At 41.2% G+C, this 111,292-nt stretch overlaps 4 protein-coding genes across 8 annotated transcripts; 2 read left to right on the top strand and 2 right to left on the bottom strand.

Moving 5' to 3' along the window:
- The first annotated feature begins 9,517 nt into the window (after positions 1 to 9,517).
- lsp1a (lymphocyte specific protein 1 a) lies at positions 9,518 to 58,693 on the top strand. 2 transcript variants are annotated; one of them, XM_084936414.1, is made up of 14 exons: positions 9,518 to 9,649; positions 18,508 to 18,612; positions 33,333 to 33,479; positions 39,023 to 39,410; positions 39,690 to 39,829; positions 40,099 to 40,354; positions 40,883 to 41,020; positions 43,754 to 43,797; positions 47,645 to 47,726; positions 49,005 to 49,142; positions 50,382 to 50,477; positions 50,969 to 51,055; positions 51,488 to 51,596; positions 57,831 to 58,693. In XM_084936414.1, exons 2-14 carry the CDS (start codon positions 18,554 to 18,556, stop codon positions 57,851 to 57,853), a joined length of 1,707 nt encoding a protein of 568 aa, XP_084792540.1. In that variant the 5' UTR covers positions 9,518 to 9,649; positions 18,508 to 18,553; the 3' UTR covers positions 57,854 to 58,693. The 2 variants fall into 2 exon arrangements, with proteins under 2 accessions (XP_084792540.1, XP_084792542.1); XM_084936416.1 differs by lacking the exon at positions 9,518 to 9,649 and adding an exon at positions 18,240 to 18,306.
- prr33 (proline rich 33) lies at positions 52,421 to 62,239 on the bottom strand. The gene is made up of 2 exons (XM_084936413.1): positions 62,190 to 62,239; positions 52,421 to 57,487 (listed from the first exon to the last, which is right to left on the bottom strand). Exon 2 carries the CDS (start codon positions 57,470 to 57,472, stop codon positions 54,320 to 54,322), a length of 3,153 nt encoding a protein of 1,050 aa, XP_084792539.1. The 5' UTR covers positions 57,473 to 57,487; positions 62,190 to 62,239; the 3' UTR covers positions 52,421 to 54,319.
- Positions 62,240 to 70,120: 7,881 nt separating this feature from the next.
- LOC146384451 (troponin T, fast skeletal muscle isoforms-like) lies at positions 70,121 to 82,071 on the top strand. 4 transcript variants are annotated; one of them, XM_084936412.1, is made up of 14 exons: positions 70,121 to 70,462; positions 72,232 to 72,272; positions 72,524 to 73,115; positions 73,578 to 73,736; positions 75,557 to 75,574; positions 76,222 to 76,240; positions 76,376 to 76,421; positions 76,513 to 76,629; positions 77,092 to 77,169; positions 77,499 to 77,612; positions 77,686 to 77,798; positions 77,996 to 78,086; positions 79,080 to 79,120; positions 81,927 to 82,071. In XM_084936412.1, exons 3-14 carry the CDS (start codon positions 73,052 to 73,054, stop codon positions 81,958 to 81,960), a joined length of 894 nt encoding a protein of 297 aa, XP_084792538.1. In that variant the 5' UTR covers positions 70,121 to 70,462; positions 72,232 to 72,272; positions 72,524 to 73,051; the 3' UTR covers positions 81,961 to 82,071. The 4 variants fall into 4 exon arrangements, with proteins under 4 accessions (XP_084792538.1, XP_084792537.1, XP_084792536.1 ...); XM_084936411.1 differs by lacking the exons at positions 73,578 to 73,736; positions 75,557 to 75,574; positions 79,080 to 79,120 and adding an exon at positions 80,335 to 80,375 and having other exon boundaries at positions 70,124 to 70,462; XM_084936410.1 differs by lacking the exons at positions 73,578 to 73,736; positions 75,557 to 75,574 and having other exon boundaries at positions 70,131 to 70,396.
- Positions 82,072 to 85,545: 3,474 nt separating this feature from the next.
- On the bottom strand, positions 85,546 to 89,154 carry myod1 (myogenic differentiation 1). Its single transcript, XM_084936408.1, has 3 exons — positions 88,466 to 89,154; positions 87,793 to 87,874; positions 85,546 to 87,096 (listed from the first exon to the last, which is right to left on the bottom strand). Exons 1-3 carry the CDS (start codon positions 89,051 to 89,053, stop codon positions 86,867 to 86,869), a joined length of 900 nt encoding a protein of 299 aa, XP_084792534.1. The 5' UTR covers positions 89,054 to 89,154; the 3' UTR covers positions 85,546 to 86,866.
- Positions 89,155 to 111,292: the final 22,138 nt, after the last annotated feature.

Here is a 111,292-nt window from a genome sequence, read left to right as displayed (position 1 = left end):
GTCTTCCCTCCATCACCGGCCTGCAGGGCTGCGACTGACACCTGCTTTTAAATTTAGTTTGAGTGCTTTCAAGCAGCTGCTTTTCCCGATGACATCTGTCTGCCGTTATGTATCTGTGACTGTTTTAGCATTTTATTGTGGAACGCACATGGATAGGGAATTTAAAAAAAATACATAAACATAAATGCAGCTCCTCATGACACCGTTTGAAGCTGTAAAACAAAGTACAACAGTGCCGCTCGGTGAGGTGTTGCTCCTGCCTCGTCCTGTTTTCACCCACATTTCAGCTTTCCAGCACCCTCGTTTCTCTGAAGCCCTGCAGTTACTTGGATTTACTTCCGTTCTCCATCTGTCCACCAGGTGTCCTCTAACTACACCATCCTGTGTCTTGTGTGCTACAGGGACAGTGAGGCAACATGTTATCTCATGGCTTCAAGATTAGCGACGATGAAAACGGAAGTTTCAGTTCATCTTTTCTTTAACCCTTAGATGCACATGTGGGGTCAAACGACCCCACAGGTTGTTTTTCTTCAACATCTTTAAAATGAAAAGTTGTAATATATTCATATTCCAGGTATTCCTCATAAAATATGTTTGTAACATGAGGCCATTTGCATTTTTATTTATTTTTTCATTAATTAAAAAAATGCAGTTTTTGTATCACTACCCCACTCTTCCACAAGTGGGTCAAAAATGAAGCAGTTCCTATGGGATCTTCTATGAAACTTTCATTCTTAGCAACTCTGACTGACCCACTTACACTTCTGAAGGATCAGGAATTGATTTGTACACAGTAACATATATGATTTATAGTTTTCTGTGCATTTCAAATACTGTCCTTTCTGATGTTTATTTTTAATATCTAAAGTAACATGGCTGCTATGAGGCCAGCTAGGATCCCTGTGGACCTTGCCCTACAAATGATCCAGGACGGATGGGATGAAGAGACCATCGGAGGCATTGACTGACATCTCAGATATAGAGGACCCAGACTTTTGCAATGCAATAAATGGTACACATCCAGAGGATGTCTCTGAGGAGCAGCAAATCCATGATTTTTGTGCTGTTCCTGCCCACAGCTGAAAAAAAGCTCAAATCTCAGGTGCTGCTGTAGATGGAGGTTCGTGGTCAAAAGAGGGCGTGTTTGCACCGCTTTTTGCTTTGAGTGGAAGCTCAACGGTGTGAGGGCTCTGCAGCCGTTTAGATCAGACAGACTTTAAATGTTGACTCAATGCAAACAGCCTGTTTTTCATGTGAGAGAAAAACTGTGCCTGCATTATGTGTGTGTGTCTTTCTTTGTTCTGTTCTACTTTTCTGCTATTTGCTTTTGTTCATGGGTGGAAAATAACTTAGTTGAGTCTTCCCCGTTTGTTTTATTTTTACAGCACTTCAGAAAGAATAGATGTTCATTTAACCCCATTATATTCATCAGATACTTTGTAGTTACTTTACAGACTCAAAGGGACCCAAAGGTTAGAGAAATTAGATTGCTGGTTCATAACTTCCCATAACTGCAGTTTTTCCTAATGTCCACTTGAGGCAGACTCCAAAAGTGAGCCAGTCCACATAAACTCCCAGGTCAAAAAAAAGTATGTGCCATAAAAAATCTGGGTGGGAAATCAGAAAAGTGATGACTGATTGAAAAGGTTAAGAAGATTCAGACTGAGCTGCTCGAAATCACTGTTTCATGAGTGTGTGGATCTATGAAGAGAGCTGAGTAAGGTGCAGCCACCCAGCGTGACCAACCTGCTCCCAGTCTGTCACATCAAATACGGGTGTTTTGTCAGATGCTGTTGATGTCTGAGATATATACAAAGGATGTGCCTCACTGTTGGTGCTGTGACACACTAGGTGTAGAAATACTGAGTGCACAATGAGGCAGCAGATTACAGACCTGTTTTTCAGGAGACTCTGATTTGTCTTTTTTTGTTTTACTTAAGTATGAAGTGATTCAGATAGGTTTCAGAAAAAACTTTGATAAGGTTCATTATCAGTACTTTGTGAATACCAATTTGGAAATGTGGAGGTTCAGAAGGAAAAAGAGGTTCACCACCAGAAAATCCACCGCTTAAAGAAAAGAGGAGGAAAAACTGCACATGCGCTCGCTGCCTGTCCTGTGGCATTACCTGGACAGCATCCATCTGTCATCATCAGCTAATGCCACCAATCTGCAAAGCAAGCTAAAGAGGCACCAAAAATCCCCTCTAAAAACAATTATTTCAAAAAGGGAGACAATTGTCAGCGTACAGTAGTGTTCACAGTGCAGACATCATGCCACAAACTAGCTGTCAGAAGTACAGCCTTCAGACTGAAGCCATGTTAGATAATGTGGTGTCTATTTTAGATGGATATGAATACAAGTGTACTCATATTTTGATATTGATATTTTGTGTCCTTTGGGCCAAAACCTTTGAAAACCGCTGGGTTAAAATATGCAACAGTTAACTTGTATGTTTAAAAATGATGCAGAAGGGTGAACTTAAATGATTTGGGAATGTGATCGATCTCACTGGAAATTGCAACACGCCAATATAAGGTCACCTTGGTGTGTTTTTCTTAAGTCTGCAGAAAGAACATTTTTATTCTTTCAGGCCTGATTTTTTAATCCACAGGGATTCATACTTGTAAAACCTCCCTGTCACATGGAAAAAGGACATTTATTGTCATGAATTTTTATTTAAAAGATGATGGCAGCATGATGAGAGAACGTGGCTAGGAGTGGAAACCTGGTCATGCAGTGTGCTGACATATACAATTTTAATTCAAGTGGGTGTCAGCATTAATCCAGTATCGAGACATAAGGCTGAAATGTTTCTCTTTGTAACCTTCCCACATTATAAAAATCGATTAACATAAATGAGTTTATCATGCTGGGACCCAAACATCCAGGAACACGTGATAAAAACATCATAATAATCGTCTTTCTCTGTAACAGTCTTTCTGTGATCAGTTTAAAGGTTTTTTTTAAATGATTTCTTTGAACATTTTTGAAATGAAACTGCACTTGCATGAAAACACTGCTGAAGGTGTGAGTTCCTGCTTCCTTTCCTGTTGCACCGTGTCTGTTACTGCCACCTTTCTTTTCTTTTCTTTTCTTTTCTTTTTTAAGTAAATTCAGTTCACATTATTTCCTGCAGCCATCACTCACTCTTGCATATTAAAAAAAAAGCTACTGCGGTGATTTTCCATCTCCTCACTCTGCTGAATCAGAAATATCGCTCAGCAGCAGGTCGTCTCGCCACAGGCCTCGTGACTGTAACCCAAGCAGGTCCTAATAACTGACCCAGGCTGTAAAGTCATTTGGGTTTATTATGTCCAGCCTGCCGGAGGTCGTCGTAAAAGTTCAAGGAGCACTGTTACATTTAGTGCCTGCTCAAAACCCCATTAACTTTCTCCCATTTGTCCTGGATCCCATATGGCTTCACTTCAGATGGCGAGCAGCAGTTCTCCTTTTCCTCCCACAGCTGCCCACAGCCTCTCTGCACGCTAGTTGTCATAACTGGATGGAAGGTGATGAATTTCTTTTCTGAACTGAGCAGTTTTGCAGTCCACTCACTTCTACAAGGAGAAGGACGTTTTTGTATTTTTTATATTGTGAATGTGACAGACTGTTGAACTGGTGTAAATCAGTCAGTCAGAGCAGACAGAACAAGGTTTATCTGATTTCAGACTGTACTGCTGCCTTTCAGAGATGCCGGCTGTAGATACTATGGATATTTAAACTGAGGAAATAAAGCTAAATTAGGTTGTAAGGAAGCACGTGGACAAAACTGTAATGCTTGAGCTGATTAATACCCCTCCACACTTGTTCTTATTATTGGTGCTATCTGAGCCCAAAGTTTGCTGGTTGCTGATTTTATTAAACACATCTATTTACCAAGAGCAGTGTGAAGCCTAGCATTCCTTCAACATACATGAAACCAGACTTGGTTCCAGATTAGTCCTCCCAGTTTTATCTATTTGAGTTTTATATGCCTTTGTTAAGCTATTGTCCTTTCAAAAATTCCCAGATGCACATAAACTTTTGGGGTGACTGGGTGCTCTGCAGTCCATCTGAGCCTCCGGTTTGTTTCACTCGTGTGATTTTTGCATGCTGTGCCTGCTCGAGGATAATCAAACAATGCCCGGAACTATTTGAAAAGATGGGCACGGGTGCAGTTCAGCTGGACTCGGCACGGTCCACATGTGTTCCCCAGCACGGATCTACGATGCTTCCTCAATGAGAGCTGCTGCAGTAAAAATTGTTTTGTTCTTGATAAATATGTGAGAGGAGAGTGTGTCACCACTTTCATAGCTAAGCCACGAAATGCATAAAAACTAGATTTTTCTAAATCTAGATGTAGATTTGTTAGAGAATGTGTAAACATGCACTTGGACTTGGATGGTTAAGTGCCGTGTTAGGACAGGCCACCAGCCTGAGAACCTCTGGTAATTTTGTTTGTGCAAATCTGTTCATAACTTTCTGAGTAATCCCACCTGCAACCATGAAAAAAAGAAAAAAGAAAAAATTGGCTTCACAAGTTTGGCTCAAAAGTATATATACAAGCTCAAATATATGCATAGGCTACACATAAATCTTTTAATAAGTGGTGCTGAAAGTTGTAATAAGCTAAAGACTATAAACTTCCTGTTAAGAAACACAGTGAAAAGGTTCAGTTCAGTTACTGAATCACACACATCTGGAGACCTGTTGGCGGCTTCCTGGTATCCACAGGTTGCAAGCCCGCTGCTAGTGGTTGTTGAAGATGATGGCAGTCGCTGTGAAACTCGCCAACTGGTTGGGGAATACGCATTTTCCACGGTGATCAGTGATTCCCAGATGATTGTTGGCTTGTCTCTAGGCACATGTGATGGCGACTAGCTACAGGGACTTTTGCACAAATCTACCTGTCACCTAAACCAGCCACATTCTGCTATCTAGTGATTATTTAATTATGAACGGGGTAGTACAGATTTGGCATCAAAGTAGAACTTTGTTGAGTGATTGTGCTTTTAGCATGGTGAGACATAACATTTAAAGCATCAGCGTAATGACACATCTTGGCATCATCCAAAATCTAAATCAGTCTGTTTGAAAATACTGGATGGATGGACAAGGAGATTTCTAACATTAAACAATCTCTTGACAGTGAGGAGTCCTGGGTGTTGTCAATGGTTTGTGACAACACCCACAGTGTGTGGATCCATACTGAAATATGGATTCTTCCGTTACTAAACTGATTCTCATATTAAAATATCGATATTTAAGTAATTTGGGGTAAATTTGTAGTTTGTCATTAACAGGAACACAGTGGAAAGTAACTTTACTATTGGGATTGTCAGATGATGATCGTAAGCCGAGTCATGTGTGGCCCTACTTTAGCTCCACAAACAGCCAAGATGCAGTTTGTGACACAAACCTTGTCAAACACAAACAAAAGTAAATTATAACACAGATGATGATGATGATGATGATGAGTTCATGATGAGGCGAACTGAAGAGGAGGAGAGCGACAGGTGTTGCAAGGGGGAATCAAACGTTGCTTGTGGAGTCCTTCGGTGCTGCAGGCGGGCACTATCCAGGTACGGAGGGAGAAAATGTGGAGCTGTTGGCGAAGTGTAACACTGCTGAATTTTGGAAAGTGACTTAGTCCAGGCTTAGAGTTTTGTGTCTATGTTTACATGATGGGAATTCACCGCAGCTTTAAAAAATATAGAATTGTATTTGTTTAAATTGTAGAGTATTTTTAATTAAATAGTATCTTTAAAATATACAGCGTACACTCTAAAAATAAAAATACAACTCAAAATATTTAATAAGATGAAATCTAATGTTTTGTATTAATTATAAAGACAGAGTTTGAAATACACTAATTTTAAAAATAGCACATCAAGTTTTTGTACAAAGTATCTGTATCGGATCAGTATCGCTGATACAAGACGGAATTTTACTTGGTATCAGATCAGACAGGAAATCAGTGGCATCGCACGTCACTAGTGACTCCTTTCAGACAAATGTAATTTTCTATGAGAACACAGTCTGACAGTTAATATACAATCTTCTAAATGTATTATAATAACAGATAATGTTCTGCCTCTGGATTTACATCTGGAACAAAATGTGCACCATCAGCAAGTGGTGCTGATGGTGATCATCATCGGCTGAGTGGTGCGACACAAACAACCTGCTGCTTAACACTGAGAAGACCAAGGAGCTCATCGTGGACTACAGGAGGAATGCTGAGCCACATCCACCCATCCACATTAAGGGGACGGCTGTGGAGCGTGTGAGCAGCTTCAAGTTCCTGGGAGTCCACATCTCCGAGGATCTCACCTGGACGACCAACTGCTCCAAGCTGGTCAGGAAGGCTCACCAGCGCCTCTTCTTCTTGAGGACTCTGAGGAAGAACCACCTGTCCTCAGACATCCTGGTGAACTTCTATCGTTGCACCATCGAGAGCATCCTGACCAACTGTATAACAGTCTGGCACGGGAACTGCTCTGCCTCGGACCGGAAGGCGTTGCAGAGGGTCGTGAAAACTGCCCAGCGCATCGCCGGAGCACCACTTCCTGCCATAAAAGACATCTACAGGAAGCGGTGTCTGAAAAGGGCTGGGAAAATCATCAGAGACCCCAGTCACCCATCACATGGACTCTTCACCCTCCTGCCCTCTGGGAGGCGCTACAGGAGCCTCCGGACTAAGACCACCAGGTACCGGAACAGCTTCTTCCCCACAGCTGTCAGACTCCTGAACTCTGCCTCCTGACATCTGACCCACGTTAACACATGGACTGAACATACACACACCCACAATGGACAACTGTACCCTCAAACACACAATAATAACATGGACTGAACCACCACTCACAACCACTAGCACTTTATATAGATACTGTAGAAATTATCCACATATCTAATTTATCTTAACTGCACTACTGTATAGCTCTGTAAATAATCATTCTGTACATACGATAATTTTTTAACCCTACAACTGTTTACAACTTGCATAGTTCCCATTTCTGTATAACTGTATATCTCAGATTTCTGTAAAGTTATTTATTTCATATTCTGTATAGTTTTTCATATTTATATCCTGTTCATAGCCTGTACATAGCTTGTACTCACTACAGCCTGTACATACCTATAGTTATAGAATATTCACAACATACTTCATACCGTGTACATTATAACATACCATAATAGACCCATTTCTGTAATATACTTACATATCTATATTATTGCTAATATATATTGTAATATATCTATATCACTAAAGCACTTCTGGATGGATGCAAACTGCATTTCGTTGCCCTGTACCTGTGCATGTGCAATGACAATAAAGTTGAATTCTATTCTATTCTAAGATGCCACAAATCCTTCGGTTGTTAAAGGCTGATCCAGTTACCTGAAAAATACGTTTGGTCTTCACCACTAATTACACCCCTAATCCAACTAAATACCTGCTGAGAGTCCAGACCACAGCAAGCAGTGTGATATTTGTGGTCTGGCTTATTGAAGCTAATAAAGACGAGTTTAGATGTTCTTTTTTTATAAGGAATTTGTGATGCAGCTGGGTGATGTGCTGCCATGCATGGAACACACAACTGTAAGGAAGCACACTGTAACACCTTGGGTCCGTCATTACATTGATCACATGTGTCTGTGCTGCCACAACTAACAGCTTAAGCAATAAATTAATCTGGAGAACATTTTTTCAGTTTGTTGTGTGCCCATTATTTCAATTAAATTTGACTGAAAATATCTCATAATTTCCCATAATGCACATCTTTTTTGACTAATCACGTTAGTCCATGAGATATCTCTTGAGTATTCATGCTAGTTCTCACTTGCTTCGTATATAGCTAATGCTTGGGCAGCTGCCATGACTTAACTGTGGCCTTTTTACCAAAAAATGCAATATTTAACCAAGTGGTTTTCATTTGTAAACCTAACCAGCGACTAAAAGCAAGTGGGTGGCAAGAAAAATAATATGCAATAAAAAAGCAAAGAATTCTGCAAAACACCTTGGTCCTAACATGCCACAAACAATGGCCTTTTGGGAGGTAAACCAGCAACTTACCATCCTTCTAACCTCCAAACACGGACTTTTTAGATCTCTAAGACAAGACCATATTCTCCAGGGAGCAAATATCACCACAGCTGGTGGTGAATCAAATAACTGACGCAACAAAGCATCATTATTGCACCTGGGGGTAAGAATGGCTTGTATATGCATTCTTAGGATATTTCTAGTCCTCTTTTTGGTTTGGTTCTGTCATAGAAATATGATGAATGTTGTTTTTAGTGGCTGGTGGAGACCAAACCTGAGCTACAAAATGTTCTAGTTTTATGAGATGTTCACTGAACTGATATTTCTGATTTCATATTTTATAGAACTTTTATATATTTTCTCGATTCTTTGAGGGTATTTTAATTTTTTTCTCAAGCTTGATATTACTTGCTTGGTTTATCTTTACCTCACTCTGCAGGAATGCATTGTTTCTACTTACTGCTGCTTTAATGAGGCTGCATTCCTCTACCTGAATGCGCTATCACTACTCTCATACATGTTGTTAAGCTCTCAGTGGGGTCTGAGTGCAGTAAAAGCCATCCTGACTAAAGCCCATAAAGGCCTGGAGCTTGCACAACTGAACAAAAACAGAAAACAATGCAAACGGTTTAAATTTACCACCTCCACATGTCACTGAGTCAGTCCGGTTCTTTAATACAGCAAAGCAGTCAGTTCTTGTGCTGTTTGAAACACAAGAGACAAATAACCCAGGTTAATTTCTCGAAATAAGTTACTTCAGATTTCATTCTTTAAACAGAATAAAAAGTATTATGATGCCATTAGCCTTTTTTTTCCCAGTTGATCAGAGCCTATCTGAGTATTTTGTACACAACTTTACCTCTTCAGACAGAACTGATTTATGAACATAAAAATTAATAAATGAATCTGAGCTGCATGGAAAGCAGTAACATCCCCCCTCTGTTGGACTTACTAATATTTACCAGTAACTATTCCTAAGATGAGGACTATATCCCAACTTGGAAAACCAAGAAAAGAAAAACCCATACAGACACACCCACTGGCTTGTTTTCAGTACTTGTTGTTTGTGATGTTTGTGGTGGAGAATGCTGCCTGGTGTCAGTGAATGCATTGCCACGAACACGCTTTCATGAACGCACCCTGAGTCCTAACTCCTTCCCAAACAAATCTCAAATTAGGGCCTGATGCGAGGCACCTGTGGCTTCTCTCTCTGGTGTTTATGGTATGTAGCTGAAATACATAATTTAACATACCCAAAACAACCTTATACACATTCATGTTTATTTCACTGCCTTTTGTTTTAGCTTTGATCTTTATGTTAGTCAAACAAATTGTACTATATGTAGAATCCCAGAGTGGTTGAGATCTGTGAACCTGTGTGTTGACACCCATTTTTGTTTGTATTGTGCTGGATCCTGGCTAATGCCTTCAAAGATTCACCTGTTTTATATTTATTTTTATTTTATTATAAAACCAACTCTTTGTTTTTGTTTGGATTTAGTTTTATCTCTATCTGTCAGGAAGTTAGCCCTCGTCGCTGAGGCCTCCCACACTTACAGTATGCGGGTAAAGCTACTGGGCCCAGAGTGTAGACTGCACCATCTTGTATAGGAGCTCAGGTGAGTAGTTGGTAGCACTCCTCAGTGCCCTCTGTTTGTTTTAATATATAATTTCTAAGTGTGTGAGTGTGTATCAGTTTGTTGGAAGACATAATTACACACTAAGCAATGTATAGTACAATATTCTTTTTTTCTGCTTAATCTAAAAAAAATAAATACTTACTGTACCTTTACAAAAAAAAAAGTATTGCATTACTTTCTATGAGTAATGACCCGGGCACTGTATATTGGATAAAACGTGGTGATGAGTATAGATGTACCATGCTTGCGTTGACTATTAGAGAGTGATGTTATGTCGCAGTGGTCCTGCGCCACATGCTCCGGCGACATCTCCGAAAAAATATTAAGAAACATTGTTATATTCATTCTCCCAGTCTGCAAAACACAGAGACTGAATAAAATTCCCATCACAATTCCAACAAGGATAAAAAGCTGGTCTGCTTTTTCATGACTACGATGGACTCTGTGTTTTTTAACTGTTTGTTAAACACTCTGTGTTCCTCTCTTTAAAGTTTGGGTTCACTACCCTAATGTTCTAATCTCATGCCAATGTCCCTGACCACCATGCAAAACTGAAAAGGAATGTCAACCAAGGGAACCCCACAGTGTCCGAAGCTGAGAGTTCAGGATCTATCTCTTCTATGCCCCTTGGCGCTTTGCCACCCGGCTGAAAGAAAAACTACAGTCTCTGCAGTTTATCTTGACTAAAAAGGTTTCATTATGAGCTGGGTGTCAGCAGATCTCTGCTGGCATGGAAACTTGTCTTTATTTACCACCACAGGCAGAAAACAAAGTGATCATGTTCTTGAGTAAAAACACCTCAAGGGCTTAAAAATGGGCCTAATATCAAGTTTATGTGTGCTACCTTCACACAAACCCTTCAGAGATCTGAGGCGGTATCATCCAGAAGCAGATGTTCACTCCGTCATCTTCAGCCTTAGATCTTTCTTTTCTTTTTTTCGGATCATCTTTCCCCTTGTCAGTTTGTTTCCACCGTTTAATCATCTGAAGAATCTGAAACCCAATGCCTCCACAGATATTCACAGCTGTACAATGAGTTGCTGTGGCTGTGAGGATTTACAAGTTATTTCTGCAGCTTGTGCAAGGATTCATGTGGGTCAGTGCGATGTAAATTTTGTGCATAGGAAATGTAGCTATTCACGAGAGTCCAGTAGTCTAGTCCAGCGGTCCCCAACCCCCGGGCCTCGGACCGGTACCGGTCCGTGAGTCGTTTGGTACCGGGCCGCGAGAGTTGAGGCTCAGGTGTGAAATGTATGGTTTTCAGGGTTTTTATCGGTTTTCAGTGTTATTTTGTTATCGTTTTTATCGTTAACTCGGTTTTCCTGGGTCTTTTCACGTGTGTTATGAATAAATCTTCTTTTTTTCGGTACCGGTACTAGTTTTATTTTGTTGTATTTATCCGCCACACCTTAAAGGCCGGTCCGTGAAAATATTGTCGGGCATAAACCGGTCCGTGGCGCAAAAAAGGTTGGGGACCGCTGGTCTAGTCACATCAGTAGACTAATTCTGGAACAATCAACTCCGGGTTCTCTCAGGGAACTCATTGCTGCTCCCAGTCCAACAAGACATGCTTGTTAGATTCATCGTTGATCTAAATTTGCTGTAGGTGTGAATGATTCTGTCTCTCTGTTAGTCTTGTGATAGACTGGCGACTTGTCCACGTTTGTGGGTGGATGGCTACAACATCCAGAAATCTATGCACTCAAACCTCCCAGCACATTTTTTTTTAGTGGGTGTTGATTGTTTTGTTTGTAAAATTTTCGACTCCAACTGGAAAATAAAAGAAAAATTGAACCCACTGAAGTTCAAAAGGCCTCACATGTTGAATTTACAACCTGAAAAATATGACATCTCACTTATATGAAATCCAGTGCTTCCCGATTGCTGTTCTCAAATTACTTATGATTGAATTCCCGTGTTAAACTCATCTGTCAAGGAGAGCCTGGGGTTGATAGGTTTTTTTGGTGTCAGGTGAGGAGATCTCAGATTCGCTGCCTAGCCCTGAGTGGGAGGTGATGAGAGCAGCTCTGGCACCGGATAGCAGAGTGGTAGGAACACATTCTGGGTCGCAGGTTAACACTCCCTGATCTGGCACAACCCCTGCAACTATTGGATCAACACATCTCTCCAGTTCTCTCAGAAAGAAGAGAGTTGGCAGATCTGGTTGATCGAGCTGTTCTTTTATTCCGAGGACCTGGAGATTTAATCCTGCTTCTGCGGAAAAAAAGCAGATTTTTTTTTTTTTATCTCACAGCCCAAAAAATCTGCAGGATTTGTAGTACTTTTTGAAAAAATAACTAATTGTTTTGGCAGAGCGAGCTGTATTATATTATTTATGTTAGAAATGACTATTTTGCTCATCTGCTTCTGAAATGTTAAACATTTACCCTGCTTTCAGTCAGTCATGTTCAATTAAGAGAGGTCGATAAGGGTATACAGCTCTGCTTGTATCTTGGTTGCCTGCTGCTAGTTCGCTTTGACAAATATGCTGTCTAGAAAAGCCGAGTAACATTAGACAAACACAAAAACTTACATTTGTTACAATTAAATATTAAGACGTGAGAGGGACACACATTACAGGAGATTTTCAGGAGAAATTGCAGGTTTTATTGTGGAAATTCAGAATGGGTAGACACACTGTTGCCATTAAATGTGGACGTTCAAATGTTCAAACTAGTTCCTTTTGGGAACAACACAACAAAAATTACATCTGTCCTTTTCCCTTAAATATTTCTGTAAAATTACTTTCATAATGAAAATCTTAAAAGAGTAAGCCAACAAGCCATGAGTTTACCTTTGCAAATCCAGCTGTTAGAACTGCTTCTGATACTGAATCCAGGTGTGACATCTGAAAGATATTTTACCTCTAGAGTGTAAATCTAAATGGACCAATGGCAGGTCGTTACCTGGCAGAACCAGATAACCTTCAGAAATACGGAACAGAACAGCACAGCTCAGATTTGTTTGCTTTGAGCTGAAAGTGAACCAACACAGAGAGAGGGCTGTGTCTCTGCTGATGGATGGAAGTGTTTGTTCTCCAGCGAGGAAGGTAGAGGCAATAAAACACAGCTTCCTGTGTCTGTGAGCGGCTTTGTACAATATTATATATAAGATCTTCAGCTGTACACTTTCAGCGTGGTATGCTGATGGTAAATTTTAATTTAATAATGTAAATATCAGTCTGATTTTAAAAAATGCACAAGAAGTAATATCACCAATTTGCATGTGCAATCTAGTCCATATTAATCATAAAATAGATTTAGATTTTTATTGAAATTTATATTTTTGCATGACTTATTGTGTCTGAAAAACAATCAAATAGGAGATATACAGTAGGAATGGACAACCTCTCCTGAGGTGATCCACCTTTAAAAAGCTGCAATACAAGCTTCCAAAATATGTTTAAAAGAAAAAATGTGAGCTGCTTTGCTTCTTTTGTGGTCCCCCTGTGTAGACGACAAAGATGATGATGTTCTCAGACTTGAATTACACTCCATGGCCTGTTCATTAGACACACCTTTTGATAGTACTAGTCCAGAACCCCTTGTTCCTTCAGAACTGCCTTAATTCTTTGTGGCACAGATTCAGCAAGGTGCTGGAAATGTTCCTCAGAGATTTTGGTCTATTTTGATATGATAGCATAGCACTTTGCTGCCGATTTGATGCACATCCATGATGTTAATCTCCCATTCCATCACATACCAAAGGCGCTCTATTAGGTTGAAACCACACCCCCGGTGGTCTGAACTGTTGATACAAGGCAGGGTGCATCCATGCTTTCATGTTGTTTACACCAAATTCTGACTCTACCATCTGAATGTTGCTGCAGAAATCGAAATGTCATCAACCCACTGAGTTTTTCTCCAGTCTTCTATTAGCCAGTTTTGGTGAGCCTCTAACTCTAGCCTTAGATTCCTGTTCTTACCTGACATGTGTGGAACCTTGTCTGGTCTTCTGCTGCTGTAGCCTGGACCTGGTGTGGTTTTCTGCCGCTGTAGCATGCACCTGGTCTGGTGTGGTCTTCTGCTGCTGTAGCATGCACCTGGTCTGGTGTGGTCTTCTGCCGCTGTAGCATGCACCTGGTCTGGTCCGGTCTTCTGCCGCTGTAGCATGCACCTGGTCTGGTCCGGTCTTCTGCCGCTGTAGCATGCACCTGGTCTGGTCCGGTCTTCTGCCGCTGTAGCATGCAACATGTGTGTTCAGAGATGTTCTTCTGCATCTTCTTCATTGTTATGAGTGTTCGCGCTACTGTTCCCTTACTATTGGCTTGACGCAGTCTAGCCATTCTCCTCTGCCATCGAGACCCACCCAGAAGTGGTTGTGTGATCAGATCAGCAGTTTCTTAAATACTCAGACCAGCCTTTCTGGCACCAACAACCATTCCTAAGTCTCTTAAATCATGTTTCAACCACAATTTTTGCTCTGCTTGAACTTCAGTTGTTGATTTTTGTCTGTCCGCTTGTATAAAGCCATTGAGTTGCTGGCATGTGATTAGCAGATTTACATATCTGCATTAACAACAATTTCTACAGTGTTTAACAGTTTCGGCTGGTGATTGTACTTATTACAGCTCAAGCTAAGCTGTTTTCCTAATGCTCCTCCTTCTGATAGTGGAATTTTCACGGCATATCAGTCTTAAAGCACTTCTTAAAATGTTGGATAATTGAAATAGCAAAGAGATGTGATAAATGTGACAATCAACTGTCACATGAATGCTATTCTCATAATGTTTGTTGGAGAAAGTCTATTTTACTGTGGAGAACAAATGTCTGACTCACAGCTGGATGTCCCCACTCATGTAAATCATCCACATGAGCTTCATTTACTTCTACAGAAACCACAAAAGTTCAGCCCTGGCATCCTGCTGTGAAACGAAACACTTCGGGCCTCATGCAAGTTTTTTTTTTTTTTTTCCTCTTTCTCCAGCAATGAAACGGGAAAGATTAGAAATCTACCAACATGCTGCTCCACCGCAGGGAGAATTAATCTACAGCTCTTACCACAGAACATCACTCCAGAGTCCAACACTAACATGCTTGTAGAGAGAACATGAATTCTGACTGAAACTGATGGGGAAATTCACTGCGTCATGTTGAGAAACACTCGAACACTTCACCACAGTTTATTAATGGCTCTACTTCTTCCAGTAAGCTCTTGTGTTGAATCAGTTCCACAGCAACAGTTGGACTAATACATTCTGTGGATGTAAATTATGCGCTCAGAGTTCTAATAAACATAATATATAAAAGATGAAGGTAACCACTCTAATGCCACAGATTGTTTGAAGTCTGTTATGAAGTTTTGAGATTTTACCTTCATCTGTTTAGCGTCTAGAGACTGAATGTAATGAATGAAGCCTGTTTCCCTCCTACAGTAACAACTTTATTGGCTACAATGGACCAATGAGGTTGGTTTCAGTAAACCTTGAAACTACCCAATGAGACCTTAAACTATACTGGATGTAAAAGACGCACCCCACAACTCCCTGTGTTGGCACGAGTGTCGGTTTAAAAAATTGAGTCATCACCTTAACTTGAAGCACAAACAAAATCCAAATAGATGAATCGTTAAAATAAGAAAATAAAAATAAAAAATTGAGATGTAATCTTGCTTTTTTTTTTTCTCATAGCCTAAAAAACCAGGGCTTCCTGTACTGAATTAGACTTTTTGAAAAAAAGAATTAAAACTAATTAAAGCACATTAATCATAGAGCTGTTATAAAGTGGAAAACTATCCATAGAGGCTCAAAAAAATTTGTACTGGGCATTTTAAAATGGCACAGTGTACAGAGAAAGACTCTTTGAGGCAGCTTCAGGTGGCAGTTATAAGTGCAGTTTTAGCACTTGGAGGATTTAGTATTTGGAGCCAGTTTACTGAGAGCATTAATCAAGGTTAATGAAGCACTGTCTTCTCATGCATTTCTTATGGAGACCAGAGGATGTACACACAGTTTCTCAAAGAAAAAAAAAAAACTGGCCTTTTTTCTTCTTTAAATTTTTTTCAAGGCTTTGGGTTTCAAGTCTCAGTAAGTTGGCAAAAAACTGATCTGTTTTTCTGGGGGGGTTGTTTTGTTTTACAGTGTGCGAGTGTCAAGGTTGTTCAGTTCAGTCACTTCTCTGCTCAGTTTTGAGCTTGAGCACGAAGGGGGCCGCCACACCATGAATTCCCTTCCCAGAATGCCCTTTTGTTTGACGTGCCACTGAGTAAGATCTGCTTGAGCTGGTAACCGTAGCAACAGCGGTGTGTTGTAAATGTGTGAGGGTTTTGAAGAAGTGGGCAAAGACCAAAACGCAGAGTTTGTTTGTCTGAGTCTGAAGGGCACACGGCTACTAGTTCAGCCAAAGTGGACATCACAGTCCAGACGAAGGTTACAATGCCATCATTATTTCCAGAACTGGAACAGTTTTTTCCATTCAAGGGAAAAATGATTCTTTCTGTATTTTCTCTAATCATGTCTTTCGCACTGTTAATTACACAATCTTGTGGCACTGTTTCTTCTGTAGCATTAAACCAATATTTAAATGAGCGCAGTAGATTTAAATCTGCAACGATTTAAAATTAAAATAAAGTATTGACAGTATGTGTTAAAGTTCATGAAACCTCTGTATCCTGTCAGCAATGAACAGTAGTTTGAGAAAACCTTTTTCTGAGTAAAGGGCTTTTTAATTAAAAAGGCTTTTTTTTTTTTTTTTTTTTATTGCTGAGTTGAAAGTACACTTGGAACAATCAGCTGTATAGCTGTCTGCAACTGAGGGTCTCATGCACCCACATTCTTTCTTGCCATCCACATTCATCTCATCGCTCGTAGTGATTCTCCTTTAAGGATCATGGATACATGTTGAAATGAAAGAGAGTAGGCACATGTAGTTTACACACAAACGTTGTGGCACAAGTTTTTTTTCTTTTTAATCCTGTGTGGCTGCTTTTACAATCAGAATTATGATCTGAATTCACTGCTGTGCCAAACACATTTTGCTTTTTGCAAGATCATAAATTCTCTATAGGCTCTTTATGTATTAAATTCTATTTGTTATTTTAGGTATTACATTATTTGTGGTATACAGTATGAAAATGTCTAAGAAAGGCCAGGCAGGGAGGGGTGGGGGGTGGGGGGGGATAGGAGATGATGATATTAAAAGCATAGAGTACGAACAGAAATGCACAATATTTTGGCAACTGCCGCACGTGTAAGAAAAACAAACATACAGCACCTAGAATACAAAAATTAGAAAATGCACAGGCACATAAGTTAAGTTCTTGTCGTGTGTGTGTGTGTGTGTGTGTGTGTGTGTGTGTGTTAATGAGAGAGAGAGAGTGTGTGTCTTGATCTCAAAATGTGGAAAGCCACAATAACGCCCCCCCAGGAGCCAGAGGCAGAAGAGATGTCTCCAGGAGAACCAGGCCATCCAGGGACCCTAAGAGTACTGAAGTCTCACTCACTCTCACACACACACACACACCAGGTATTTTGTAGAGGGCACAGCAGTCGTGGCAGTTACACATTTCAACTTTTTTCTCAAAATAAATTTTTGACTTTAATCTCAAAATTTCAACTTTATTCTTGAAATGACAAACAAATAATTTTCTTTTTCTTAAAGTGGCCCTAATACTCTGTACCTGTGAGACCAGGGAGCTGCAACTTAGAGGATCATAACAGTCATGGTTAACAGATTGACAGCTTTCAGTGTAGACTTAAATTAACAGACAATAAACCACCCGTGGTATTTAAAAGGTGGATGTTCCCCATTCCTCAGCAGACTCTACCATGACCCCTCCACAGGTCCTGTGACTGTGAAGAACTGATCCACTCCAGGGCGGGAATCCACATCAGTTCCAAGATGAATCGTCTGAAGCCAAAACACTTTTTCTTTTTTCCCTACATTGTAAAGAAGTTTATTTCTGCAGTGAAGTTGGACATTTTAAAACTAGAGTTTATTGAGATTGACTCTTTTTTTGGAGTTGGCCTCAAGTGGCAGCTCATGAAACTGCAACACTGCAAGTTACCTCTTTGTAATACCAGAGAATATCACATTTTGTGCACGCCATCCAGCCTCATCACCTTTCTGCAGAATAGAGTTTCCTGCTTTAGTGCTGGTGGACAAAAGTCACTAGAACATTCAAGTATAGTATGTAAACCAAACAAAACTCCTTGCATCCATAGGATAAGCTGTATTTGTCTCCAATATCAGTACTTTTGTGTACACTTTTTATTATATTCCATGTTTTCTTCTGTGCTAAAGTGCTGTTATGGCATTTGGAGGGGGATTGAAATGTTGGGGGGGAGTTGAGGATGTTTCAGTAGTGAATATTTTGGGGGGGCTGATGGTGGGGTGTTGAGGGTATCATCTTTCATACCCCCTCGGGGGAGACCACATGACCCAGAATAACAGGGAAAGGCAGCGAAGAAAGAGACGAAAAAGAGAGATGTTGGGCCCTGCTGCTCTGAGCTCTTCAATGAAAACCACATGTAGGACAGAGGAAGGGGGGGTGAGGTGTGTGTGTGTGTGTGGGAGGGGGGGGGGGGGGGAGTGTAATGACTAAAAACCCAGCCTCTGAGAAAGAGAGAGAGATAGAGGAGGGAGTCCCTCTGAGCCTTGCTGACATTCCCAACCAGCACTGCAGGGGAGAGCACTGTGGTGAGATTTACAACAATAAGACAGTGTGTGTGTGAGAAGAGTCTTTAACAGTGTATCACACACGCTCTCTCTCTCTCACTCATTCTGAGCTCTGGGCTTTGATACGGCTGCAGGACAGACAGCTGCCTTCACTGTCGATTTGGAACAAGAGGAGAAAGCTAATCTCAGCGGCCGGTGTGGTCTGTTTTATTTCTACCACAGGGAGAAAAGATTTCCAAGCAGCAGAAGAAGAAAAAGAAGCGAAAGCATGTCCAACGCTCTGGTGAGGAGAAACTCCAGCAAACAGGGTTTACAAAACCTGATGAGGTATGTGGTCGATCCGTTTTTCCGTTCGTGTTGCGGGTTCCTGTTTGTTTCACAGAGAAAGAATCGGGTTAATATTTAAACACCACACAAACACACACTCACATTTCACACACTCCTCAGTTCTTCAATCTTTTTCTGCTTCAGTCAATAAACAGGACGTGAGGTTTTCCCCTAAAGCTCTGGAGCATGACTGAAGGGGAAACCTCACTGTTTCATATCAGCACATCAAGATAAAGAGTGTGTGTGTTTGTGCTGTAAACATAATGGGAACAGTGGGATTACTGGGAGTGTTTTGGGTCATGCAGGGTTTTGGGGGGATTTAGGGATTTTGAATCGCCTTACCTCTTTTCAGTGTACCTAAAAAGAACAAAGGAATCATATTAAAATCTACTTTGTACTCTATTATTTTCTATTAAAAACACACTTAAAAGGAAATGTAAGACTGTAAAGTGTGGAGGTTTGAGGCGAGCCCCACGCCCAGGGCTTCTCTGTTTCACCAAGAAGGGAAGTGGTGTCAGTGACCAATGTCAGAGTTGAAAGGTCACCTGAGTCAGTCTTTTGTTTTCTGGGCTCGTATGGGTGGCAGCACGTCATGTCTATTGGGAAGGATTTTGTTTTTCATCCTGTGTGAGGTTCCAGTGTGACTGTGGTTTTTAACAGAGATGATAATGCACGCTCACATGCTGAGGTACTTACGCGGTAGAGGGAGGATGTTTTATCTGTTTTATCCCTCATAGACATAAATTATTGGCTGACTTGGCTTTCAGTTTTGCCACATCTGTACAGATGAGTTTTAAAACAGACAGTTTGAATTAAATAGGAGGTAACATCCTTCAGAGCAGTTGGTGCACCACGGAAGCTGCGAGGGAAACCAAAGTAAAGACAAAACTTTACATCATCCAAAACAGTCTCTGCAGTGACTCAAGATAAAGTCAGTCATGACCCATATTATTGAGTGTTAGCTCAGTCCATAGAGGTATCCTCTCAAGCAAATTTGAGATCCAGCTCTTTCATGCCATGTTTTATATTCACATTTAGGTGGATTTGTTTTAATCTTGATCTTTTCAGCGTAACCTGTAAGCATGTGTGACTCTTAACTTTGAGACTGTGTCACTCTGGGATAACAGTATTGCCCAACTAATGAATTCCCAGTGGAGATTATGCATGTTGCATCTGTTTGGGTCCACTGTGATCTGGATTGGGTTTACAATCCTTGCATGTATTGATGACTTTCCTCAGGTCTCTAGTTTTTGAACTCCATCTGTGAACGCTGGAGTTTGAGTAGGTGTTTCTGTGTTCTAAAAGTCCCAGTTGTGTTTGTTGAAGTCGTGTAAGGAAATGCATCATATGCTTGACAAATGTCTGAACTCATCTCTCTATTTGGAGACTTTCCATTGACTCAAAGTTTCTCCACAGAGAACTGATGCATGTATTTGTCATAGACTGTCCTGACATTACTGAGTTATTCACTTACGAGCGTTCGTGGTGTCTCGGCGACTCTAGAGGTGTCGTAATCAGGGGGCTCAGAGTAAACCTCTGAGTCACAGTGAGAACGGTATTCAGGCTTTGTTTATGCACAGATAACAGCTGGAGGAGGCAGTGTGTCACTCTGATTCAGTCCACTTAGCAGATGTTCTCAGTCTGGGGAGCTGACAGAAGCAATGATGTAATACCAGAAAGACTGCACAGCTCAAAATTGAAGGTGCAGTGATTCACTTGGCATTTTTGTGTCTTTTGTTATCAAACAGGTCAGTTTCATCCAGACTGTTTAGACATTTCTTGAGTTTTTACACCAGTGTCTTCCTCCAGATACAAATGTGTTCTCCTGTTATTTGATCTATAATCATTTCAGAGATTCCCACATATGTTTTAGGAATTTATTAACATTCAAGTGACTTAAAGTGAGTCAATTTATTCATGGAAAACATTAACTGATTAGCTTAGATCAACTTAACATTAGTTGGCAACAATCTGAATCAATCTTTTGTTTTGTAGATAGGTAACACTCACAGACTGTATATTAAAGATGGATGCAGAACATGACATCAGCCGTTGTTTTGTGGAGTCATTTTTAACTTGAGCATCTTGGTCATATTAAAAATGGGATGGATGTGACGAGGAAAGTGTGCGACTGAGAAAATGAACGCACTCCACACTGATTGGCTGACTCACTGGTCATTGGCCAATGAGCTTACTCGTGATAATCTCTTTTTGACTGTGATCATAAATTTCATAACAAATTTATTATCAAATAACTAACTTAAATTGAAGTATCTATTGACGACAGTTTTTTCATGAACTTCAGCACAACCAGAAGAGTCTCCCCCTCTGATCATTAAAGATAAATCAAAGTTCTTCCCTTTTAAAATCTGATAGCAACATCTTTTGTACAGTCTGTGTGTGCACCTTCAGTCAGCACAGGGGTGGAGCGCTTGTTTATGCAAACATTTTACTTTTGTGCCCTCTTAAAATTCTCTCTTAAACAGAAGAATCTAAAAACATGAAACTTCTGGGACAGTTTATTCAAAAATCTGCCATGCACAATTTGGAAACTGATGTTACATTGCCAAGAATGAAGCAACCAGGCCTCCCTCCATCCATTTTCTTAAACTTCTGTCCAACTCAGAAGCTTAAGAAAAGCTTCTGAGCATGAGCTATCGCATAACAAGGAATAGTCTTTATAGTGTTTTCCATGTTTGTCAGCCTCCCTGGGAAAGTCTATGCCAGGGTGCTGGAAAGGAGAGTTCGTCCGCTAGTCGAACCTCGGATACAGGAGGAACAATGCGGTTTTCGTCCTGGTCGCAGAACACTGGACCAGCTCTTTATCCTCTCGAGGATACTTGAGGGTGCATGGGAGTTTGCCCAACCAGTCTACATGTGTTTTGTGGACTTGGAGAAGGCATTTGACCGTGTCCCTCGGGGTGTCCTGTGGGAGGTGTTGCGGGAGTATGGGGTGTCTGGCCTATTGCTACGGGCCATTCGATCCCTATACAACCGTTGCAAGAGCTTGGTTCGCATTGCCGGCAATAAGTCGGACTCGTTCCCGGTGGGTGATGGGCTCCGCCAGGGCTGCCCTTTGTCACCGGTTCTGTTCATAATTTTTATGGACAGGATTTCTAGGCGCAGCCAAGTGGCGGAGGGCTTTCGCTTTGGTGGCCTCAGAATCTCATCTCTGCTTTTTCCGGATGATGTGGTTCTGTTGGCTTCATTGGGAGGGGGCCTCCAGCTCGCACTGGAACGGTTCACAGCCGAGTGTGAAGCAGTGGGAATGAGGATCAGCACCTCCAAATCTGAGGCCGGAAAAGGGTGGAGTGCCCACTCCGGGTCGGGGATGAGTTCCTGCCCCAAGTGGAGGAGTTCAAGTATCTCGGGGTCTTGTTCGCGAGTGATGGGAGAAGGGAGCCGGAGATCGACAGACGGATTGGGGCTGCAGCTGCAGTAATGCAGACGCTGCACCGGTCCGTCGTGGTGAAGAGGGAGCTGAGTGTAAAAGCGAAGCTCTCAATTTACCGGTCGATCTACGTCCCTACCCTCACCTATGGCCACGAGCTGTGGGTAGTGACCGAAAGAACGAGATCGCGGATACAAGCGGCAGAAATGAGCTTCCTCTGAAGGGTGGCTGGCCTCTCCCTTAGAGATAGGGTGAGAAGTTCGGCCATCCGGGAGGGGCTCGGAGTAGAGCCGCTGCTCCTCCACATCGAAAGGAGCCAGCTGAGGTGGTTCGGGCATCTGACAAGGATGCCTCCTGGGCGCCTCCTAGGTGAGGTGTTCCGGGCATGTCCCACCGGGAGGAGGCCCCGGGGCAGACCCAGAACACGCTGGAGAGATTATATCTCTCGGCTGGCCTGGGAACGCCTTGGTGTTCCCCCGGATAAGCTGGAGGAGGTGGCTGGGGAGAGGGAGGTCTGGGCCTCTCTGCTTAGGCTGCTGCCCCCGCGACCCGGCCTCGGATAAAGCAGATGAAGATGGATGGATGGATGGTTATATAAAGATAAGCTTAAAACGTTTAAGTTTAAAACAAACAAAAAAAAAGTCTTTGAATGCATAGAAACAAAACTGAAACTCAATCAAAAGCATGCCAGGACTACAGGCAGTGACATCACCCAGACCAATCAGAAATGCAAGCTCTGCAGAGACTTCTCCATAATGTCCCTTTTCAGTGGCATAACACTAGATGTGTGTGATCAGAAGGTCACAACTCAAAGAAAAGGTTTAATCTTAAAAATACCTGTGTAAGCACGTAACATAGCTTAAAGGAACAACCGATCGGCGTGAGGGGAAAACATTGTCGATGCCACGTGAGCAAACCTCTGAAATATTTTAGCTTTTCTCCTCCACCTGAGCAGGATTGGTGTATCTGACAAGCTTACACTGTTTACTAGATACAAATATTATTTCACGATAGATCTCAACAGGAACACAAACACAGAATATGTCATCAGTGTGAGCTCAAATCATTGCATCGGGTCGAGGCAGGCAGTTGATCTGTTTTTAATCAGCTCTGCGTGGGAGACAAACACTGCCCTCCTCCTGCCAGCTTGGTGGGGCCTGGCTCAGCCCGCAGCAGTGATGTCACCCAGGAGGCATACCTGCCTCAAAACAGCCTGAGTGCTGCGACCTCTGACCTTCGAATCCCCCACACATGGGTGGGTTTCCTGAGTGTTTATGGTGCAGGGAGATGGAGCGAAGAATGTTTGGGGGGAGTGGGAGTGGCGTAAGCTGCTGAGTGATGGGGGCCCTGAACTCTCCCTCCCTCTGCAGGTTGTCCTCATTAAAGGGATGGAGGGAATGTAAACACAGCAGGGCTTCCTGTTTCCAGGGGTCGTATCTCTGAGAACAGATGACAGGTTTTTATCTCTCTCACTTCAGTAAACATCGAATGATAGCCTAAAAACCCAGGAACCAAAAACGTTCCTGCTATCGTCCCTCACACATACACAACATCTGTTTTTTCAGCTTATAAACTGCACCCATTATTGTGAATTTAAATTTGTTAGGAGCCATTTGTAGCATCACCTAGGTTTTAGTTCCCTTGGATGTTCAATATATCAATGCCGTCTTTTGACGAGAACTATACCTGAAAGTAGCAGAGAGTTGTCTGTTTTTAGATTATTACAGACTTGAAGTTTACATACTGAGCAATTTTCTGTTGGTCTAAAAGTTGAGTTATCAGAGTATGTGTGTCAAGGGTGTAAGTTAGAAGAGAACCCCTTCTAAAACGGGAAGACCATCAGAGAATGATCACCGGAACAGAAAGACATATAAAATCTGGTTAAAATAATAAAATATATATTTTATTTACAGCATAAAAATGTATCCTGATCAGGGGAAAGAATAATTAAAATAAAACTAAGCACAATAAAGGTCGATTCCGCAGTTCGCAAGCTCCGCTTCTGCTAAACACAGTGAAGCAGCGACAGTCAGCCATCCTAATGTACCATGGGTGTCTTTATACATTTTCACAACGGGACTTAACCCGCGAGGGCAGAGCTCTAAACTCCGCCCGCCGCTGCTCCGGGCCTGAAGGGTTTTAGCTGGCGTCTTGCTGCCACCTGGACGAAGTCTGCCATCGATGGACCAAAGGCCCTCTCCCCTTCTCCTGCGACTGCAGCCGTGCCCTGCCGCCAGTTACCGCTCTGTGGTTCGCGCTACCTTCGGCTGCGTCCTTTCCCACAGCCACCTCCTGTGGCTGCGCCTGCCACCACCTACTCCATGGCCAGGCCCTCTTATTGGCCGCTGCCAACAAGGGAGGCCTGATTGATTGCTGTCCCCTGTGCCCTCCAGGTGTGTCTAATTAGGGAAAGCAGGGGGCGGAGTCTCTCCAGGAGAAGATCCAATAAATACAATGCAACACTAAAATACACTCAACATTAAAATATAAAAAAGCATTCAACACTAGATAAGAAATCTTCCCCGGATGACGTGTATTATTTATATTATTGCCATGTATTATTGTAGGGTCTTAACCTTACAGTATAAAGCACCTTGAAGTAACTGTTGTTGTGATTTGGTGCTACATGCCAGTGGATGGTGAACTTTTACACGTGGAGCCATGGGCTTCATTTTTATTTTACTGTTAGCAGTAAAATAAGTTCACGGTCACACATGTATGCAGTAAAAGCATCACATGTGTTAAATTTCATGTTAAATTCCATGGAAAATGTTAGAAAAGTTCCATTTAAGGTAGACACAGAGAATAACCTTTTAATTTCTCAGGATAAATCTTGTAATTTTGAGACATGAATCACTCAAGTAATTTGAACTTTGTTAAAAGTCCACCCTGACATTTTCACATGGCAAAAGCTTTCCCAGCTTCTCTGTTCTCAGGCCACTCACCTCTCCGCCTTTGCTTTTTTGTTTTCTGCCTCTTTAATGTAAAATAAAGGTTTGGATGCAATCGGATACACAGTTTGTGTTTGTTTGTTTGGGGATAGATGGTCTTGCTGGGTTCCGGATTTGTTTGGATTCTCATGGAGCGATCGCACAAGATTCTGTTTTCCTCTTTTGCTGCGTCCCTGAGTTCTTTTAATTTTCCATTGATCCACATTTATAGAATAGTTTGAGGTCTGTAATGACAAACTTTTGCTTGAAGTTACTTTTTTGGGTTACATTTTACTGGCAGGAGCTTTCTCACTCGCCCTCTCCGTTAAAGCCTGTGTGCAAACAAACCTGCAGGATTCCCAGACTTCGGGCATAAGTGGTCTGTTTGTGCTCTGCATGGGGGGGTTTGGACACCCAGAGATCCAGCCATAACATGGTGATTACTGTCTCTGGGGATGTTGCTGGAGTTCTAATCGAGACTATTTGTGTCTGACTGCAGGATGATTTGTTCCACTTTTTTACTGCAATGCAGAAATATATCTTCTCTTATCTCTTTGCTTTATTTTCAGTTGGCATTTATTCTGTCATCACTAACTAAGAAACTAATTAAAATGAATGAAACAAAGAAGAGAGAAAGCACTTACCTTACAAAACACTGTGCAGAATCTCAATTATTCAGAAGTGCTTTTGAAGCTGCCGGTCTGTCTGTAGATTTCTTCATATTTAAAATGATCATTTGTTTTGAACTAAAGAAACACCTGCAGGTCCAGGTGTCTTTGACTGAACCTTTTCTGAATGAAAAGATGCCAGAATAGAGCTGAGGACATTTGAATCACTTGAATCAGGACATGGCGGCTCTGTTTCTAGTTCGAAAGAGATCTGGCAGCTCTAGCCTGTTTAATATTCTCCGCCAGGGACAGTGAGTGTCATAGGTTTATTGATTCAAGAGCCCCAGGCTGGAACAGAAATATTTAGGCACATTTTCCTTGTCAAAAATGTTTGAGCCGTTGTCAGGGTGAGGAACAAGAGGCACATGCGCTTCAGATGCTGGAATCCTCCATTTAAATGCACAAAGAAGCATAAAGTTTATTTCCTTGGTTTCCTCTCTTTCCCTGGACACAGTTCTAGAAATAAATTCAGTACAACCCCTTTTATGGGTACCAGGTAATGATGCAAGGTTTTGGAATGGAATTAATACAAATAACACACTACAGAGTCTACTGGCATGCTATTGCCCCTGTAGTTGGCCATAAGCAAAACATCATGGTAACATTCTGATGTTGAACAGGGGCAATGATTACTGTGTTTGCATGCTATAAATTTAGTGCAGCTGTGGCTTATGGTTTGCAGGATTTAGGTCCTGATTTAAGCACCGATTTAATGGTAAAATTAAGAATTTAATGATGTTGCTGGATGAAAAAATAAGAGGATCACCAGTTTATCCAAAGTTGAATGTGAATGCGTAAAAGTTTGAGGGCAAACTGGTAACTGTTGTTCATCTCTGAGAGCCCTTTAATGTATATAATTCAGTTCCTAGTCGCTGAAGACTTATTAAGACATTTGCCAATATGTTGAAGTTCTCACCTGCTGATGCCACTGCAGGAAAAAGTTTGGATCATCACATCAATTTTATTGTTTGGAGAAAATAAAAAATAAATTCTTGTTGGAGTTCTTGCACTCCAACAAGGCAGATGGCCGGCTGTAATATTGTTGAGGCTTTAATTAAACACTTGTTTCGTTAAAGTCACAATATTGTTTAAAATTGTCCATCAAGCAGGAACTCACTGTGTGAAAGTTGATGGGTGCAGCTGAAACTGGATTACTGTTGTGCCCCAAGGCTCTGTGCTGGGACCACTATCAGTTTCAGTGTTGGGATCGTTAATCAAAAAGTGTTACGCATTAATCAGTACTTTTTTTTTTTTTTTTTTTTTTTTAAAGTAATGCAGTACACCAAAGAAAGTACTTTGTTACCTTATTTTCTTGTTTCTCTTTAAAATGACCTGAAATGTCACATAATTACCAGTTAAGAATAAACACCTGTGGGTACGGTTCCACTCACAACTTTCCCTAATGAGTATACAGGATATCTTTCTTTGAAGGCACAAAGCAAAGTTAAAAATCAACACAAAGCAATTCCTGCAGTAATCACGTTACAGGTACAATCCGTAGCATAAACAGAGTGTTCCAGTGTTGATGTTAAATGTGTTGAAAATATTAATTTTAAGCAATCAGTTTTAATAAAACAGAAATGTTTAACATGATGTCAGTGAATTTGGAGTCGACTTAGAGGAAACGTCACGTAGATGCAAATGTTAGTTAAGCCAGATGTCACTGTTATGTTTGGTTTTAGTCCACAGTTGCGCAAACTTGGGCTTGTTTTTCACTAGTAGTCCATTTCTCAGACCTCTGAATGAATAGATCATCTCTAAAATCATCTGTTTTCTTTCCTATGAAACCGTTGATTGCCCAACCAAAGAATTTGTTCTGACACGAGCACACACTAAGTGACTGAGACACTGTAGCATTAGCGCCCTGTCTCTTGCATAGAAACAAAGGGAAAAGAACACTGATACGTATTTATTGTAAAGATAAATTCTAAACTCTTTTATCACCACTTTTCTAATATATTTGATACTTATGTTTGAAATAACGATTTGCTTGATTGATACAATTTCATGCATGTCATAATTTTTTTTATTTTTATTTTATTAGTGTGTCTATTAGTGTCATCTTGTCTGTATGCATGCACAGAGTATGTAATGCTGATGTCCTGGAGTTTGCTAACCTCGTTAGGACTTCCCTGATGAAACAAATATTTGAAGGTCAGGTTAAGCTGCAGAATCTGTGCTGAGAGGTTTTCTGTGTGACATGCAATCATTATTTCGGACAACACTGTTTGTTTTTATAAATGTACCGAAACATTTTTAAGAACAGGTATGAGGTTGAGCTATAAATGCAGACTTGGCAATAATTTCAGGGGTTAAATCATAATACAGTGGAACCCCGACTTACGAAATGAATTCGTTCCCGAGGGTCTTTCGGAAGTCGAAAATTTTCGTAAGTCGAAGCACCCATCGTGCCTTTTGAGTGACCGATAGGCTATAGGCTAATTGCTAACTGCAACAACAATACGTCGTTCAAGGGGAACAGCGAAGCGCAAGTACGAAAGCCAAGGGGGTTGTCACATGATTCGGAAGGCATTGTGGGCATTGTAGACATTCTGGGCTCAGCCAATCAGAGCCAGCGGATTTCTTTATGCGGGCATTTTGCCGTAACATGGGCAGAAATATTGCTGTTAAGTACCTTCGTAACTTGAATTTTTCGTTAAATGGGGCATTCGTAAGTCGGGGTTCCACTGTATTTAAATATCTGGGGCCTCAAATATAAATAATCCGTGTTTGGACAGATGGGGGATATTTCTTCATAAATTCTGTGAAGATGAATAACACTTTGACCCTGTGGTTCTGTGATGCTCAGCTGCTTCTTCGCAGCTCGTCTGGTGACTCCCATAACTTTTTTTTTTTTTTCAAATAGGAAAATGGAAATCTTTTCTGTTGTAATTGATCCGCTGTCCTGACTTGTTTCAACATAGCCATGACCTCATCTTGCAAACGTCTTCCCATCATCCACGCCTGTCCCACGAAGCCTGGCACTCTTTCAGCCTGAGAGCAAACCATGTTATTATGTCACTGAAGCCAGTCAGCCCTGCGATGACAAAGTGTGTGCTTGCAAAAGAGCAGCGGAGGATTTAATACATTAACCTCACTTCTCCTGAGATGAATCCCTCCTTTGTTCTTGTTCCGGTGAAACATGGTCGGACAATAAAGTTAAAGCCTGGACAAGTGCAGACAGGGAGAGCATGGCAGTGTGCGGTTTAGTGACTCTGTTGGCAGGTGGCAAAGCTTTTATCTGGTTTGTGGCTTTGTGTGTCGTGTTTCTGGTTCTTTCTGCTGGTTGCTACAAATGCTGGTGATTACAAAGCTTAGGGTTTCTTTTTCTTTTATTAGATCCGCTAGCAACCGGCTGTGTCTCCAAAACACAAGAAAGCAGTTTATTCTTAAAGAAGCAGTACAGCATTTTGGGATGCGACGATTTTAAGTTTCTTTCCGTTAGAGTTGCATTGGATTAGTTTCATCCAAATGCCAACCTTTCAGCGCTGAAAGTGAAGTGTACACAGCTGCAGTTCCTCTAATGGCCACTTGAGGTTTCTCCAAAAGTGACTCAGTTTTCACAGACTACCTGTTAAAATGCCAAACTTTACAGCAGAAATACAAAAAATAAATCTGGCTGTAACTAATGCATTTAGATTTCTTGCAGCTGTAGCCAACAGCTGCCTGCTTGGTCTTGCCTCTGTCTGACCTTGTGACCTTTTTTCTGATGGTTGATCTGCCCTCGTCACTTTTCTTTTTCATTTTTCTTCAAAAATATTGAATGACCACATAAGGTGAAAGCTGGGACGGCTCCAGCCTCCCCGCTACCCTAGATTGGATAAGCGGTTAAGAAAACTGAAGCATGGATGCACAGATATTTATTATGGAAGAAAAAAGTGGAAATGCCAATATCATTGCACGCCACACACCACAAGAGCGAAGAAATAAATGTCTTAATAAAAACCTTCATGAAGCACATCTGCTGCTCTGTTTACTGTAACCACTTTCCTCACTTGAACCTGCTTTCATATGTTCCCTCTTGTTTATTTGTGTAATCTGTCAATCACACTGACCTCAAGGGCTGGAGGGCGCCCTGTCGGCCGTTATCTGAGGACAGGTTCAGGGAAGCGGCGTGCTCGGTCATGCCTGTGGTGTCAGTTTACAGAAGAGCAACACAAGACTGGAGAAAAACCTGTTTGATTCCTGCTGAGGTAGAACAAGTGCGCTGTGCTTGTTTTAATTGTCTGGAGAAACAAAACTACCCTGACAGAGTACAGAGCAACTCCAAACTGTGAGCCAGGTTTATGACCAGCACAGACCTCTGCTCTGCAGCAATGATTAAACTTTGCAAATGATTTGATTTTGATGACACAAATCATGAGAAGGAGGAAGTAAAGCTAACTGTAATCCCGGTATTTTAGAAACACTCTGATGGAGATTAATCATTTAGCCCGAATCAGTCTGAGCAGCTGCCAGGCATGACAGAATCCCACAGTGCTGACTGCAGAAAGGAAACGTAATGAGAGGACAGCGTGGTGAGTTTCACTCAAACAGTCTGCTGGGTCAAAGCTCGGCAGTTTTCAACACCCAAACTGCTGACAGCAGCAAATCAAGCAGAGCCAGGTTTTATGTGCCAACTGCTCCACTTTAGGGCTCACATAGGATTATTGAATAGTTCTTTGGCATTTGTAGGTCATTTTGGTTTATACTTGCCACAAGATATTACGCGCAGGTATTGTGCTGACAGTTTCCAAATTTTACTCAGAAACATTCCACCTGTTGGAGTTGGAAAGTCATATTATTAAGTTTAATTCTGCCGTCTTGATTATTTTCATGACCCATCCATCCACCCCAACCTCCTTTCCTCCCATGATAATGACTACAGCCACTTTTTAAAAAAAAAAAATTCAAGTCATTTTGTATGATTCACAGTTCAAAATAATCCTTGCCCATATTGTACTGGGCCTTGGTCCAGCCAGTCAGTTTGTCCTCTATCTAAAATTAGCTGTTTTAGCTCCTCCTCTTTTTAAGGCCACTATTTCTCTGTCCCTGGCACAAAAGATGACATTCCCATTCTTAATCCAAACCCAACCTAATCCCAATCTGGGATACTTGGCCCTTTATTGCACAGGAAACATAGAATCTTTGAAAAGTACCTAAGATGTGTGTGCTGAATCATATCTCCTGAACCAGCGTGCTGATGAACTCTGCTCTTATCAGCTCTGATATGTCTTCCTCCCTCAGTCAGTTTTTCATCCTTCCTGTAGGCAGGGAGTAGCAAAAGGAAATGAAAGAATGGAAAGGGGTGGAGAGGCCCGAGCATAGATGGATGTGGGTCAACAGGGTGTTTTGCTGAGGTGGCCCAGAAACTAATAGTCTGTGTGTTGAAATGGAGAAAGCGAGGGGAAGCAGTGTTTGCTTTCAATGTGCAGGTAGCAGTGGTCATTGTGTCAGGACAGTTTATTCGATGTCAGGATGACAGACGTATTAATATACTAAGATGTATACTAATATACATCAATGTGGAGTATAAAACACTTCAAAGCTATGACCTGAGCCATCAGTGTGACCACATGCCACGTCAGAGACACGATCATTCATCTGAAGTACTTGTACTAAATGCTTTTGGTGTCCACCCACCCTTGAGGAAATGATCTGTGAAAAGGTCAACCAGCCAGTTTCCAACCATGCTTTTTAGAGAGTGGGAAACACATTATTCAAGTGACCTCGTTGAGGGTGAGGAGATCTGCAGATTTTGTTGTTTCTTTGCAGTTTGCACCCATCCCAATGAGCTCTGTTCCACATTTAATTTAAGTCCCGAGGCTTGGACCAACATCCTCCTACTTCATTACCTACAGAAATTAAATGACTAACTTTGCACATTTCAGTTGCAAAGACTTTAGTAAAGCCAGAGTAGAGGAAATCTGAAGTGTTGAAGCTTCTCAGTTGGCAGGAGCAGGATATTAACATAAAGAAAACACCGAACCCAAAGCTGATCTTCATTCTGAACAGACTTTTATTCCCAGTAAACTGGAGCTGAAAACAAAGAGCAGCTTCACTTTGTTGATATAGACTAAATCTCTGAGATCTCAGGAAGAAGGACGAGTCAAAGGAGGTGACAACGCAGCTTAGACCAAACTGTGCCAAAAATAAGTCTTATCTGTAAATATCAGAGATCATGCAGCCGGTTCTCCTGCATCAATCCATTGTTTTGAAGAAAAGATGAGGGCGGAGGAGCAGATGGAGCCTTGGAGCCGTTAGCAATCTATTAGTGACACAGAAGCCAAATGTGAGCTTAGTAACTCGACACCTGAGCTCACGCAACTGTTAGTGCTCCAGATGCCTCTTCTGGGAAAGAAGCTGGATAAACACAAGACTCTCACCAATATACTTTATAATTCAAAAAAATTTAAAAATCTATTTATCTAGAAACTTGGACAAGAGTAAAAAGACACTTTATTTAAGCCCTTCAGTCTAAATTAGAAAAATCTACAGTTCTATCAAATCTGATGTCAAAACAATGGAATATAATATATGTGCCAATATAATATAAGTGCCACTGAGGAAATGGCCATACTTGTTGCCAAAAACAATGACTAATCAGGCAGATAGTTAAACGATGGTTAATCAGACACTGCAGGTAGGAGCCTGGAGAGGTAGCGAGGGCAGTAGTCACAGGTGACCACCGTTCTGCTCGTGTTTCAACCTCTATGGTTTATCACTTGGTTCCTTTTGTTTTTTTTCCAAATCATTTCACTCACTTTATATTAACTTTTCTTTAGGTGTTAATTTGTTTACTTTGCTTCATTTTGTTATTCGTTATCCTGTATGACCAGTGAGCTCATTTTTCTCTGAAAGCTGATTTGCAAATTGCTTCTTTTAATTGAAACCAACATATCTAGTGTTTGTTTTTTGTTTTTTTTTGTTTTTTTCTTCATTGTTGACCACCAAATAAACAAAGAAAACGTTGCACTTTTTTTTTCTTATGTTGCCGTTTCCGTGTGAGGCGAGGTGCTGTCTTTAAATCTCCCGACATTGGTGTAAATCAAAGCGTTGTTGCAAAGAGTGCTCGCGTTTGGCTCGCTGTCTTCTGATAAATAAAGAGCAACTGTGTTTGTAATAAATACTGTGATCTCATGTTGACATGAAGCGTAGCACGATTGTGTTTATCTGACGCGCAAACAGACGATGGTGTTTCTCATCCGAGGCCCGGCAGATGTTCTTCTGGCCTCAGAGACTCACTGTTCAGAAACCCAGGAGGCTCAAGAGACGACCGTGAGTCAGGAATCTGGGTCATGTGTGATACATGATGAAGGTTGTGACGTTTCCCAGCCTCCTCTGTTGAAAGAAGTACGCCATGTGGAGCAATACCACATGGAAAAGTACTAATTATTCCCCCAAAAAGTCTCAAAGTTATTGCAGTAATTACTGCTGGAAAAATTCACGTCTTTTGATCTGACACATTGAATAAGACTGAAAAATACAGGCAGTATTTTTGATTACTGAAGTACAAAACTGGTGTAAACATTTCAGACTGTATGTTAGGGGAAAAAAGCTAGACTCGTTTTTTTGTTTCTGTCTTTGCTCCCCGCTCATGTGCACCAAATTGTTCTGTAAATATGCTGTTTAGGGATGAATAAAATAATAGGAAATATTACAAAAGTCCCAAAGATCATGACATGGTTGGCAATGGAACGTGTTCAAACCTGCCTGCACTCTTAGTGAAATGGAGTCCTCCTTTCTTTCCAGGCTGACGGCCCAGAGGAGCATCGAGGACGCCGAGGAGGTGGAGAGGGAGCGTCGTCGGAGAGCTCGAGAGTCTTTACGCCGGAGGAACAGCGGCTCAGCGCCCGGAGAGTCATCACTGGACGGCGAGATGCCGCCAGAGGAGAACACGTGAGTACAAAAAATATTGCAGAGGCCCTTTACATCCCAAACGCTTCCTTTTAAAATATAAAGAATGTGATCTCTGGTTATGGTGTTTGTACGAAAAGCAGCCTTTTTCCGAGTAGGACATCTGGAACATGCCGGTGGGTTTTAGTTGCTGTTTTGGAATATGTGCCTCAATTGCTTATTTTTTTCTTTCTTTAAACAGTTTGCAACACGTGACTTCTTGCTCATAAGCAGCTCTGGCTCATATATAAGGGATGTAGTGTCTGTGTCCACCCCTTTTTTTTTCTATTTAGTGAAGTCTCGTTCTGAAGCTTCGAGCTGAATGTTGTCATCACTGTAACCAGACACAATGAGATAGATTTGACTGTGATTCTGAGACACACTCTTTCAATACTTGTTCATGATAGCGAAGGCCCGCACGAAATCACACCCTGCTTTATTTTTTCCTTTTTGACTCTAGTGGGTGACGTAATGTTCAAAATTTACATCATGTTGTCGTTGGTAAGACTTAAAATTCATGATTTAAGACTGCACAGGAAAGGCTTAATAAACTAAAGGGACATTGTTCCCCATAGAACATTTTTGCAGTTTGTTTTGCCACTCAGCAGTCACCTCCTGCTGGCCCTCAGAGAAAATGGAGGTTTAAAGCACTTTCTCACTGTGTTATGTTAAGGACACACATGGGCCTTCATCACGGAGCTGCAAACTGAGCTTTCAGCATTACAACAACATGACTGACTGAATATTACGCAGATGAGTTGGTGATCTTCTCCCCATATAGTGCTGGGCTTCAACAATTATTCAAGACCTGCTCAAGAAACCATATAATTACATCTCCGACCTGCCCTGCACTAAGCTCTGTTAGGTTTTATTCAAAGTTACGGAACCACTGGCGTTCTAGCCATAGTCATCTCGTAGATGAACCCTGGTGTCAGGATTTAATTTTAACAAATACAAAATAAAAGTCTGAAGCTTGAGAGTCCGTAGATTTCAGTGGATATCTAGATATCTAATTCCATTTTAAGGCCTGAATTTGCTTAGTCTGGCTATGTTCTCACTCTAAACCATGGAAGTAGGAGGAATCTAAATATGGTGGAATTCCTTCTCCATGCAGTCATGAGAACCCAGGAAGCTACTAAGTGCAAACATTATTCATTCACTCATCTCATGTCCAATGACTTCCTGAACAAGCTGCTAACTGTGTCTGCATGTTTTGTTTTTCTTTAATTTCCTGATAATGCAGTTAAAAGATTTTGTCATCACGTTTCCCAGTCATGAACCTCAAAGTTCAGCCTGTTTCTGCAGCGGTTACGCTCCCCCCGGCCTGCCTGGCTGCTTTACAGGGGTTCACAGACGTCTGGTTACATAAAACAAATGTTTCCACTGGGAAATGCCACAAACAACCTCTTCCATCCTGTCGTATTGACATGAAGACCAACACGCAGCTGCCTTCTCATTACACAACCGCCAAAGAATGTTTACTATCAAAGCCTCCATGTTGGAGCTCGTGGTCTCTCAGCTGACTTTTAATTTCAGGCTCTTAATTATAGCTTGCATCTTCAACACCTTTTCCTTCATCACGTCACAGGCTCAGCTGGATTCAGGCTGCGGTGACTCAATATGAGGTAGCTCCACTGCTGTGGTTTGTAATTGAAAGGTGTTCTGTGAGATGCAGGTGACGTAATGCTGGTTTCACCCCGAGATCAGTGAGCTCAGAAGCGCTGACAGATTTTGAGCTTGTGAATGTTGGTTGAAGCAAATGCTGCCTTTTATCATTTACTGGATCTACAGTGACTCCATTTCTGATTCCACTAGCCTCTCTCTGTGGCTCTAAGCATCAAGCCCATTGGTTTCCACTGAAGAAAAATGATCAGAAACAACTCAAATATATTCTTTTTATTCAAAAAGATGTGAAAATTCTAAGTCTGCAGATACGTTTTCAGACTGATGTACATTAGCTATATGTTTTAGTGCACTGATACAAGGCACCCACCTTCAGGGCAGAAAAATGAAGCCAGTGTGGAAGCTGCAGTTCCTCTAACGTCCACTTTAGACTCCAAGAGTAAGTCAGTCCCCATAGACTCCCATGTTAAAGTGTCCAAAGTTACAGAAGGATTAGCCCTGTTTACTGCCTGCTCTGCACATGATTTCCCTCTGTAATATCAGTATGAGGAATTGCTTTCTTTTCTGATTCTTTTGGATACTGCTGAGGCTTAAAGTAGGGGTGTAGCCACATAGCTAATGGCTCTGGCCATTAGCTATGGGGTTTTTTTTGGCTATAAATGGCATCAATCAATTGCTTTGGTCACACTGGGGAGGTCCAATCTTTTATATACAATCTGTAATTCATTAAATACAATTTAATTCATATTTATTAGTTAAACATCAGCTCTGTCGATCATCTAATAATATTTTGTCCACTCTGTTAACATCGATGAGAAGAAATATTCTGAGCACTTACAAATTCATTGCTGTCCAAAACTGATTAGGCGGGAGGAGTGACGACTCGCTTTTAGAGCCGGCCTCGAGTAGCCATTAACTGCACTTACCTTCATTCAGAGGGAACAGTACCATTTTTCATAAAATGCAGTAAATCAGGAGAGGTCATCGAGCGTGACTGAGTGCTGCCTATCAGGACTTGATGACTTCATGATGGACGTCTTCATTCTGAAGTAGAAAATTTGCTGTTTGTTTGGACAGATTAGTTTCTGAGAGCTCAGGCAGAGGCTCCCACTCTACAGTTGGGGCCCCACTGACCAACCGAATGTCTTAATCATCTGGGGAATGCTGAGTGAATTCCTTTCTGCCAGCTCCCAAAGACACGAAGCACACTTATTAGTTTAATCAGCAGGATTGAGTGGGAGATCTTCTGACTGTTGAATAAGTGTTCAGGGCTAAGTCCATTTAGACAAAACATAACTGGTGCTCCATAATAATTAACGCCTAAATTGAAGTTCAAATATTTCATGTTACATGCTGATTTCCTCCTGTGGCTGTTCGATGTGTGCAGAGGGAAGCAGGCAGCGAGGACCTCGCACCTTTGTGTGAGCAGCTGCAGATCTGACAAATATTCTAGACTGGAAATGTGGAATAGCTTCAGCATTAAAGTGCACCCACTTGTGTTTTAAAATCTGACTTTTATGGAATGAGATGATCTCAACCCCGTGTTTCATAATGTGTTCAAATGTCCTGTTTACGTTGGTGTCCCTGAGAAGATAAGGATTCGTGCATTATTCGGGAATTTTTTTCAATGACGCATTAAGGTCTGAATTATATTGTAGGATGGTATTGCAGTAACCTCTCCTTTTAATTCAAAACGAGCTAAAAATAATGCATGTGTCAGTGTGTTTGCAGTAAGCTGGTGTTCTCTTTGGTCTAAGGTTAATGTTACTGTCATACCAGGGAAAACAGTGATTGAAGACGGCTGCACGGCTGACGTTATTGCAACAATTTGCATTGAACTTGCACGTTGTTTTTGAAGTGGTTGCTTAAAAAACTGGGACCACGTCTGTGACCACTCGTGATCAGCTTCTGTCTGCATAGCGACAGAAAATGGCAAAAAGGCAAAATCGGCCTGCTATCAGTTTGCGATTGAACAGGGTCAAGTTGGCATCTGCATGCAATTTGTTTGTGGCTCTACGGCCATTAACTGTAATAAACTGGCACAAATCTCAAATCTGTTTTCTTTGTCGTCCAGACAGAATTCCCTAGATATGAAACAGAAATTCATAAATTGATGTAGTGATGTAGTTGCTGCAAGATGACAGTTTGACTGCAGACTCGCATAGGTACTCACTTTGTTTTTATATAGGAATATGAGTAGAATACAAACAGTTGAGATGCGTCTCCTGCTGTATAAGAGCTGTGTTTGTCGTGCATTACAGACTCACTCAGATTGATTGCAACATGACTGCAATCTGTGTTTATAAATTAGACTGCAATTATTCACAAAGATTCACTAATCTGAGAGTGACTGCAGTCCGAGTCAGATTTAGATTTGAGTAGCAATGAAATGGACTGAATGGACAATTGTTTTTGATTAAACAGTCATTCACTGCTGTTGAATGTCAAACAATTTCATTGCTTATAACCTGAGAACTAAATATCAAACCTGATGTGTAGCCTTAACGACAGCAGCTCGACATCCCCGTGATAAATTCATTAAAACCACCCAAGACAAATTGGGAATATTATTAAAGTGTGTGTGTTTATGGTCAGCTTCCACTCCCTGTTTTCAGTGGTCATGGTTTCAGCTCTGGTTGGCCCTTAATGGCACTGTGATTACAGAAGCTGGCAAGTGGAAGAATGTATTACTCCAATCAGTTTAATCTGAGCTCATCATAGACACGACAGACCGTGGTGAAAAATACCAATCAGCTTATTATATTTTTAGGTCTTGTAGGAAATGTTGTCTTTTTTGTTTGTGGTGATCTGTCCTCTAATGATATGGTGGTCTGCCAACTGCTTCCCAAAATATTTTACTGAAGGACACTTAATGTGATGGATTACCTCTGACGGGTGACTGTTATCTTTGTATCCTGCAATTTTTTTGGCTAGGATGATTTCCATGCATTCGGTGCAGTGGGTTTTTTCCCAGTCAAGATGATTCCCAGACTAATGCCATCCTGTAGCAAGTCGAAACTTGAGTTCAACAAAGCACTACAGACCTTGTTGCTAAAATCACTTAATGCCTTTTGATTGACTGAAACCGAGCTCTGCTCCTTACGTCAGGAACAGGACTTTCAAGATTAATGCTGCATTTGTACACTTGTTGTTTTTCAAAATGAACGTATTGGAACGTGAAAGTAGACGTTTTCCACCATGCATTCACTGTTCAAACTGGGTGAAGTCATGGCTCCTTCCAGGGTGTACTTTTGTATCCATTTAAGATGGAGGTGAAATTGCATGCATTGTCTTGAGTGGATTGCGTCACATTTTGGCTGAAACATGGCTGCACGTGATTTATTTCCCGACTAGAAATCTACAGGGACTATTTTCCCCACCATGGCGACATCCTGCACCTGATTTTTCTTCTTTTTTAGGGGGAGTTGTCTCCAGATTTAATTTAAAGATATTCTTGTTGTGTCGTTATTTTCTTTCAATTTTAATAGAGAGGTGTACAAAGCAGGGGTTGAGCTATTGAAGTATCAAACTTGTATTCCCTGTTTTGAGGTTTGACATAAATTGTGGAATCGAGCAACCTGAGGAACTTCAGCCAAGTTCCCGGCTGGGAACTAATTAGCTAGTTTGTTGACTTAGCTGCTGAGTAATGGAAAAACAGACTTTAACAGAGACCACAGAGTAGCAAATCTGGTAGATTTAACTGACTTAATGGGCACTTTATCCATAATAACAACACGGTTTAAGCAAAGCATTGCTCAATTTGTCTCACGCTGTGTTGTATTTTATTATAATACACATCACACTGAAAGCCTGAGTACTAGGATGCAAATGGGATATGTCCGAGGGTTGGAATTTTGCTAAACACGTTTGGGATCTCATGATCTTGCCTGTCCTGACTCTTTTTCCATCTCTTCTCTCCATAGGTATGGCAGCAGCCTGAAGCCAAATGGTTCTCAGTCTCTGGAGGAGGACGAAGGCTTCAGTGACTGGACCCAACGCAGAGAGAGGCGAAGGCAGCAGCGCCTGCAGGAGCTCAGCCAGGGAGGATATGAAGACGAGTACGAAGAGGAAGACAGGATAAAAAAAGCTGTGCCCATAAAGAGCACGAAGGCCTCCATCACTTCTCTCCAACTCCAGAGGCAGGAGCAGGAAGACAGAGACAGGGTGGAGATGGAGAGGAGGAAGGAGCATGAAGAAGAAATGATTCGAGCTGAGAGAGCAAGGAGGGAGAAAGAGAGGGAGGAGGAACTAAGAAAGAAGGATGAACTGATCTCGAGGAGGAGCGAGGAGAGTCAAAGGCCACATCCAGAGGTAGGACTTCCGTACTGGAAAACTGAGATTTCTGTGGAAGTGTCATAAATAAAAATATTCAACATTAGTCTTGATAAGGATTTTACTTATTCAAATATCAAGTTATTGATAGATGGTAAAGACGGTTCATATAAGGTCTAAAATCATATTAGAACAGTCTGAGTCTCAAATGATTGAAAAGTCCTACTTTGAAGACCTACTTTGAAAGAAGAGCAAACTTCAGCGTATATATTATTACATGCATTTAAAAATCTATTTTGTTCAATCTTTCATTAACAGGTGGAGAAAAGAAAAGAAGTCAAAATCTCCTACACATCCAAGGTTTTTCTTCACCAAGAGCCAAAACACAGCAACTCAAACGGCAATGCAGCCAATGAGGAAGTGACATCATTTATCACCAAAACAAAGAGATCCACCATGTGTGTAACAAGTTTTGTTTGCTGTCTTATTATGTGCCTTTCCACCCACCTGAATATGTACCTTATGTAGCTTTTGTTACACTGACTTTAAAAGCCAAAGCAGAAGTAAATCATTTCTTGAGACAACAAAAAAAAAAAAACCCTACAAATATCAAGTTTACATTTTCCAGAATCCCAAAAGTACTTTAAAGACTTTGGACAAAAATATTTGGATCTTATTTCAGATCCACAGCCAGGGCGTAAATCAAAGCATTTTATATCCTATACAGTAGTGCTGTGTGTAGCAGAGCTGCTGAACCAGAGGAGTCGGAGGCCATCCTGGAGACAGAGCAACGTCTGGAGAAGATCCGGCGGAGCCTCCAGGAGAAGGAGAGCCAGGAGATGGAGCAACTGAGACAACGACAGGCTGAGGCTGAGCAAGAGCTGGAGGAGCTGAAGAGAAGGAGGGAGGATAGACGACAGGTCCGACAGGAAGAGGAACGTCGGAGGGAGGAGGAGGAGCAGCAGCGGCTGGCCAAAGAAGAGGTGACCATGCCTCAATAAAAGCTCAGTATCTGAAATGCTATATGCACAGAGATATATACACAATTGCAGGAGGGGGGTTGGGAATTTGGGAAATGACACTCAGCTTCAAGTAAAACATTTTTATTTGGGGTTTAAATGTAATGCAAGCTTCATATTTTTTTCTTCATATTTTAAGAGCTAGTAATAAAAGATCTACTAGCCTGTGAACCTCAGATTTCTTTTTTTTAAGAAAGTTACAAAGATCATCTTTGTGGTCTTATCCATATGTTTATCATATCAGTGAGGATGTATAATGTGAAAGAAGAAGAATGCAGTATGCCAAATGTCTAAAATTCATAAGCAAATTCTTAATATATCAGGGATATACAGTGGGGACATCTTTAGCTTATTATGGAGGTATCATGGCCTTGCCTAAAAGTAACTAATTCAGCTTCAAGAGTAAAACAATGGCTACTTAGTTTCTAGTATTAGCAGCTGTTAGATCTATATGGCTTTGGGGCTGAAGAGTGTTTTTAATCTGACTCCCAGGAGGAGAGAAGACGCATGAAGGAAGAAATCGAGAGGAGGAGGATGGAGGCAGCAGAGAGGATGAAGAACCTGAGTACGTCCAGCGTCGATGAAGACGAGATGTTCAGTCCCTTCAGCCCAAAAGTTTCCACACAGAAGGTAAAGAATGTGTACCAGCTTCTAACGCCGGTTATAAAATCTATCTGTTGGTAACTGCTTCTTCTTTTGTTTGACTGTTTCACTTTTCTAACTTAGAGACTGGTCAGCAACCATCTGGCTACAGCCGGTCGCTATGGAACAATGTGTATTCCCCAATTGGTTGGTGATTGCTAGTTTGAAAATGGTCACAAAGAGACACACGGTTCTGCACTGAAGGCCTCCTTAGAATTGTTTTGGTTTTTAACATATTGCCTGCAGTTTGCATAGAAGATAAAGACTTACATGCCTGCTCAGAGAGTATTTTTAAGTCTGAAGAGTGCGACAAAAAAAAGGTGTTACTCTTTTACTTTCAATGCAAACATTCTCTATCTCTTGTTGGCATCACGCTAAATGCCGAGTGTTTGCAGACAAGTCAGCATCTTTCATGCAAAGTACAGGTAACAGTAGAAATCTGCTAGCAAACCACAAGGAGGGCCTTGGTGCAGCACCCTCTTTGCGTAGTTTTCACTCAGTGACAGCAAGAACATGCAGCAACCACCGGTGGGTTGGGTAATGTGTATTTTTCCCCTAGTGATCAGGTGTGCCAGAGGGTTACCACCTGGTCTCTAGGCCTAAACAACATTTCTGATTGAGTAACTTGGTCATCAAACAAGTCAAGTTCAAACAAAAGTTTTGAGGTGGGTGGACTTCTGTCCTCACAGGCAGAGCTATGTGCCTGAGATGATCATGAATGGCAGTCAGATCCAATATTCAAACAGACGCTGCAGCACTGAGCATTTAGATCAGTCTGAACCTGAGCTTGTGGTTCACAGTGAATTCACATTATATATGTGGATATAAAATGGATATATGAGAGAAAAAGCATCAAAAGTTCACTTAAGAACCCACTGGCACAGCCATGAATGCTGTCAGAATTTAATCTTACCTGTTCAGGTCAGCAAGAGCTATCATGTGAGCAGATAAAGAGGAATTTGAAAAAGAAAAGTTTAATTGTTTCGGGTGATCAGTCCTTCTGTCTAGCGCATTACTGTAATGTTGATTTAACAAAATGCAGCCTACTGTTTGACCTGTTGGGTTAAAAAAACAAGTAACTCAGTGACTAATCGCTGTGTGTTATCTTCCCAGCAGATGGGTTCAGTCTCAGCTTGTAAGTTGCATGTGTGTGTACCTCTGTGTGTGTGATTGCAAAGCCACTTCAGCCTGGCTGCACCAGGAAAAGCACGCGGTGTTGTCCTCGATCTCACTGCCACTCGAAATGTTTCACTGTCTGAGCTTGATGAACTGTGTGAACTGTAAATGCCTATGTGTGTTTTTTCAGCACGTTGCGGTCGTTTATGGAGCCCTCGCAGTCCAGGAAGACATTTCTTTTCTTATTTAAAAACAAATCTGGTTCATAAAGATTAAGAAACCAAACCATTTTTGGGACTTTGGGGTTCTGTATTTGGATTTTTGATGAGTGGCTCGTCCACGTGCATGACACTGTGTGCATGTTGGCATGTCTTCTTTTTTTGCTTCTTCTATTCCTGAATTTATGTGAACATGAACAGATTCAAACGAACCAAATGTCCAAGGACACACAGAAAAAAATGAATCCAAATAGCAAATGAGACATTTACAACAATGGGTAAAAACTTATGAGATTAAGTCAAATCCTCAGGTTTATTTTCTCAGTTAAAGTTGTGTTAATGGCACCACTTAAGTACAACACTAAGATTAATATCCTGTATGTTATTTTAAGTTTTTAAATCTGACATTGTGACTTTTTCCACACAGAACTCAAATCTAGCCATGCTTCACATTAGACAGGCTTCACTGCTACATTAAATATTGTCATTTATGTCCAGTGTTTGATGCATTTCGCTGCATGTTGGAAGCACATTTTATGGCTTTTTACCAGAAGAAATTATGCAGTGTCATTTTTTTATTTAATTTCAAACAACAGGCTTTCACACACACAACACTATAACTATATATAAAACAGTAACAAAAGGTGTGTGTGTGTGAGTGTACTTTGATGTTTGACCTCTGAGGTCAGAGATACACTGCCCCTGTCCTAAAATTCTGACCCCTAAGTGCAGATTAAAAAAACAGCAAAATTGTCCAGGTCAGCTGGATGAGCTCTGTCGACAGATGGTACCAGTGCTGGTGTCCATCTAGGGCCAGTTTCATTTACTTAGACTGGGGAGACAAGCATTACCAGTAAGAATGCTGAATAATGCAGGCCCTTTGAGCCTGTACACTAAAAGAAAATCGTCACCTCCCACAGCAGATCTTTTACTCTGTGTGGGCATTTTGCTGGAAAAGTTTGGGGATAAATAAAAAGAACATGGACTGAAAATCAATACAGAGTAATGCAGAGGGATGATTTTCCCCTTGAATTCAAGTTTTCTTCAGAGTATAACACATTTTCTTATTTGTTGCTCTTCATCTTTAACCCAGTGACTCTATGTGAATTTTATTGTAGGTGTATGTCCTTAGGGTAATGTAACACGCTGTATAAATTTATGTTGTAAAAAGCCACATTTTTCCATCATCCTCTGACTCTCTGACGACTCGTGCGGTTTGATGAAGGCCAGCCACCTTAGCTCTGTTTGTCTGGGACTGGGAGGTCCAAGGCCAAACCCAGAGCAGAGCTTTAATTAACACATTCATGAACTGCAGCAGTGACACAGAGAGAAACGTGTTCATCTGAAAGGAAAAACAAAAGGCGTCATACTTCTTCTTCTGTTTCAGATCACAGAGAGAACGGAGTCCCTGAACCGCTCACTGAAGAAAAGGTGAGGATCTTCATCAGTATCCTGATCAGATTTACATATGCATTATTTCACCAAATAGAAATATTAAACCTATTAAAATCTCTTAAATAATTCAACCTAATAAATGGTGTTTGGGATCATTATCCTGACAGCATGCAGGCAGCCTTTTTTTTTTATTTTTAATTAATTTTTTTCCGCCTCCTTCTATAAAACTGTATATAAAGGATGGAAGTAGTGAGTGTGATACAACACTCTGGACTCTGCAATGTCAGTTCTTTGGCTCCTTTTTGTTTGTTTTTTGTGGGTAGAAACAGAAAATGCCACAGTGACACCAATCTACACATTTTAGCCTGTTCACCCAAGGGATTGCACTTTAGGGAAGTTTGCATCTGCGATGGTTGCATCTTTATATAATCCTTTGTACCTTAGTTGTTTTTGGCATTCCCAACACACTCTGGTTTTCATGCTCTCACAGTGCTGCATAGTCAGCAATGTCCTGCTAGAAGCCTGAGACACAGTCTGACAGATAGACAAAGAGCGCAGCTTGATTTCAAAGTTTCTACTGAGTCAATCAGGTCAACTGAGTGTTATCTGACTGCTACCTTAATGGAAGGATACAAGTCAAAGAACTGTGGCCTTTATGTACAAATGAGCTAATCTTGAATGTAGCTTCAGTTTGAATGTTGTTCAGAATCTTCCAGATCAAAGAAAAATGCACAATTTTTTATCCAAGCATCTGAATAGTGGAGGAGCATGTGATATTCAACTTTATCCACAGAGGGGCAAATTCAGATGTTATCAGATAAAATACGTGTCTACATATTTTAACGGAGTTATTTTTTTTATGACTAGCTATGCTAAAGCTAAGCAAGTTACAGTGATAGGAACTGGAAGCAGGCATGTGAGGTATTTCCACTGATAAACTTGAAGAAGTAGCTAATCCTTTTGACGTAAGTGACCTGCTTCTTTTTTCAGTTTTCTGGCTGCTGGTTAACTCTCCACCGTCTGAACGTAAACCCTGATGAAAAGGGTTGGAGGTGACCTCTCCACCTCTCTCAGTGCATCGCCTTTCCTAAGCTGTGATTTATGGCTCCTCTTAACTCTGTCCAGATGCAGGCGGCTGTGTTTTCTCTCGTGGTTAGTGAGGTATGGTGGCTCCAGGCAGTCTGCAGCAGGATATTATCAGCTCTGAGGAGCTCTGAGCAGGAGGAACGATTCTATGAGGATGCTTTAATTTACAGACAACTGTGTTCAGAAGAGGTGTGATGGCATCAGGCAGCTCAACCTTTGACTCCCACAGTGTTGATGCCTGCAGAGTACTCGTGAACTGTAAATTGCTGAAGTTAAAATACATAGTTAATTAAGAATCCAGCATAAAGGATGGAGAAGGACGTTACATGAAGCAAGAAACTTACAGGCTGGGCAGAGGTGGTACAGAAAATGAGAGGTGTAACTGTGAGTGTGTGGGTGCTCATTTGAATTTCGTCTGCGATTAAAGCAACTGGAGGAGGTGAAACGTCTTCCACACCCTCTCATTCATACAAAGAAGTAAAATGATGGATTTTGACCAGTTTACAGAGTAGCTGGACTTAAAGGGTTGTGGCAGCAAAGAATGAGAGTCCCGATGAAATAAGAGCACATCATCTGCATAAAGGAGAATATTATGTTTGGTATTAGAAGTTTACTATCTTTATTATTGCACATAGCAGTTTTATGAATAGTGCATAGAGAGATGGAGAGAGAGGACATCCTTGCCTGGCACCGTTATGAAGAGTGAAGTTTTGTGAATTTAACCCATTTTACGTGAGAATACGAGCTTCTTTTGTGGTTCGGACTCCTTCTGACATTTCTTTGGAGTTGGAGGAACACCAAAGTAACTGCTTAAAGGAGCTTCTTCGACATCTTTAAGAGTTCTAAACAAATGTCTGTCCTCCTCCAGAAAACGCAAACGCGCGTTGCAACTTCTTATCTGGTGCGCGTCTTTTATTTTGACAGCGAATGTGCACATGCGGACCACATATGTGCAGCCCTGCTCATATCCAACCGATTAAAGTGTTTTCTCAACCCAAATTTCTCAAGTGCTGCAAATAGGAATTCGCAGTTGACTTTTTCAAATCTTTTTTTCCTGCATTAAGTTGAATCGTTTACGAGTGCTGATAAGTGTCTGCCTTTAATGAAACATGTCTGGTCTGGTTGGATGAATGCCAGAGGGACTTTTTCTAAGCAGGAGCTTTGCTCATGTGTGATCACTGCAGTATTGACAGGAGGGAGGATTCCTGGAGGTAGCCATACATTTTTTGATCATCCTCATAAATTAAGTCTGGGACATCTTGTGTCATGGCCAGAGGTGTATAAGTTCATAAAAAACCTCTGTAAAGGATTTGTACTTATTTATTACTACATTTGTGTAGTGGTTTTAGTGCTACAGACATGTGGTTTACTACATAACTGAAAGTTTGAATTTAACATCTAGACTTATTGACAGGTAGAAACTTTCCCTCCTTAAACTTTATCGCAGAAGTTAAAACTAAGTGACGGCTTCCAGCTATGACAACCTCAGCAGCAGCCTCTGATGTTTGCTCAGCTGCATGACATCATCAGGTCAAACCTCCTTTTAAAAGCGGGTGTTGCCCCATGATGGCGCCTCAGACATGTCAAAGTCAAAGATTCAGATGATAAATGAGAGTTTTTCCCTCCTGCCATGAAAGAATGACATCAGAGCTCTTATCTGAAGCCGGGGAAAGCCAAAAAATAGGGAGGAGGATCTGCTGGATCTGCAAAGACCACAAGACAAAAACATTTCAGACAGACTTTAATTTATTCAACCGCAAATCCAGCTTTGACTCAGTTTCTGGAGCCAACGTGAGTTGGTCTGACCCAACGTTTTTGATCTTGATTATAGTGTGAGCATGGAAAACTGGGAAGTTGTAAAAATGTAGACACAGACAGACACAAACTTTATTTTGCAAATGCCTGGTGGGAGGTTCTAAAATCATCAGGTGAACCATGAGGCCAAACCTGAGAGCCACACGTTTTGAACTGACAATATAAAGCAATCAAATTTTAAGGTTTAAATTTAAATGTCATATTTCAGCTTAATGAAATCCTGCTGTTATACATTCTCAGACTGGACTAGAGCTGTCACAATAATAGATTTTCACAGACCATAACTTTGGTTTAAGTGTGCGTTGTCTTTTTTGGCCAATTTATTCAAATCAAGTGTGTGCGCTGAGAGAGTACAGGAAGAGTTGTCACATGTTTTTTAAAAAAAATCATATTAACTGCATTATTGACACCCCCAATATCCCATTTTTCAATATATTGATTATATTGATGCCCATCACGGGAGCGCTTTGATCTAAACATACCGGTAATAAAAAATTAGCACCACCAGGTGTTAGGACGTGGTCCGAGTCCGGAAACAATGGCATGGCGACTCCGGAATGGGAAGGAGTTTCTGCCCTTCCTAATCAACTAAAAGAGTTCAAGTATTTCAGGGACTTGTTCACAATTGAGGAAACTCCTCCTAGGTGAGATCTGTTCAAATGGGAGGAGACCTCCAGTTAAACCCGCAGATTATATCTCTCCTATTGCTTGGGAATATATTGGTGTGGCCCAGAAGAGCTGGAAGAGTTGGCCATGGAGACTGTGCCCCCCTGTGACCCGGATAATCAGCAGCAGAAGATACACGAATGACAGGATCATAAAAATAAAGTTTAGAGTTGAAACATTTAAATTAGTTTAAGGTAGTAATGCTCTCTAACATAGAAAATGTTTATTTTAAATTTAAGGGAGCAATCTATTAAAATGAATGTGACACAGACTCTGTGTCTCTGGTTTTAATTTCCTGCTGCTTTGTGTGACTCAGTAACAGCTTCAAGAAGACGCAGCCTCTCCTCCTGACATCCAAGATCGACGACAAGCTGGAGCAGTACGCCCACGCTGTGGAGGTCAGCGCGCGCGCGCACACACACACACACACACACACACGACTCTACTTGTAACCTCAAATAATTTCTCAGCTCTCCAGGTCCATTCCTCAGTGTCACCAGCCGCTCCTCAAACAGAATGATGATACCAGTATTCACTGGCAGGTCGCTTAGCATTAATATTTTATTGATTTTCAAGGTTTACAGTCTTTTTTCATTTGCTTGTTAAGACCCCACAGACTCTCCTCGTGTTCACATGAAACCTCCACTCATGTTTCTGGGAGACGTGACGTAACCATATTCAGTCATGACTTGTACAAAGACGCATGCAGACAGAGGGAGCATTGATGAAGCTAATGAATGTTTTCATCAGCCCCCGAACCACAACCCCCCCTCCTGCCCATAGATATCTATCACAGCCTGTTGGTCTCATTCATATCTGCCTCGCTGCAGTGTTCATTACAGGCACGGCCTCACAACAGACTGACAATTATCCTTTCTGTTGATTAAGCGTGAGGATGGCACAAAAATAAAAAGTCACTGAGATAATTTCGGTACAATATGTGGAAAGCATTGACTCATCAGGATAATGTTTGTGCACTAGTTGCTTCCTTCCTCTGATTTGAATTTTCTGCAAACCCTCGGGTGTTTTCTGCAGCGAGAAGCGCGTGATGTTTGCTCTGCTGCAGGTTTGAACCTTTGCACTCACATTGTTTGGACTCAGCTGGGGGCAGCAGCAGCTGCTCTGACCCTTTTTGTGCAGCGGCCACAAACCTCAGCAGCACCTGGGCGATTACATCACCTGCACATATTTTCAATTGTGCGTGTAAAACGGATGCATGACAGGAAAACGTGGTGATCCCAGCTTTTTATTTTTATCTTTCCATTCCTCGTTTTCCTTTTCACCTCAGGTGGTTCCCATGCTGATTTATAGACTGCAGCACAAAAACAGGTTTAACAAAAGAACATAAATTAAAGGTGAGAATATTCTCACCATAAATCTTTTAGATTGAGACTACACCTGTGATTCACATGAATCTGCCTAAACTATGTCATTTATATAAACCACAATTTGAATGCAGTTAGATGTATATTGTGCTTTCAGCACAATAGCAAAGAAACATAGCATACCAGCTTGTGCTAGCAAACTTTTTTAACAAATACACCCTCTTTGAAATAAATTCTAAGGTTTTAAATATCAGGACATGATAATAAGATAAGATGTCAATAAGATGATGTTCATCTTTCAGCCTTGGATGCTGCCACTTGTTGCTAACCGTGAGGTTTGTCTTTGTGCAGAACTCTCAGGAGGCTCGGGCAGTGAAGGCATCACTGAATGACCTGCCCCAATCACCTGAGGTTGTCGCTTCCAAGAAGAACCTGTTTGAGGCTGGAGAGGCCTGGAGCCAGAGTCCCAGCAAGGGAGCCACCTGCAAGGTGAGAGGAAACAATCTAACAGGGTACCTTTAGATTTCTGCTTTGTGTTACATTCATGTAAATGCATGTAAAGCTACGATCTGTGGTATGTAGTTAAAGCAGAGCCAGTTTGACCTAAAAGGAACTTTTCTTGGTCATTTTAATAGGTAATCACAAGCTTTTTAGGGGGTTTAAGGATGACCATAAAGTTGCTAGCATCACATTAAAACACTGCACTTTAGAACCAAATGCCTTTTGCTTCACCTGATCATGCTGTTTTTCTGCATGTGCTTGTGGAAGATCATTATTGAAATTTTTACCCATTTAAAGCCTCTTTGATCGTCATGTTTGTCCGACCTAACGGCTAAAACCTCACGTGTTTATTTAAAGTCTGGCAAACAGATCCATCCTCACCTGTTTCATATGTTCTGTTTTACAGGAATTCTTTGATGTGAACGGTCAAACAGGCGCTTGTTAGTGAAACAGAGAGCGGTTATTATGGGCTAAAAATAATTTGTCCAAGCTTTGATTTTTCTCAGCTGGTCATGAAGAGAAAAGCAAAGAACCAAATTAAGGGAGATATATTTATTTATTAAACACAAATTATGGACATTACAAAGGAGTTTTCATCGAATTTATTCTGCGGGTCCAGCACTGACTGCAATTTAATTACACCAATTAAACATTTTATATCTTAAAAAGAAGCAAAATTACTGCTAAAGTGAATTAAATTGTCATTTTTATTTTTTTATACTATATTTTTAATATGTATAATAATCACATTTAATTTTATCCACCCAAGGAAATTAAAAATATATTTTTTACTTTAATTTTATATTTAAAAAGTCTAATACATTAACGATTTCATAAATGAAAGAAAATTAATGTATTTTTAAAAAGTTTAAGGTTCCTTTTAAAAAATGTAACCTATTAAAAATAATACTTTAAAAAATGTAAACAGGCCATAATTTAAAACTTTTGTATTTTACTTAATTTTTCATCTATCTTTTCTTCATATTTTCTTATCATCATCATTATTATTTAAATATATTGCTGTATTGAAGGTTTATTATGCCTCTCCCTTTGAGGCATGTTTTGCCTCCACAGAGCAGGACGCTGTTATCCAGCTAAATGAACCTAGTTTGCTTTAATGAAAGTGTGGAACAACTGAATAAACAAAGTTAAATACTCAACTAAACATCTGAGTTTAGCTGAAGATGAAAGTGAAACATTTCATCCTGTTTGTGCTTCATCAATCAGGACACTGAGGGTCTGAAGGTGGGCGTGGCCAATCTGATCAATCAGTGGGTGAAAGGCCCCTCAGACGGCAGCAGACAGCTGAGCAGCAGACCCGGTGTAAGTCACATTCACTCCAACAAGAGTGGTTTCAGATGTTAATGGTGCTTCTGCAGTTTTGTTTGGCATTCACAGGCAGCGGGATTGTCCTTTAAGCTGTTTTTTATGTATTCAAAGGAAATCTGTGTGTGTGCGCGGTTTTAATGAAGAGAGCAGCTGCACTAAACTCGCCTCTCCTGTGTAATAGCTGAGCTCACAGTGATGCGTTCAGGTGCAGTTTGCGATGTGAGGTTTCCCTCTAGTGGCAACGTCAGAGATAACTCTATATAACAGGATTTCTCCATTTCCTTTATCCTAAAAATGTAAAATAAATCAGGAAATTACATAAACAATTCAATATTTAGAAACGACTAAGAAAAAAAAGCAATAAAAGTATGTCTTTTCCTTTTTTATGTAAGTGGAATGCAAATCAAGAACAGCTAGATTTATTCAGTCTATGCACCAGATTTCATGGAAGACTCCTGAGCCATGTTTTTTAAAAAACAAAACAGGATCTGAGACCCGGAGATGTGATGCAGAAGAAGAACATGTGGGAGGTCATCGGAGACTCGTCGGGGAGGCCCGGACAAAACATGAAGGTATAAACATAGAATACAAGCACAGAAGAGTCTTAAATGTAAAGTAAAGCTCAATTAAGAAAAATTTGTTTGCATTTACCTCGCTTCTTTTGTTATTGTGCACATCAGAAGTGTTCATTGTTTGGTCTCTGTAACACTGGAAAAGGATATTTAATTAAAAAAAGTCCCTTTCACAACTTCACGTTACAGTTATCTGATGCCTGAGTTAGTCAGTTTTCTCATTTTAGAGAAACTGGCACATCATTCCTCATCTAGTGTGTTTTTTATAAGGGAAGAACACTTCAGAGGCCTCCACCACTCTCACCTGGTGGAGGAATCATTTTTTAAAAATGTCATCAGTGATGGTGATATGAAAATCTTGACCTGGATTTTCATCTTCAGATTTCTAATCTGTAAAAAATATTCAAAATGAGTTCTTGCTTATCTCCTCAGAGCTCAGCGGCTAATAAAAAGTACAAATTTGTCGTCACTGGACACGGCAAATATGAGAAGATTCCTGTGGACGACGAGAACGAAGGGACGTTCACCAATGGAAAGTCGGGTAAGATCACAGACAAGGAAGTAAAAGACTAAGACCTAGCCGTCTCTTAAACTGTGTACCACCGTTCCTACAGATATGATGACACAAAGTCCTCTGAGTAGCAAGATGGTAAGAGCACTCTGTTCTTACCCTCAGTGGTCACCATCTTGACTACAGAGCAGAAAGGGAGCCTGTTTTCAGATTGGGCATACACAGTATCACCTGCGATTTGTTGCTTGGTTCAGTGACTTTCATTAGAGAATTTGCTAGCAGAACAAATTAGTGGCATTTTTGTATTTAATATATGTGAAGTGTGCAGCCCTGGCAGTTTAAAGTTTATTCTACATCAAAGCATCATTAAACTCTAAGCATTGATTCCACTATGATGCCTGAACCATCTGGCAAGCTGGCTGATGTATGTAAGCGTGTGAATCAGGGTAAACTGCTGATCTGTTGTGATGTTCAGATGTGTCTTTCACCTTGTGATCACTAGGAAGCTGTTTCAGCTGTCTCCTTTCTTCATTCAATTCATTGCATGATTCAAAAATATACTGATGTAATAATAATGTATACTTTATGGATCCCCGTGGGGAAATTCCTCTCTGCATTTAACCCATTCACTCAGTGAAGCAGTGGGCAGCCACTGGGTGCCCGGGGAGCAGTGTGTAGGGACGGTACCTTGCTCAGGGGTACCTCAGGGGAGCTATTCAGGGGAATCGAACCCCCAACCTTCCGATCATGGGGCCACCACTCTATCTACTGAGCTATCTCTGCCCCTGATGTTCCACGCTGAATTGAACCTATGGGCAAGAAAAATGTACATGTTGAGAAACATTTAAGTCAGACTGAGTTTATTTTTCATCACCTTTTGTGCAGGGCGGCAGTACAGCAAGCTTCACGTAAGAAAAAGAAAACAGTTCAAAGTGCTTCACTTTAAATAAAACAGCAGTGATAACGAAAATACAGTAATAGAGACAGAAGTCACAATTTGGTTTTATTATGAAATGCTAAGCTATGTTCAAACAGAGTAACCTAGATAGAGATATGAAAATGAAAAGAACTGAATTTGGTAGAGTAAGATTTCTTTTACATTTTCCAACTGTAGGAAAGTAAAAAATCAGAGCAGTTTTTATTTCTTGTGTTACTGTAAATAAACTGAACATGAGGGTAACTCTACTTAAGATTTATTTTGACAGTGTCAGCAACTAAAGATGACTTTTATAAGCTGTACCTAGAATAATCAGTAGCTCCAACACACACGTTAAAAAGATCACTAGTGAAAGACTTCTCCTGACTCGGGCTGGACAAAAAACAAACAAACAAAGCTTTTAAAATAAAGTTTGGAGTGCCTACCATGCATTACAGTCAAATCCCTTCTGTGCATCTTTACCTTTGACCTCACAGATCACTATCCCACTGACCTCCATCACAGTGGAGGCTGCTCTTCATCGTTCTTCAAACAACTTTCACACGCTTTTAGCTCATCAACCGTCTTTAAGTCACAGTAAAATTTAACATGTTGAGCTGAAAATCACTAAAATAATTTTATAGTAATATGAACTTTATATGGGAATTATATTATTCATAGCAAAGCCCAGTGCTTTATTTATGCAGCATTTACCACTGTATACAGCTACCAGTAAGCATGTGTAAAAATGTACTGCGGCTCAATATGTAACCTGTAAACATGAAAATTATAATATTAGTCAGATTTAAATAAACTCCCTCCAATTTGCCCTTTTTTTGTTAGATCATAGTGATTTTAAATTATCTCAAAAATGTTCATGCAGTGTGATTTTAAGAGGGTTTATTCGCAAAACACAACCATCTACAGCCTGAAAAACAAAATCATAATGAGAAGTCTTACCCTAAGGTAAGTAGCACCAGTTTGAATAAAACTGCATATTGAATAATGATTGAACAAATTATGTATCATAAAATCACTTGCATTTTATTTATTAGCCATAAAAACATATTTTTATTCACCAAAAGTTAATTTATTTTTCTAAGCATCCACATTTCTGTAATAAAAGTACCCTATGGAGTTTTCTGATCACTACTAGCAGTATGTTGTGGTTTTTACATACACTATAAGACCTGTTTCATGCAGTTAGAATAACTCAATTTTAATCTCCCTTAGGTTTTGTCCTTTTCATTACAGTTGGTAGAGTGAAACCAAAGCCCAAATTTGTAGCAATGCATCAACAAAGCAGAAAAGATGAAGGCTAAGAACCAGAAATATAAAATATTTTTCAAAATGCTTTGCAAATGAAAATAACACCCTGACCTTTTAAACACCTAACAGTATGTATGTTTCTTAATAGAAAACTCCACAGGGCACTTTTAAAATCTCGCTAATTCATAATCTAACAGTGTCTGTTTATTGTGAACACTTTGAAGAAAAGAACAAACGAGAAGCTCTTACAACACTTGGTGTGATGTCTCAATGACTTTAAGACAAAGAGAGCTCTCTTTCAAGCTAATCCACAAATACAGACATGTATGCTAACACCCTGACAGCCAGTCACACAAAGCATTTGTCAAGTATAAAGTTCTGACCGAAGTTTTCTTCAGCACTGCAGCAACAAGGGACTAAGACTCCAGACTTTTACATTGTTTCTGTGGCTAAGATTTTCTGCATCTGTACATTAAACATAGAATCATGTTTTGGTTTTTTAGGTTTTTTTTGTTTGGTTTTTTTGTTTTTTTACACTTTTGTCTTGGCACTTCATCTTGGGTGTAGCTTAAGAAGTGGTGAACCCCCTTGCTGTTCTATTAAAGTCTTTTGGTTCCTCATCTTTACCTTTTCGCCCAATCAGGCCCATTTCAAATACAGTGGAAATTTTTGTGACCGGCCTCGATGCTGCCTCTTTGAGCTTTTTAGCATCAAATTTTGGACTGAAAAGCAGCACAGGCAACCTGTACGCGAATGACGGTATTTCTTTCAGCTCATCTTTTTCCCCTTCTTTCTTCTCCTCCTCACTTTTATTTAACTCAATCTGGTGCATGATGTTCTCCTTGGAAGAAAACATTTGGAAGAGGACAGCGTCCCACATTTGTGTCACCTTGGGAGTGTCTTTGGTTTGGTTTTCATTTTGGGTGCTGGGCTCGTCTCCAGCCTTCTCCTCCACTGTTTTTGTCTCCTTCTGGTCCTGCCCCGTGACCACCTTCTCAGAGCCTGTCTCTGGGAATTTGGGCTCTGCCTGCTCCACCACCATGTGCGTCTTGAGCCTTGACCAACCGCTCGCTTTAGATTTCAATCCCTTCGGCTTTACTATGGCTTTAAGAAGAGACTCGCCTGCTGGGAGGCTCTCATCACTGTCCTTTTTCTCAGGTGCCAATTGATCTCCTGAAGGTGATTCTGTTTTCCTGTCCTGTTCTTTGTCTGCTACAGCAGCAGAAACCTTAAGCAGAGGAAATGCTGCAGTACTTGGCTTTGAGCCTTTAGGTGTGATATTAGTGACATTTACAGGTTTTCCTTGTTCCTTTATTTCTGCGACATCAGCATTTTTCTCAGGTATAGATTTCTGCTCAGCAGTCCGGACTTTTTCTTTACCTAGAAGCTTCTTTACTGCCTTCAGGGGATCTTGGTCTCCACCTTTAGGCAAAGGACGTTTGGTTTCAGGAGTCTTTGGTTTAGTTTCTTGAATAAGTGTTTCCACTTTCTCATTCTCTGCTGTTGAAAGTATAGTCTTTGGCATTTCTTGAATGATTGTTGTATCTCCTTTTGCTGCAACCTGACCAGATACAGTGCTCTTCTCTTGTGTTAACATCGCTCCAGGTGAGTCAGATGCTTGTGTAACAACAATAAAAGGGACTGGAGGTGTGGCAGCAACCTTCTCATCTCTCTGGTGGTAGTGAGCAACATCTTTTGGTGTTTCTTTGACTGTAGATGGCTCAGAGGGTTCTTGGCTGGGGGCTTTTGGTTCTTCAGAGATCTCTCTTTTAGCTTTATCATCCTCTTTAGTCAGCGTAGTTGAAACTGAAATATCAAATGCTGGAGAGTAAGTTCTGATTCCTCCATAAGCAGCGTATTCAGCCGGTGTGAGTCCACGATAACTAGACTTTGACTTTTGAGACACTTGAGTTGGTGTTTTAGGTCTCTGAAAGCCTATAGGTGACCCACTTAAAGGTGATGTCCCATAGGTGGGTGTCTTTGGTCTTTTATAGCCAGGTGATGTGGTCATAAGTCGGGATGCCTCGTATGTTGGAGTCTTAGCCCTCTGATACCCAGTCACTGCTGGTGTTATTGAAGTTTTGGGCTCCTCAGACCCAGTTGAACTCTTTCTGCTTGACAGCATGGGTTCCGACTTTGACTTTCTAATACTTGGTTGTATTGGTTTTGCTGAAGGCATCATGTCTGAGTGGATGTCCCTATTTAATGTTTGTTCAAGAGGCACTGTAGTCTTCACACTTTGGGAAGCAGATGAACTGCTTACCACTGTTTGAGGTGCTCTTGACCACTCTGACTCTACTGTGACTGGTGACACTGCAAATAAGAGAGGATTGGGTCTTGAGATCTCAAATACTGGTGTTGCAGCGCGGTTTACATGGTACGCTGGTGTTTTAGGCCTTCCTGCTGCAGTTCTTGATGTTTGGAACTCATAAGTTGGTGTTTTAACTCTGATTTCGGCAGTTGGCGTGACTCTTTTGATTTCGGCAGTTGGCGTGACTCTTTTGATTTCAGCAGTTGGCGTGACTCTTTTGATTTCGGCGGTTGGCGTGACTCTTTTGATTTCGGCAGTTGGCGTGACTCTTTTGATTTCGGCAGTTGGCGTGACTCTTTTGATTTCGGCAGTTGGCGTGACTCTTTTGATTTCGGCAGTTGGCGTGACTCTTTTGATTTCGGCAGTTGGCGTGACTCTTTTGATTTCAGATATTGATGTGGCTGTGTTGATCTCCAAAGCAGGAACAATGGTGGCATTAATCTCTGCTGTTGGTGTAATGCCTCTCTTAATATCTGAAGTTGGTGTTGTTCTCTGAGTAGCTTGTTTTGTCTCAACTGGTGTCTTACTTTGAGGTAATGTACTACCAATAGCAGTTAATCCAACTGTGTCATACACTGGTGGCATCCTGGAATTCTCGTAAAATGATGTGCTTGCAGTGTACATCCTAATTTGAGGGACATCAAACATGGGTTTGGGTGATCTTGAGGGTTCAGTTGCTTTAAATGTTGGACGTGGACTTCTGGGTTTGACCAGTGGGGTCAACACAGTGAGAGGTCTAATCACTGGCTGACCCCCAGCTATTGTAAATGGAGTTGGACCTGGACTTCGAGGTTTTGAAGGTGCGGTTGCTACAACTGTGGTAGGTCTGAGACCAGCATGGGTTTCAACTAATGTGCTAAAAGCTGGCTTGTCCAATTCAGCAGCAGATACTGTCACCTCAGAAGCCAACAGCAGCACTTTGGGTGGCCCTGGCTGAGTGACTTGCCCCAGGGCTGCTGAGACTCCTTCAGGATAAACTGGGTAAGAAACTGTGGTGACATGTTGAGAGTAAGAGTATGAAGGCATTGCCACTGTTGGAGGTGACAACCTAGCTCCTCTGCCATAAGCTGCACGCTGTGGGTATGGCGATGCCACATGCTGATACGGAAGCCTGATGGTGAACCTTGGTGGCTGTTGGTTGCTGTAGATGCTCTGTGGTGTGTCTGGAGTGCGAGGTGGGGTGGAGTGGTCACTGTGCTCGAGGTCAGGGCTTGCTTCATTTACAGGGGAGAGGCTAGAGCGGAAAGGTGCGGTAGACTGTGATGCTTGAGCAGAAGCTTTTTTCTTGGCAGTCCTTTTGAGGAGTTTCTGAAGCCGAACGTTGTCCTTTCCAGGCTTGGGAAGCAGGGGTGGGGGGTACTGCTGGGAAAGCAGGCCTGGCTGGGTGACACTACCATAAGCGACAGCCATGAGTGCTTCAGCACCCTAAGGAGAAAAAAGTCACAAGCTGTCAAAAACTAACAAAGATTACAGCTCTGGACCTGTACAATACCAAACTGGTCCAGATCCCAATAAATAAATAAGATTATAATAATGGTTGGTTCCTCGTCTTTAGTTCTGACTGTAAGTCAATCATTGATTTAAATTCTGTCTTTAACATTGGTCATTGAGCTTTTTCTTTCAGAAATGTAACCAGACTCGCAGCATTTTATCTTAACTTAACTTAAATTAATGAAGGATTTAGTAAGTTGGTCCTGAAAATGTTTCCGAAAATTGCGCAAATGGAAGTTTGACTGTTTTGCAACAATTTTCTTGTTGTTTTTTGCAGATTTATGTCACAGTGATTACTGAAATGGCGTTGCTCTCCAAGTGGTTTCCATCTTGATCTCACAACAATGTGCTGGTGATACAGACATCTAACACAAGTAACCAGAACCAGAAAAACTTTGTTAATACCTACAGGGAAACTGCTAAATAGAGGTTTCTCAAGATTGTGGAGGTTGTACAATTATACAAGAAAGCATCAGCTCAAGCCCAAAACCATTTGATCATTTAATGTTTATATTTAACCGATTTTCTCTTTCTTTCCATGTTTTCTTGCATTGCATTTCTAGCATTGTGTATATATCTGACTGTAAACTTTGCTATTTGTTTTTCTTCTCCTCTGCAGTTTTTGGTGAATCATAATTCAAGTCTAGTTGATCACTGTATGGTGATGTTTTGTGAAATATTAAATGTATGGGGGAGGGGTCCTATAGAAATCATCTACATTTTAGAAATTGCATAGAAGTGTTGGTTCACCCTTTGACATGTTACATGTTCTGAACTTAAACCTTTGCTAAAGAACAATCTTGAAAAGAAGCTGGACTTGGGAGAGATTTCAAACACAGCTGACGTTTGCTATCTTAGTATCACATTTACTGCCTCAGTATACACTTCTTCACAAAACCACTAGATGTCTACATAATCTGTTCCACTGTTTAACTTTGATTACAATCCAGCAGCTTGTTCTGCTTGCAAGAAGATAAAGGAGGGCAGTTAAAGTTGATGTGTATTGGGACTGATACTGCAATTCAGAAGGCTAATAACATCCAAACTAAATGACATTTTTCACCTTTAATGTCCTGCAATGTTTACCTGTATGTGTTTTTAAGTCATTTTCTTGATTAAATTAAAATCTTTCTTTTTTTACTTGAGCTGTGTCTTCACTTTAGCTTAGTTTGCTGTTTATTGCAGTTAAATTTGAAACTATCACCTGAGACCGTGAATTCATCTGGAAAGTGTTTAGTAAGAATGCAAATGTGACTCTTTCTGCAACCACAGCTGTCACCTTCCGTTGGCCTTCTGAACAAATATGTAGTATTCAGTTTTTAATTGTACTTTATTTTTCAGACTTGGAAGCTTCTCCAACTTTCCTGAGTAAAGTCTAGAATTAGTAATAACACTACCATAGAATTGGTTCACGTCCCCACTTATGCCAAACTCAACACGGCTATAATGCAGGGGAGGGACTATCTGTTTCCAGTCTTGGTAGAAATGGAATCCATGGGATGAGCAACCAGCAGTATATTGATCCATTACTTATTACCACAAATATATTATCATTATTATTTACATTTTTTCATTAAAGGCAATGAACAGGAAAAAATAACCCCTTTAACCAGAGGGCTAGCATGATTTTACTAGCCACTAACCAGGCACCTATAGTGTACAAGGTATGGTAAAATGATATTGGGTTACTATAGACTACTAAGGTTTCAGTCTGTTTCAGAAATATTTTATTCCCAATTTTAGCAATACAAAGGTATTCCATTGGAGACAGATGGAAAACATGTGCATTCTTAGCATATGAACAAGGCGTTAGTCGGGCAAGAGTTAAAATACATCAACTTCTCTCAAAGTTTTTCCTGTGCCTCAAACACTTATGTCCTGATGGAAGACGGATATTGGCAATTCAGGCTGAAACACCCACCCAAAGAATCAAGCTGAACTCCTCCTGCTCTATGATACCCCTTCACAGCTGATGCTGGAAGCCTGTTTCACAGCCTAATTTTAGTTTGAAGGCAAAGCGGACGCTGGCCAATCACCTGCTTTCTTTTTTTAAGACTCCTGGTTTTTTACAGGCCGCATCACTTTCCTAAAAACAATAAATCAGAGAGCTGTGATGCGGATTCTCAGATGGAGTCTCTGCAGGACCAGCTGCCTTAAAGCCATCAGATACAAACTTGGTGTAACAGGAGAAGTGAGTAAGATGAATGTATATAAATGCAAGCTATATTTCTCCATTGACTGCAGCCGCGTAGTCTATTCTTAGTAAACTTACTGACTTACACAGAAATCTTTTCACAAAATTATATCTTTGTATTGTTAGTATTTAGTATCTTTAGTATAAGTATTTTCAGAGTTCAACAGAAAGTCAAAGAAACGGGAAGAAACTGTCAATTTGTGACCTTAAAATCTTATAACTGAATCTGTAGATTCCCAATAGACAATACATTATTTACAGTTTGCTATACATCAATATCAGAGCTAATAATGTCAAGTTTATTATGGCTTTCATTCTACATGTTCAAGATTTAAGGTTATAAAATGTGGGGAGTTGCAATATGATAATTTTAATAGATGGAGGATAATGTGTATTAGTTTTAATTCACCTCACGTTTAGTTATGTAGTGCCAAATAACAACAACAGCCACATAAATGGGCTTAATACTGTAAGGTAAAGACGCTACAGTATTAAGACGCTACAGAGAAAACCCCAACAATCAAATAACCCCCTATGAGCAAACACGTAGTGAGAAGGAAAAATTCCCTTTTAACAGGAAAAAAACTCCAGCAGAACCAGTCTCAGGGATGGGCAACCATCTGCCACGACCAGTTGGGGGGTGGAAGTGAAAGAGGATGAACAAAATAATGAGGTGACAAGGACAAAACACAGACCAAGGGTGATGAAGACGATTGACATGCTTAAATGATATATAAACATGGGGACTGAAAAGAGGCGAGTGCAAAAGAAAAGCTTACAGTGAATCACATGACGTATCGCAGCGGTCTGAACAAAAGCTGAAAGGTAAACTGGGAGCTGGTTCCACAGGAGAGGAAAGGGACCTGATGGCTGAAGGCTTTTCCTCCTATTCTACTCTCAGAAACTCAAGAAACCTCAAAGAGCTCTGTTAGGATACTGTGGGACTGATTATTGAGAATTTTGTATTTGAGAAAAAGAATTTTAAAAGAATTTTAAATTCAATTGTTCAGCCACCAAAGAGAAGCCAATGTGGGAGAAATGTGATCCCTATTTTTAGCCCCTGTTTTTCAGCAATACTCAGACAAGATGTTTCTAATTTTATAGATACTCCAAAGAAAGAAAGAAAGCAGACCTACATATTAGCTGAATATGTGCACTCAAGGAGATATCCTGATCAAAAATTTCTCCCAGGTTCCATAGTGTTGCCGAAGACTAAGGTAATACCGTCCAGTGTATTTAGATAACATGTTTCTGTGATTTTTTTTTTAGATTTTTAAGAACAATTTTGTCTGAATATAGAAAAAGTTATTACATCCAGGCCTTTATTTTATTGTAGTCTAACTAACTGACTTGTGTCATATAGCTTCATGCATAGATATTTCTTGGTAATAGTGATGCTAGAGAACAGGTCATAGAGTCACAATAATCCTGTACATTCTCCAATGTCAAAACCAGTAGAATCAATAAATGGCTGATTTTTGGGTATCTCCCTATTATTTAGTGAGATGATTTACTTTGCACTTAACAAACTAGACTTTTCTTTCTTTCTTTAAATTTAAGAATTTAACATATTTACCTTGTGTTGGTGTTATTATTTTGAAAAAAAAAAAAAAGGTTATATTTGCTTTCCCAGTCAGGCCATAAATCATAGTTTGATATTTAATACCAGACAGAAATGGAGGGCAGCTCCATCACATATCCTCATGTCTCACCCCACATAAATAAAAGCACACATATAGACGTGTATGTGCAGTTCTGCTGAAGGGTGAAAGTGAATGCAAAGCATCTGACCTTATGACATCACAGCTCCCAGACGCCAGATAGGGCCTGGGAAATATGTTGTCACTGAGAATGTCCAATCACATGACAGCACCACTTAACAGAAATGGATCATGAACCTCAGACTAGGAGATATATTTTCTAATGGACTGTTCTGTAGTTCTTTTTTAATTAATGGAAAATGAGACAGCAGAGTCGAGGTCAGCTTAAAATAAGATGCAGAAATATTTTTGATAAGAAGTAATAAGAAGGTTCGTGTTACAAATAAAGCAACGCTGACATCATGAAGTCTGCAAAAACGAGTGTTTGATATCCTCAGTTTACTATGTGTGTCACCTCAGTGAAATGTAGGCCAGTGCTGGTTGTGTTTTAGACCTCCCACCCACCCTTGCATGCACACATCTCCCTGTCTGAACCTGCTGCCTGCCTGACACATGAGATGCTCACTGCTCCTTTTAAGGCTTTGGTAGTTTTGGTATTTGGAGTGCCTTCAGGATGCTAGTTCAAAAGAGGAAAGAGTAATAATAGCTGTGTAATAAAGGCCAAGCTGCTCCACAATGCCCTGCTTAAGCAAATGAATCCACCCCAAAAAGTCATTAACCTGAAATTATGACGATCAGTCACAGCAAACAGTGGTTTTTGATGAAAAATGGGAGAGCTTACCAGGTAAAAACTTGTTGCTGATGTTCAAAAGCACTCCAGGCAGGTTCCCCTTAACAGAACAGAGCACAGGTTCAAGCTCATTGTAAAACAGTGAACAGCTTTATTCTCAAGAACTACACAAAAGAAGATAGGAGTACAGTCAATCTCATTGACCTCATTGCAGAAGAGGACAAATAACCGAGAGGACAGAGTGTGTTTTTGAAGCCAAAACAGTGCGTGATTAGCACCTAGCTCATCCCTGCTGGTGCTTTAATGTTGCACTGAGGACAAGAAAAAGCACCCTGAGCTCCCCAATCACATCAGACACCTTGGTGCCGAGTTGGGGGGGTGATTCTGCCTCACTAACCCTGCGAACAGTGTCCCTATGCTCTATCTGGAGAATTAAAAGGCGTAATTATGGTGTGTTTACCTGTGCGACTGCTGCTTGGGGGGCGGCCGGCCGGCTGCTGCCTGCTTGTCCCAGCCCGGAGTGTCAGAGCGGCAGGTTCATGTTGAGCCCAACTCGACCCCCCTTCTGCAAATGGAAGGAACAGGCGCCATGACAATCCAAAAATAAATCCTGAGCCCTGCGAGCTGCTCAGTGACAGCAGCGTAGTTGTGACAGCAAGGCGAGCTGAGGCGAGATGCATCACTGACAGACCACGGCACCTTAGGTTTCACCACCTCAGGGCTCTAAAACTGGGGTCTGAGGGCCTCCCAGGGGTCCTTCAGGGGTGCACCAAAGGTCCAACAGAGGGTTGTGAAGTGTGCTCCTAAGAATAACAAATGCTTAACTTTCTATCAGTCTATTAGCATCCTTGTTGCTTCAAGGGTCCTTATTCATGGGACTTTTAATTTTTTGACTTTTTTGAACTGTGTGAAACTAAATCTAAAAATCAGACCTCATTTTAATTTTCCAGTCAGAAAAAAGAAGTCTCCCAGTGGCTAACCTTAAAGGTTGGCCTTCAAACAGGTTTTATTTAAGCATCCTCTCAGCGCTGTTATCACTCGTCACCACTCTCTGGTCCTGGGTTTTGTGTTGCTTTTTGTTTTTGGTTTCTTTTTGGTTTTACTGCTAGTGCTTTTGATGTGTACAATGATGTGAAAAGGCGTTTGCCCCCTCCCAGATTTCCTATTTTTTTGTATGTTTGTCACACTTAAATCTTTCAGATCATGAAATTAATTTAAATATTAGATAAAGATAACACAAGTCAACTCAAAATACAGTTTTTAAACAAAGGTGTTTATTATTAACGGAAGGATAATCCAAATCTGCATGTGAAAATGTGATTGCCCCCTAAACCTAATAACTGGTTGTGGCCTTTTTCAGTTTTATTTGATAGACACAGTAAAGCAAGGACTGGAAAGTTGGGCAGCAAAGGGCTGCGGGTTGGACTCAACGCAGTGAGCAAAAATGGTGCCCTTGGGTAAGTATTTTTAAATCTGGATAGAATTGCAACCAAATAAGCTAGAGGAATAACTTTTTTGCATATGAAAATGTAATTACATATGCATTCAACATGTCTCTGGTTGTGGTTTCCTTTGTGCACGCAGCAACAAAAACATCAGGTGTTCATAGCACTTTCTACATTGGAATAAACATCATCATGTTGTCAACAGGAACTATCATATGTCCGCCATTACCTGCAGAAACCAAAAATGATGTCGTATTTTTTTTTTCCTTACGAAACCTATCAGAGGTTCACTGCTGCTATTGAAAGTCATGTTTGCCTTTCTGTATAGCTCCTAGGACATAGTGCATTTTAATGCACATGCTGTTTTTTGCAAATTGTGCACAGTAATATAAGAATTAGTGTATGTCAAAAATGAAATTAGGAAGACACTTGTGCATTTACAGTTTTGAGGGATATCCCTCTAAAATTTCTGTAACTAGAAAAATGTGTAAAAAAACCCAAACGTTTTTCAATTTCTTTGTAGGGTATTGCACTTTTTTTTTTTTAGCATTTTTTGTAGTTACTATGGACTTCATGAATACATATTATTAAAGTTTGGGATATAACCGTTGTATTGATGTATTGTCACGGTTAGCGCTGGCCAACCATGGGGATGTGGGGAAAGGAGGACCCAAATGCTGGACTCTTTGGTGAAGGCAGTGTGTTTATGTACAGTGAAGTAAATAACAAGAACATAATAAATCCCCGTTAGCTCTCTAGACTCCCGTGTCATGTCTTAACCCAAACGTCCATGCTCGTGCTCTCCGCTCCCGTGTTTCCGCACTCCCCATGCATGCTGTCCTCTTCTGTTCCACGTTCCTCCTGCAGGGAAACAACAGTAGCAGCCGTCAAACACAAACTCCCGCGGGCATACACGATCAGCACGACACTACACTTAGAGACACACTAACTTGGAGTGTAACTCAATGATCCCATGTAGAGGAGCTCTCAGCTACACTCCTATGTAGCTCCCCCCAACGAGCCAGATCAGCTGCAGGTGTGTGAGGTCCTTGGGTGTGCCCTGCCAGGTGGCTGGCCACACCCACCAGGCCTGAAGACTCCTGTCACTTGGCCTACAGGAAATAGCTGTACATACACACACAGCTGCCTACATACAAATGTGGACACAGAACAGCAGCACAGTGCATCTACAACACATATAATATAATACAAGTCCATAACTGCTCAGGGACCCGGGTCACCCAGACCCAGGTCCCTGACTGTACCCCCCATTTAAGGGCCGGCTCCCAAAGGCCCAAAAACAAACACCAACCAAAATAGAGTTCAAACCAACCCAGGGCGGGCAGTGGGAGGCCTACGACGGAGGGCTAGAACCAGTCCCATAATAAACAAAAACAAAGCCCTTCTAGGTCAAAAGTCAGACCGCGCATCCAGCAGCGGTGTCAAAACAGTCCCCACAAAACAGTTCAGGTGGCCTACCTCGGGTCCGGTGGCCGCAGTAACACGGATCCAGCGGCCTGCCCCGGGTCCAGTGGCAGCAATGTTGCCGATCAGGTGGCCTGCCACGGGTTCGGTGATAGAAGCAGAACAATTCAGGTGGCCTGCCACGGTTCCAGTGGCAGTGGCATAACAGCACGGGCAGCTTGCCCCGGGCCCGGTGGCCACTGGCGTGGCAGCTCCGGCGGCTACCGGCGTAGCACTGCAACAAATCTGTGACGTGCCAGCCAAGCAGAACATGGACGTAGACGTGGCCGTGCAGGCTGTGCTGGACGTGGACTTCGTTCCTCCGGTGTGCTGACCCCCTGCTTGGGCAGCGCGGGCCCCTCTGGTGTGCTGAGGCCCTCCCACTCAATGAGCTCCTCCACAGGCAGCACGGGCTCCTCCACGGGCAGCATGGGCTCCTTCAGCTCGCTGAGCTCCTCTGGCTCGCCGAGCTCCTCTGCAGGCATCGCGGACCCTCCGGCTCGCTGGGCTCCTGCGGCTCGCTGGGCTCCTGCGGCTCGCTGAACTCCTCCGGCTCGCTGAACTCCTGCTCCTGCCATTTTGATCCAATCTCTTTCTTTCTTTTTTTTTTTTTTTTTTTTTTTTTTTTTTTGATCCAATCTCTTTCTTATGGTGGAGTCATGAACAATGACCTTGACTGAGGCAAGTCCTGCAGTTCTTCGGATGCTGTTCAGTTTTTTTTTTTTTTTAATGACTTCTTAGATGAGTCGTCGCTATGCTCTTGAGGTAATTTTGGTTCGGCGGCCACTCCTGGTAAGTTTAAGCTCTGTTCTGTTTTTGCCATTTGTGGATAATGGCTCTCATTGTGGTTCACTGAACTCCCACAGCTTTAGAAATGGCTTTATAACCTTTTCCAGAGAGAGAGATTTAATTTCTTTGTTTCTCATTAGTTCGAGTTTTATACTATATGACTGATAGCTCCTTACCTGAACAATATGGAAACCAACAGTCAATCTCCGGTCTCACAGAGCTGCCAGGAGGCCTGCCATGATTGCCCTTTACAGTCAGACTACTTGCACTTATAGTGTCAGCAACATGTGCACTGAAAATGTCGAGGAATGTTAAGCAAGAAGTCCAGGTTCTGCCTATGAGAGTTGATCTCAGGGTCCAAGTGAGGAGAAGTAGCGAAGAACACTATGCGTCCTCTGTCCTCCAACGCCCACCCAAACAAAGTAGTTTTTTATCAAAGACTCTCCCCTGAATTTGAATCCAATGAACAGCTTGGGCGTGGTGTTGGTGCCAGAGTGACCGACACAACCACAAAGGCTTGAACCTCAATCATCCAATCCACAAATGAGGCTGTAATGTGGACCCAGGTCATTTGAGTCAGTGGTTTGGTTTAAATATTTCATTTACTTCCTTTATTATATATATATGTATGTATATATATATATATATATATATATATATATATATATATATAAAACCAAGAACATATATAACTGCACAAACGTGTAACATAACTGATGCCTAGTTCTGAGTTTTATGTAATAAATAATGCAAAAGTTTTGGGCTGTTCACATTTATAAGTGAGCCTAATAAAGTGACACTAAAAACAGCCTGATGCATTATAATTATTATTAGCTAAGAAACATTAATATTCAGGCACTCGAAGAAAAACTTACAGAAAAACTTATAGAAGGGACCGGTCCCCTCCAACTACCGACCAATAACCTGCCTCAGCACCACGTGGAAGCTCCTGTCAGGCATCATAGCGGCTAAGATGAACAGGCACATGGGTCAATACATGAGCGGGGCACAGAAAGGTACGGGCAAGAATACCAGAGGTGCAAAACACCAGCTACTGGTAGATCGAGCAGTCAGCTGAGACTGCAAGACCAGACTGACCAACCTGTGCACTGCCTGGATTGATTACAAGAAGGCCTATGACTCAATGCCCCACAGATGGATCCTGGAATGCCTAGAATTGTACAAGATCAACAGGACCCTGAGAACCTTCATCAGGAACTCAATGGGGATGTGGCGTACAACACTAGAGGCCAACTCCAAGCCCATAGCACAGGTCACCATTAAGTGCGGGATCTACCAAGGAGATGCTCTGTCCCCACTGCTGTTCTGCATAGGCCTTAACCCCCGCAGTGCGATCATTGACAAGACTGGCTACGGATACCGACTACGGAATGGAGCAGTTGTCAGCCACCTCCTGTACATGGATGACATCAAGCTGTATGCCAAGAGTGAACGAGACATCGATTCACTGATCCACACAACCAGGATATACAGCAATGACATCAGAATGTCGTTCGGACTGGAGAAGTGTAGTCAGATGGTAACACAGAGAGGGAAGGTAGTCAGAACAGAGGGGATCAAACTACCAGAAGGCAACATTGCAGACATAGAGGACAGTTACAAGTACCTGGGGATCCCGCAGGCGAATGGGAACCATGAAGAGGCCGCTAGGAAAGCTGCAACCAGCAAGTACCTGCAGAGGGTCAGGCAAGTCCTGAGGAGTCAGCTGAACGGTAAGAACAAGATCCGGGCTATCAACACCTATGCCCTGCCCGTGATCAGGTACCCTGCTGGGGTAATAGGCTGGCCAAAGGAGGAGATAGAAGCCACTGACATCAAGACAAGAAAGCTCCTTACCATGCATGGAGGGTTTCACCCCAAGTCCAGCATCCTGAGGCTGTACGCTAAGCGGAAGGAAGGAGGCCGGGGACTGGTGAGTGTCAGCACCACAGTCCAGGATGAGACAAAAAACATCCACGAATACATCACGAAGATGGCCCCAACTGACAGCGTGCTCAGTGAATACCTCAGGCAGAAGAAACCCAAGAAAGAGGAGGAAGGCGAGGAACCATCATGGAAGGACAAGCCCCTGCACAGTATGTACCACCGGCAGATAGCGGAGGTGGCTGATACCCAGAAATCCTACCAGTGGCTGGACAAAGCTGGACTGAAAGACAGCACGGAGGCACTAATCATGGCAGCACAGGAACAAGCACTGAGCACAAGATCCATAGAGGCTGGAGTCTATCACACCAGGCAAGACCCCAGGTGCAGGCTGTGTAAAGATGCCCCAGAGACAATCCAGCACATAACAGCAGGGTGCAAGATGCTAGCAGGCAAGGCATACATGGAACGCCATAACCAAGTGGCCGGCATAGTGTACAGGAACATCTGTGCCGAGTATAACCTGGAAGTCCCGAGGTCAAAATGGGAGATCCCCCCAAGGGTGATGGAGAATGACCGAGCTAAGATCCTGTGAGACTTCCAGATACAGACGGACAACAGTGTGGTGGCTAACCAACCGGACATAGTGGTGGTAGACAAACAGAAGAAGACGGCCACAGTGATCGATGTAGCGGTTTCGAATGACAGCAATATCAGGAAGAAGGAACACGAGAAGCTCGAGAAATACCAAGGGCTCAGAGAAGAGCTCGAGAAGATGTGGAGGGTGAAGGTGACGGTGGTCCCAATGGTAATCGGAGCACTAGGTGCAGTGACTCCCAAGCTGGGCGAGTGGCTCCAGCAGATCTCGGGAACAACATCAGAGATCTCTGTCCAGAAGAGCGCAGTCCTAGGAACAGCTAAGATACTGCGCAGGACCCTCAAGCTCCCAGGCCTCTGGTAGAGGACCCGAGCTTATATATATATATATTTATATATATATAGATAGATAGATAGATAGATTGATATCTCTGTTTCTACACTCATCAATAATGTTTCTCTAATAAGCTGCCATTTTCTTAAAGGTATTTAATTTAACTGCCCTCCACAAATATAACTCTAAACATGTCACCAAAGGGGGCGCTGTTTTACCACACTGGTGTGTTGAAATGTTTCCTGATGTGTGCTGCTGCTGTTTTAGGAAGAATGAATGAATTCTCAGTGACTTACCTGGGCAATAAATGTTAGATTGACTTGTTGCACCATCTTGTGTTACAAATTTGTATTACATGAAATTACAGCCCAGCCCTGATTTTTGACTTCAGCTGAGATCACTTAAAAACAGTACATAAATGTTTCCAACATGAAGCCAGGGTGGTTAGTTTTCTTCTGTTAAGAGCTTTAGTTAAATTTAACATAAATACCTTTTACAACGTCTACTTGTTTTACAGTCATGCATCATAAGGTTGGGATGTGTATGCAATATGTACATTTTATCCTACATTTCAAGGATTTTGTAATTGTGTGTTTTTAAAACTAATATAAAAAAGCATTTAATCATATTTGTCATTAATTACATTCGTTTCTACCCAGCAGGGAGGTCAGTAAATTGTAACTCAACAAAATCAAAGATAAAATCCTTGATGAAGTTTCATCTGTTTGTGTTTTCGTGATACTGATGGTTTGACCCTCCCACATATGCAAGTAACCAAGACTTCTCTCTGTGTCCTTAATTTTGTTACTGTAGCACCCCCTGGAGGAAATTGCAGGCTCTGTCAGTATCTGTGTGACCATATACTAGTGGAGACTTTACTGAAGGGTTCCTGCAGCAGCTTATTTAGACTTCACAGCTGAATGGAAAGACAGTCATCACAGTTCAGACTGGAGATGATTTCTGAAGGATATAAGAATGCAGCTCTCACTCATCTATAATTTAATGTCGCTTAACTCAAAGGTCCCACAGAAACACAGAAGCCCTGACCCAGAATAAATTACATTACTAAGCGAGACACACAAGTTCAGCACATAAGTCGCATTTAATTAAGTAGTAATTTAAATATTTATATCATTAAATTTAACTATGCTTCCATGCATTAGTGATGGCAAAACATTTCCATCTAGTATTTGCTTTTGCATTCTGGGCTACTGCAGTCAGAAAAACGATCTGGATCAGAGCCACTGTTTAGCAGGACTATATTTGTCCGTCAGATTGATTCTTTTAAACCAGCGAATCAAAGCCTCAAAACAAGAGGTGGTTCAACATGTTGGATTTACAGCTTGAACTGACAAATCTCTCAGCTTCTCATGCTCGCACAAGTATGCTGTACATTATGTTTATGTGTCCCAGACTTCTGTGGGAGGATCAGAAACACCACCTGCCTCGCTTCCCTGACGTCCAACATCTCTCGCTCTCAGATGAAATTTGCTTGCCTAATGCAGCAGCCCCAGAATAGCATCCTGGGGTCATTTTGGCTGTCCCCTTCTCCAAACTTGAGCCTCCCTCCTTAGCACTCGACCCATCCATCTCCTTATTGAGTGCCAGAGGAAGGAGGTGGGGGCAGCAAAGGCATGGACCATGTTCTGCCGCGGTGGACGGCCTCGCCTCTGAGCTCATTCTTTGGCCAATAGGGAGGCCGAGCGGATCGAGTATCACTATAACAGAAGGACATAATCAGCGCGGTAAGTTTGCAGAACCTTACAGCCTGTCTTGGCCAGCGGGAGCTCGTTTCTTTCAGCTTTTCTGAGGTAAGGAAGTAAGGGGAGTGAATGAGAGTGTGAATGGTAGCAAGGAAGCTCAGGTTTAGGCCTAATGTCCCCCAAACATCACCCAACCTCAGGACAGTTGAGTCCACATGTGCTAAAATCACTGCCATGAGTAGCAGAGGCTGCTGCTCATGGCAGGGGTGAGAAGGAAACAATTAATAGTGGATCTCGGAGTAAAAAAGGCCTCCCTCTTCCGTGTTTGAACCCTGTTAATGAAGTCCAGTGTTTGACGGTGCTGAGTGCCTGAAACCTTGGTAAACAACTTGTGTTTAGTGCCTTTCTGTATCTGTGAGCACCCAAAAGAAGCCCAGCCTTTGGATTACTTTTTGGCAAGTTTGTAATCTATCTAAAATCCTCAGCTGATGTTTCAGACATTTGAAAGTTCTCTGGGTTCTTACCAGACAAGCAGCTAGACTTTGTTGTTGTTCCTGTTGCTGTTTGGTTTGAGTCCAGTGACCCAGTGGAGGTTCATGCCTTTGGGATTTACAGTTGGCTTAAAGCCTCTGAAGCAGCTTTCCGCTTCAGGAGACAGAAGGTGACACTAACGAGTTATATAACACCACGAGAACAGCGGCGACTAATCCCGTTGTTGTTTTTGGTATTTGACCTCAGATCTTTTCTGGATTGCAGGTTTTCTCTTATTTACGTTACATTTTGGTGAAGCTGTGAAAGGGCGTGGCATGTTCCCAAACTGAACCTCACATAGCTTGAGGATAAACAGTTTATCATCTCGAACAGGAGCCAAGGGGCTCACGAGTGGATGTAAAGGAATCGTCATTTTGTCATTACACCGAGCTTGGAATTTATGACATTTGGGAATTAGACCTTCAGGGCGGCCTTCCTGGGTTTATTTTAATTCTTGAGCAAAGTGCCCCCAGGTGATAGGGATCCTCAGAAGGATGATTGAAGGAACCATGTGAGAGGAGAGCCTGATAAGGAAATGAAGGTGGAATGATGGGTTGTGGTCCAGGAGAAGGAACCCAATCTTTAACAGTGGGTGCACTGAAACTGGATCTGTGGGACCTGTGCAGCTGTCTCTTGGAAATAGCTGTGATGTCGGACGCCTTCATGGTGGTCTCACGCTAGTGAGGCCAATGGGCCACTAATCCAAAATCTAATCGCTGGGAAATTAAATCATGGATAAATCCAGGTCATGTGTGTTTGTCATTGCAGGCTTTTGATTAGATCTTAGATCCAAACCGGGATTTTCCAGCAGGATCAGGATACTGTTGATGACTGTAGAGTGGCAGCATCTTTTATTCTTTGACACATGGTGATGGAAAAGATTTAGGTTTCTTTAAGGTTTCTTTTTTTCACCCAACAGCAGCCCAACATCTATCCTCTGAGCAGCTGGAAAAAAGACTATTTGCATAAATCTATGTTTGGCTCCCTTCTCACTTATCATGAGAGAAGCAAATTCAACCCTGAGGCTCAAATTTCAGTCAACAGTCTAATTATAAACTGAAGAAGATTTGGAAGCCACAGATCTTAGGAATGCCTTTAATGCAACATGCAAGATAAATTTTATTCACAATCATTTCTAAATAATTCTACTCAAAGATTTCTATATTATTATTTTGTGGAGGTGTTGGAGAAAACTGTGTAGGCAGGCAGGGTGAGGTATGGTCTGGGTGGAGCCACTGAGACATATTTAAGACATCTGCAACTTAATCCTGAGCTATAAATACATGCAGGCTGGGCAGTCGCTTCTTATACACACTTAAAGTTTCTGTTTTCTCTTCTGATTTCAGGTTGCAAAGTCCACTGTCATCATGTCCGACACAGAGGAAGTGTAAGTCAACCCACATTTTTATTCACAAATTCTAAGATTTTAATCTTCTAGCAGTAGATTGGCCAAAAAACGTTTGACTTAAGGCCTTTTTGTGAGCTAGAATCTTAAATTGTTGGACAACACTAATAAAGAAGATCCTGAGCTAAGATGATTTAGTCAAATAGCCGTTTTCACTGTAAACCACAAATTTTCATGTTTGATTTCGATGAGCTGCAACATTTCTAAGCATTCCTTTGTGTTCTGTCTTGCAGTGGGGTCGAGGGTAAGTAGCACCACCACTCCTGATTATATATCTAAAAAAATGATCCACCCCTAAAATTAGGTCCAGGTACAGTCGGAGTTCCATGCTAAAGGCCCAGGATTACTTCTGAATCTTGTCTAACTGACTTTCCATCCCCTGTAGAGAGTTATTTGAACTGGACAAATTGCAGGTTTGGCTTGACTCCTCCAGATTCAAGTTGTGCAATAATGCTGTCTCTCCTTCAAGCAAATGACCACACCAACACTGACAACAGGACAGTGCCTTTTATGTTTTGTGAGATTAAAATATAAACTTTTAGAAACATAAATCACACAAATCGGCGCAGTCCTGTTGGCAGAGAGTCCTGCAGCTCTGCATGACAATCTGCAAATGTGCAGTCCTCCTGAGCTGAACACACTTTGAAAACAACTTGGAAGTTTTGCTCCAATCAGCTCATGAGGACTGTTTTGTGTATGCTTAGCATGGATCCCCAGTGTACCCACATTTTGCTTTTGTATTCTGTCAAAAATGGGTACATATGGGATCTTTTGATAATGTTCTTCTGCTCCTCTCTTTCTCGGACGGACGTGAAGAATACGATGGTAAGACACAACCTCCAGACTCCGGATGATAAGTCTCACGTCACTGATACTAATTTGTTAGTCGTCCCTGAACAGGTTTTTGTGGCATGCTAGTTAACTCTAACATAACCTGAGATAAGTGAAGACACAGGTTGTAAACAAAGTTGGTTGGCGACAGGTTAGAATCTCTCTTTTGTCTTTGACTGCATCCAATTGCAGTGCAAGTATTTCCAGGAATCGATCACATTTCATCAATGAGTGACTGACCTTTTCTTTCCTGTAACTGCTTGCTGTCTCACCTGCTTTAGCATCATCCGGTGACAGTTCGTTTGAACTGCCTCACCACAAACCTCCTCATATCTCATATCTCACATCTCCTCCTTTCATCCACTGACCGCCTCCTCCCCTCTTCCATTTCTCCTGCTTCCATTAACCCTCTCACTGCCCTTCCTCTCCCCTTTTGACTCACTGCATGTTGTGTAGCTGTAGAAGAGGAGGTAGTAGTGGAGGTAGAGGTGGCCCCTGAGGCGGCCCCTGAGGCGGCCCCTGAGCCAGAGCCAGAACCACAGCCAGAGCCAGAACCAGAACCAGTGGTAGAACCAGAACCAGAACCAGAACCTGAGCCTGAGCCTGAGCCTGAAGGTATGTGGCATGAAGGGGGGAAGAGGGTATTGGATCCTTTCCCAGGCGTCACATGCGCTCCGGCAGCTACAGCCAGTTAGTTCGCTATAACTAACCCTGATGTGCAGCCCAGTCTCACTGCAAAACGAGCAGGAGCAATGCTGATCCCCATGAGTGTCACAATAAAGGCTTTAAACATGTAATTATGTTCGTATACATGTAACTCCACAAGACATGTTTGTTGAAAAGCCCTAAAGTCTTTCAGTGAAAGTTGACATGACGTTCAACCTCTTGAGTTTATTTATATTTGACTTTACTGTCATTTCTAGTTTATGTTCAATCACCCTTTGGTTATGGTAAAAGGTAAATGGTCTGCTTCTTATATTGCTCTATCTGAGCACTCAAAGCACTTTACACAACTTGCCTCTTCACCCATTCACACCCGCACTTTTTTCTATGCTCTTTCACTGTTTGCAAACTAAAAGCATTTGGTTAATTTTAGACAGACTTAGCCTATTCCCAACTTCTTTTCCCACAAAAAATGTCCACAGCTATACACCCTGTATTGTAAACACACAACATGTTTGTATCCTGAACCCGACTACAATCGGTTTAGCACTGAACATTTTGCTGTGAGATTGGTCTATACCTTCTCCATGTCTGCTAATGTTAAGCTAACACTACCTTTCTTTTATCTCCACATGAATTCAGAGACAGGGCGTTCATGCAGAAGCTGAAAATGCTATGTTTGAACTACTAAGGTCAGAAAGTGAAAACATGCTAATAAGCTCACTCCTTCAGCTATAGCTAATAGAGTTGTGCTAATACTTTAACTTTCCATTAGCTCTCCATTCTAAAAATGTTATCTTTGAGAAGCTGGGACATGTTTTTGGAGTTATCTTTCTAAACACCATTAAATTTGCATCTGCTTCTTTAGTAACAAATAATTTTACAGTTCTTGCTAGGTGGCTTTTCCACTAGCCTAGCTCACTGTATGCTAAAATATTACAAAATCATTTGAGAGTTGAAAAATCTAAGACAACCAATAGAAAAATAGAAAATAGATTTTTTTATTTTAACCCTGTGTTTACTACTGCACAACATGCAACCAATTACTCTCTTTGATAGGATTTAAAAATTGGATAAAATTGGTACCATACCTGCAGGATAGGCTACATCTGATTGCTCCCTGTGGGAAGACAAACCTTAGTGCTAATAGAAGGAAAAAAAGATTTAAAAAAATAGACTCGTTTTTCATCTTCCTCTTAATCTTGTATTCTGCTCAATCATGTAACATGCAAAAAATATGCCAAAACATGCCAAAAATAAAACATGCTAATTTGTTTTAAAACTACATACATGAATGCAGGGTAAGGTGTAGCTGAGACCTCGATAAAAACAAGGACTTGGTGTAGCCAATCATAAATGATCAATTAACATTTAAGGGATGTATTTATCTCAACCCCTTCAGTAGAAATATGAATAAGTTTGGATTTTTTGACAGCTTATTCCCTTCTATAACTTTAGTAAACAGTTTGTTTGTTTTCTTTTGTAATTTAAAGCTAACATGAAAAATATTATACATAAATGTGATTCCGTACAAATTGAACTACTATTTTACCATCTTAGTTATCGAAGTAAAGGTAAAACTTTGCCCTTATAAGCAGCTGGCTTTCTTAATCAGTTGATTGTGGTAACCAGTTTCTTTATTTTTTTAAACATACTAAGCTTGAGTAGATCAGCTGTGTGCCTTAGTTAGACTGTGTACAGTTTGCAACTCCCAGGCTTCCCGCTAACGCTGTTCTGTTCTGCTTTTTGTTTTGGATGCCTGCTGCATGCAGACCCCACTGAAGAGGAAGGTATGTAGATTTAAAAACTTCAATCTTAAATCTGTCATTCTGGTTTTGGGAAGGACTACAGTGTCCAGGTCTGACATCTGTACTCAGGGAACGCCTGCTGTCTGTCCAAATTTTACCTGTCTGTGTGAATCCAGGAGCGCTGGCCCTAATTGGCATCCAAATATGAAGGTGAAAAATTTGGAACCACTAGTGGAGAAGGAAGGGCGAATGAATATGAAATGCTAACACGTGCTTCACTGCACAGCAACCCCACACTCTTGCTATGCCACTTGTCATCTGCATGGCATGAAGCCGCCAGAATCTGGGTTCAGATAAATGAAGGAAACAGGGAAATGTTTTGCTTGGGGTCAAGCCAAAAACAAAAAAAGACATATTCTCTGTATCAGTGTGAAACCAAAGACCAACGTTAACAATTCAGGTTTACTTTAACTGCACACCTGTTTAAACTGTTTGTAATACATGTTTGCTCTTATTTGACTGTTGTTCTAACCCTAACTTAAAAAGTGAATAGCCTATCCTTTTAAACTGTCTAATCTGTCACCTTGATCCAAAGCCACACTGAGTAATGCTTGGGTTTACTGAAATAATCTGTTTTCTTTCTAATCTGGTGAAATGCACTCATCCCCTCTTCACTTCTTAACCTGCAGAGGAGAAGCCAAAGTTCAAGTAAGTTCCTTCTTATGTAGTCTGACTTCAAATGATTCCTGTAGACATTTAAATCGGAGTTATTTGGGCAAAAAAGACAAAGAAAACTTTCAATTAGTGTGCCGGTACACTCAAAACCCCCACGCTCTCTTGCAGGCCCACCGCCCCAAAAATCCCAGACGGTGAGAAAGTGGACTTTGATGTAAGTCCGCCTGCAGTGTAGAAGAGATTTTGTTCATTTACGGGTGTTTCTTTGCACAGCTGAATACTGCTTCTGTTGATCCACCCCGCAGGACATCCAGAAGAAACGTCAGAACAAGGATCTGATGGAGCTGCAGGCCCTGATCGATGCTCACTTTGAGCACAGGAAGAAGGAGGAGGAGGAGCTGATCGCCCTCAAGGAGAGGATTGTAAGTTTTTAGCTAATGGGTAGTTTTATCCGTTCATATTCCCATGGAACTGGAAAATAGCAAAAAGCCTTCCACAATAATTCATCCACACAGGAAATACTTCCTGCCTTTTGCAGTTGGTGACTGGCTCTCATTTCTGGCCAAGGAATGGCTTCTAAAGGCTGAGCTCTGTTGGCTCTGCATGTCTTCTCAATGTGATTAATTTTATTAAATAAAATTTGGCTCACAGACAAGCTGATAATGACACAAATCAAAGGGAGAAAAGACAAAACATCAACAATAAAAACACAAAAAAATATCATGGGAACAATAAAACACTATATTTTTAATTTATACATTTTTGTAATTAAAAAAAATCTTTGAATTATCTTAGTGGAGATACAAAGCAAAAACAAGGACACTCACTGTGTGGTGTGTGAGTTATCTTTGTTTTCTAACCCAACGTTTGCCTCTGTCCCACAGGAGAAGCGTCGTGCCGAGAGGGCCGAGCAGCAGAGGGTCCGCGCTGAGAAGGAAAAGGAGCGCCAGGCCAGACGTGAGGTGTGCTATTTTCAAACTATGAAAATGTGACTGCTATATGAATATATGGAGCAAAGACAAAATGTCTTGGTGCAGATATATAAACATAACCTTTTAAAATGTTCCCTTGAAAAGAGCGAACGTAGTTGGAGCTTCTTGTGACTTCCATTTGTAGGCAGCAAAGTATTTAAAGCCAGTTTTTCCAGGTTCAGGATGAATAAGTGCAGCTAATGTTAGTCCTGGGACCCGATGTTGTAAGTACTCTGTTCAAATTGGTGGTTACCAGGGACGATCAGAGAGCGGGTGGTGGATGCAGAGGTCTCACTCTGAGGTATTTTTTGTCAAATCAGGAGGAGAGGCGGATCAGGGAGGAGGCTGATGCCAAGAAGAAGGCAGATGATGATGCCAAGAAGAAGTCGGCTCTGTCCAGCATGGGCTCCCAGTACAGCAGTCACCTGCAGAGAGTCAGTATACATGCACACAGACACACACACAGTATCTATGGGATCAGCTGTTGACCTGCATCTGTCCAAACAGGCTGACCAGAAGAGAGGAGGAAAGAAAGAGACTGAGAGGGAGAAGAAGAAGAAGATCCTGGCCGCCAGGCGCAAGCAGCTGAACATCGACCATCTGAACGAGGATAAGCTGAAGTACGACTCGGCTGTGAAACTAAAACTATAACCTTAGACTTTTACGCCTGCGTAAAATAGTTTGAACGTCTTAGAAATGTCCTAGAAAATGGTGAAAAACCTCAACAAAGTAAAGACAAGGAACTGAATGTGCCAGAAGCAAAATCCACCTGTCAGAAGAACTGCTTGGTTTATTTGTGTTCTTGTGTTTGCTGCAGGGAAAAGATCAAAGAGCTGCATGACTGGATGACCCAGCTGGAGTCTGAGAAGTTCGACCACACGGAGAGACTGAAGAGGCAGAAGTATGAGGTGAGACGGCGTCCTCATGAGCGCCCACGATGGCGTCTCTGACTGAGAACTTCTCAGCCAATTTCATGCATTTAGACAAGAACAATAAGACGGGTTTGAGAGAGGTCAGTGGGATGAGAAAAGCATAATATTTTACATTTCTTTTCATTTGAATTATTTAATACTTATTTAAATACCATAAAACTATTTTCCTGCTTTTCTTTGATTTCAGTTTAAAATGTGTTATTTCATTTTCTGGGTTTTCCCTTTTATATGAGACAAAAAGTTCTCTTTCCATATATTTTATCACATTTTTCTGGTTTATTCCCATAATTAGTTGATGAGTTTATCCTGACATTAATCTAAACATGTTTTGAACTGAATGCTAAAATATGATTATGTTTTTAAAAATTTTAAGGTTTTTAAGGCATTTTACATTGAAAATATTTCATTACAATTTCATAAAAACCAGAAGGTGGGATTTCTTTCACTACTAGTTTGTTCTTATTTACTTGATTCTCTTGATTTTTTTTATAGTTCACTAAATCCAAAGATTTGTGGGACACCTAATATTTTTTATGACTTAAGAAATCATATATGTAAGTAATCATTTATGCAACAAATTATATTATCGATTATTGTATATAATGAATTATTAATTTGTTACATACAATAATTAATCATTGGTTACATACAAATTAATAATTAGTATATAATAAACATTCAGCTACAGAGGAGACAGATTTGCTTTTGTTGAACTTTTATCTACTTGATTGTTGTTAAGCATTATGTTTATTTACAGACTTTTACTTTACCTCAAATTATCTTGATTAAATTAAATTTGACCATTTAATAATATAGATAAATAGTCATAAATAGTCTAAAGTTAAGAGCACAAATGACTCGGTGCTTCAGACGTGCCAGGTTTGTTGTAGTTTGGTTTTGGTTGATGAGGCTGGCATCCCAAGGTCACCTCGGGATTTGAACCCTCGATATACTCTTGATTTCCTCCAGGTTACTACCCTGCGTAAGAGAATCGAGGAGCTCAGTAAATTGTAAGTAGTGCAGCTGAGCAGCAGTCATGCCGGCTCCCTGCATGTTAGCACGGGGAAAGTCAGGGCAGAGCGCCCCCGCTGGCTGACATAGGAAACAACACACCACCTGATTAAAAAGCGAGAGAGACAAAAGAGGATGGAGGAGTTTGTTTCCAAAAGGTGACACGTGTTCATGGGATTCCAGGAACCTCTTATGAATAAGAGTGGGGGTTTCAACTTTTTGCCAGGATTGTTTTTTTTAAAACAAGGATCTCAGAGAACCAGTCTTAAAATGACTGGAACTGATTTTATATTCAGTGAGTTTAAATGTGGACAGAGGTCCTGCCTCCATATACTTTAAAAAAATGGGCTTACCTGTATATAATATCTATATATAAATCTATTTATAGCATCTATATTAGCACAAGAGCTCTCTGTTTATATTATTAGAACTACTACATGACTATGCTACTGTACTGTTTGACCTGTTTTGCAGGTGACAACTGCAAAGAAAAATAAGATATTTTACTGAGAAAAATAAAGAAAAAGGTAGGGGTGGTAGATGTCGTTTAGACGCTTGGCAAGAGTCTTTATAGGCCCAAGAAGCGCTTCTATACCAAGTTTGGTTGTTCAACTCCAGATCGTGTAGAAGTATTTGTGCATTATAGTAAAATATACATCTAATGTCATGCATTTAATGTTAAATGGATGCATTGCAGAGAACTGCAACCGCACTTTTAAATTAGTAAAACTCCAATATTTGTCGTAAGCCACAGTTGCTTGTACGTTGGTGAAACAAAGAGAAACTGGATGAACACGGTGCCAGCTTTGGACTCAAACTCTCCGTTTGTAAGCAGATGAATAATCTAAAGTGTCTGTAAAGGTGGTGCTGAGTGACTGTGATGCTCAGTTTTACATCACACAGCCTCAGCTATGTGTTTGAGCGAGCATAAAGGTAAGTCAGGGTTTGGTGAGTGTTCACAGCTGAGCTAAAGGGGAATTAAATGTTTGTGCTGCTTTGTGGGAAACCACAGCAGACGTGCTTAATTTGGTGACATCACAGGACAGAAGAAACTCTGGGTAACAAAAAGATTCTTATGCACGGCGCTGCCTTGGTTTCCCATGATGCTTTGGCCCGCAGCTTTCAGCCCACTGAGCCCGTTCAGCTGAAGGAGTCGTTCTCCGAGGTAAAGGTATCCTGCTGCAAGTTAAAGCTGCTGCTGTGTCGTTTCCAGGTTCTCACGTACAGGATTCGCATTGATGAGTTGCAGAAGCAGTGAGTATTGTCATTGCTGCCTTCGCCAGCACCCAATAATCCCCCCCAAAGTATAACTTAATTTAATTCCACATGATAACGTGATAATGTGATAACCCTCCCCTCGGCAAGACATAACTGTCATAACACTGAGACAGTTCATGTCGGTTTAAGGCTGAAAACTAATAGGGACAGAGTACATCAAGCTAGTTACAGTATGATGAAACACTAGACACCCTGCAGGGAAATTTTAGTGTCTAAGAGAGCAGCCTGTTATTGTGTGTGCAGGAATAACAGCTGAGTTATCACAGTGCATTATTTGTTTTCCGTGTCAATTTAGACCCTTCAGTGATAACACCCTAGCCTTGACCCTAACCATTTAATCTATCATTAACATTATAAAATGACATAAAAAGGTCTTAGAAAATCAAGCATGCATCTTATGATGAATTTTAGATAGAAGACTGCTAGTTTTATCCCTCAAACAGTCATAATCATACAGTAAACACAAGAACACCTCAGTAACACTGCCACAGATGGTTCAGTTCCAATCCCGGTCCAGACACAGGCCAAAAACATCTCAGCTGTCATGTTGTTTGGACTCTGTTGGTCAGCCAGGCTAACGAGCTCAAGTACTTAATGCAGAGGTGTTTAATAGAAGGGTGCAGCTGCATCATCACGCTTCTACCCTGAACATTAAGTACTCACCCTAAGAGATCAAACATGACACATGACCATATGTCAGTTGCATTCGCTTTCTTTCTGGCAGCAGGTGGGCGGAGCTTTGGTGCTTACAGACTGAGCTGCGTGCCAGCGTTGACCATATTTGGGAAATATGCTCTTTATTAAGTATAGAAAAAAACTGTCTGGACATTTCGAGCAGTCTAAAGCCTGAGCTTCTCACAGACTCACAGGTCTTAATTAGGGCAAACACAACTGTAACGGTGCATACACGATCGAAAAAAAAGGGGTGGATTTGAGGTAGTGACTTTGGATTAATTAAGCCCACGCAGGTAAGTACAGCATGAGTTGTGCATGCGAGCTGAATTTCCCGGGTTGTTTTTTCTGCTTCGTGCCGTCCAAAATCCCACTCAAAACATACACTAAACAGACCCTAAACAATTTATGAGGATTTTCATGTTTTTTTTTTAATTAAGATATTTTCCATATCTCAAAAAGATAATTTTAATATGTTCAGTTACTTTTTAAAATGATTGCTGCACAAAATTTTAACAAAAATCTAAATCTGTACGGTTGGATAAAAACACACCCATCCGTTTCTTTAACTGAGAAGAGATTTTTATTTTAATCAGCCAGTTTCCTCAAGAGATTTTGGACAAACATGCTTTCAGCTAGTGAAATGCTCTCAGCTTCATATGTGATGATGCAAAACATGTTTTTGCACTCTCCTCGTGCTTGACTTCTACCAAGGAGTCTTTGAGCTGTTCACTGCTGTTCTCTGAAGTTTGAGTTTGAGTCTAAATTTGCAAATCAGCATCGACGGCATCGCACAATGTGAGAACAGCTCAAAGTTCTGAAATATGTCCAATTTCTTTGCGTTTCGCATTACAGCAGCAAGAAGGGAGCCGCCCGCCGCAGAAAGTAGATCAACTCGGCCCTCCAGTGCCCAGAAACCAAACCAGGATAATCTCGGACACATGCCTGATGAAGCAATGCACGCTGTGGCAAAGGTCTTAGCTCAGAAGAAGCCTGTAATGCTGAGGTTTACCCTGCAGCCAACCAACCACACTATGAAACATGCAACCAGGAGCCTTTAGCTGCTCTTCAGTAGGAATAAAAACCATTAAACTTTGTTGCCGTCACGCTTCCTCACCCTCGACTGTTTGGTTCTCAATATTTTTGTAAATAAAGTGTGACACTTCAAGCCATGTCTGTAGATCTGTTGTTCTTTAGTAAATCAATAAAGTTCAGTATTTTTAGACGTGTAATTTTAAAGTCGTTTCTTCAACACTGTTAAATGACCGGGCAGGAAACAGAGGCCCTGCTTTTATCAGAGTCTCCAAATATTTTAGGTTTTGCAAGTGATCAGTATGCACATTATCATTTTTAATTGAGGGAGGGAAACTAGTTTATACATAATACTACTTATATAAAAAAAATCTTATTTTTAATCTAAGATAGGAGCTTATAAAAGCATATTAAATGTTAAATTTAATGCAAGGAACATTCCGTTGTTTACTGCAATCAATCTGTCCAGCTACTCTGGAGGAGGCTGTAAATATTGTGACATGAGTCTGATATGAGTCAATGAGTCAGTGAAGCTCACTTCTGTCCAATGACAGTGCTGCTGAGGTGAGTTGTTGAGGATTTCCTCTGTCGGTAACCGCTGCTGTTTAGCCTCTGTTAGCTGCTGTTAGCAGCTGTTAGCTGCAGCCCGGACATTAGTTCAGGAGATGAGGCTTGAGGTAAGACAGAAGAGGATAACATCTTATTCAGAGGCCTGTCACACTGTCTCTTTCCTTTGCTTTTCCGCTTCTTTGACGACAATGAAACACGGATATGATGCTTCATATCCTGAGGCTGAAGGTGCAGCTATAAAATAATATTTGACTCCAGGATTCAAAATCCCCACAGGTTCTTGTCTCCTCTGCCTTTGGTTTTCTACATATGTGTCTGAAATCTAGTCAGATACATAAAACATGATAAGATGGAACAGCGATGTCCAGCTCGGCCACTGACATGGCAACATGGCAGCTTTCACAAACAGGTGCCAGCTGCTGTTTATGAGAATGCATCAGTTTGGTGAAAGACATAATTACACACTAATCAATATATATTTATGAGTAAAATATTCTTTTTTTCTACTAAATAACCTCACAAAACTTACTGTAACTTTACTAAAAATTATATTTAAATATCATTATTGTTATTGTTATTATCTATTCATTTTTATTAGCTTTAGAAGAAAAGCTGAAAAAAGTTTAGAAAGCACATTACATTTTTTCATATTACTGATATTTACCTGCATTTCTGAACAGAAAAAATGAGGAAACAATAGATTTATTTGTGGAAAAAAGAAAAAAATCACTTTCACTGTTATTTTGTCACAAGCTGCCGCACGGCCAGTGACAATGGCGGGAGACAAGACAAGCTAAATTGCTAAACATTATTTTATTCACCAAAAAGGAAAAACACAAACAAGTATGAGGAGTCACAAATACCAGTGATGACACAAATGCACGTGTGCTGATGTTGGCAGCAGTGCAAAGGACTAAACAAACCAAAACCTGGAGGTGCCAATTGCTGCAGTTCTCCCGTAGAATCACATGATGGCGCTGTTGGTCTGTGTACCACGGAGCAGAGCCTCAGCATGTAAGTCAAGGTCACAGGAACAGGATCGGACAATGTTTGTGTTTGTTCAGAAGCGTTTTAAAGCTCAAACCTTCATTAGTCATTTAGGGATTTAAAATAACTTGAATATTATAATTGTTAACAGAGTTATTGTGACAGTCACCATCACTCTTAACTAAAGTACTGACCCGATACAAAGATAAAAAAACGATCTGTCAACGTCTCATTCACCTTGCGGTGCAGAAAGAGTTAAATTACGTTCTCTGCAGGAGTCCTTCCTCATTTAACAAATATATCCAATGTGATTGGCTGAGCCTTTCAGGGAGCTCTGTTTAGTTTTAGCAGCAGCAAACCTGCGCTGCGAGGACCTGCAAGGAGGAGAGGAGGACGGCAACAAAATTGAAAAACCATATCCCAGATCGGCCAAGCCAATTCCAGTTTCCAACAATGGCTACTACTACTGCATCTACTTAGTTTTAATATTGCTCTTATTACTCTTTTTGGGTCGCAAAATAAACTTTTAACATATTTTGGAGGGCCGAGTTGAGAATGTAGCTGAGTAAACTTCAAATATCTGAGCCGGTGTTGTGCCAAAAACTGATTTCCAATGTTTCCGTGTGTTTTTTATGTGTAATATCGTTATGTATGTTGCTAAATAGACTTTGGTGAACAGGTATTACAAAGGGGTTATATATCAAATTAAAAATTTACCTTTTTGTCAAGTATCTTTGTAACTGTGTTATTGTACAATCAGCTCCCGTGTGTCCACTTAAAATATATTTACAGAACTATTTTTGCATTTGTTGCAATTTCAGCTGTCCTCTTGGCCAGATTACTCTTAAAAGAGACATTTTTAAAGCCAACAAGAATTTTTTTTAACTGCATAAATAAAGGATACATAAGTCACTGCCAAAAAGTGATTGCGGCTTCTACCTTGTTACAGGAATGTTGTTTGTTGCTCAAGATGACTTGATACATTTGGGATACATTTGACATATGTTTCACATATTATAGACCAACAAGTTATTTATAGCAGTTTAAATACAAGCAATCAGTTTTTGGCAAAAACCGGAAATCAGTTTTTGGCAGACAATCACTTTTTGGCACAACACCGGGTCCTCAGGTGGATGCAGCCTCTGAATTTGGACACCCCCAGCTTGTTTCCGGCCGGACAATAATAACGGTGACATTTAACTTATTTTATCCAATAAATAAACATTGCAAAATTGAAGTTTTTTGTACATATATATGTATACCACCCCCCCCACCCCCCCAACAGCCCTTTTGAATGTCTCCCTAATTCTGAGGTCTCAAGGTTGGCAAGTATGTGCGAGGCTTTGGCCCACATCAGTCTAAAATTGTATATAACCGTGAATAACGTGTTGCCATGTCCACCAGGAGAGACTGGACAGTATAGATGTAAAACAAATATGCCAGCAGTTTATCTCAGTTAACGAGTGGAGCAGGCATGTGTTTGGCTCCTTCACATAGCGGACATTGAGTTGTTGTGTGAGACACCAGTAGTCCATGTCTGTTGCTGTAACTGTAGTTCATGTTTAGAATAAAAAATCCCAGCTCACTGATTTGATCGGAGCAATAGTGCCTAAAATGTTGCATAATTTTGCTGAGAGATCTTTTACTTTGTGGTAATCTTAGATGAGTAGTTTTATGGACAAAAACCACCAGTTGCTTTGAAATTTATGCGTTCAATTATTTTAAATATCAAGGCAATGAAAACATTTTCTTGAAAAATTTCCCACAAAAAATTATAAAATTTTAAAAATAAATTCTGGACATAAAAAAAAAACAAGACATCATAAGTCAGAATCATATGTATATATTTTGTATAAATAAGCATTTATTTGTCTTTAGACTGTCACTCATTTTCAGATGTATAAATATAAAGTTTAACATTTTTCACAACAAACAAAAGCACGTACAGACAGAAACATTAAATACATAATTAATACTTTCAGTTGGAACAAATCAGCTCTTATTTACAGAATATTTACAGAAACAGAAAAGTGGTCCTCCGCTGCAGTGAGTGAAATGACAAATGAAAGAAATTAAAAATCCGTTTTGGACAGGAAGGAGGTCTGAACCTACTTCAAAACTGACGGGAGGAAAAAAAGTCACTACAATACCTCCGTACATGCAGGCCGGATTCTGTTAAGCTTTTACTGCAGAAATTTGTGCTTTTACATCAAGTTTCCTTCTAAAATGTCAAACAGTTACTGTAGTTCCTTTTTCCTCCTGAGGGAATCGAACAGCTGGGGCCTTTCGGACTTCAGATAGACGAAAGTGGAGGAATGTTAATGGGTGGTTTTTGGCCTCCGTCCTTCATCAGCTAGACTATACACAGAAGGCTGGAGTGGGGAAGGTGGGGGGATCCATCTGAAAGACTAAGCTGAGGCTTAAAATATTTTTCATAACTTAAAATTAAATAAAAATACAGCAAGAACCGAACTGGTTTCTATTTAAAACGTAACTATAGAATTAAGTGGTCTGATCTCGACTTATTTCAGAAACAGGAAAGGGAATCTGGGGTGGCTGTGGAAGCTCATTCCTGCTTGGAAAATTAACTAATGTAGGTAACTTTGGAATGATAAAAGCAACTTTTCATTTGTATGACATACAAGGTCAAAATTAAGACTTCAGCTCCTGACTATGACTTTTTAAAATCATTTTTTTCAGGCTCCTCCTTTTATTAGCGTCTCCGTGTAGAATCAACAAACCGCATCTGATCATGAAACATTGAGATGTTTAGTTTGGACGCTTAAAAAAATCTTTCTTTACATATAAGTTTGAAATCAGTAATTCTAGATTTTATCATTCCTTTGTTAAACATATATCTAATAACTGAAAATAAATCTTAGGTATGTGTACTTTTAATTAGACCTCACAGCCACGGGATTTTTTTCTTGGCAACTCAATTGAAAACACTTAAAATGATTTTTACTGCTGATCTTTTTTTCTGGCAGGAATGAGCTTCCATACATTGATCTAAAGAGAATAAATACATAAGAAGCAGCTGATCAACCATAGTGGTGGTTTCTCAGTTCAGCTGGTGTAAATGATCATTTTCAGTGTGTGTGTGTGTGTGTGTGTGTGTGTGTGTGTGTGTGTGGTGATGGTTTGACAAGATTTGGGGATTTTTTAATTTATTGTAATGTCCAAGTTGAATATCTATGTGTGAGGGTCTATAGGACTTGGTAAATCAGGCTGGGGTCCTGGCTGGCAGTCGGAGACGAGACCTGAGTGGTCGCCGGGGCAGTGCCTGCTTCACCCACCGGCACAGTTGTCGTCGGTGGGGATCCTGGGCCGTCAGCAGGCGGCAGCAGGCTGCTGTTATCGGTGGAGATCCGCTCTACAATGCTGGACAGGCAGTCCAGACTGGAGACCACTGAACTGCGTTCGCTTTTCAGACCGCCTGCACAAAAAAACAAGACATAATAGTAAATAAAAAAAATCATTACTATGGATGAGTTTTTAAAAAAAAAAAATTATTTCTATCATTCATATTGGGGGACAAAGGTGACAAAACTGTTGTTATGGAAACACAAAAACATAATCAAATCATCATCATCACCAAAAACAAACCCCAAACCAATAATAATAATAATAATAATAATAACTTTATTTTCAAATTATTTCGAATTAGTTGTTAGCATTAATCACAGATCTAGTTTAATTGTTTTCATGCTTGTTTTGTATTTAGGCTGCTTTACAGAGCTTAATTTAACTCAGAATATTCTCTCACTATCTCAGCTTCTGTATTATATATTAATCATTGACTGTCGAAAAGATCTAAAAAAAAAACCAAAAAAAACAAAACGAAGAAACGCTCTTTTTACATTAGCTGAAATTAAAAATGAGCTTTTAATTCAGCGTATGGTTTATAATCTTACTTTTATACGTTGCTCCTAACATTAAAATTAACATTAACATTGAACTTTTACATTTTAAACAATTAAATAAAGAAAGAATCAGTTCAAAGAAAGCACAGCATCAACTGTTTTATTGGCCTGCTGCTTTTATTGCGTCCTCTATTTGTCTTTCCCCGCTAACTGCCGTCACTTTACTGCGTGGTTTATTATTTTAAACACGTATTAAAATCATTTCTTACCGTTTGGAGTCTCGGAGAAATAAGAGCTGCTGTCATAACTTCCTCTTCTGGTTGTCTGACAGGTGGGGCCGTTAAAATCCGTCTGAAGAAGAAAAGAGAAAATTAAATATTGACAGAGACACCAGAGAAATCCCGCAGAGTGATTAGAAAATAAGTCTAAATAAGTATGTGTGTGTGTGTGTGTGTGTGTGTGGTAATGGTTGAGTCACGGTAGCTGTTTGTGTCATACCACGTTAATAAAGTCCCTGAACTCAGATATTATTTTTTTCCATCCACGTCTCTCCGTTTGTTACATCTGGGGTCTAAAAACGGTTTAAATCTGTTTCCTGTGTGTTTGGTGAGGCGAGACGAAAGAAAATGTTTTAAAGACACTTTGAAACGAAATTTGCTTCGTTCCGATTATGACACAAAATGGCCAGTAATGAGAAAGTTACACACAGGCAGCTAAATGATTCTATTTTAAATCACTATTTTACATGAAATTTAAATGTCATGAATAAGAGAAAAAACGAATTGCTTGATTTGTCTCGATTCATTATATTAAAAGAATTTAATTAATATTAAACATCAGTTAAAATAAGAGTTGGAGCAGACAGTAAAATATCCCCAATTCCTTTGGCTAAATTCAAAAGATCCATGCGCCTCTCTCACACCTGTCGCTCCTTGAACTCACCATGCCGTCGGAGCAGTTGGAGCGGGGGCTGGATGCGTCCGAGTCCCCGCTGTAGTGCTCCAGCACCGGGTAGAAGCCGTCTTCCTGGCCACCGCGCAGCAGCGCCTGCAGGGACTCGATGTAGCTGATGGCGTTGCGCAGGATCTCCACCTTTGGCAGCCTCTGGTTGGGGTTGGCCGTCGTGCAGCGCTTTAGTGTCTCGAAGGCGTCGTTGACCTTGCTGAGCCGCCGGCGCTCCCGCAGCGTGGCCGCCTTCCGCCGGTCCGCGTTGGTCGTCTTCCTCTTGCAGGCCTTGCAGGCCCAGAGCAGGCAGCGCCCCGCCTGGTGGTGCCCGCTGGGGGCGCGGACGTGCTCGTCGTCCTCCACCTCGGCATGGTGGTGGAGGTGCAGGAGGGAGGACGGGGAGGAGGATGAGGAGGAAGGGGAGGATGAGGATGAAGAGGAGGAGTCGTCAGGCTTCAACAGCCCCACATGAACCAGCCGCGGGTCCAGGTCCTCGAAGAAGTGCATGTCACTGGTGTTAAAGCAGGGGTCGTCATAGAAATCATCAGCGGTGGGGATGGGGAAAGAGATATCCGACAACTCCATGGTTCAGTCCAGAACACAGCAGGAAGAAGAAAATCCAGTGATGACCAAACTTTTCTCTCTTTTTTAGGGAAGAACTGAAACGTGAAGCAGGATTCGGGGCTTTTGAGGGAATGTACAGTCCTGTCACAAACTGTTCTGCCCTCCACCCGTTGACCTGGATCCCCTTATACCTGGGACGGTGGGGGGCGGGTTCAAGATGATGGGGTCCACCGAGGTCTGTCCAATCAGCTGCTGGCAGGAGGGGTTTACAGCTTCACGGTAATTAGTGTCCGATTACCCCTCACAGGGCAGTAATGTACTGCTGCACACGGCGGGGGGCGTGTGGGAAATGTAAGTTTAATACATACATTTAAAAAATGCGTATCGATATCAGCAAAGTAAATATGCATCTGTTAAATAGCTGTCATTATTCCATGTGGTATACTTTTCTGTGTATTGGTTCATTGTCATGCTTTATTTGTATAATTTGAATGAATATTAATGACCTCTAAGGAATCATGACGTCATAAATTAAATAGTTTTATTCACGGCGTTATAATGCATTTAATTTGCAAGATGGACTGACGACATGTTCGAATTAATTAATAACAAAACATATAAAAAATGAAAATGTATACAGTTCAGTTATAAAACGCCTTTGTAAACCAAAGTAAAAAACGTGTCTATGCACTGGCGTTTGCAATTATAATAATAACAAAGAACGGAAATTAGAACAATTTATGAAAATTAATTATTAAAAAATGAAGATTTAACCTTGGTGGTAGGAGGTTAAAACTGTTGACAAAAAAAATCACAATTAATATTAATAATAATAATTATTATTATTGTCATAATGTGGTATGGGTTTATTACTATATTATTTCATGATTATTTCATATTTCATTATTCATTATTTTATCTGTGTATTTATTTTTTTGTTTGTTCATTTAATTCGACAAATATGTATATATATATATATATATCGAATGTAGATATGCATGTAGATATAATTGTAACCTCTGACCTCCTCTGTACCGTCCTATCAGAGCAGAGTTATTCCTCCAAGAAAAAGGGGAAATACAGCTTAAAACACACACAAAAAACAATTAATAGTATTAACAAATATATATTTATATCACTCATGCAACTGTATCTCCATACAGCGATCAGGCTTCGTGTCTTTGCTGCGCCGCTTTTCAAGTGTAAATACTGCATGAAATTGTGAACCGAGCAATCAACTTAAATGTCACCGAGTTTATTTTTAGATGCAGTGTTTCCCCTGCGACTGTCTGCACCCAGGACTGACCTCCTCCTCTCAGCTGTCACCGCTGCACCCGCTGCATCCACAAACTGCAAAATGCGCATTATCCCTTTTCACAAAACACGCCGGCAGCTGTGCAGCTGCAGTGCACAACTGCAGCAGCTGGAGGGCGCCGAAGAAGCAGCCATCAGTGTGCAGGATGAATATCGCGCTCTTCTGTACTCGTGAGGTGAAATTTGCAGGCTATGAACTCATTCAGAGGTAACAGATGTTAGAGGCTGTTTGCTGAGATGATGCTTGAAGTAGGTTTTTCTATAATTACGCGATAAAATGGGGAAAATGCAAAGAATAATTTTTATTTTTTTGCACATTTTTTTTTCCAGTTCTGTGACATACACAATGCACCAGTTAAATGAATCACAAAGACCCCTGAAACTCCACGTTATTTTCTTTTTTAATCCAAGCTTCAATCTCCAGGGTGGAAAAAAAAATCAAGGAAATTAAATTAAAACCAGAACCTGCAGTTCCTCCAATGTTCATCTGAGGCTTCAAATCTGAGTTAATTGACTAACTCCCGTGTTTTTGTATTGTTTGGCCAGGCAGAGAGACTGCCTAGAGAACAGGTTAGAGTGACTGAAAATAGAGATGGACATGTACTAACAAGCGAAGAGGCGTTGATCAGTGAACAGCAGCACAGCTTCATGTCGAGAAAGATCCTTATACACATGAATTTGCTTCAAGAACGTGAACACTGTGAGGAATCTTGGAGTCATTTTTGACCAGGATATGTCTTTCAGTGCAAATATTCAACAAATATGTTGGATTGTGTTCCTGCAGAGCACTTCATTCTCAGACTGCTGGTTTATTCGTGGTACCTAGAATATTGAAAGTAGAATGGGAGGCAAAACCTTCAGCACTCAGGCCCCTCTTCTGTAGAACCAGCTCCCAATGTGGATCTAAGAGACAGACACTAGCTCTACTTTTAAGATTAGCCTTCAAAATGTTCATTTTTGATAAAGCATAGAGTTAGTGCTGGAACAGGTGACACTGAGCCCTCCTGGGGGATTGTCACTCTGTGTTTAATTATTAGTTATGATTAATCTCTGGATCTCTTCCACCGCATGTCTTTGTCCTGTCTTCCTTCCCTCATCCCTAGCTGGTCATGGACGATGTTTTCCCCTCCCTGAGCTTCTGCCAGAGGTTTCTTCCTGCTAAAAGGAAGTTTTTCCTTCCCACTGTCGCTAAGTGCTTGTCTGATTGTCGGTAACTGTTCTTGGATAATACAACTGATTTTCATTGAATTGAATTTAACTGAATGGATCATCCATCATGGATGCAGTGGACATGCAGGGGGTTGGTGTAACAGAGGAAGATGCTAGGGATAGAAGCAAATGATCCATGGTGGCGACTCCCTATAGCCAAAAGATGAAGAAATTAAAATGTCTAATGTTGAAGCAGAAATAAACATGTTTCCAAGCTGCTGCAAAAACAGTTCTGTTGATTATGGTAAATGGCCTGCATTTGTATAGCACTTTTCTAGTCATTAAGGACCCCAAAGCGCTTTACACTACATTCAGTCATTCACCCACACATTCACACACTGGCGATAGCAACCTACATTGTAGCCATAGCTGCCCTGGGGCGCACTGACAGAGGCAAGGCTGCCGGACACAGGCGCCACCGGGCCCTCTGACCACCACCAGTAGGCAAACATGGGGTTAGTATCTTGCCCAAGGATGTTTGGCATGCAGCCAGGAGGCAGCCTGGGATCGAACCACCGACCTTCTGAGTAGTGGCTGACCTGCTCTGCCACCTGAGCTACAGCCACCCATTATGAGGTGCACGACCACATGGAATGACAGGTGGGTGGAAATACAGGTGGGTGTAGCTCGAGCTATTGGCTAAGCTTCACCTCTGCAAATCTGAACTTCTACTTTTGAATCTAATGTGCAGATTTCCATGAAACCGCCTGGCCACATTCCTGCTCCCAGAGGCTGAACTTCTGGCGTGCTAATCCACTCTCATAGTGACCTTTACATTTTTCACTCTTTTCATAACAAGGCTCCAAAAACATGGTTCTCTCACCGATACATATTGCTCAAGGTTCTGAGGCAGGCCAGTAGACTCATAAACTTTGTTTTTCACTGAAAACTTTCATATGGTATCAAAGATTGGCAGACCTTCTTTACACTTGACACTCCAACTAAGTTGACCCACTTTTGTTGCAGTGTTTGTAACTGAGTCTTTCTCCATGATATGTTCCTGTTATTTAAGCATCCTTGCTGTATTTAAAGCAGTCTGGTGATGTTATTTATGTCACTTCAAAGCAAAATCATCCTCAGCAGAAGTCTTTGCACTTTAACTGAATGAAATGAAACATAAAAACCAAACTAATGGGAAATGCTGTCCTGTGGAGGGACACAGTATTTGAGAGACAGATAACAAGGTGTCCCAAACTGCTGCTGACTGGGCCCAGGCCTCAGGCCTGAAGCAATTTTACACGACTCATAAAGCCGGGGCTGCGGTCGGAGGCCACGCTGTGACGCGCCAACGCCACCACCGCTGAATCCGCTGGCCATCTGGAAATGCCATCAGCACCACCATCCCTCTGCCACAGCATTAATCTCGCCAATTTTCCGGAACTCAGGGGGGGGAAATGTACACCCTGACTGGCTTATGGCCAGAGTCAGGGGCAGGTCTCCGGGGGTTTAACCTACCCTCACCCTTTCCTCCACCGCCTCACTCCGTCCGATCACTAACGCCTGCCCCAAATGAAGAGCTTCATTCCAAAATGAGATATCTGCCGTTTGAAAAAAGAAAAGAAACGCAGAGATAGAAACACCTGCTCTGACAAAATGACGGATAGCGGGGGGAAAAATAAATCCTCGTGCTGAGACGTTGAGATGAACGTGAGGTTGCTGTCGGAGTAAAACGAGAAGGCAGTTGCAGACTGAAGCTTCTCTGTCTCACAGATAAAGTTCAGATCGTAAATATTGTTTCAAAATGGATCCACAAGTCAGCTCCTCATACTGGATAATTTAAACGGCCATCAGGACCCACGAGGCTTCTACCACAGCAGCAGTGCTCATCGCGGCATCTCGTGCCTACTGAGGTGTCCCTGGGCAGCAAATGCTCTTGACCCTGACCTCCGGATAATGTCTGTTTTTTCCATGGCTTAAAGTGAGAAAGTACATTAACTCAAGTACTGCTAAATACTGTATGTTTGACGTTAAACCTGGAATAGACAGTAAGACGCATTATTGCAAAATGTAGAAAAAGCGTGCACATAGATAAATCCATGGATGTGGATCCTCTGACTATGAGTTCAGACCTGTTTCTACATAAAATGAAAAACTTTTGTGCTGCTGTAGAAGAAATACCCAAACTACAGAAGAGACCAGCAGTTTGTGTAGCAACAATACGTGAAATAAGAGACAGTGATGTGTACCTGGCTGGCAAATTTGAAGTGAAGTATTGAAGCTACCGCTAGGAGCAAAGGAGGCTGCTGATCGACAGATGGCAGGCCGGAAATACGGAGGGCGATCGACACAACCAGAGCCTGGCTTGTCCACTAGTGACTAACTGTGATAAAAAAGTGATGTTTGATGAGCAAATTACTTTGTACGAGGACAAGTCTTAAAAATCAAGGTATGACACTCCACATGTGACATGTTTTTCTGCAATACTTTACTGAAGTGATTCATTTAATGCATCACGATAAATAGTAGTTTTTTAAAAGATGACTTAACATTACAGGCTGTCCTGTCACCAAAACACTAAAATGAGACTACACAAGTTTGTGTCACATAAAAGAAGATTCTTATTAAAGCAATTCATCAGAAACATGTCAAGGATGTGTTAAATAATCCTATAAACTACTCATATAGCTGAGCAATGAAAGTATTGTGAAACACTAATATGACGGACAGTAACAGTTAACTTATGTCCCTGAATTATTGAATCAGATGGAGCGAGTGTAGATCTGCAAAAGACTTAGAAGACGTGTTTGTAGCTCTGATTTCAAGTTAGACTTTTACATGACAGGAAACTAAATAATAGTCAGATTTAATATTTTTCATTCAGGTTTAATATAAATTCCCATAATATAAATTTATTAGAGTACCAATCAATATAATGATGGGAACACCCATGTTTTTAATTAACTAAACATCCTGTCTCATAGCTTTTTGTAACAACCGAAGTGATTGAAATGTAGTCAAAAATTCAAATTCGATAAACATTTGATCATATCAATATGATAAAATCCTGCCTGTCTGTTCCTGGGGAGACAAAATAATTTAGTTCTGATAAAGCTGCTGGTGAGAGAAATTTAAACAGCTGAACTGGAAAGTGGCTCATGTGTTTGGACTGCGAGAGGAGTCAGAGAAGAAAGCATACTTTGCTAAGTTGTGTGTGTAGACCAGTGTTGGGACTAACGCGTTATTAAGTAACGCGTTACAGTAACTACGTTATTATTGTGGTAACGAGCACGGTAACTAGTTATTATGCCAAAATCAGGAACGCGTTACTCGTTACTGGGATTTAAATAGGCTCGTTATTCGTTACTTCGTGTGGTGGCTATCACGGAGCTTCCACAGATTCAATAACATTAGCAAGTGGTGGAAGCCAGCAGGTGGATGAGGGAAAGGGAGGCAAGAGGAGAGACCCGAAGCAGCCGCCGGTCCGAGTATCAGGTGAACTGAACTTCAGGTAAGAAGTTATAACCTGCAGTGTATCTGAGTCACATATAAATCAAGTTTAGGTGGAGTTTATTTTCGTTATGCTGACTTTTTCGTACTGCGTGCTAGCTAGCATGACGGGGTTTCTATACAGCTGGGTGGGAGCTATGTTACTGATGTTGAACTTTATTTTGTTCATACGGTTAATTATTAGAGTTGCCAACCTTCCCGTAAAAAACGGAATCGTCTGGTATTCAGAGAAAATATTACGGGTTTCGTATTGAGGTGAAAAGGAACACAGTTTGTCCCGTAATTCAGCTACAATGAAAAAGACACAAAGCTGGATTTATTCTGTGTCTTTGCTGCACAGCTGCCTCTTCTCCTCTCATTCTCTCCCCCTCCCTGTCCTGTTGCTACTTCAATCATGAAACTGATCAATGATCATCTGATCGGCTTTTCTCTCTTGTTTGTTTATCGCCCACTTTGCGCCAGAAAGAGGAAACCAGCCGATGTCGCGCTAAACAACAGCAGCACGTTTAAGCTTGATCAGCTGTTGTTAGAATTTATTTAATATTACTTTCTAGTATCAGCTGATGTTTGCTGGAGCCACAGCTGTAAAGCTGCTGGTCATGATATCGGTTTGGATATGTGGTGAGAGGGAAACATGAAGATGAAACCAGGAGATGTCCTTACTGAATCATCAGAGCTCTGATGGAGAAACAGGTTTACCTTTTAGGTGACATGAATGAGTTGAAGGGAAGTTATGAACTGTTTCTGAGAGACAAATAACACCAGGATCCTTTTTTTACGTAGCTGACAGCTGGTAACTGTGCAGGGGCGGGTCTAGCAAAGTGTTGCCAGGGGGGCAGGTAGGGCATTAACAGGGAAAGGGGGGCACAAGGAAATACTTTTCTTTCTTATTCTCATTTAAAATGTCTCGCTTTTAAAAAAACAATTATCTGAGTCTTACAACCAAAGATTGATAGATTAATGCATATATACCATCAAAACAGTGAACATCACTGTCACAACAGCGTTTGTTTTCATTCAAAGGCTTTATGATTTTTGCTATAATGGTGGGCCGGTCTCTAGTCAAATTCCCCGGGACTATTTTTTTTTTTGTCCCAGTCCAGCCCTGTAAGCAGCTCATCTGCAGTCTGGTGTTACCTACATCTTCCTATTCAGAAGGCAGAATTTCCGAGTTCTGAGTACAATCGAAAGCACCACGACTGCAGTTTTTGTGTTGGATGTAAAAAGCAGGCTAGAATCATGCGGCGGTCAACGACGGTCCAGGCGTGGGATTTCTCTCATGGAAGTGTGCACTTATTTTTTCCTTTCTATTGGTAGGTGGCACAGTGCACTTGTGGCAAGTAAGAAAGCTAGAAGACTGGCAGTCTGGCTGGGTATCCAGTTACGGAAGCAACACATTAACAAGAGAATTCTGAGTAAAACCAAAGTTACTTTCCCTAGTAACTAGTTACTCTGAAAGTAACGAGTAACTTGAAGTAACTGAGTTACTTTTGATAGAAGTAACTAGTAATGTAACTAAGTTACTAATTTAAAGTAACTTACCCAACACTGGTGTAGACACACCACTGGTTCATCCATTCATTTAAGTGTCCTTTTGTGGTGTTAAGTAACTTAAGGATTGGACTGAAAATGAGAGAAAAAGCAGCCAATTCCCAAAGGAAAACTTTGAACGACCTTCAGAAAGAGACGGCTCAAGACTTGTCATAACTAAGTATGAGTAGACGATGGGTCCTGCAGCCATATTTCTGAATTTTCTGCATCTTTTTCATCTTGTGTCTGTGTCCTCTCACTGGCTCAGAGCTGAGCACCCTCCGTTCATCCTCCTCTGTTGTTTCACTTCGGCAGGATGAGTGACAGGAGGGGCTGGTTGGTCTCCAGGAGGAAATAAAGGCTGATTGTCAGCCTGGGACCGAGGTCAACAGGACTCACACCACCGACATAGCTGCCCCTGACCCTCAGACACATCAGTTATCACCTGAGCTGGACCCCACTGCAACAGGCACACTGCAGGAGGCCGCTCAGCTTCCACCAGGTGATGCTGTGCTAAAGGAGGTCTGGCAGAGGATCTTTTATTTCATTTTCAAAGTCTTAAACACGACAAATAAAAAAATGAACAAGTAGTGCTTTGTCTTACCAGTTTCTACTTTATATTTTTATCAGTGACAATAATGGACTTCTAATTCTAACAAAAATAAAAAGGGCCAGACCTGCAGACTGACAGCAGAGGTGTCAGCCTTCACACCTGCTGCCTGCTGTAAACCACCAACACTACAACTACTGCATTGTCCCCCACTGCTGGCAGATTGCTTTACACACACACACACGCACGCACGCACGCACACACACACACACACGCACACACACACACACGCACGCACGCACACACACACACACACACACACACACACACAGAGAACAGGATTAGGTCGGAGCAACAGATTTACTGCTCTACAGTTGTTGGGTTTGTTGTGTTTGTGGACTGAAGCCTGAGACTTTAGACTGAACGTCCTTTTCTACTCGAAACCCCAGTTTGACTTCATGTAACGTTTATTTATTGAGCGCTTTTAACAGAAAAACTGTCACAAAATGTTGTTCAACACAAAAGAGTGAAGTAAATAAAAAAGTACATGCCATAATAGCCGATAAAAAGACGTCACAAGACACAATAAAATAAACAGGTATGTCTGGAGTGTTTTTCTGAGTTATGCGTTTCTTATTAGACACGCCCACCAATGGTTTCATTGCTGTTTCGTTGTATTTCAAGCATTGTATTTATCTCCTAAACTGACACTGCATTAATTATACTTCAGAATGTGAGTCACTGTGGTCTAGCCTGAAACATGATGTGAAAAACATAAACATACACTCAGTTTGTCCATACGTTTATGAAGAACATTTAGGAAGAGCACAATTTATTTATTCAGTTGACATATATTTAAATGCAAGTTTGGTTTATTTCATATAGTTACATAGTTTACATTATGTATAAAGTTTCTTTTGTGAAGACAGCAGGGACATGTCCAAAGGGGGTACATGGGGTGGCACCAGCACCTTCGAAATATAATTGACTTTCCTGCAACTGGAGTTCACAGAGAGGGAATTACATTAGACAGAAGAGGGGACTCAAAGGATGAAGGCAGACTGGAGAAAAGAAATTGATTTGTGTAAAAATCAAGTTTTGTGGAAGCTATTTTTATAGTTATAGTTCCTGAATCTCTGTGGCAAAGGTGGAAAATGCAGAGTTAGTATGATGGAGCTTGAATAGCCATAATACGTGGAAACAGATCAGGTTGGGGAAAGTCTGAACTGTACAGATGAGAGATTTTATTTGTACTTTTCTACTTACAACAACGCACGATGAACCTATCCATGCATCGAGACATTTTTGATGCCTTTTCCTGTCACTGTGTTCTGTCTCTGCCACAGGGAGGAGTGTAAATAGTAAATAAGATGGTTTTTACTAGAGATGTTCCTGGTGACTAATTTCTTAGTCAGCTAAATGAGGAAAAAAAGTCTAAAACTAAGAAACAGATATCAAGTTATATTTGAGAACTGTTTAATGTAAAATAGTCATTAAACAAAGGCATTTTTAACCATTAATCACATTCTTCATTAATGGATGGTTGTATAACATTAGGACGCAGCAATTTACCATCATTGGGAATCAATTAAATGTAAAACAATTAGATTAAAGGACTAGTACATCTGCTACCGACTAGTAAAAATAGCAACGCCGAGTCGCAAACATCGGTAGTAATTTCATTCTGCTTCTCTAGTCTTACTGACCACTCAAAGCATTGACATACCAGCGCCGTGCTTTATATTGTGTTATATATGCAATTAAACCGCTTTTTTTGTTTTCACACACTCTGCACACTCTTTGGAGTTAAATATAAAGCCAACAGACACCTTAGTGTGGGGAGCCGGAGCTTTGTTGCTAATACTGCTAACAAAGCTCTTGTTGGCTCAGCACGTTTTCCAGCCAAAGACTGAAAGTGATATCAATCCTGTGGGTGTGATAAAGAAAGCATATTTCTTTCTTTCACTTAACCTCTGCAGATGAAGTTGTTCTGTAGTTTTATCATGTTGACCATGGCAGATTATTAATGCCGGCCTCTCCGGATTCCCGCAGCTTCCTCAGAAAGAAAAGAGAAGCCAGCTTTGTTCAGAGGATCCCAGTGGACTCGTGGCTGTGTAGGAACGCCGGCCCTCACTTTGAATTCCTGTCTCTCATCACATGACCCAGCTTATAAATACGTCCCAGCTCTGGACTCATGTCAGGCATCATGTTTTCATGCTTTAGACCGAACAGCTGGGCCACTAAACACAACAAAAACAGATCATCTGACTCCTGCAGGGAAACAAAGACTCCCACAAACTGCATTCTGACTTTTGCTGTGTTGGGTGAACATTTGTGTTCAATGTTCACCCAACACAACAAAAGTCATGAAGAAGATTCGGTCTCCTGGAACAAGTCTGACCTTGAAATGCCATCAGTTTTCTTTACAGTTACATCAAGCAACCCTTTGGGGCTGAATTACTGAAAGATTCTGAACATCTCATTCTGAACAAAGCCCATCTATGACAGCAAGCTCCTGTAATATATTAAAAGAAGAAACCAGAATGTTAAAGTGTGATGGCACATCTTTGACCTCATCTAAACACTCTGACACTTAACTTTTCCTATCACAGTCTAAAGACTCTAGAAGGCGAGACATCAGAGTCTGTTTACATCTGAAAAATTAGCAACTGTTTTTTACACTTTAGTTATACACGCACAATGCAACAGGTTGCTCCACTCCAGTGCAGTAGGTGGCAGCAATGCAGGAGACTACAGCAAAGGAAGACAGTAGTGAAACTACAAGCGGAAACATGGAGGAAGTTCAAGTTGTGTTAACAGCAAACCACAGCAAAGAATAACAGCAAACCACTAGAAATCCTCTGCTTTCAATAACTTTGCAATTTTTATGAGCTGTGGCTGAGGCTGAGCAAGATTTTGATTCAATAAGCTCAATTTTTGAGCTGGAAACACACTGATAATCTTACAGGACTCTGTCCCAGGGGGCTGTTTCTGAAGTAAATCTGTAAGTTTCCTGCTGAATGTTGGCAAAATCTCCATCGTTTTTATCAAAGATGTATGAGGTATGATCAAAATGTTCTGAGAACATATCCAAGAAAATCAAAAAAAATATTCAATTTCACGTTCATTCTCGTGTGCGTCTCTGTACTAATTTCAACATGGCTGCTATTTTCAGATTTCTCAGAAGTTCTGTTATACGTGTTAACAATGTCACAGGATGGCAGATCTGGTGAAGGATCCAGATGGTGACTGAGGATTATGCTAAGTTTTCAAATGACACTGAGCCAGCGCCACTGTTTAGTTTAAATGGTTTGGTCAGGACATTACAGTAGAAGTCTATACTGACAGCCTCACCCCAGGGAACAAAAACATGGTGCAAAACCTGACACTGTGGTCTCTTCCTTGGGGAAAAAGGCTTGGATGTAACCAGTGACTCAACTCTAATCATCAACAGTGACAGTCCACAGTGAATTTAGGTCAGTTTGAAAGAATCTGTGAAGTGCACACAGGTGGTGAAAACTGAGTTTCCAGTTTGAGATCCACACGACGCAGTCGCGCTAGAAGCTGTCCGGACATGCCCGAGCAGAAGACCTTGACATGCAGATGGGCTAAATTTTGGATTTTTCCCCAAACTCTTTCCATCATATAGGCATAGCAAATTGTAGTTATAGTTACATTATTAATCAGTAGATTACAGGGAGAAATATTACAAGTCCATTATTGGTTTTAAAAAATAGCAATTCAATTCTAGGTGCAGTTTATGTATCAAGCACAGAGTCATAGACTCGTTTTACAACATATAACAAAAGATTAACATAAGGAGAAATCTCTCATCAAGGATGCACAGACAGGGAATAGTCCCACATAACAAGTAGACAGAAGTAATAATACAATATAGAGATGTAATGAGAATATTTAGGTACAGTTAATATCAATATTAGTTGTGTTAGCCATCTGCAGAAATTTTAGTTTCTTGTTTTGGAAATCTGCGAGCAGCGCTGGTGCTGGCCCAGCCTGCAGCGGGTCACAGCTGTCAAACCGATCAGCAGGACTTCTCCTGTCACCGAGCCAGCAGCTGTCTGTTAAGAATCCTCAGGACCGTCATCAGCAGCAAACTCCTCAACTCACAACTCCTCTCATTACCGCCCTTAATGGAGGGAAGAGAGAGACAAGGTAAATACAATTACTGATCAGAGAGCAGGGACAGCCGAGCCAACAGTGGTGCCCCGTTTCACTGCTGGTACCTGACACCAGACTCTGCCTCGTTACAGGGACCGTAACCCCGTCTCAGTGCTGGCCCTGATTTCACGAGCCTTTGGTTGGGTTTGTTGTTGTTGTGGATGAATAAACCCCACCATTTAAAAGATGTTGTTGCCCTCTGAAATAGGAGGAAAGTAAATCCAAGGTTGGCACTGAGGTCCAGCGAGACTCCTCGAATGCCTTTTGAGCCAGACGCTGTGATTACCCAGAAAGCCTGTGGAATGCCCCCTTCCTCATTGAAGAGACAAATATAGCGTGGTGTGTTCCAGCAAGGGATGGAGGGTAAATGGATGCTGCGGTGTTATGTAGCAGAAATTAAACAATGATGAATGATGATGCTCAGAGGAGGGACAGGTTAAAACCAGAACTATTTCAAGAGATGGCAGAAACACATTGTTACATATGTGAGGTGTCTGTGGGAAATTAGACCACCATGATGAAGGAAAATTCAGCTTTCAGGTTTCTGACTCAAATTCAAAATCACAAAAGAAGATTTACAGACATTTGTATTCAGTGCTGCAAAGTGGAACCAAGTGGAGGCACCAAAAGCTGCAGTTACTTTTATGTCCACTCGAAGGTGAATGCAGAAGCTTGTCAGTCCCCATAGACACGCATGTTAAAATGTCCCAACTTTACAGCAGAAGTAAACATGTTTAATCCTGCTACAAAAAAACATTTTGGTCTCAGCTAATTTATTCCTTTTAAAACCTTGCAGAGGATTAGTTATCTTATAGATATCTATATACTACTGGTTGGTGCTTAAAGTGAAGGCTTAAAGTTAGGGATGATTGAGAGTTGTGCTGATAAAAGCAGCTGCAGATCATTATTATTATCATTATCTACAAGAGTTCTTCTCTGCTTAGTCAACTTACTGAACTGAAGGAGACATTGTGACTATGTTGGTAGTTTGGGCATCTTCTGGATCAGTTTTACTTTCACAAGCATTCTTTTATATACACACCACAGCATTTCAGTCAGTCTTTCTATTGGTTAATATTTGCATTAAAACATTCCTGCCTAGAAGAAAAAAAATAAACCAAAAGCATAAAAATACCATCTGATGTATGAAAAATGCATACTGGCCTGTTTTGATCAGAATCATTTAGAACCAGCAGTCTTGTGCAATCTCTATACAGTTTGGATACTACTATCTGTGATTGTAAATGGCCTGTATTTATATAGCGCTTTTCTAGTCCCTAAGGACCCCAAAGCGCTTTACACATCCAGTCATCCACACACACATTGGTGATGGCAGCTACATTGTAGCCACAGCCACCCTGGGGCGCACTGACAGAGGCGAGGCTGCCGGACACTGGCGCCACCGGGCCCTCTGACCACCACCAGTAGGCAACGGGTTAAGTGTCTTGCCTAAGGACACAACGACGGAGACTGTCCAAGCCGGGGCTCGAACCGGCAACCTTCCGAGTACAAGGCGAACTCCCAACTTTTGAGCCACAATCGCCCCGAAATGGGGCGATTGTGGCTCAAGAGTGATTGTAGAAAACTACTGTGATTGTAGAAAACAGAAAGGATTGTGTGTGAGATCCAAGGACGAAGCCAGAAGAGGTGTAGCTTTCCAAAGTGTTTCTACAGGAGTGATGGCAATTTAAAACAAATAAATAAAAAGTGACGAGCTGAATCAACGGCAATTATTTCCCCTGAAACACTCACTCTGGTTAGTGTAAAAAAAAAGAAGATCTGCAATCAAAGTAGTTAAGAAAAAGACAAACAGAAAAAGAAGAAAATAGGCAGAGTAAAGGTGGTATGTCAGCCAGAGGTGAGAAAAAAATCCAGATTCTCCAGCATTGACGACATAATGCCAAGAAATGATACTGTGAGCGACGACGTCCAGCAATGATGAAAGTCATTTTTAATAAGCAATAAAAACATTTATGAACATTGACAATAAGTTAAGACAAGAAATAATAAAATGTTTAAATTCAAGTGTTAAACCATAAACCTTTGGCCTTTAGTGGGGTTTTTTATTCACATGCTTTTCAAAAATTTTAATTCTGAGAATTTTGCGACTGTTTTGGAAAACTATTAACAATCACCTACAACCAATAAAAGGCAATGATAAAAATAACAACAATAATTATTGCAATATTAAAAGTAGTGTTCATTTTAAATTGATAAATTTAAAATGAATACATGTTTGTTGAATTCATGTTTAAATTCTTAAGGATGTCAAGCTGGTCTTTGTTTGTAAGCCTGGTCAGACTGACTGATTTGTTCCTGAAGTACGAACAAATCCAGGGACAAAAATATTGATAAATCACAGATTTGTGCGGAAAACATTTGTGTGCACAGACTTGTTGTGGGAATCTTGTATCTATATCAGCTGTAGCTTTGCGAAGCCTTGACCTTGAGGTGAATCAGCTGGGATAAAGACTGTAGCACACATGAATTCTCCAGACCAGCAAACCTCTAAAACATGTTTCCTGATGATCAGTTAATTAAGTGCATTTGATAAGCAGCACCTGGCTGATACCTCCTTCTTAATTCTTATTAGAACCGTAAAGGAGGACTCAGTTTTTCTCATGATGGTTTGAGGTCTTTGGAAATCTCCACCTAAATTCTCCACCTGTTACAGCTCACAGTGTCAGCGTGTTGTCTATGTGTGTTTAGGCATGTTTAACACACCAGTAGCAGTAAATACACTTTGTTGTCTGGTTGTGTGACACAGCATTTAATGTTGTGATGAGCAGAGAGCAAATCACAGATGAGACTCAGATTACACTGAGTGTTTGGAGGTTTTGCAGTGTGTGTGTGTGTGTGTGTGTGTGGGTGGGTGGGTGGGTGTGGTCATGAAGTGGCTCCGTCTGTGTGGTCTGTCACCCTTTAACCTGCAGGCATGAGGAGGCTCCACAGTTTGAGTCAACACACTGAGAGCCTCGCTTCACACTTTAAGAACACCAAACGTGTTCACCTTTGAGCTTCCACTTACAACAGAAAGCAGCAGAGTGGAGATTCAGATGTCAGAGTGCTCACAGTGACTTTTCTTCTATGTGACTGACATCATCTCTGTGTGTTCCTTCTGGGCCACTTTATACAATGAAATCATGCAAGAATAGTGGTTCTATTAGGGAAAAGCTACAAGCATAACTTGAAGATTATACTACAGTGAGGGGCACTCATGTATGCTAATGTGTCCAGAATGGAGAATATGATGGTGGGGTGACCTGATAGATATGTGACGTAGGTACAAATTGCTCTTTCTCCTCAAAGTGAGGAAACTTTGAGTCTTTATTCAATTCAAGAGAATTTAGTTTAGTTCAACTTTATTTATATTGCGCCAAATGACAACAACAGTAGAGGTAGATATCTTACAATAATACAAGTACATGACCTGCTATGAAAAAACACTTGGCAACAGTGGGAAGGAAAAACTCCAGTTTAAAAGGAAGAAAACTTGAGCAGAACCAGGCTCAGGGAGGGGTGGCCATCTGCCGTGACTGGTTGGGAGAGAGAATAATAATAACTCATATTTAAATGCAGAGAGGTGTGTAAACATGGTCAGTGAAAGAGGTGAATGAAGAAGAAACACAACATGTGCAGGCAGTTTCAGAGGTGACCTGTGTGCTACTGGAGTTGGTCTGGTCCCTGCAGACAGGGTGTTCCCCTGGATGCTCGGCACTGTGGGGGCTCAGCAGACCTGCAGCTAAGATCACAGAAACCTGTGTTTACTGACCGTTTGAGTCCCTGTGTCTTCTCAGACTTCCAGCTGAGCTGCCAGAGGGGACTCACAGCAAGAGGAGGGCTCCAACAGATCTGATGGGACTCCAAACACGGACACAGATCCAAGCCAAGAACGACCGTCCTCTGGATGTCAGAGCCTAACGATGGCTCAAAGGTGTCCTGTAATCTCTGTCCTGGTGGTCCACACACTTTGTTACATTCTTGTTCTGTACAAATGGTGAAGTATCCATCAAACATCAACACCCTTCCAGGACCATTTGATCATCTGATGAGCTGAGAGTCGGCAGTTTGGATCCAAACATTCTTTCGATGGTTAGAAAAACTTATTGTACACCAAGTGTCACCAGAGTTAATAAGCAGAGTTATTTTAGGAAACATCCTAACCCTATCACTGACTCTTATTTTAACATTATCATAAAAAACAGGACTGCAGTATAACCAAACACACGCAATCCCTGACTGTTAATAACAAAGCTGGTAATTAAAGAGAAAACCAACAAGAATTATTGTCAGTACTCAAAGTTTTCCAGCACTCTTTCATCAGCTTACACACTCGAATAGAAAAACGTTAATTTTTTTAGTAACAGGCTGTTATAGACAGGCAATAAAAAGAGACATACTGAGGTTTATGACTCAAATGTTCCACAAAAGACAGAAAAAAAGCTCTTTTTGTTATATTTGATCATGTTTCTCTCTTTCCTGCATTTCTCATCTCTCAAACAGAGAGAGCTCTATCATGTCATTTACATAATTTTCCATTTTTTTCTTTTCTCTCATTTGTTATCCAAAGGTTAAAGGTAGGAAATAAGTAGTTAAGTATTGTTTCATCTGTTGAGTGGCTAACAAACTAACTTCCTCTGAATTGCTGCAATCAGGACTCATCACACCTCCAAACCTCTTTCCTGTTTGACAGTTGGACACAGTTTGAGTCTCTGACATCACTTCAGTTGACAAATGTGTTGGTTAGTCTCACAGAGTGATAGGTAAAAGCACGCTTTACAGTGAAAGACTAAATACATCATTGAATCATCAGTCAGTTACTTGTAGAAACACCTTTAGCAGCAATAACTTGCAGCAAAGCCACACTTTTTCAGTCTTTTTATAACTTTACTGTCATGAACTTTAATATTTAACATGCTGTCTGAGGCCTGTGGAGACTGTGTGAGTTGTTCTGCCAGTTTTTTAGTTTTATACACTTTTTAACATCCTGCACAGAATTTGCATGTTTGATGAGAATAATCTTGCATCTGCTTGGTTAAATGTAAAGCCTGAAATGTAAAATGGAGTCATTTGCATGCCAGTGTGGTTCTCTCATGATCCAGTGCTGTGTACATGCCAGTCAGCAGAGCTGCTCATATGTTTCTTTTACATGGATGCGGAATTCCCTTATCCTGGAAAGCAAAGCGAGTGTGATCCAGCTCTTTGCATCATCTCAATTTCCTACCTCCTCCTTCTTCTTTTTCTTCTGGTTTCTCCTTTGGGACAGAGGGGCAGCGAGGAGCAAATAGCTGTGACAAAAATGAAGGAATGCTCCATCCTTTGGCAGTAAAAGGCCGTCTAGCCTCAACTGCAGTGCTGTAACTGTAGCACGCTTGCCATAAACGCCCGGTGCGAGGACAAGGGAGGCCCCAGGAACCAATGGGGATCTGGTTTCAGCATGTGCACCATGATGAATTCTACATCCTGAGGTCTGAGAGGGAGACACAACATGCTGTTAACAGCAAATAAACCAGCAGCAGAAGGAACAGGCAGGGATACAGAACATAAAATTTTAAGCTTAAGATTGAAGCTGCATTTTAAAAATCTCCTTCATGCACACTGAGAAACATGATGCATGTACTGGTCTGCCTTGCTAAGAATCAAAACACCTCCTGTTTTTTCTTGCTTTTCCGACTTTGCTCTTGGAATGCATTCAGAGACACAGTGTGGCTTTTGTCCTGTCTCCCTCCCAAGACAGCACAACGAGATACTGTTGACCAATATGTGCTGTAAGTTTTGGATAGCAGAGACATGTGTTCGCTCGCTGGGAAGAGGTCCTTCCTACGTCACTAAGCACTGCTTTGCCTAATATTATACCGCTGTCTGCATTTCAGTAGCATTAATGAAACTTTCCCATCAGCAAAACATCAGTCCAGTGCCACTTACCTCCTGTTCACCGGTGCTTTTTCTCTTCCCAGTGTGACTAGGGAGGCACAAACATCATTTTCTTACTGAAAAGTTGTAGCATCACCTTTCACTGTTGAATAATGATCTAATCCATCCATAGTTCCTACATGTGTTACATGTAATGCCTCTCTGTGTATGCCTTGTTCTTCTGTGTGCTTAACTTCAAACTCCAAGCTATCATTCCAAATATGTGTTACCATTGCACTGACCAGCTACACTACCCACACACCCCAAATAATCTCCAAGCTATGCAAGGCCTCCGCAGGCGGGGTCGCACAGAAGGAGAAAAGGTGGCTGGAATGACATCATTTCCAATTTCCAACATCTGTATGATACAAGTACTGCCTGGTGTCTTTTTCCCCTTCCTTTTTTCTCTCTGCTATTAAACCTCAACGGCAACTTTTCCTTTTGTTTTGGTGCTATGGTTACCTCTAACTTTACTCTCACTTTGTGGCTTTGATTTTCAAGCCCAACATGCCAATGGCAGCTTATCAAACTCCAAGTACTCAGCACTTAATGCCAGCTTATCGATTCTCCCGCAGTCCTCCAGTGACTTCCTCAGACCTTCCTCACTGTGTCTCCAGGACAAAGTGAGGAAGGTCTTTACTAAAAGCCATAACCACCCTGAATGTGCACTGACAACACATTCCATCCCCCCAATCCAAGGACAAGGACAGAGACTACACAACTGCCGTTACTACATTTTACATGCAATAACCCACACTGCAAATATATAATACTATTACAAGCCCCCCCCCATTGGGAAGGTGGAACTGTATTGTCACTGCATGTGTGAGTCAGTGCATCTCCTAGTCCCACTGCCTAGGATAGTGGTTCCCAAGCTTTTTTTGCTAGGCCCCCCTTTGTTTTACAAGAAAAATCTTGTTTACATGAGATGAATTGCAGAATGGCAGATAGAGACAAAATACTGTTAATCTGACTATCTGCAGGTTTTACACGCTTACATACACACACGCAGTTACTGTCCCTCCATTTACAAAGGCAGAGGCGTCACGGTGTGATTATTTTACATGTAGTTGTTTTTTTTCCTGTGTAATAATATTCAACATTGCTATCAATACATTTTTCAAAAAATGCCTCTCTGTGCAAAATGGGTTCAAAAACATAAACAGCTGTGGGATACTGTTTGTCCGTGATTTGAACCGGGGGACAAATCGTGGCAGGATCAGCCTGATGTTATTTGGATCCCGCTGTAACTTTACTGTATAAAGAGCTAACATCTCCAAAATGTCAGGAGTAGTTAGTCATTACAACAAGTGTTTGTGAACTAAAGATCAAGAATGTGGGATGCTATTTGTCCGTAATTTGAAGAGCCCAGCGCTGCTCCCGAGGAAGGGAAAACCAATTCTGCAGGGGAGACCTACCTCGGCACTTGTGCAGGTGAAACCAAAGGGCAGATATATTATTCAGCGTTTGTGTGGGCGCCCCGTGCTAGCAGTGTCCAACCCCCCCTTTTCATACCGCGCCCTCCCTGCAATGGCTCTGCGCCCCCCAGGGGGCGGGCCCCACACTTTGGGAAGGTCTGGCCTAGGAGATGCTCTGTATCTCATTGTACATGTGTATAGTGACAATAAAAGGTATTCTATTCTATTCTATTATATTATATTCTATTCTACAAGAACAGTGAACCTTTTCTGGTACTCTGTGCCCAGTGTCAGCATTTGGTATCTTGAAAGAATAGATTTAATGTCTCTCTTTAAAGCAGGCAGGTTAAGATAGTCAGGTGAATTTAAAGTACCTTCTCAGAAGTTTGAGCAGTTTGGATCATCTCAGTTCATTCTTAATTTTGACAAATGAGTAGAAAATGTTCTCCTTCACATCTGTTTAACCCAAGGAGGTCTGGATTTTCATTATGTTGTGATTAATCTAATATAGCCACAGTTCTGTTCTAGAAAGAACAGAAGTCCTGGCATATCTCTTGTCCTGTTTTCTGTCCATCACCCCCAACTGATCAAGACAGAGCCTGGTTCTGCCAGAGGTTTCGTCCTGTTAAAAAAGGTTTTTTTCTTCCCACTTTCTCCAAATGCTTGCACAAAAGGGGTCATTAGATTGTTGGGGTTCCTCTGTATTATTGTCGGGTCTTTATTTTAGAACATAAACCACCTTGAGGCAACTGTTGTTGAGATTTTGCACTATATAAATAAAATTGAATTGAATTGAACTGAATACTGTGATGGTAATATCAAAGGTAATGATTCTGGTTTTAAACTGTGACCTGTCCTAAGAGATTGAGCCGCCCCTCAGTACACACATAATGAGCTCATCACTCTTCTGAAGAACAACAGCATGCAGAAGATATTTTCCGCTGGCAGACCCACCAAAGCTGACGCTTTGTTCCTCCAGCTTCTACTTTTTTTAAGCTGCTATTAGCCTCTTGGCACGCGGTTCTCTCTGCATTATGGAGTTTGTCCCTATCAGCACTTGCCTGTCTGCCAAAATCTGCCCTCAGCTCTGCCGCGGCTAAACAAAGGTCCTTAAGTAGCAGAGGGCTGGAGCAGGATGGACACATGAAAGCTGGAGAGCGCTGGTGGCTCTCAGCGAGACGAAACACGAGCTGGTGTATTTCCAAAACAAAATTATGGAAGAGAAAAAAACCACAAAAACAAAAAAATAGAGGATGGAAGTTTGTGTGTGTGTGTGTGTGTGTGTGTGTGTGTGTGTGTGTGAATGGCAGAGGAAGTCAAAGCAGTTGGCTGTCATCTCCATTTGGCTCTTGTCACACTCTCTCCATTTCTCATAGAGAGCCATAAGGAAGGCCTCAGCATGACCAGTTCCCAGAATGCCCCCTCGCCAGCCACCCTCCACCCCCTCACACACACACACACACACCTCCTTACCACTTCACCACTCCCCAGAGCCCTCATTTAAAGCCATTTAAACCCTCTGATATGACTCGGATCAAGTGTCCTGTGCAGCTCCACGAGGAGAGCAAGGCACGGCTGTGGTGGAGGGTTTGAGTCCCTTCGGGGATGCAGACACTGCAAATATCTTCGCTTAAGCTACTGCAAGATGCTTCACACAGGAAATGTCACATGTGTGTGTAGCATCTCTATAAATGTAGTGCGTATTCCTGTATGTGGTGTATGTGACTGCCTTTATTTAGAACTCAGTCAGAAAACTGCAGCTTTGTGAGAATATAGTTGTGCTTTAAACTAAATGTTGAGGGCGAGTCAGAACCTCTGTATCAAACCTTTACTTTTTATTTTAAAAGGTCATGGAGCTCAAAAGATGCAAGCAAACCACAAAGAAACAAAAAAGACCACTATAAAAGACAAAATGATAACTAAGGTCCAAAATGACCAATAAAAGTAAGAAAATTAGCATTAAGAGATTCAAAATAACCACAAAGGGAGACAGCATGGCCTCTGGGACACAATGTGACAACCAAAAACTGACGACAAAGACAGAAAAAATGACTCACAAATTCAAAAGGAGAAGTTGTGTAACTATAGAGCAATGCACCAGAGTATTAAATCCAGCTGACTAATATTGTGTTAGTCCAAAACAAGCATGTTACTAATCAGGGAATCCATGTTATTGCTACCAAAATTGGCATGTGTCCTGACAAGGAGTAATTGATATCAACAGGCCAACGTGGAACGTGGAGCCAATGAAGTTTTATCCATCCGTTAATTACTAGTATATATATATATATATATATATATATATATATATATATATATATATATATATATATATATATATATATATGTACACACACACATCATCAAGTGCAGGATCTACCAAGGAGATGCTCTGTCCCCACTGCTGTTCTGCATAGGCCTTAACCCCCTCAGTGAGATAATTGACAAGACTGGCTACGGATACCGAATACAGCAGTTGTCAGCCACCTCCTGTACATGGATGACATCAAGCTGTATGCCAAGAGTGAACGAGACATCGATTCACTGATCCACACCACCAGGATATACAGCAATTATATCGGAATGTCGTTCGGACTGGAGAAGTGTAGTCGGATGGTAACACAGAGAGGGAAGGTAGTCAGAACGGAGGGGATCGAACTACCAGAAGGCAACATTGCAGACATAGAGGACAGTTACAAG

The sequence above is a fragment of the Perissodus microlepis genome, chromosome 7 (assembly GCF_051167445.1).
Source record: "Perissodus microlepis isolate ML-2025 ecotype Zambia chromosome 7, ASM5116744v1, whole genome shotgun sequence".
In the NCBI taxonomy this organism is placed as follows: Eukaryota; Metazoa; Chordata; class Actinopteri; order Cichliformes; family Cichlidae; genus Perissodus; species Perissodus microlepis.
This window is presented reverse-complemented; position numbering and strand designations above follow the sequence as displayed.

Bases quoted from the DNA above. Each gene is read 5' to 3' on its own strand.
- LOC146384451 (XM_084936412.1), top strand. From the start codon at position 73,052: ATGGGATCTTTTGATAATGTTCTTCTGCTCCTCTCTTTCTCGGACGGA. The intron at 76,422-76,512 runs GTAAGTCCGCCT...TCCACCCCGCAG, and splicing joins GTGAGAAAGTGGACTTTGAT to GACATCCAGAAGAAACGTCA. The intron at 78,087-79,079 runs GTGAGACGGCGT...GATTTCCTCCAG, and splicing joins TGAAGAGGCAGAAGTATGAG to GTTACTACCCTGCGTAAGAG.
- myod1 (XM_084936408.1), bottom strand. From the start codon at position 89,053: ATGGAGTTGTCGGATATCTCTTTCCCCATCCCCACCGCTGATGATTTC. The intron at 87,875-88,465 runs GTGAGTTCAAGG...TTTCTTCTTCAG, and splicing joins CCAACTGCTCCGACGGCATG to ACGGATTTTAACGGCCCCAC. The intron at 87,097-87,792 runs GTAAGAAATGAT...TTTTTTGTGCAG, and splicing joins TTTCTCCGAGACTCCAAACG to GCGGTCTGAAAAGCGAACGC.
- prr33 (XM_084936413.1), bottom strand. From the start codon at position 57,472: ATGGCTGTCGCTTATGGTAGTGTCACCCAGCCAGGCCTGCTTTCCCAG.
- lsp1a (XM_084936414.1), top strand. From the start codon at position 18,554: ATGTCCAACGCTCTGGTGAGGAGAAACTCCAGCAAACAGGGTTTACAA. The intron at 43,798-47,644 runs GTGAGGATCTTC...TGTGTGACTCAG, and splicing joins AACCGCTCACTGAAGAAAAG to TAACAGCTTCAAGAAGACGC. The intron at 49,143-50,381 runs GTGAGAGGAAAC...TTCATCAATCAG, and splicing joins GCAAGGGAGCCACCTGCAAG to GACACTGAGGGTCTGAAGGT.